This window comes from Hemitrygon akajei, chromosome 6, assembly GCF_048418815.1.
Source record: "Hemitrygon akajei chromosome 6, sHemAka1.3, whole genome shotgun sequence".
NCBI classification, from domain to species: Eukaryota; Metazoa; Chordata; class Chondrichthyes; order Myliobatiformes; family Dasyatidae; genus Hemitrygon; species Hemitrygon akajei.
This window is the reverse complement of record NC_133129.1, coordinates 102934687-103060554: the sequence shown is the minus strand read 5'-3', so window position 1 is coordinate 103060554 and position 125868 is coordinate 102934687. Positions and strand designations below refer to the sequence as shown.

The 125868-nt window shown below is 44.1% G+C and overlaps 2 protein-coding genes and 1 non-coding gene across 5 annotated transcripts; all 3 read right to left on the bottom strand.

Moving 5' to 3' along the window:
- Positions 1-23980: 23980 nt before the first annotated feature.
- On the bottom strand, positions 23981-36057 carry LOC140729369 (eukaryotic initiation factor 4A-I-like). Its single transcript, XM_073049033.1, has 11 exons — positions 35952-36057; positions 35019-35070; positions 33949-34081; positions 33217-33356; positions 32752-32920; positions 32251-32360; positions 31643-31786; positions 26642-26779; positions 25345-25434; positions 25062-25141; positions 23981-24969 (listed from the first exon to the last, which is right to left on the bottom strand). Exons 1-11 carry the CDS (start codon positions 35990-35992, stop codon positions 24825-24827), a joined length of 1242 nt encoding a protein of 413 aa, XP_072905134.1. The 5' UTR covers positions 35993-36057; the 3' UTR covers positions 23981-24824.
- LOC140729889 (small nucleolar RNA SNORA81) lies at positions 31858-32031 on the bottom strand. The gene has a single exon (XR_012099431.1). It is a non-coding gene; the product is annotated as a small nucleolar RNA SNORA81 (small nucleolar RNA).
- Positions 36058-48152: 12095 nt separating the features above from the next.
- LOC140729368 (uncharacterized) lies at positions 48153-122440 on the bottom strand. 3 transcript variants are annotated; one of them, XM_073049031.1, is made up of 12 exons: positions 122379-122440; positions 108951-110335; positions 99228-99575; positions 97511-97622; positions 96119-96266; positions 88823-88870; positions 85743-85820; positions 84621-84758; positions 83405-83488; positions 74854-74904; positions 53564-53689; positions 48153-50048 (listed from the first exon to the last, which is right to left on the bottom strand). In XM_073049031.1, exons 2-11 carry the CDS (start codon positions 110212-110214, stop codon positions 53579-53581), a joined length of 2382 nt encoding a protein of 793 aa, XP_072905132.1. In that variant the 5' UTR covers positions 110215-110335; positions 122379-122440; the 3' UTR covers positions 48153-50048; positions 53564-53578. The 3 variants fall into 3 exon arrangements, with proteins under 3 accessions (XP_072905132.1, XP_072905130.1, XP_072905133.1); XM_073049029.1 differs by having other exon boundaries at positions 48153-53689; XM_073049032.1 differs by lacking the exon at positions 53564-53689.
- Positions 122441-125868: the final 3428 nt, after the last annotated feature.

The window sequence follows — 125868 nt, the reverse complement described above, 5'->3', positions numbered from 1 at the left end:
CAGGCTGCATCACTGTCTGGTATGGGGGGGGACGGACTACTGCACAGGACCAAAAAAAGCTACAGAAAATTGTAAAGTTAGTCAGCTCCATCTTGGGTACTAGCCTCCATAGCCTCCAAGACATCTTAAAGGAGTGGTGCCTCAGAAAGGCGACGTCCTTTGTTAAGAAACATCCATTGTGACTGTCAGGAAGAAGGTACACTCTCAGTGATTCAGGAACAGCTTCTGCCCCTCTGCCACCCAATTCCTAGATGGACATTGAACCCGTGAACACTACCTCACTTTTTAAAAATATATATTGTTTCTGGTTTTGCACTATTTTTAATCTATCAAATGCACACTTACTACAATTGATGTACTAACTTATCTCTTCATTTATTATTATGTATTACATTGAACTGCTGCTGCTAAGTTCACAAATTTCACAACACATGCCGGTGATAATAAACGTGATTCTGATTCTGAATCGACACATGATTGACTGATTAGATATTTGTATTAATAACCAGGAAGACTTGTTGCATGTCAATCCCACAGGTCTTAGATAAACAGCCAGCACCACCAGCTACATGAAAGGAGTGATATGATGGAGCCTGTACTTTGTGCAGTGATGAAGCAGCAAGGCTTTGAATTTACCAGAGGAAACAGCAGAAACATTGATACAAACTATTCAGTAGAGCAGTGCATGAGACACTATGTAGTAAGAGTATAAAGTCCAACAGGGTGCAAATGAGAAATCATTCATTGTATTATGTCTGCATGGTACTCAGATATAAATTATCATAAGGGTCACCAGCAAGTCAGTAATAATGAGAACATGGCTGGGTCCAGAGTAGAACTCTCGAATAATGACATCTCTCCTTTTGGTCCACATTGGCATGCTGTAAGGAAACATCATCAATTACTTGTCATGAACCAGGTTCTTCAACCCATCTAGTCCATACCAACCTGCCCAGTCCCATCAACCCACTCCTCCACACCCCTCCCATCCATGTACTTATCCAAACTTCTCTTAAATGTTGCAATCAAACCCACATCCACCACTTCCTCTGGCAGCTCATAACACACTCACATCACCCTCTGAGTGAAGAAGTTCCACCTCAGGAATCCCTTGAATATTTTGCCTTTCAACGGTATTACAGTGGTGTAAAAGGAATTACGGAAGTATGAGAGAGGAGCTGGCCAAAGTTGATTGGAAAGGATGATGGCAGAACAGGAATGGCTGGGGTTTCTGGGAGCAATTTGGAAGGCGTGGGGTAGATACATCCCAAAGATGGAGAAATATTCCAAAGGGATGCACAACCGTGGCTGACAAGGGAAATCAAAAACAGCATAAGAGCAAATGAGAGGACATATAATAGAGCAGAAATTAGTGGAAATAGAGGATTCGGAAGTCTTTAAAAATCAACAGAAGTGAACTAAAAAAAAACATAAGCATGGAAAAGATGAAATATGAAAGTGAATTAGGCAATAATATAAAAGAGGATACCAAAGGTTTTTCAGTTATATAAAGAGTAAAAGAGAAAAGAGACTGGAAATCAGACCACTCAAAAATGATGCTGGACAGGTAGTTGCAGGGGACAAAGAAGTAGCAGACAAACTTATAACTACTTTGCATCAGTCTTCATTGTGGAAGACACAAGCACTATGCCAGAAATTGGAGAGTGTCAGGGACAGAAGTGAGCATAGTTGCTATTACTAAGGAGAAAGTGCTTAGTAATGAGAATATTGCTGGATCCAGAGCCGAACTCTGGTATAATGAGAAATGTCTGAAGGTGGATAAGTCACCTGCACCAGATGGACTACACCCCAGGATACTGAAAGAGGTGACTGAAGAGATTGTAAAGGTATTAGTAATGATTTCTCAAAATTAACTAGATTCTGGAATAGTTTTATGGTCTACGCACTAGTAGCCTTCTTGGTTCTGAAGTAAGGTTTTGACACAAAACATTGATACATCATTTCCCTTCAACATGCTGCCTGATCTGCTGAGTTCCTCCAGCAGGTTTGTCATTCAAGGCTCTCCATCGACAGTCTTTGTCTTCTGTAATGTTAGATAGCTATCTCTCCTCTCTCTACAGACTCTGGGTATTTCTGTAAGACAGTAATATATCAAAGTACAAAGGCAAAGGACAAAGTACATTTATTTTCAAAGCATGTATACTGTATACATCCTTGAGATTGTCTCCTTACAGGCAGCCACAAAACAAAGAAACAAAATAGAACCCTTTAACAAAAGACCATCGAACGCCCAATGTGTAGAAAGAAAAACAAATTAAGCAGACAATGAAAGTAAGCAAAGTGTTCAAACTGAAGTTAATGAAGGTGAGTCCACAGCCATGAAGCCAGCAGACAATTCAGGAGCCCGTTAATTGCAGGCCACAGCCTCAGGTCAGATTAAACTTCGTGGAGAGTAAACTGAAGCGGCCCATCCCTCACCTCCAACCCTGACACCCTGACCTTTTCAACCTGGCCCAGTGGTTTAAATTGTCAAACCTCAGGTTGTTCCTTGCTCTCGGATGTGGGCCCTGCCACTTTGATATGCTCAAAGTATCCCATACCCCACCTTTCAGAGTAAAATCAGGCCATTTGGTCCATTGAGTTTAGTCCATCATTTAATCATGGCAGATTTTTTTTCTCAGCCCCATTCTCCTGCTTCTTTCCAGAACATTTAACCTCCTCACCAATCAGGAACCTATCACCAGTCTCTGGCTTAAGTACACCCAATGGGTGTGGGCTGCACTGCAGTCTGTGGTAATTACTTCCACGCCTTCTGGCTGATGAAATTCTTCCTTACACAAAACGTTGGAGGGACTCAGCAAGTCAGGTAGCATCTTTGAAGGAGAATAAACAGTTGATAGAATAACAGGCTGAGACTGAAGGGTATTTGTGTGTGTTTTATGTGTGTTGCTCAAAACTTCCAGCATCTGCAGAATCTCGTTTTTTTAAATGAAATTTCTCCTCGCCTCAATTCTCATTTAGTCTGATGGTGTGCTGTTGGATTCTGCTCTCTCATACTGATGGAAACATCCTTTTCATGTCCACCCTATCCAGTATAAGATAAGATTAAAGATTTATTTGTGACATGTACAGAAAAACATACAGTGAGATGTGTTTTTTGCATCAATGACCAACAGTCCAAGGGTGTGCTGGGGGCAGTACTTAAATGTTGCCATGCTTCTGACACCAACATAGCACACCTACAACTCACTAACCCTCGCCTGTATGTCTTAGAAAGGTGGGAGGAAATCCAGGCGGTCACGGAGAGAATATACAAACACCTTTCAAAGTTCAAAGTAAATTTATAATCAAAGTACATATATGTCACCATATTCATCCCTGAGATTCATTGTCTTGCAGGCATACTCAATAAATCCATAGAATAATAACCATATCAGAACCAATGAAAGACGGTACCAACCTGGGTGTTCAACCAGTGTGCAGAAGGCAACAAACCGTGTGAATACAAAAATAAATTAATAATAATAATAAATACACAATAAAAATTGAGAACATGAGCTGAAGATTCTTTGAAAGTGAGTCTATAGGTGGTGGGGTCAATTCAATGATGGGGCAAGTGAAGTTGAGTGCAGTTATTCCCTCTGGTTCAAGAGCTTGATGGTTGAGGGGTAATAACTGTTCTTGAACCTGGTGGCGTGAGTCCTGAGGCTCCTGTACCTTCTTCCTGATGGCAACAGCAAGAAGAGAGCATGGCCTGGGTGGTGAGGGTAACTGATGATGTTTCCGATGACAACATTTCATGTAGTTGTGCTCAGTGCTGGGGAGGGCTTTACACATGATAGACTGGGCTATATCCACTACGCTTTGGAGGAGTTTTCATTCAAGAGCATTGATGTTTCCATACCAGGCTGTGATTCAGCCAGTCAATATACTCTCCACCACACATCTATAGAAGTTTGTCAAAGTTTTAGATGTCATGCTGAATCTTTGCAAGCTCCTGAGGAAGTAGAGGCACAGCTGTGCTTTCTTCATAATTACCCAGGACAGGCCCTCTGAAATAATAACACGGAGGAAGTTCTGACCCTCTCCACCCCTGAACCTCCAACGAGGACTGGCTCAAGGACCTCTGGTTTCCTCCTCCTGAAGTCAATAATCAGCTCCTTGGTCTTGCTGACATTGAGTAAGAGGTTGTTGTGACACCACTCAGCCAGATTCTCAATCATCCTCCTAAATATAAAGTGAATAGAGCAGGGGGCTAAGCACACTGACTTGTCATACATCTGTGCTGATGAATATTGTGGAGAAGACACACTGTTTAATTATCAAAAACTTGACAACCCACAGGGTATTGCCTGCACTTTGTGACCTTCACTGTCTTCCATCTTGACCAGCCAGCTGTGATATGCACTGGGCATGTTGCTAGCTAAAGGAAGGTGCAGGGTGTTAACAACACAGATACTTTAACTTAAGATACTTAAGATCCACAAACCTGCCTGTCCAGGTAGACCCATTGTCTCAGCTTGCTCCTGCCCCACCGAACTCATTTCTGCATACCTTGACACTGTTTTATCCCCCCTTGTTCAATCCCTTCCCACCTATGTTCGTGACCCTTCTCACACTCTGAATTTTTTCAATGATTTTGTTCCCTAGCCCCCACCGCCTTATTTTCACCATGGACGCCCAGTCCCTATATACCTCCATCCCCCACCAGGAAGGTCTCAAAGCTCTCTGCTTCATTTTAGATTCCAGACCTAACCAATTCCCCTCTACCACCACTCTCCTCCGTCTAGCAGAATTAGTCTTTACTCTTAATAATTTCTCCTTTGGCTCCTCCCACTTCCTCCAAACTAAAGGTGTAGCCATGGGCACCCGTATGGGTCCCAGTTATGCCTGCCTTTTTGTTGGCTTTGTGGAACAGTCCATGTTCCAAGCCTATACGGGTATCCGTCCCCCACTTTTCCTTCACTACATCGACAACTGCTTTGCCGCTGCCTCCTGAACGTGTGCTGAGCTCGTCGACTTCATTAACTTTGCCTCCAACTTTCACCCTGCCCTCAAATTCAGATTGATTCAGAGCAAACACGGAGGACCCTTGCCAAGGTTAACCCACGAAAAAACAACATCCCTGGACGTGTGCTCAAGGAATGTATTAGCAGATGTCCTGACAGACATTTTCGACATCTCCCTTAGTCAAGCCATTGTCCCCAGATGCTTCAAAACCTCCACAATCATCCCTGTAGCAAAGAAATCAGTTGTAGCCTGTCTGAATGATTACCGTCCTGTTGCCCTGACCCCCATAGTGATGAAATGTTTTGAACGGCTTGTCAAGCCTCATATCACAGCCAGCCTCCCCTCATTGCTGGTTCCTCTACAGTTTGCTTATTGTCCAAATCGCTCTATCCACCACACTGCACACAGTTCTGTCTCACTTGGACAACAAAGACACTTATGCCAGAATCCTGTACATTGATTTCAGTTCAGCGTTCAATACCATCATCCCGCAGAGACTAGTGGGCAAACTGTCGCTGATTGGCCTTTACACTGCCATGTGTCGCTGGATTCTGGATTTCTTGACAGAGAGACCACAGTCAGTCCGTGTTGGCAGGAACATCTCTGACTCCATCACACTGAGCACTGGATCCCCACAAGGCTGTGTGCTTAGCCCATTGCTGTTTACACTGCTAACACATGACTGTGCAGCCAGATTCAAGGAGAACCTGATCATTAAGTTTGCTGATGATACCACAGTGGTGGGGCTCATCAGCAAAAATGATGAATCAATGTACAGGGAGGAGGTCAAACACCTAGAGAGCTGGTGCAGTGACAACAACTTGATGCTTAATGTCACCAAAACCAAGGAGATGATTGTTGATTTCAGACGGTCTCAGCCTGAGCACACACCCCTCAGCATCAGCGGCTCCACAGTGGAGAGAGTGGAAAATATCAAGGTTCCTTGGGGTGCCGATCTCGGACAATCTCACCTGGTCCAGGAACACCACTGGGATTGTGAAACGAGCCCAGCAGAGATTGCACTTTCTGTAGAAGCTTAAACAAGCATCACTCCCCACTAACATCTTAACTACATGCTACAGAGGAGTGGTTGAGAGTGTGCTGACCTTTTGCATCACAACCTGGTACTCCAGCTGCAGTGCTGCTGACAAAAAAGCCTTGCAGAGGGTGGTTAGGGGAGCAGAGAAGGTTATTGGGGTCTCCCTACCTTCTGTCCAAGACCTCTTTCAGAGTCGATGCCTCCAGAAGACACAGTACATCATTAAAGACCCCTCACACCCTCTCCATAAACTGTTTGTTCTTCTGCCATCAGGTAAACGTTACAGGAGCATCAAAACTAAAACCACAAGGCTACTAAACAGCTTCCTCCCACAGGCAGTCAGACTGCTAAATAGCTGCTCTACCTGACTCTGCTTTGGACACTTTTAACTTGCACTGGACACTTATAACTTGTTTTTAACTGACATGTGGCTGTTGTGTTTTACTATTTATTGTTATGTTTTTTTATTTAGTGTTGCATTTGTTATGTTATGATTGCACTGCTCCTGGGAAACGCTGTCTCATTCTGCCCTGCAGAGCTGATGTACGGTTAGAATGACAATAAAGTTTTTGAATCTTGAATCTTGAAATTTAAAAGCTATTATTAATGCTTTTTGAGATAGTGATTTAGATGCATATCATATTTTTTTACTGAGTTAAGTATTGTATGTAATTAGTTTTGCTACAACAAGTGTATGGGACATTGGAAAAAAAGTTGAATTTCCCCATGGGGATGAATAAAGTATCTATCTATCTATCTATCTAAATTCACCCAACACCTCCCTCCCCTTTCTTGATCTTTCTGTCTATCTCTGGAGACAGCTTTTCTACAGCTTTTTCCTTCTCTCTTTTTTCTCTCTCTGTCCCTCTCACAATCACTCCTTGCCTGCTCGCCATCTCCCTCTGGTGCTCCCCTTCCCCTTTCTTTCTCCCAAGGCCTCCCGTCCCATGATCCTCTCCCTTCTCCAGCTCTGTATCCCTTTTGCCAATCAACTTTCCAGCTCTTAGCTTCATCCCTCCCCCTTGCACTTTCAAATCTCTTACTATCTTATCTTTCAGTTAGTCCTGACGAAGGGTCTCAGCCCAAAATGGCAACTGTGCTTCTTCCTATAGATGCTGCCTGGCCTGCTGCGTTCCACCACCATTTTGTGTGTGTTGCTTTATTTCTTTATTCAGGATTTTCTTCCACAACAACTGAGGAAATTGAGTATCCAATTGCACAAAGAAGTTTTGAGGCCAAGGTCTTGGAGGTTATTGATTAGTTTTGATGGAATGCTGAGCTGTTGTTGATAAAGAACATTCTGATATGTGCATCTTTGCTGTCTAGATGTTCCAGGGATAAGTGAAGAGCCAATGAGATGGCATCTGCTGTGTTTGTCCAGCAGGCAAATTGGAGCAGATCTAAGTTGCTTCTCAGGCAGGAGTTATTCTGTTTCATCGAACAGTTGGACCCCAATTGTTAGCACTGTAAAGTGTGTTGTAGTTTCCAGTAGTCAGGCTGTAGAACTGGACTGTATTTTATGTCTTTAGCATTTCCCTTTGTTTCTTTTTATTCACTAACTGTCCATGATTAATCTGTTAATTAGGCGGCTTCATTAGCCTTGCGATTGAGTGGCCCCCTCTTGTCTCAGGCTATCAGACACTGACAAGGTGCTGCACGTGCGGCTCCTGAACAAGAAAAGAGGCCTGAATAGAAGACTGGCTGATGGGCTGTAGTCAAATTGGCTGATAGTGGGTGTGGTGTACATTTTCACTTCATACATTAATCAGGACCATTTGTAGATAATAGAAAGTGAGCTATTATAAGATGACTGAATGTTTCTTTTATACAGTAAGTTTGACACTTGACATCACAATCTTGCTCTTTGTGACCCCGCACTTTTCTGTCTACCTACACAGTATGTTCTCTGCACTGCAGGAACCCAGCAGGCCAGGCAGCATCTGTGCAAAAGAGTAGTCGACATTTTGGCCCGAAACAGCAACTGTACTCTTTTTCTAGATGTTGCCTGGCCCGCTGAGTTTCTCCAGCATTTACTGTGTGTTGCTCTGAATTCCAGCATCTGCAGATTCTCCCTTTGTGGTGAACTACATATACCTGTCTGGACACCCCCCCCCCCCCAGCTGACTGCTCCTGTGCCACAGACCCCGGTATAAAGGCGATTGGAGCCACAGCCCCTTCCTCAGTCTCCAGGATGTTGTGTGGTGGTCACTTGCTGCTTGTGCTTTCTTCCAGCCAATAAAAGCCTACCTTAACCCACGTCTCAGAGTTATTGATGGTGCATCACCCTTGTTTGTACTTCATCTTGTTATTGAGAATCAGATTATCACTGACCTGTGTTGTTTTGTGACTGCATAAACAATGATAAGTTACAGCAGTAGATAAATAATCATTGGAAAAGAGGAACAGTGAGGGAGTATTAATGAGATCATGGAGTATTCAGAAATCTGATGGCAGAGAGGAAGAAATTATTCCTGAATTATTGAGTGTGGATCTTTAGGCTTGTGTACCTAACCTGGTGGGCGTAATGAGAAGAGAGCACGTTTCAGATGGAGTAGACAGCCAGCGCCTTTCTCCCGAGCGGTAACGGCTCATACGAAAGGACATAATTTTAAGGGATTGGAGGAAAGTGTAGGGGGATGTCAAAGGGTGAGAGTGGTGTGTAGAATGCACTGCTGGGGTGGTAGAGGCCGGTGAATCAGGGGCATTTAGATAAGCACCTGGATGATAGAAAATTGGAGGGCTATGTGGGAGGGAAGGGTTAGATTAAAAGGCCGGCACAACATTGTGGGCCAAAGGGCTTGAACTGTTCTGCGTTCTAACACAGCAAGCAGCGGGAAAGTAGCAGGAAGTAGGACAGGCGAGAGTTTTGCTCTGGTTTCCTGTCAGTCACAGCTTGTAACTTCTGTTGTGTGAAAGTTGTACAATCTCTGGATCAGGCACCATCGGCCTTTCCTGTCTATGGTCCTTGCCTGGATCGTCCAGAGGTAATCAGGAAAAGGATGCCCACGACTCCTAGTTGGTAATGCCTCAGGCAAATCATAACCAGAGAGAATCTTGAGAAACATACATAAAATGCTGGAGGATCTCAGCAGATTAGGCAGCATCTGTGGAGCTGGGCAAACAATTAATTCTCACCCCTTCCCCTTTGCTAACAAGCCAGTGTTTGAATTGCCTAGCCCAAGGCGACGGAGTGAAGAGAAATTGACTTTGCAGCAGCCAAGTGATCAGCAGATTCCAACCAGCGGCAGAGAGACAAGACCCTGGGACGAGATGGGTCGACTGTTTAATATTTCTAGGCCTTCAGGGACATTCTAGGGGTTCATTATGCAAGGGTATTGGGGGAAAGCCCGGCAACTGGTAAGATGCCTCACTTGGTGCAGAGCAGTTGTATCCCTCCTGCCAAAGAAAGGGGATCTCTGTTGCCTGAGGAATTGGCTCTCAGTATCTCTCTTCAGTGTGGAGGTTAAAATCTTGTCCGAGCAATGTCCGATCATCTGGCTGAAGTGGTCCACCCTGACCAGTCCTACATAGTCCCAGAGTGGTCCATCCAGGACAATATCCATCTCACAAACACGAGGAAATCTGCAGATGCTGGAAATTCAAGCAACACACACAAAATGCTGCAGTCAGGATGAAGAGTCTCGGCCCGAAATGTCGACAGTGCTTCTCCCTATAGATGCTGCCTGGCCTGCTGCGTTCCACCAGCATTTTGTGTGTGTTGCTTCAATATCCATCTCATCCAGGATCTGATCTACCTGTGCCATGAGGCTGGTCTGTCAGTCACCTTTCACTCCCTTGACCAAGAGAAAGCGTTTGACAGGGTGGACCACAAACAACTTTTTGGGCTTCTGCAAGTGTTTGGGCTCGGGCCACATTTTGTAGCCTGCATTCAAATGTTGTACACTGCTGTGGAGTACTTCATGAAGGTTAATAAGTCCCCAGACAGTGCCCTTGTGCTTCGGAGGGGTTGCATCGGGGTGTTCCATGTCGGAGTAGTTGTACTCCATTTGTGTGCCTTCTCCGTGAGAGGTTAATGGGTCTGCTTCAACGCAAACCAGACATGGAGATCGTCCTTTCTACTTGATCCGATGACATCTTCCTCATGTTCGCCGACCCTGATGACTTGTAGAGGATGTGAAACTGCCAGCATATCTTCTCAGCCATATCCTCTGCAAGGTTCAGTTGGGAAAAGTGTGTGGGCTCCTGGTGGGTCAGTGGAGGGGTTGAGACCCTGTGTGTAGAGCACCACACATCTACTTGGGGATCTACCTCAAACTCAACAGAGGAGACCTGGCCGGCGAACTGGCAGGATTTGAAGACGAAGATCTCTGCCTGGCTGGGACGCTGGTCAGGCCTCCTTTGTGCAATTTCATACAGCAGAATGGTGTTGGTTATAGAGCAGCTGGTCGCCTCGATGATATGGTACTGGCTGATTACTTTAGTCCCACCCAGTCTCCAGGATCCAGAAGAGGCTGGTAGACTTCTTCCGGGGCAATAGAATGCAGTGGGTCTCTGCTGCAGTCTTGAGTCTTCCGATCACGGACGGCGGTCGGTCACTGTGTGTGCGTACCCAGTTGGCAGCTCATTGGGGACCTGTGGTGGAAGGTCGCGTTGGGCTGTACCGTGCAACAGGTTCACTGACCCCCCCCATCCCCTGTCCATTCTGTGGCCGGAGGGGTGGGGGGAGTCAGTGTACCTCGCTTATATGGAGGGTGAGAGGTTGCAGTCCCAGTTTGAGTGTCTGAAGGGGATGCTGCTCAGGTTCTGGATCACTTCAGCCCCGTGCTCCTCGTACACGGACACCCAGTACGGGGGGGGGGGGGGGGGGGAGGGTAGATCGCGAGGAGGATCTACTGGTGGGCTTGCTCCTGGTCCCGGCACAGATGGCCATTCACGGGTCGAGTTGGCGGAACGTGGAGGGCTCTGCCCGGGCTGACTGCCTGCCCCTCTTCCGAGGAAATGTTCGTGCCAGGCTGTCCTTGGACAGGGAGCACATGGTCACAATGGATACAGTGGGGGATCTCCTGGAGCGGTAGGGAATTACCCCCAGGGAATTGACTGTTTTATAGACAGTAGTAATCATATCTTAATCTTGTAAATACTTAATGTGTGTACTCTGTATATTTGTTGTGTAAATAAACTTTTGTAATTTTGTAAAAAAAACAGTGCTACTGAGCGAGGGTCACTCTGTGGAGAGGGACAGCATTGAGGGAGGGTCACTCTGCGGAGAGGGACAGTACTGAGGGAGGGTCACTCTGCGGAGAGGGACAGCACTGAGGGAGGGTCACTCTGCGGAGAGGGACAGTACTGAGGGAGGGTCACTCTGTGGAGAGGGACAGCATTGAGGGAGGGTCACTCTGTGGAGAGGGATAGTACTGAGCGAGGGTCACTCTGCGGAGAGGGACAGCACTGAGGGAGGGTCACTGCGGAGAGGGACAGTACTGAGGGAGGGTCACTCTGCTGAGAGGGACAGTACTGAGCGAGGGTCACTCTGCGGAGAGGGACAGTACTGACAGAGGGTCACTCTGCCGAGAGGGACAGTACTGAGCGAGGGTCACTCTGCGGAGAGGGACAGTACTGAGCGAGTGTCACTCTGCGGAGAGGGACAGCACTGAGGGAGGGTCACTGCGGAGAGGGACAGTACTGAGGGAGGGTCACTCTGCGGAGAGGGACAGTACTGAGGGAGTGTCACTCTGCGGAGAGGGACAGCACTGACGGAGGGTCACTCTGCGGAGAGGGACAGCACTGAGGGAGGGTCACTCTGCGGAGAGGGACAGTACTGAGGGAGGGTCACTCTGCGGAGAGGGACAGCATTGAGGGAGGGTCACTCTGCGGAGAGGGACAGTACTGAGGGAGGGTCACTCTGCGGAGAGGGACAGCACTGAGGGAGGGTCACTCTGCGGAGAGGGACAGTACTGAGGGAGGGTCACTCTGTGGAGAGGGACAGCATTGAGGGAGGGTCACTCTGTGGAGAGGGATAGTACTGAGCGAGGGTCACTCTGCGGAGAGGGACAGTACTGAGGGAGGGTCACTGCGGAGAGGGACAGTACTGAGGGAGGGTCACTCTGCTGAGAGGGACAGTACTGAGCGAGGGTCACTCTGCGGAGAGGGACAGTACTGACAGAGGGTCACTCTGCCGAGAGGGACAGTACTGAGCGAGGGTCACTCTGCGGAGAGGGACAGTACTGAGCGAGTGTCACTCTGCGGAGAGGGACAGCACTGAGGGAGGGTCACTCTGCGGAGAGGGACAGTACTGAGGGAGGGTCACTCTGCGGAGAGGGACAGCACTGAGGGAGGGTCACTCTGCGGAGAGGGACAGTACTGAGCGAGGGTCACTCTGCGGAGAGGGACAGTACTGAGGGAGGGTCACTCTGCGGAGAGGGACAGCACTGAGGGAGGGTCACTCTGCGGAGAGGGACAGTACTGAGGGAGGGTCACTCTGCGGAGAGGGACAGCACTGAGGGAGGGTCACTGCGGAGAGGGACAGTACTGACGGAGGGTCACTCTGCGGAGAGGGACAGTACTGAGCGAGGGTCACTCTGCGGAGAGGGACAGTACTGAGGGAGGGTCACTCTGCGGAGAGGGACAGTACTGACGGAGGGTCACTCTGCGGAGAGGGACAGTACTGAGCGAGGGTCACTCTGCGGAGAGGGACAGCACTGAAGGAGGGTCACTCTGTGGAGAGGGACAGTACTGACGGAGGGTCACTCTGCGGAGAGGGACAGTACTGAGGGAGGGTCACTCTGTGGAGATGGACAGTACTGATGTACAGTTGGGCCTCCTGGTTTTTTCTAGCCCCTGATCTGCATTTTTGGTATTGCTGTGAATTTTAGGAAAATCTTAACTTGTTTCTCAGCTGCATTAGAGATTCTGCAGATGCTGGAAATCTGAGCAACACACAAAATGCTGGAGGAACTCAGCAGGTCAGGCAGTGTCTATGGTGCTTTTGGCTGAAACCCTTCTTCAGGACTGGAAAGGAAGGTGAAAGAATCCTGAATAAGATGGTGGGAGATAAGGAAGGAGCACAAGCTGGTGGTGGCCAGGTAAGGGGAAGGTGGGTGCATAGGTTTGGGACGGGGAGATGAAGTAAGAAGCTGGGAGGTGGCGGGTGGAAGAGGTGGCTGATGAAGAGGGAATGTGAAGGGAGAGGAGATTGGGGCATGGAAGTAAGGAGGAAGGGAATGATAGAGAGGTGATGGGCAGGCAAGGAGAAGAGAAGGAGTGAAAGGGAAATTGTAAAAGGGAAGGAGAAGGGAGTAGAAATGACCAGAAGAGGATAAATCAATGCTCATGCCATCAGGTTAGAGGCTACCCAGATAAAATATAAGGTGTTGCTCCTGCACCCTGAGTGTGGTGTCATGGTAGTAGAGGAGGCTGTCGATAGATGGAACGGGAATGGGAAGTCAAGTTGAAATGGGTGGCCACTGGGAGATTCTGCCTTTGGTGGTGGTCAGAGCGCAGTTACTCAACAATACAGAGGCCACATTAGATAGTCGGTGACCCCAGCAGTCTCACCTGGAGGGACTGTTTGGGGCCCAGAATGGTGGTGAGGGAGGAGGTGAAGGGGCAGGTGTAGCACTTGTCCCATTTGCAGGGTTAAATGGGAAAGGACGAGCGAACAAGGGAGCAATCTGTACAGAAAATCTGGGGGGTGGTGAAGGAGAGACGTGCTTAGTGCAGCATCCTGTTGGAGATGGCTGAAGTTACGGAGATCGATGTGATGGATACGTAGATTCCTATTCTGAGTCTGGTCGAGATTGACAATTACCGTCCTCTTAGTGTCCAACATCCAAGCTCCCACAGAATCTTATGTTGCAATAAGATTCCCATCTAGAGCAAGGGTAAGGAATATTTCTCATGTGCTGTGGGTGATTTTTGTATGACTCAAAGATCATGTGTCAAGTCAGCAGCACCTCTTACAACTCATCAGCAGTTGTGATTTTACTGTGCAAGAGGAAGAGAAAGTGGGACACAGCTGGACAAGCACGTTCATTTAGCAGTTAGCATATGGTTATTACACTGCCGGAAACCCAGGTTCAATTCGAAATACTGCCTGTAAGGAGTTTGTAAGCTCTCCCTATGACCATGTGAACCGGTTTCCTCCCACAATCGGAAGACTGGTTAGTAGGTTAATGGGTGTAATTGGGCAGCCAGGGCTCATTAGGCCGGAAGGTGCTGTGGCCGTGATATATATCTCTAAAACTAAAACAGCTGGGCACACCCCACCTTGTCCTACATGCTGACATTCTTCACATTTACAAGGGGGACAGGAGTAGTCAGGCAGGGATGAACGCCTCAAAACGTGAGTACTCTTCCACAGTGTGGTGCTCCCTCCTCAGCACCTCGGGATGGGAAGAGACCTCTCCTGCAGCCCATGTGCCATTCCCTGCAGGCACGGGAGACCGTACCCACCCAGATTTGCAGTAGCTCTCTCATAGTGGTGCAGCTGATCCTCACTGCTGGGAGCTGTGTACCTTCTTGTAGGTAGTGCTCCTGGCGAAGAGAGAGTCGCCAGAGCGTGGCACCTCGGAGGGTGCTCAGTATACACGTATCACTGCAGGGTCCTGAGGTGGAGAGCCATCAGCTGTGTACGTACATACACCAGTGACTGATATCCCTCAGCGATCGGAATACTCAGGACCGTAGCAGAGACCCAATGCCTCCTGGTGCCCCAGAATTCCACCAACTTCCTCTGGGTACTGGTGATAAATACAGTGGGCGGGACTAAAGTGACCAGCCGATACCAAAGCAAGGAGGCTACTAACTGGTTAATGACCAACGTCCTGACCCGGTACGTTGATTGCGTGGAGTAGACCTGACCAGCATCCCAGCCTGGCAGAGACCTTTGTCTCTAAGTCCTGCCAGTTCACCAGCCACATCTCCACAGTGCAGCTTGGGTAGGCCATCAGAGAGAGGCGGTGGGTGGTGCTCCACACAAATGGTCTTAGCTCCTCTGGCAGGGAGTCCAAACCCCACTGACCCAAAGACCGGAAGATTTTCCCCAGTTGACTCTGGCAGAGGACGTAGCTGGCAGTCTCGCATCCTCAGGATTGGTGAGGACATCATCGCCACAAGCCAAAAGGACGACCTTCATCTGCGCTCGTGCACGACCAGGCCCGTCAACTGCTTCCAAAGACGGCGAAGGAAAGGCTATACGCCAAGAGGACAGTTGCCCGACATCAGACAGCCCAGAATAATCCCTTTCCCGAAGCAAAAGGGTGCCATCATTGACCTTTACCTGCCACTTTGCAACAGGAAACAATAAATAGTCCATGTCTGAACGTGTGTGGAGTCCCAGAGACGTAGTCATAATCCACCTTCTGATTGAGAGAGTCCATCATGTGCTGAGAGTCAGCTAACAACTCCCCAATTTCCTCCACAGTAACAGTCAGAAACATCCTCACCCTCACTGTCCCGTTCCTCACGCTCACTCCACTACCGGAAACATCCTCATTGTCCCGTTCCTCACCCTCACTCCACCAGAAACATCCTCATCCTCACTGTCCCGTTCCTCACACTCACTCCACCATATCCTCATCCTCACTGTCCCGTTCCTCACCCTCACTCCACTACCTGAAACATCCTCATCCTCACTGTCCCGTTCCTCACCCTCACTCCACTACCGGAAACATCCTCATCCTCACTATCCCGTTCCTCACCCTCACTCCACTACCGGAAACATCCTCATCCTCACTGTCCCGTTCATCACCCTCACTCCACTACCGGAAACATCCTCATCCTCACTGTCCCGTTCCTCACCCTCACTCCACTACCGGAAACATCCACATCCTCACTGTCCCATTCCTCACGCTCACTCCACTACCGGAAACATCCTCATTGTCCCGTTCCTCACCCTCACTCCACCAGAAACATCCTCATCCTCACTGTCCCGTTCCTCACACTCACTCCACCATATCCTCATCCTCACTGTCCCGTTCCTCACCCTCACTCCACTACCTGAAACATCCTCATCCTCACTGTCCCGTTCCTCACCCTCACTCCACTACCGGAAACATCCTCATCCTCACTATCCCGTTCCTCACCCTCACTCCACTACCGGAAACATCCTCATCCTCACTGTCCCGTTCATCACCCTCACTCCACTACCGGAAACATCCTCATCCTCACTGTCCCGTTCCTCACCCTCACTCCACTACCGGAAACATCCACATCCTCACTGTCCCGTTCCTCACCCTCACTCCACTACCGGAAACATCCTCATCCTCACTGTCCTGTTCCTCACCCTCTCTCCACTACCGGAAACATCCTCATCCTCACTGTCCCGTTCCTCACCCTCACTCCACTACCGGAAACATCCTCATCCTCACTATCCCGTTCCTCACCCTCACTCCACTACCGGAAACATCCTCATCCTCACTGTCCCATTCCTCACGCTCACTCCACTACCAGAAACATCCTCATCCTCACTGTCCCGTTCCTCACCCTCACCCCACTACCGGAAACATCCTCTTCCTCACTGTCCCGTTCCTCACCCTCAATCCACTACCGGAAACATCCACATCCTCACTGTCCCGTTCCTCACCCTCACTCCACTACCGGAAACATCCTCATCCTCACTGTCCCATTCCTCACCCTCACTCCACTACCGGAAACATCCACATCCTCACTGTCCCGTTCCTCACCCTCACTCCACTACCGGAAACATCCACATCCTCACTGTCCCGTTCCTCACCCTCACTCCACTACCGGAAACATCCTCATCCTCACTGTCCCATTCCTCACCCTCACTCCACTACCGGAAACATCCACATCCTCACTGTCCCGTTCCTCACCCTCACTCCACTACCGGAAACATCCTCATCCTCACTATCCCGTTCCTCACCCTCACTCCACTACCGGAAACATCCTCATCCTCACTGTCCCGTTCCTCACCCTCACTCCACTACCGGAAACATCCTCATCCTCACTGTCCCGTTCCTCACCCTCACTCCACTACCGGAAACATCCTCATCCTCACTATCCCGTTCCTCACCCTCACTCCACTACCGGAAACATCCTCATCCTCACTATCCCGTTCCTCACCCTCACTCCACTACCGGAAACATCCTCATCCTCACTATCCCGTTCCTCACCCTCACTCCACTACCGGAAACATCCTCATCCTCACTGTCCCGTTCCTCACCCTCACTCCACTACCGGAAACATCCTCATCCTCACTATCCCGTTCCTCACCCTCACTCCACTACCGGAAACATCCTCATCCTCACTATCCCGTTCCTCACCCTCACTCCACTACCGGAAACATCCTCACCCTCACTGTCCCGTTCCTCACCCTCACTCCACTACCGGAAACATCCTCACCCTCACTGTCCCGTTCCTCACCCTCACTCCACTACCGGAAACATCCACACCCTCACTGTCCCGTTCCTCACCCTCACTCCACTACCGGAAACATCCTCACCCTCACTGTCCCGTTCCTCACCCTCATTCCACTACCGGAAACATCCTCATCCTCACTGTCCCGTTCCTCACCCTCACTCCACTACCGGAAACATCCTCACCCTCACTGTCCCGTTCCTCACCCTCACTCCACTACCGGAAACATCCTCACCCTCACTGTCCCGTTCCTCACCTTCACTCCACTACCGGAAACATCCTCATCCTCACTGTCCCGTTCCTCACCCTCACTCCACTACCGGAAACATCCTCATCCTCACTGTCCCGTTCCTCACCCTCACTCCACAACCGGAAACATCCTCATCCTCACTGTCCCGTTCCTCACCCTCACTCCACTACCGGAAACATCCTCATCCTCACTGTCCCGTTCCTCACCCTCACTCCACTACCGGAAACATCCTCACCCTCACTGTCCCGTTCCTCACCCTCACTCCACTACCGGAAACATCCTCACCCTCACTGTCCCGTTCCTCACCCTCACTCCACTACCAGAAACATCCTCATCCTCACTGTCCCGTTCCTCACCCTCACTCCACTACCGGAAACATCCACATCCTCACTGTCCCGTTCCTCACCCTCACTCCACTACCGGAAACATCCTCATCCTCACTGTCCCGTTCCTCACCCTCACTCCACAACCGGAAACATCCTCACCCTCACTGTCCCGTTCCTCACCCTCAACCCACTACCGGAAACATCCTCATCCTCACTATCCCGTTCACACTGGTGTGGCACCAGCCTCAGGACCAGTGCTGGTGGAGGCCCCCCTTCTCCTTAAATCGTCAACAAAGTCCACAGCCTGTTCCCGGTGTGGGGCCAAGCTGACCCCTGCTCTCTATAGTGCGTTATTTCCTAGTAATAACTACTTGGATCACTATGATCAAATTCCTTTTAGCACTGCAAAAAATAACTTTACTTATCTTGGTATTAAAATTACCAAAAATTTTAAGGACCTGTATAAATATAACTTCCTTCCATTAATTGAATACACACAATAAATACTTTCTAAATGGTCTCCTATGACATTATCATCAATTGGTCGAATTAATGCTATTAAAATAATAGTGTTACCTAAGTTCTTATATGTATTCCTTCCTTTGTTCCTAAACTGTTTTTTGATAGAATAGACTCTAAAATTTTACCTTATATTTGGAATAATAAAAATCCTAGATTGAGTAAACCTCTATTGCGGAAATTAAAAAAGCCAAAATTTAGAATGTATGACTGGGCAATTAATATTCAATATATTTTGCTTTGGATTCATTATTCAGAAATACATGACTGGGTGGATTTGGAGAAAAACTGGATAAAAGGGTATTCTTTGACCTCTTTACTGGGAGCTCCTCTTCCTTTTTTGCTTTCTAAGATTGGTAGTCGAGACCTCAATCCCATTATTAAACATACATTAAGAACTTGGTTTCAGTTAGTGGACAAATATGACTCATCTAATGCACACTTTTTTAGATATTTACAAATTAGTGATTTTTTATGTAGTTTACTTCCAAATTTTCCATCTGCTTATTTACCCAATATGATAGATACTCTTTTTCAGGTTAAACCATTTCAAAAAGAACTGATAGCTATAATTTATAAATGGTTACTGAATTTGTGAATGGTATCTAACGATAAAATTGAAGGTGCGTGGGAATTGGAATTCTGAGAGTTGCTTTCAGATAATCAATGGGATAAAGTTCTTCATTTGGTAAATACTTCATCTATTTGTGCCCGTCATTCCTTGATACGGTTCAAGGTAGTACACTGGGCACATACATCAAAGAATAAATTAGCCCATATCTTTCCCAATATTAATCCTATTTGCGACAAATGTAATATTGAGGTGGCTACTTTAACACATACGTTTTGGTCTTGTATCAAGATAGATAATTTTTGTAAAGATGTCTTTAAAACTTTATCAAAAGTCTTGAATTTGGACCTACAACCAAATTTATTTACAGCAATTTTTGGGATCATTCCTTCAGAAGCAGGATATATTCCTGTTTCCGCTCAATGGACGATAGCTTTTACAACTTTATCGGCTAGGAGAGCCATTTTGCTTAAATGGAAGGACTCTAATCCATCTACTGCTATTTATTGGCTTACCTCCATTATGTCCTGTCTAAGTTTAGAGAAAATAAGAAGTCGGACATTTGATACATCCTCTAAATTTGAAGAAACCTGGCGACCTTTTATTCAATATTTTCATATGGTTTGATTTATCTCAAAATGTTGTATTTGATCAGAAAGTTTGTTTTCTTGCTTTTACTCTCAGTATGGGCTGCCCAGTCTTTTATTTCCTCTCCTTTTCTTTTTTTTGTTTAGTGGGGTTTTTTTATGTATATAAAATTATAAAAGTTTCTTTATTTTTCTTCTTTTCATGGAATGATAAGAGAATTGATTATCTTATTTTTTATTATATACTATTAGATTAATACTATATATGATCTTGATAATGTTTATTTTACCTTTTATATGAATTGTTATCAATATAGATATTTAAGATAATTCTCTTCTTGTTTATATATATGTACCTTTTTAAATTAATAAAAAGATTGATAAAGAAAGAATAATGATCTAGCCCAGATTCTGGATGCAAAAAACTCAAGTTGACCTTTGCATAACGGATTTTAGTAAAGCTTTTGATACTGTACCACATCAATGCCTGTTAGCTAAACTTGACCATCTTGGCATCCGAGGCTCTACCAAGGATTGGATCAAAAGCTTTCTAACTAAACGGCACCAGAAGGTATTAATCGTCGGGCAATCCTCATCCAGCTGTCCAGTGTTTTTGGGAGTACCACAGGGCACTGTCTTGGGCCCACTAGTTTTTTTTAACCTATAAAAAGACCTTCCAACTTATGTTACATCTGAAGTTAGACTGTTTGCAGATGACCTGATTCTGTACAGACCCATAAATTCTCCAAATGACTGCAATACCCTTCAACAAAACATTAACTCGCTGTGCAAGTGGGAGTCCTCCTGGTGGATGAAATTTAACATCTCAAAGTGCTACATTATGAGAATGACCCACAAGAATTTTTTTTACCATCATCAGTACTTCATGGTAAACGCTGCACTCCAGTAAGTAAAACATCACCCCTACTTGGGCATTGAACTGTCAGATAACCTTAGCTGGGTAAAACACATCAACCAAACCATTTCAACTTCCAACAAAATCCTTGGCCTTCTACGGTATAACTTTTGGAATTGCTCAAAAATCACAAAAGAAATTGCTTATAAACCTCTTGTCCGTCCAAGACTTGAATACTGTAGTGCCATTTGGGATCCCTACCAAACCATTCACATCAATAACCTTGCGAAAGTCCAGAGAAGAGCTGCCAGGTTTGTAACCAGTGATTATAGAAAGACCAGCAGTGTTAGATATGCTTCTTGACCTCAAATGGGATACCCTCCAAAGATGCCGCACAATAGCCAGGCTTACAACAATTTACAAGGAAACTCATTAACTCTATCCAACATTAGTCACCTTTTGTGTAACCAGAGTAACAAATCAGCAACCCTACAAAACCAATCCCTGAACTACAAGACCATCCAGACCAACAAGGACTGCTACTGCTACTCACTGTACCCTAGTTCCATTCCAGTTTGGAACTCCCTGCCGCCACACATTACATCTGCCGCTGATAGTAAAACTTCCAAGTCGCTGCTCTTAAACACTGCAATTTAAATTACAACTGCATGCATGAGGGACTGCACGTTTATAGCCCAGCGGCGGCGGTAGATAGGATACCAAAGTGGAGATTCTACGAAGGGCCTGCGGAAAGGAGAGGATGTTTTTGAACGGGAAATTAATATATTTCGATCAAGATTACCCCCGATGGTCCTGCAGAAACATAAGGAATATTCTGAAGTAAAACGACTATTAAAGCAAGGAAAGATTAGATTCCAGACTCTGTACCCTGTTAAACTATGACTGTTTTATGAAGATGGGACGCAACCATATCAGACAGTAGAAGAGGCGACTACAGATGTGAAGGCCAGAGGGTTGCCCATTAGCGTGGTCAAACCGAGGGAAAGCTTGGCTGAGCAGTTTTCCTGATCTGCTTGGGAAATAGTGAGAGAATCGAGGAAGCAGGGGACGGGAGGAGGGCGAGAGAAGTTCATCAGGAAGAGACTGAGTTTTCCAAAGACAGCCCTCACTCCCTCCAGAAGAGCCATAAGGTTTGGTTATCAGTTAGTGGTGAAAAGGAAGTCGCTAAACTGTTATCCATGATGGACAATTGGGCACATACTCTGCATGACCTACTGAATAAGCAACGGTACCCCCTTTCAAACAGACTCATTCAGCTCCACTGTCACAAGGATTGTTAACAGGAAATCTTTCCTACCAAATGCAATAAGCATATACAACAGAATACACATCATAGAATAGTCTCTGCTTTATTATTTTGAGCATTAGTACATTATCACTGGATATTATTCTGTATTTCATTATTTGTTAAGTCTGCAAACTGTTGTGTGTTTTTAAATGTAGCTGCTGTAATGAAAGAATTTCCCACTTAGGATCAATACAGAACTTTTTATTAAGGGAGAGGCGCAGAAGAAATGAAATTATAGGCCAGTTAGTGGTTGTGAAGATCTTGGACTTGACTATTAAGGACGATGTTTCAGGGTACTTAGAGGCACATGATAAAATAGGCCATGGTCAGCACTGTTTCAAGGAATTTTTTTGCCTGACAAACTTGTTGGTATTCTTTGAACTAATAGCAAGCAGGATAGACAAATGAGGACCAGTGGATGTTGTTAAGAGCCCATGATAAACAGGAAAGATACCATCATGGATAGAACATTGGCTGATGGGCAGGAGTAAAACAGTACTTTTTTTGATTGGCTGCTGGTGACTAGCAGTGCTCACAGGGTGACAGAAATTATTCCTGGATTGAAAGGTTATCATTTGAAAAGCATTTGATGGGTCTGGTCCTGTGCTCACTGTAATTCAGTAGGTCATCTCATTGAAATCCATTTAATGTTGAAAGACCTTGATAGAGTAGGTGTGTCTAATGGTATAGGAATAGGGTCAAGGACACAGAATAGAGGTATGTCCATTTAGAACAGAGATGAGGTATTTTTTTAAGCTAGGAATTGGAGAAACTGGAATTCATTGCCACAGGTGTCTGTGGAGACCAAGTCATTGGGTATATGACAGAGGTTTAATTATTGCTTGATTGGTCAGAGTATGAAGTGAGAAGGAATGAATCAACCACAATGAAACTGTGGAGTAGACTTGAGGATCCAAATGGCCAAATTCTGTTCCTATATCCAATGGTTATATCCTACTTCCAGGAACTCACACACCACCAAGTGTGGCTCTTCCTCTGTATGCTCCTCCCACCCGTGCTGCATACCTACAACTGCTAAGAGAACTACAGCATGGACTGTTAGGTGCTTCAGCCTTAACAGTCTGCTTAACATCTTTCCATAAATACTGCCTGACCTACTACAGATTCTATGTTTGAGAAGACCAGCCCATCTCCCGAGGGGTTAGTCATCAGTGTGCTGACAGCACCATCTACTGACAGTGGAAGAAATCCAGAGTGGGCTGCAGGAACTGTTGCCATGCAGTTAAGACTGAAGAGCTCAACTTTCTGCCCTATCGTACTTAGCGCTGGCATTGGAGAGCCCAGGAAGCTCAACAGTTAACCTAGGTGCAGCTTGGCTCAGCACACAGTAAATTTGTAGAGATGGCAGTCTTTTGCAATAAACGCAAGGTTGTGATTTTAACTTTCTACGTATTGACTGGGAGTCCAATACTGTAAAAGGGATAGATGGAACCATTTGTCCAATTAGTTGAGGTGCAAAGGTTCATCATTGGTACAAAGAGATCTCAACTAGTGTGCTATACCAGATCTATTAGGTTTGTGTAGGGGAACATTTTGCAGCTAGTGATTATACCATCAGCTTCGAGATAATTATGAATAGGACTAGAATCGAAATCAGAATGGCATAAAGGACCTGACAGGCATGGCCAGGTCAAAATTTCAGAGTTGTGTGTTCCTGTCAGAATAAATGGCAAGTGCAAGTTTTGGGAACCTTGGTCTTTTGAGAAGTATTGATGGAAGCCCTGGTTAAGGAAGTACAGTACAGAGCAGGTATAGGGAGGAAGCTCTAAAAGCCCTCATCATGCTGGCTCAGGCCTGCCATGCTCAGAGCTGTGTGGCAATCAATACCAAATTGCCACAGCTCTTTCCTGTGATTCAAAGACCCCCCCCCCCAAAGGAACCATGGCAGCTTTATTCCTGGCCACTTCCCCAAAACTCTCAACTTTGAGAAGTTTACCATAAATATAATCACAATTGGACCTCCACCACCTGAGATTCATGACCATAGAAAATTTCCATGATTTAGCTTAAAACGATCAGCCCTCATTTTGTAGGTTTTGTTTCAGTCTCAAACTGTCAAGTCCCATTAGGGTCTTTTATGTAGCTCAGTCTGAACTATTAAGGAAGAGACCCAAGATGTGATATAGATCAAATACAGGCATCATCGTAATGAGTGGAATCACCTAGTCAAATAATTTGATCAAACAGGCATTGGTGGGTGTTTACCAAATTTAATGTTCAATAATACATGGATTTATAAAGTGCAACATCCAAAGCACGAGACACAGGACACCACTCTAGCAACACAAGTTGAGCTCAGCAATTTGCTATAGCTCAGGGAAGTGAAATTGTTTTTTTTAAAATTAAGTGGGTGGTGAAATGGCCTCAGACTGATAACCTGGCATCTAGATGGCTATAGGTGTGCAGCCATGCCCAGCATGGGAGAATGCTCTGTGCACAAGTGTTGCAAGCTGTAGTAATTCCAGCCACTCCACATCCCTCCCTACCCTGTTGCACACAGGTGCTTATTGATGATTCCCACAACACTGCACATAAACAAATACAAATTTATTGAACGGCATTTAATAAATACTATACAGAATGCAAGATTTGTACACTTTCCATCCATGATTAGTGCACACACCCATAATGCTAACCCACACTGCACTTCCAATCTAATACATTATCCTGAAGTAAGCTGGCTTCACGTAGTTGGCAGACTTCAGACATCGGAGGTACTTCCGGGTCCGCAAGTAAATGGTTATATGATGAAGGATATCTAATGCTACTAAATCTAAGAGACAACTGGGCCCAAAATGGTACTTACCCAGAAATTTTAATGGCCCCATAAGTATTTTCTTTACCCACCCCATACCAGTCTGAACCTTTCAAGGAAGAAGGACAAGGATTGCCTCCAAATTCAAGCTGACCACCAACAGCGTTGTACACAATGATCAGTTCTGAGCATCCAGGAGACACTCAACAGTTTAAAAGAGAATCTGGGATTTCAGGTAAACAGTCACCATTCACAGCCTCAATCACAGCTTCTCAAAACCAACTCAGATCAGATCAGCCACATTCATTGGCATTTCATCCACAGTAGTGTTGTAGAACGACTCAATGTCACGAAGGGTCCGTCTGTCTTCCTCAGTGATTAGATTAATGGCGACACCTTTGCGCCCAAAACGGCCTCCACGGCCAATTCTGCAGGAAGAAAAGTAGTTCATCAGTTGGTTGAGGCAAGGACGTACTTGATCAAAGCAGCCATAAATGCAAGGATACAGCCGATTACTCACCTGTGAATATAGTTCTCACGGTTTGAAGGTAGATCATAGTTGATAACCAGGGACACTTGCTGCACATCAATACCACGGGCCTAAAACAGCAGCACCACCATCAGATACTCGTAATTGTGCAACAACGGTACATACAGTGTGATGAAGCAGCAAGGCATTGAATTTAGTGTTAATTTCATAATGATGAATGCACAGTACTTTGTAGAGCCGCGTATGTAGTGAGTATAAAATATTGCAGACATAATTCATTGTAATTCATTATAAATCATTGTGTAAAACTCACCAGCAAGTCAGTAGTAATGAGAACACGGCTGGATCCAGAGCGGAACTCTCGCATAATGAGATCTCTCTCCTTTTGGTCCATGTCACCATGCTGCAGGGAAACAGCATCAGCTGTCAGAGCACTACTGCACAGAAACAGCCCAACTCCACACTCACCAATGAATGTGGTTCCTCATGTCCCTCAAGCAAAAAACACTTTGTATGTATTCTATCCATTGGCCTGTATCAAATCAGCCCTCAATCTACTACACTTTAGAGGATAAAGTCGAACCTCCATAAGTTGATGTTTTCAACTGCAGCAGGATCAAAGGCGCTTTGTAAATATACATTTTATGTCACAAGACCCTGCTGATCATCAAGAACTTATAAGGTTTACCCCATCAGCAAGTTGATCCTTGATGGAAAAATTGAAGGAGCTGGACCTGGTGCTGCCTGCAAGAGTTGGTGTGCAAAGATGGATGACAGTCTAAACAAGTGATCATCTTACTTGCTTTCTTGTGATCAAGACCCTCTTGGACATTGTTAATGTAGATTGCTGCAAACCGACAGACGGCAGGGAGCTACGTGGCTTCTTGTTATAGCAGGTACTAAATTACAGTGCTGCCTGTTTACAGCCACCCAGCAGAGGCAGAATCAGTGGGGTGAGGTGCTACATCCAAGCCAGAGTCGGTGTCTCCCCACCTCCCCCCAGTGTTCACTAGGCAGTATTGTTTGACAACAGAATGCTGCAACATTCAGACAAGGTCTGAATTAGTTTTTTTTGTGTGTGATAGTACTTCACTGATATCTTATACATGCTTGGTATCTTATATACCTTTTACTGTATGGCTGTTGGCACTGTGTTTTTCACCTTTGACCAGGAGCTGTATCTGTGTATGATTAAATGACAAACTTGAACCCATTTAGCTCTTTCCTACAACTCAAATCAAGTTCTGCATCATCCTTGTAAATCTTCTCTGTACCCTTTTGAATATATTGCTTTTTTTCCTGTAGGTAGGTGACCAAAACTGTACACAATACTCCAAAACTGGCCACACTGACATTCGGTACAATTTCAAAAATAGCATCCCAGTTCCTGTACTAAATACTAATCAATGAAGACCAATGTTGGAAAATCTCTTTATGACCCTATCTGTGGCTTGGGTGAATGCTAATTGCTATTCAGCACTGTAACTGATCGGTCACAGGAAAGCAAGAGGACTACCACACTGAACAGGTCCTCAGCTGACTGACTGATACAATTCAGGGTAAAAGTAGTACTTAATAAAGCAGAAATGAAAGTGCAATGCAATCTTTACCAATGCAGAAACAGTGAAATCTCTGGCAAGCATTTTTTCAGTGAGCCAATCCACTTTCCTCCTGGTGTTGATGAATATCACAGCTTGAGTGATAGTGAGAGTTTCATACAGATCACATAGCGTGTCCAATTTCCATTCCTAGGAGGAAACCAACGGCACTAACATCAACAAAATGTTAATACACTCCCACCCGTTTTCTAGTAGTGTTGCAAAACTACTGCTACCCGTGCCACATGCTAGTGAGGCTAGAGATAAGAAGATAATGCAACTAAATACCTGGCTAAGGAGATGGTGCAGGAGGGAGGGCTTCATGTTTCTGGACTTTGTTCTACGGAGGGTGGGACCTGTTCCAACAGAACAGTTTGCACCCGAACTGGAGGGGAACTAACATCCTAGCAGGTAGATTTGCTAGCGCTGCTCCGTTGGGGGGGGGGGGGGGTTAAAACTAGATTTGCAGGGGGAGGGGAACCAGAATGTTTGAGCAGATAGTGAGGTGGAAGAGGATAAAGGTCATGCGAGGACTGCTTGTATAGATAGAAATCAAAGGTTTGTACGTGATAGCAATGTTCTCAGGTGCATCTATTTCAATGCAAGGAGTACTGTAGGTTAAGGCAGATGAGCTTAGGGTGTGGATTGGCACATGGGATTACGACATTATTGCTTTTAGTTAGACTTGGTTGCAGGAGGGGCAGGACTGACAGCTTAATGTTCTGGGGTTCAGATGTGACAGAGGGTTGAGTGCATTACTAGTCAGGGCAAATATCATAGCAATGCGTAGACAGGACAGCCCGGAGCGCTTGTCTAGAGAGACCATATGAGTGGCACTGAGGAACAGGAAAGGTGTGACCACACTAATAGGGTTGTATTACAGACCGCCCAATAGAATTGGAGGAGCAAATCTGTAGAGATAGCAGATCGACGTAAGAAACAGAAGGTTGTAATAGCAGGGGATTTTAACTTTCCACATATTGACTGTGACTCCCACACTATGAAAGGGCGAGATGACTTGGAGTTTGTCAAATGTGTTCAGTTAAGTTTTCTAAACCAAGATATGGAAGTACCTACGAGGTAGGGAGCCAAACTGGTCAGGTGACAGAAGTATATGCAGGCGAACATTTTGGGTCCAGTGTCCATGATGTCATTAGTTTCAGGTTAATTATGGATAAGAATAGTCTGGTCCTCGAGTTGAGGTTCTAAATTGGAGAAGGGCCAATTTTGTGGAAATGAGAAAGGATCTTGGTAGAGTGAATTGGGATAAGTTGTTTTCTGGCAAGGATATGTTCAGTAAGTGGAAGGCCTTCAAATGTGAAATTTTGAGAGTGCACGGATGCACATTCCTGCCAGGATTAAAGGCAAAGTTAAACAGGCATAGGGAACCTTGGTTTTCAAAGGATATTGGCAATCTGGTTAAGAAATAGAAAATGTAAGAGAATACTAAAGGAGGAAATCAGGAAAGCAAAAAGACATGAGGTTGCTTTGGCAGATAATGTGAAGGTAAACCCGAAGGGTTTCTACAAGTATATTAAGAGTAAAATATTTTTTTAACATTGTGGTGATCTTTTTTGAGTTACTTTCAAAATCTCTGATTTGCTATTAAGCACAGATGTTGGCTAATATGTTTTACTATGTTAATGACTTCTTCCTTTTTAAAAAAAAACAGCTGATTTTTTTTCTGGTAGTGGGATTAGATTTTTTGTACAATAAAACTATTTGTATTCAATTTTATGTTTAAATTTATGGATATGGGGCAATTACACTTCATCTGTGATTTCAATATATTGTAATTGATATATATTATATACCTTATATATATTACTGTACCCTGTTTTCTTTACGTAAGAAATTAATAAAAATATTGCAAAAGAGTAAAAGGGACAAAATTAGTCCCCTAGAAGATCAGAGTGGTCGTCTATGCGTGGAGCCTCATGAGATGGGGGAGATCTTTTAAACAGTTTCTTTGCATTAAATCCCTCCCAGCCTGACATATTTCCTCAGACCTTGAGAAAAACTAGTGTAGAAATTGCAGGGGCCCTGGCAGAAATATTTAAAATGTCCTTAGCCACCGGGGCGGTGCCAGAGGATTGGAGGGTAGCTCATGTTGTTCTGTTGTTTGAAAAAGGCTCCAAAAGTAAACCAGGTAATTATGGGCCTGTGAGCCTGACATCAGTAGTAGGTAAATTATTGGAAGGTGTTCTGAGAGATCAGATATACAAGTATTTGGACAGCCAAGGGCTGATCAAGGATAGTCAGCACGGCTTTGTGCATGGTTTTGATCGTGTTTAACAGATTTTGTAGTTTTGAGGTTACCAAGAAAAGTAGATGAAGGAAAGGCTGTGGGTGTTGTATACATGGACTTTAGTAAGGCATTTGACAAGGTCCCACATGGGAGGTTAGTTCAGAAGGTTCAGACACTAGGTATCCATGAAGAGGTTGTAATCTGGATTTGAAATTGGCTGAGAGAGAGAAAACAGTGGTAGTGGATGATTGCTTCTCATTCTGTAGGCCTGTGACTAGTGGTGTGCCTCAGGGATCTGTGCTGGGACGATTGTTGTTTGTTGTCTATATCAATGATATAGATGATAATGTGGTAAATTGGATCAGCAAGTTTGCTGATGACCCCAAGATTGGAGGCGATCCCTCTGTGAGGAAGGCTTTCAAAGCTCGCAGAGGGATCTGGACCAACTGTAAAAATGGGCCAGAAAATGGCAGTGAGGTGTTGCATTTTGGAAGGACAAACCAAGACAGGACATACACAGTAAATGGTAGGGCACTGAGGAGTGCAGAGAAACAAAGCAACCTGGGAGTTCAGATACATAATTCCTTGAAAGTGGCATCATAGGCAGACAGGGTTGTAAAGGCTTTTGGCATCCTGGCATTCATAAATCAAAGTACTGAGTACAGAGTTGGGATGTTATGGTGAGGTTGTATCGGACATTGGTGACGCCAAATTTGTGGAGTATTGTGCACAGTTCTGGTCACCTAACTATAGGAAGGATATCAGTAAGATTGAAAGAGTGAAGATTTACTAAGATGTTGCCGGGTCTTCAGGAGTTGAGTTAGAGAGAAAGATTGAACAGGTTAGGACTTTATTCCTTGAAGCATAGAAGAATGAGGGGGGACTTGATAGAAGTTTACAAAATTATGAGGGGTATAGACAGAGTACATGCGAGTAGGCTCTTTCCACTTAGATTAGGAGATAAATACAAGAGGACATGGCTTTAGGGTGAAAGGGGAAAGGTTTGGGGGAACATTAGGGGGAACTTCACTCAGAGTGGTGGGAGTGTGAAACGAGCTGCCATCTCACTTAAGTTTTAAGAATAAATTGGACAGATACATGGATGGGAGAGGTCTGGAGGGTTATGGAGGTGCAGGTCAATGGGACTAGTAGAATAAAGTTTCAGCACAGACTAGAGGGGCCGAATGGCCTCCTTTTGTGCTGTAGTGTTCTATGGTTCTAGGATACTGCAAGTTTTCTTTCAGTTATGGAGGCAAGAGGTGGACCACTGGCTAATGCTGTTGGTGAGGCAGTAATAGGGGAGAAAGGGCAGATGAATTTTTATGCACACATCTGTCTTCATTGTGAAGACACTAGCAGTGTGTTAGAGGTCTGCGAGTGATGGAGCAGGAAGGGGTGCCATTATTACAAAGGAAAAAGTGCTAGGCAAACTCAAAAGGTCTTAAGGTGAACCACCTTAAGACCTTCAAGTCATCTGGACCAGAAGATGTCATTCCACTCTTTAAGAAGGGAGCAAGGCAAAAGAAAATCCTACAGCATTATAGCAAGGATAGAGGATTGGCTGATGGCAGGAGTGGGAATAAATGGGTCCTTTTCTGATTGGTTGCTGGTGGCTAGTGTTGTTCCTAAGGGGTCAGAATTGGGGCCGCTGCTTTTCACATTATTTGAGAATGATTTGGATTGTGGCAAGTTTGTAGATGATATGATAGGGGATAGGTAGTACTGAGGAAGTAATGTGATTGTAGCAGGACATAAACAAATTGAAATAATGGGCAAGAAAGTGCCAGATGGAATACAGTATTGGGATGTAATGATAATGAATTTTGACAAAAGGAAACATTAATGTGAAGTATTACCTAAATAGGGAGAAGGTTCAAATATCAGGTTTAGGAGTCCTCATGCAAACTCCCAACTTAAATTACAGATTGAGTCTGTGATAAAGGCGGCAAATACAATGTTGGCATTTACTTCAAGGGGAATAGAATACAAAAACAAAGAGATAATGCCTAGTCAGGCCATACTGTCAACAGTTTTGGGCTCTTTATGTCAGAAAAGATGTGTTGTCTTTGCAGAGTCCAGGAGTTCACGAGGATGATTCCAGGAATGAAAGGGTTGGAAGCCCTGGGCCTATACTCACTGGAATTTTTAACAATGTAGGGGTTGGGGGGGAAGAATCTCACTGAAACCCACTGGTTGTGTGAAGGACTATATAGGCTGGATGGGGAGAGGATGTTTCCAAAGGAGGGAGTATTCAGAACTAGAGGGCACCACCTCAAAAATGACGGCTAACCCTTTAGAATGGAAGGTTTTTTTTTTAAAAAGCAAGAGTACTGAATCTGTGGAATGCTCTGCTGGACTGCGAGTATACTTAAGGTGGAAATTTAAAGTTTTTTGATCAGTCAGGGCATCAAAGAATATGTCAAGAAGGCAGGTGTATGGGGTTGAGTGGGATCCAGGATCAGCCACGATGGTAAGGTGGAGCAGACTCGATGGACTGAATGGCCTAATTCTGTTCCTGTGTCTTATGGTCTCCACAGATCAAATCAACAAAACATAAACATCCCCAACGCAAGTATCCTATAATTGAAGAACTTGCTGAAAATGTCACCGCAGTATAGTTATGCAAGATTACTGAAGCAGTCATGCACAGTGGAATACAGGTAGTCACTCTACCAGGGAGCTGAGACCAGAACAGCACAGAGCTGCCATAGAAGTAAAAAGCTCCCTGGATAGCAGTAGCTTGCTCATGTCCCTCATGACCTCACCTCACGCTCCACGTTGATGTAGAACTGCCTGATACCCTCCAGTGTGAGCTCCTCCTTCTTCACAAGGATACGAATCGGATCACGCATGAACTTCTTGGTCACCTCCAGGACATCGGAAGGCATTGTGGCAGATAGCAATACCACCTGATTTATAAAAGCACTTCAGAATTACAATTTCCATCTTGGTGCCACAAATGCAATACTGTTTTTGCTGAGAATGTGCCACCATATGTACAGGTCAAAGCACCGGACATTAAGAAAGAGGTCCACTTCTCCCACATCCATGGGTGGGCTTTCATTTATGTCCTAACAAATCCTGCTGTCACTGATGAGAACCTCAGATTTCCTCCAATGCTCTCAACTTCAGCAAGATGCTTGCAAAGGACAATATTAGAAATAACTACATCAACTTACAGACTTCCAATTCTAACTGTTGTACAACACAAGCTTGATAAGTCAGAAAAGCAGTGTGGGAGGATAGTTAGTAAAAAAAATCCCCAGCCAAGACTTTATTGCACTGCCAAGATCTATGCTCAACAGAAAGCCAAGATGGGTGCAAGTAGTGAAACTGACAAACTGCATAGCCTAAAGAAACATGGTGACAATACCTGAATGGAGGTGTTAAGTTTCTGAAATATTTCATAGATTTGGTCCTTAAACCCTCTGCTCAGCATCTCATCAGCTTCATCCAAAACGAACATCTTGATGTATCTTGTAGCTAAAACAGAAATATCTACCTAAACTGGTTTGCAATAGCAAGCAAGATGAACAAAACAAAAAACATTCATTTTCTTGCATCAGTACTAATCTGGTCGAAGACCAGGCAACATTTCAGGTCAACCAAACCTCTACCCAAGACGCTGACTACCCCTTTGCCTCCATGGTTACTTCCTGACCTTTTAACAATTTCTTCTTTGAAGGAATTTATTCAACAAGCCCATCAACGTTCAGATTAGTGCGGAAGCCACCCTGTTACCACTGTTAAGATAGAAGGTCTGACCATGTTCCTTCAACCAGAAGCATCAGCTGCTTGAGTGACACAGCCTTCAATGGACTACCAGACTGACAGCAACATTTAATCATTTTTAGGTTAGCAACTATAGACTTACAAAGGTGCTGGCGGTTCATCATATCGAACACACGGCCCGGGGTCCCCACGACAATGTGGGGTGCTTCCAACTGAAACTTCTGCATGTCAGATCTGATGCTGGTACCACCGATACAGGAGAAGCAAGTGCCTCCCATGTAGTCTCCTAGGGCCACTATGACCTTCTGAATCTGAAACACACACAAGTGGATTATGGAACCAGGCCAGATGTATAAACAGAGACTCTACAGATGAGAGAATAAAACACAAAATTGCTGGAGGAACTCAGCAGATCAGGAAGCATCTATGGAGAGGAATTAATCAGGACCAGAAAGGAGGCAGAAACCAAAATAAGCCGAGCATGTTACAAAATTACTTTCCATAGGGCTAGCAACTCAACACAAAGATTGGAAATATTTGCACAAAGGAACATGAGGACCACAAGAACATCCACAATGACCAAAGCAAAGGCAGATGGAAACACTACCTGCAGAGCCAGCTCCCTGGTTGGAGCCAAAACCAAGGCCTGTGTCTCCTTCAGTTCCACATCGAGCTGCTGTAAGATAGAAATGGCAAACGTGGCTGTCTTGCCCGTCCCGGATTGTGCCTGGGCAATAACATCATACTCTGGAGAGGGAGGAGGTTAGAATTAGAGTTGTCTCTGCGGTGAAACAGCTCACACCAGTCAATGAAACCCACCTTTTAACAAATCATGTGCCCACAGCATGAATCAGCAAGCATTCATTGACAGAATATGCTGAGATGAATGAGGACTGATTACTATACCCCTCGTCAGATTTAAGAAATGTTACCATGTGAGGTAATTCCTTGCCCAGTGACAGGGGATAGAAGCCAGACTCAGAACCAAGGAGCATCTACACTGAAACTGAAATGCATCCTTTACGTCAGCAACCAACAGACCATGGGTGTGGTGTGGGCAGCTGACAAATGTCACCATGATCCCGACAACATAGCATGACTTTGGAACGTGGAAGGAAATCCACAGTCACGGGAGAACGTATAAACACCTTAAAGACCGTGGTGGGAATTGAACACCAATCACTGGCATTACACAAGGTTCTTGCTACTGTGCCACTTGGGTAACTCCAAATACATTATCCAAAGCCTATTTCCCATCTGCTGGTATCTAACCCACCCCTGTGATCAGCCAGAAATTTGGCAAGTTGTCTACTACCTTAATACCGAGTGCAATCCCTACCCCTGATGCAGGGAAGAATGGCTCGCTGCTGGATAGCAGATGGCTTTTCAAACCCATATGCATAGATTCCACGAAGGAGGTTTTCACGTAGGTTCATGTCGTCAAAGTTATCAACAATCTCAGTCCAGTTACTCTGCAAACAAAATAATCCATATTAAGTCAGGCAGTTAAATTTTCTGTTTACAAAACACAGCAAGGCCGTGCAACAAAAGAGGTGACTCAACCAGGTTTGGCAGCATATATGGAGGGAAATGGTTAATTCCAATTCTATTTATATTTAGCTGGTTTGGACGTGTTGCTGTGGGAAGATAAGGTGAAACTGAATGGTTGGTCATGGGAGGATGCCATGAATAGACTTGTGAAATCTGCTTGGGCCCTGAGTGGGGTGAGGCAGTTAGTTTTGGAGAGGGAGTACTCTAGCACATCTTCTGCTCCAGATTCTACAGTCTCAGTAAAACATCACCCTTTCAAACCAGTTATTACAATGCCTCTCGATTAATAAAACTGGGTTTGATGCTGACAAGAAACACAAGCGAGATCTGCACAAATGACTGGACAATGGGACATTATAGCCTGCACTCCAGAAGCAAAATCACTGCTTCCATGCAAAGTTTCACAAGGGGTTGATTTGAAGTTATACCATAAAGGTGGCACCACCCTCCTGCCTTCTAGGCCGAAGCACTCAGTATACAACCAGGGCTATGCTACCAAACACTCAAATGGGACAAGCCTGGGTTCTAAGACTTTACTCAGCATTGTTATTGTTTACCATATTCTAAACCAATACACTCTGTAATGAATTGATCTGTATGGAACTTTATATTGTACCCAGCAGATGTGACCACAATAAACCAATACTTACCCAAAGTTTAGGATGTTAATACAGGGAAGGACAGAAGACTCAATGCAGAGTCTGCACCAGTCATCCGTTTTCACTTTCCTTACATTAACACCACATTCTGGTTGACACATAATTTGGTTGGACCAAATAATGAAAATTAACCTATATGGTAGGAAGTTGGAATAGCTACAATCAATCTGCAGTCACACAAATCTAATGTCTTGCTCACCTCAATGACTCCTTCTGGTTCCATTCTGTCAGGGGAGCCATGATCGTTAGATCTGAAAGTAAGAATGAACGGTTATAAACGTGGTGATGAACAATTGCAAATGCAGAAAAAGCATTTCACAACACACATCAGGTTTCTGAGATGATTCGGTAATCATCTAGCCCTACAGTCTGGCCTAGGTATAGCGGAATTGGATGCATTGACGCCGGAAGCAGGTCAACCACGTGCCAAGACTGAAAACTACAGGCAGCCGCACTGCAATAATTACAGGAAGATGAAAACATGTATAATAGCGTAGAGTCCCCCTCTCCTCCGTCCACACACTAACACGCCAGCACCTCCGCTAGGCCTCCCAGGAAACAGACCGGCACCTTGTGCGGTAGTTCCGAAGGCGCATGTGCAACCGCAGACCCACGCGGCTCCCAGTTGCGCAGAGTCCGTGGCGCAAAGGGCGGGGCTGTGCGCGCGCAGCGGAAGGGAACGCGCATGTGCAGCACGGAGCGCCCCCCACCCCCACCCCCACACATCACCGGGGCCACCCAACGTAGATTCTACCTCCAACCCCGCTCCCTTCGCCGAATTAACCAGCCGGGCCGCCATCGCGCCGACTTAGACACAATGGGCAGCCGCCATACATCCCCTCGCAATCCTACGCACACGACAGCGCCATCGCGTTAGGTCAATCCGCCAGCCCGCAGCCTCCCGACCACACCACACATCTCTGATAATTAGATTGAGCGAGGACGCCGGCCCCTGCCGCTGAATGAATGGGCTCCGCTCATCCTCCCCGCCGGCCATTTTGTAGAAAATCTCTACCCGCCCTTTCCTCATTAACTGATCCGAATTAAAGCATGAAGAGAACCTTTATGTTTTTTTGGCGGTTAGCCCTTTTTACGTGAATGTTCTATCCCACTGCTTTTATCCGAGAGGTACCTGTAGTCAGCACCGTCTTCTGACATAACCGTTCTGGACATTCCGTAGTCAAGAGAGAACTGCAGCGCTGCAAGCAGCGCCTTTTATACCGCCCCCGCTTCGGCGCGGGCTCAACCCAACCTGCTGTCCTGACGTCCACCACACTACAATTGGTCGGCCGTCGCGTCACTGCGCACCACACCGCTCCTGGTTGGCCGACGTCCCACCCCTCCCCCACAATCTCTTTTCTCCCACCCTCCCAGTGACATCAACGCATCCGCCCGGCTTCAAGCTAGTGTGAGCGGTCGCGGATGCTCCCGATTTCCGGTCGGGGCCGATTACCGCCGGCATAGGAGTTTTGGTTTTATTCAATGCCTGTGTTGTGGATAAAATGTGGCGGTGTCGGGTTGGTGAAAGGCTTGCACTCCCTTCGCTTGTCTCCCCCCCCCCCCCCGTTATGGGCATGTGATGGTGATGGACCGGCGGAGCAATCAATGGGAATTTCCTTTTGTGGCGACCACGTGCCCGGACGCCTCTCCATTCATTCCCAGACAAAGAATGCCAGGCCCGCCGGAGCTAATCCTGAAAACCTCAGCAGTGCAAAACATTCCGCAGCCTGGCATACAGAGAGAGGTACGGCAGAGACACCGGCTGTTCTTGCCGTAAAGATGGTTCCTAGAGGACATTTTCTTAGAGATTTACAAGATCCTGATTGGATAGAGGAGATAAGTAATGACTTGGGGTATGGGTGTTAATAATGAGGCAAATAAAATAAAGAATAATTTTACAGAGCAGTGATGATGTCTGAAACCGACTGCCAATGGTGGAAGCTGGAGTAGCTCCGGAGGTTGGGCAGCACCTATGGAACCAGGGCTCCACCATTTCCCTCCACAGATACTGCCTAACCCATTGAGTTCCCCTACTTTTTAAGTGTGTGGCTCCAGGACTTTCAAAAATTAACCAGATTATTTAAATCTAGAAGGTATTCCATTCACCCACGTTTCCCTATGCTCGCCATCCACACAGACACTAGGTGTGACTTACAGCAGCCCATTTCGAATGTGGGAAGAGATGAAAACGGAACCTGCCAGGCGCACCAACAAACAATCAAATGATCTATGGTGAAAATGTGAGTGCGCCGCTCCTTACTGATGAATGGTTTCGCCCTGAAACCTTGACTGTTGCCTTACATGATACTGCCTGACCCTCATTTTGTGTGTGTTAATCAACATTAACTGAACCAGTTATGCAGACAACACAACCATAGGTGGAAGAATGTTTTGATGAACACACAAAATGCCTGTAAAAAGATAAGAACTGTTAATAAGTAGGCAGCAAGATGGCCGAGTCAAATACAAGGCTCGTAGGGCAACCGAAAACCAATTTATTGAAGTTGTATGAAGTGCTGCTGAGTGCAAATTTGGAGTATTGTGTGCAGTTCTGGTCACCTACTACAGGAAAGATAACTCTAGGACTGAAAGCGTTTGGAGAAAATTTACAAGGATGTTGCAAGGACAGAAGAATTACGTGTTTATGATTTGCAAACTCGAGAAGGATTTATTAACTATTTCCTTTAAAACACTGAGTTGGGGGGGGTCGTTATTGGCAGGAAAAGTGTTGAAGCAGATCAGCTACCATCAAATTGAACAGCAGTGCAAGCTCAAATGGCCAACTCCAGCTCCTACTACCTACTTTGTGATGATCTGAGACTGGCCAACATGGAGAGGACCCCAGTAGCAACTGCCAAGTGGTATAAATGCAGAGTTAGACAAGAATGTAGTAAAGGAAGGACCAAAATACATAATGTCACTATATACTACCCTAAAATTGGCTTCAATAGGGGATTTTAATTCTTATATAGATTGGGACAAGTGGATTCAATCATGAATGACATATAGTAAATTTGTTCAGGGTAATTTTCAGCAATAACAAGGTCAGGAAAGGTTTAGCATTGAATAATGATCATGCAAAAGTGCCCGGTAATGTTATGGCAGATCAATGGGACATCATGCATTTTGAACAAACAACTTAAGTACCCCCAGAGGCTCCAATCAATTTGTCACACCTATACACGGAGTTCTAGGTATAGATTATTTAGCCTTTTGGAGAGCGTAGTGTAGATTTACTAGAATCCAAAGGTCAAATTCTGAGGAGTATTGTGTTTAGTTCTGGTTGCCCAAGTATAAGAAGGATGTGGAAACTTTAGAAAGGATGCAGCAAAGATGCTGAGCGTGTTACGAAGAGAGGTTGAGCGAGCTAAGTGAAGGATGAGAAGTGGTGTACTACCCTGTGGCTCATCTGTCTAATATTCTTTAGGATCTGAATTCTCTAGTCTTGGTAGCTGAGTTTCAATAACTATGGGGTGCACAACTTCCTTCTGTGGGATTTGTGCAAGTAAATGAGACATCTGAAATAACACTTGGTTGTGCATGCCCACAACTACCCTAACTCACGTGTCTGGGAGGAAACTGGAGCACTCAGATGAACTCCAAGCATACAAACTTCTTACACAGTGGTAGGAATTGAACCTCCTCACACTGTTCTGGTTATTGATGCACACACATCTCACTGTATCTTTCAATGTATGCGTGACAAATAAAGCTCTCTTTAATCTTTAACGTTGAAGGTTTTCATATCTCATGGTCTGGGGACCAGCTGCCCGTGCAATCTATCTAAGGTCATCGCCATCATTGATGCTGGCACACTCAGTGCAGTGTTTGATGAATGCTGGGATGCCTGGCAACTTGGCCTCTCAAGAGCAATATTCTGGAAGCTTTTTACCTTCAACAAGTTGCCAAGAATATGCCACAATAACAACACGCAGGAGAAAACCCACGCAGTCATGGGGAGAACTTATGGCAGAGGTGGGAATTCAATTCCGATCAGTGGTGCTGTAAAGCATTAACATCAACCACGACACCACTGAGCTGCCCACCTGACATCTCAAAACAGCAGAGGTGTGCCCCTCTGAGAGCGTGAAGGAAGCTGTGACTTGCAGCAGACGGAAAAGCTTCAGCATGTAGATACGTACTAAGAAAGAGGATGTGCTGGAGGTTTTGGATAAGCCGCCAGGACTGGATGGGATGTAGCCCAGTTGAGGGAGGAGATTGCTGAGCCTCTGGCAATGATACTTGAATCATACAACATTTTGCAATATATTTTATTGTAATAAATATATTAATCTGAATTTGGGGACTAAGCAGTTGACGTTTCAAGCCAATACCCAGACTGAAACATCAACTGTCTATTCCCCACCATACGTGCTGTCTAATTTGCTGAATTCCTCCAGCATTTTCTAAAATTTGCTCAGGATTTCCGGAAGCTCTTATTTTTAAGATGTGTCTAGCAGGTCATGTCCTCCACTCCCATTGAAAAAGTGTTAAAAAGAATGAGTTGCAGGTTGAGCAGATAGAACAGACAGACGACTGATACAACACACACAAAATCCAAGAGGGATCACAAACAAGAGAAAATCTGCTGATGTTGGAAATCAACGCAGTACACACAAAATGCTGGAGGAACTCAGCCAGGCAGACCCATGAAGGGTTTTGGCCTGAAATGTTGACTATTTACTATTTTCTGTAGATGCTGCCTGATCTGCTGAGTTCCTCCAGCATTTTGTACGTATTAAAATGCTAAAGGAACTTAGCAGGTCAGGCAACATCTATGGAAATTTAATAAACAGATGACATTTCAGGCAGAGACCTTCCATCGAGACTGGAAAGCAAGGGGAAATAAGTAAGAATATGAAGTTGGGGGGAGGGAGGGAAAGGAGTACAAGCTAGAAGGTGATAGGTAAAGCTAGGTGGGTGGGGGAGGGCTGATGAAGAAGCCGGAACGTGATAGGTGGAAAAGGGCTGGAGAAGGAGGAATCTGATAGGAGAGGAGAGAAGCCCATGGGAGAAAGGGAAGGAGGAGGAGATACTAGGGGGAGGTGATAAGCAGGTGAGAGGCCAGAGTGGGGAATTGAAGAAGGAACGGGGGGTTTCCAGTGACGTCATCGTCGAGAATGGCAGCTTAAGTCACTAGCTCCTCTGGAAAAACATATTAAGCCCCCGTTAACCCATCAAATATAGTATTTTTCGAAGAATATTTGAACTGAAAAGAGGGGCAAGAATGGGGTAAAAGAATGGAAATTAAAAAAGGCGACACTGCAGAGCCTGCAGCCGAGAGGAGTGCAGCAAGCAGCTCTCCTACCCGACCGCGTGCTAGCGAGGCGGACGCTGGGCTTCATTCAGGTGAAGCAGCGAATATGATCGAAATTCTGAAAGAGCTAAGGGAGTTCCAGAAAGAAATAAAGCAGCAGCTACATGATATTAAGTTAGAGCTCGCCAACGTCAATCAAAAAATAGTGGTGGCAGAGACTCGAATTGAGAAGATGGAAGATCGCGTTCAAAATGTTGAACAAATACTGAGTAAGATGATAAAAATATTAAATCACCAAGGTGGTAAACTGCTTGACCTGGAGGGAAGATCACGGCAGAAAAATATCAGGATCTACAACGTTCCGAAGGAGCGGAGGGCTCGTCTATGACGGAGTTTGTCCGAAAGTTACTGCGGGATGCGCTGGATCTTCCCCTGGCTATGAAGCTGGGAGTCGAAAGAGCCCACCGCGCGTTAGTCCTGAAACCTACCCAGGATAGAAAGCCACCCTCAATAATCATTAAATTCCTTCGGTACAGTACCAAGGCGGAGATTCTACGAAGGGCCTGGGGTAAGAAGAGGGTGTTTTTAGGCGATAAATTAATATATTTAGACCAAGATTACCGCCCCCCCCCCCCCCCCCCCCGCGGTCCTGCAGAAACGTAAAGAATACTCTGAAGTAAAGCGAGTACTCAAGCAAAAAAGGATTAGATTTCAAACTCCGTACCCTGCTAAACTTTGAGTGTTTTATGAAGACAGGACGCTGTTGTACCAGACAGTGGAAGAGGCGACTACAGACATGAAGGCCAGAGGGGTGCCCGTCAGCGTGATTAAAACAGAGGGGAAAGCCTGGCAGAGGAATTATCCCGCTCCGCTTGGGAAATAGTGCGAGAATCGAGAAGGCAGAAGACGGGAGGAGGCCTTGAGAAGTATATCAGAAAGAGATCGGGAGTTTTCCAAAGTCAGTCCTCACCCCCTCCAGAAGAGCCATAAGGTTTGGCTAACTTTAAAAATGTTGAGAAGCTAAACAAAAGCAAAAGTAGACGGTGATATACCTATCTCGAGAAATACTTATTATAATGTGGATTATTCGCTCACTTACTCCTTTTCCCCCACCAAAATATATATGAGTACAGAAGGAAATCTTTTCTGTGTAATGTATTTGTTCACTGACTTTTATGAATACTGCAATGGGGGCCCTCAACTCACAAGTAGGAGGGGTTATCCCCCACAGCTAGACATTTCCTCTAGCTCAACGCAGGGTCATCTGCTAGAGACCTCAGCCTTGGAATCACACTTTCGTTGCCATTTTTGTTATTATTTGCGTTTCTTGGTTCTTATTTGTTCAGGGAGTAGATCGATTAAGTTTTATTCTAAGTTCAATGATACATTTACAGATAAATACAGATGGCTAAGGACAAGGTAAAATTCATTTCTTTTAATGTCAATGGGCTATTAAATCCAATCAAACGTAAGAGAATTTTATCCAAAATGAAAAAAGAACAAGCCCATATAGTATATTTACAGGAAACTCATTTAATTGATAATGAGCATAAAAAAACTAAAGAGAATGGGGCTTCACTAATTTGTTTTTCTCCTCATATAAATCAGGACATGGGAGAGGAGTTGCTATTCTTATCTCAAGTAAGCTAAATTTTGAAAAAGTATTCGAAATGGGAGATAAAGAGGGCAGATATATTCTGGTAAGGGGGAATATAGATGGAAATTCATTACTCTATTGAATATATACGCACCCCCAGGAAGTGATATTGGTTTCTTTCAGAAAATTACTGATATTATGGTAGCGGAAACAGAAGGTCTCCTGATATGTGGGGGAGACTTAAATTTACAATTACAACCAAACTTACACTCTTCCAATAGAAAAACCTATGAAACAAAATCTTTACATAAGAAAGTTAATATATTTTTTGAGGATGTTGGTTTAATTGATATATGGAGGGACCTTTTCCCCGACAGAAGGGATTACACTCATTATTCTGCTCCCCATTCTGTATATACAAGAATAGACTATTTCATAACATTCGGAAAAGACAAAGACAAAATAAACACCTGTGGAATTGGGACAATAGATGTAAGTGACCATGCACCTATATATTTATCTGTTGATTTTGACCTACAACCAAAGAATACTATTTGGAAACTAAATTAAAGTCTACTCAATGATCTGTACTTTAAGGAACAAATTAAAAAAGAAATTGGTCTCTACTTAGAATTTAATGATAATGGGGAGGTTTCACCTCCCATTTTATGGGATACTCTAAGGCTGTCTTAAGAGGGAAAATTATAGTGATATCTTCATATAGGAAAAAAAAAGGAATAAAACAGAGGAATTACAAAATAGGCTGAAGGAACTAGAGAAACACAAATTGAATTTAGCACCGGATACATTAGGGGAAATTAAAAGAATTAGGAATGAAATTAATAGTTTGGCTATGCAAGAAATCAGGAAAAATTTAATGTTTCTGAAACAGAGACATTATGAAAGTGGATCAAAATCTATGAAAATACCGGCATGGAAACTGAAAAAAAAAGATAGCAGAAAATACAATTCATAGAATTACGGACCCAAGAACAAAAATGATAAAAAATAAGCTAAGTGAAATTCAAGAAGCTTTTGAAGTGTTTTACAAAACTCTATACTCCAAAGTTCCAGGGGGAAGCATAATCCAAATTGACACCTTCTTGAATTCTCTAGAGTTATCCACTTTAAGTGAAGAACAAAATAGAATGATGACTGCTGACATAACTGAAGTTGAATTAAAAGCTGCAATTAGTAGGCTTAAATTAAGCAAGTCACCAGGATCAGATGGGTATACGGCAGAGTGGTACAAAGAATTTAAAAATGAGTTAATTCCTGTTTTACTCCCCACACTGAACTGGGCTCTAAAAAAGGCACAAATGCCACCCAGTTGGAAGGAAGCGATAATCTCAGCTATACCGAAAGAAGGTAAGGATAAAATGGAATGTGGGTCATTTAGACCAATATCCGTTCTTAATGTAGATTATAGATTATTTACCTCTATTTACCTCCATCATGGCCAAACGATTAGAGGAGTTTCTACCCATACTGATACGTAACGATCAAACAGGTTTTATACGACAACGCCAAACACAAGACAATATACGAAGGACACTTCACATTATGGATCATTTACAAAAAAATAAAATCAAAGCTATAGTGATAAGCATGGACGCTGAAAAGGCATTTGATTCGGTTAATTGGAATTTTCTTTACAGAGTTTTACATAGATTTGGTTTCCAGGCCACAATTATTAAAACTATACAGACACTATATGGCAATCCTACAGCTAGGATTAAAATCAATGGATATTTATCAAATAGTCTTACCTTAGAAAGGGGCATGAGACAGGGTTGTGCATGGTCACCGCTATTCTTCGCGTTATATCTGGAACCATTAGCTCAGTACATCAGACAAAATGAAGATATCAGGGGAATTACTATTAAAGGGACAGAGCATAAATTGGCTTGCTATGCGGATGACATTTTGATCTATCTGGGGCAACCAACATACTCTTTACTGAAATTGATGCAATCCTTTGAACAATATGGTCAATTATCAGGATACAAGATCAACATAGATAAAACCCAATTACTTTCATATTATTATAGCCCACCAAGAGAAATTGAAAGTAGATACCCCTGGGCATGGCACACAGTGTCTGTCAAATATTTGGGCATCATTATGCCAAAAGATTTTGCAAAATTATCAGAATGTAATTATCAGCCTTTATATAAAAAAATTAAGGAAGATGTGGCAAGATGGAACCTGATTCCTTTTTTCAGTCTCAGTTCCAGGATTGAGTCTATTAAAATGAATATACTGCCCAGACTGTTATATCTCTTTCAGACCCTACCAAAAGAGATTAATCAAAATCAATTCAATGAATGGAACAAGATGTTATCAAGGTATATTTGGCAGGGTAAAAGACCTAGAGTTCGTCTCAAAACTTTGCAATTAGCAAAGGAAAAGGGGGGATGGGGCCTACCTTCTCTTAGAGATTATTATTTTGCAGCACAGTTGAGAGCTGTGATATGTTGGTTCAACCCATCATATGACGCTCAATGGAAAAACATTGAGGAGCGGGTACTTCCTATCCCCGTACAAGCAATTTTGGCTGTTAACAACCTGCAAAGGTACATAAATACTATTGATAACCCATGGGTGAAATTGACTTTTAGAATATGGAAAACTACTATAAAAGAATATAATCTAGAGGGAGATATTGCAATTCTTAAATGGTGTACATATGACTCGGATTTTACACCAAATAAATTGGATGCTAGATTTAAGGACTGGACAGCCAAAGGAATAACAGTTCTTTGCAACATAATGAAAGAAGGAACACTGTTCAGGTTTGAAATGCTTAAAGAGAAACACTTATTAGAAAAACAAGATTTTTATTGGTATTTACAGATGCGACAATGTTAATAAGATGCTTAAAAATGTAACCAAGGCAAGTATATGCTTGATAGAGCTATTTAGAAAAGCATATAATTCAGATAATGGTAGTAGAATCATTTCAAGCATGTATAAGGGGTTGTCAAATCTTAAAACACATTCAACTTCATACATTAAAACAAAATGGGAGAAGGAAGGAGGGATAATTATATCTGAGGAAGAATGGACAATAATATGGAGGTATCAATGGAAGTGTACCAGTTCACAGAAATGGAGGGAGTTTGGATGGAAAAACTTGATAAGATATTTTATTACACCCTCTCAGAAGTCACATTATGATAGTAACCTCCGTTTGCCGGAGAAATTGTGGAAATCAAAATGCAAATCATTATCATATTTTTTGGGACTGCCCTGTTATCAAAAACTATTGGAGGGGGATACACAATGCTCCACAAGACATCTTTAAATGTGAAATACCCTTGGAGAGTAAGACCATATATTTTGGGTATATACCTCAAGAATGGTTGAAAAGAGATAAAAATTTAATGAATATACTGTTGGTGGTTGGTAAAAAGACTCTTACTAGGAAATGGTTATCACAGGAGAGCCCAACTTTAAATACATGGATGCAAATTACAATGGACATTTACAAAATGGAGAAGATAACAGCATCTGTTAATCATAAGCTGGAACAATTTGATTCATACTGGGAAAAATGGTTTAACTACATAATGCCTCATAGGCCTGATTTTATTCTCACAAATCAATGAATCTGTTGTAAAAAAAAGATCACTCCCTACTTGTACATAGTTCTTTCCTTTTGCTTGTTCTTCTTACCACCTTTTCTATAAGTGTGTACCTCAGATAAATACTTTGTGGAGATTTGTGATATATATGATTATATGATATATATGTACAATGTCTGAAATACATCTTATGGAAATGTTTGATTGATGATGAACTTCAATAAAAAAATAAATTACAAAAAAAAGGAAAGGGTACAGGGGAAAATTACTGGAATCAACATTTGTACCATCAGGTTGGAGGCTCATTTACTTACTTACTGACTGTTACACCTCTGGCATTTAGGGCAGCAATGAAGGTCCTGCACCTCGCTCTGGCCATCTTCTTTATTGTGCCACAGGTGTGGTTCAGGGTCCTCATTTCTTTGGTCTCTTGTGCTTCCTCTGCCCTTCAGGGGCCCAGTGAAATGCTGTCTTGATGATGGAGTTGGCCTCTCTGCTCATCACATGCCCAATCCATCTCCAACATTTAGGCTGGAGGCCACCCAGATAGTATATGAGGTGTTGCTCCTCCAAAGTGGGGGTGGCCTCATCATGGTAGTAGAGGCAGCGTGGACCAACATGCCGGAATGGGAATGGGGATTACAATTAAAATGGTTGGCAATCGGGAAATTCTGTTTTTGTAGATGGAGTGAAGGTGCTCAACAAAGCAGTGCCCAATCTATATGGGGTCACACCAATGTAGAGGAGGCTGCATCGGGAGCACTGGATACAGTACACGGTCCCAACAAATTCGCAGGTAAAGTGTTGCCTCTCCTGGAAGGACTGGGACCCTGAACGAAGGTGAGGGAGGAGTTGAATGTGCAGGTTTAGCATTTCTTCTGCTTGCAGGGTAAATGTCAGGAAGGTGATAGGTGGGGAGAGATAAATGGACAAGGGAATCACAGAGAGAGCGATTCTTGTGGAAAGTGTAGTTCAAAAGGTTGCCGAGTGTCCAGACAGCAGAAGTTGCTGATCCTGGAGCTTGCTTTGGTCCTCACTGTAATGAGCAAGAGGGCACTGACCTACAGGGTGGAGAATTAAACTGGCAGCAACCAGAAGTTCAGAGTCACTCCAATGTACTGAACACAGCTGCTCCGAAAAGCAGACACCAAAATTTGTTTGGTTTCTCTAGTACAGAGACCAAATCATAAACACTAAAAAATTAGATTCGTCAGTGAACCACTGCTCCACTTGGAAGGACTAGATCCCTGGATTGGGGGAAGAAAGATTGGGCCAGGGAATTGTGAAGGGAATAGTTCCTTCACAATGATAAAAAACCATAGGAATAAAATTAGGGCATTTGGCCCTTCAAGTCTACTCTGGCATTTGATCATGGCTGATCTATTTTCCCTCTCAACCATATCTTCTTGCCTTCTCCCCATAACCTTTGATGCCCTTACAGATTATGAACTATACCCAATACCCAATGACTTGGCATCCACAGCTGTCTGTGGCAATGAATTCCAGACTCACCACCATTTGGGCTAGAAGAAATTCCTCCTCATCTCTGTTCTAAAGGGACATCCTTATATTCTGAGTCTGTGCCCGCTGGTCTAGACTCTCTATGGGAAATATCCTCTCCACATCCACTCTATCTAGACCTTTCAATATTCAATTGGTTTTAATGAGATCGCCCCTCCAGCGAGTAAAGGCCCAGAGTCACCAAACACTCACACAAAAACCCTTTCATTCCCAGAATCATTCTCATACACCTCCTCTGGACCCTTTCTAATGCCACCACATCCTTTCTTAGATAATGGGACCCAAAACTGCTCACAATACTCCAAAGTTGGTCTGACCAATGCCTTATAAAGCCTCAAAATTTTATATACCAGTGCTCCGGAAATTAATGCTAACGTTACCTTTGCCTTCCTTACTACCAACTCAACCTGCATGTTAACCTTCAGGGAATCTGACCATTGACCAGATAACCCTTTTATTCCCTTGTGTTACTCTATGACGCACTTTGCCCACGCTCCCTGACTTGGTGCCCATCGGGTACATCCCCTGGATTTTTACGCGCTGCATTGGATCCATAAGCTTTTGCTTCACTGGTCACGGACCAGACTGCAGCTGAGCCATAGAAGCATGTGACCTGAAGAACGGCAATTAAACTAAGCACCCATGGGCCTTGAACTGAGATTTCTAGTATGTGCAGAACCTAGAGCAAACAGGGAGGCACGGTTAATATGAGGCTTTACAGTGCCAGTGATTTTGAAGAACAGGAGTCAATTCCAACTACTGTCTGTTTTGTACGCTCTCCCCTTGACCACATGTGTTTCTCCCACATTCCAAAAGCTTACAGGTTAAGGTTAGTAAGTTGTGGGCATGCTATGTTACCTGTGGAAAAATGGTGATAGTCACGGGCTGCCCTCAGATTGTGCTGGTTGCATTTCACCATATGTTTTGATGAAAATCTGACAAATAGAGCTAATCACTCAATAATGTTTATGAGAATAGTTCTGCATGGACTAGATGGGCTGAAGGGCCTGTTTGTGTGCTGTAGTACTCTATGACTCTAATATCAGCTGGACTGCTCAGGATGATTCCTTCACAAACTGAGGTGGCATGGGGAGAGTGGCTGTTTGACTGTGACGTCCAGGATACACAGCCAGGTTGGCAAGGTGCTCACAACCTGCCAACACTGTGTACCGACATTCCCATCACAGCTGGGATTTAATGCTTTTTGCATTGGGGAAAGGAAAATTTAGGCAAAAGACATCTTGGGAATATGTACAGTGGATTCCGGTTAACTGGGATACATCAGGACCAGTATATTTTGGGCCAATGAGGCGGCTGCCCAACTAGTTGAAATGTCATGAAAATAAGTTAAAAAGATATAAAAAAGACAAATTGAGTAACAGTTTATGTATTTAAATGAAATACAGAACATATTAGAACACTACAAATACTACTAGAGTACTATAAAAACTTATTGAGTTAAGAGTTCATTTATGTCACGTTCTTTTGTCTGGAAATGAACAAAATCAGCGCAGACACCTAGGGTAGGTAATGGACTGGATTCATACCATGTTGTCAACGAGTCTTCATTTTCATTGTAAAATTCACGATGATTGTCGATAGCTTCAAAATGTTTGTAGTAACTTGTTGAAGTAGTTTCTGGCGTCTCCGAGCTTGAATGCTTGAAATCGCAGTGAGCAAAACAGTTCTGAATTCTCTTACTGCTTATTTCTTGCCAACTACCAGTGATAAAAGTCACTGTGTTTTAAAGGCAACCACATGCAACTCTTGCTATTTTGCTCGTAGCATGGTGTAGTGTCTAATGGCCACACAAGTGCAGGTGACTGACACTAGTTAGAAACCGTTTAGCAACAGTTGCCTGCCCCAATTAAGCAGCATCGTGCTGCAAATAAGCAAAGGGAATCCCGGCAATTTTCCCCATTAGTTTTTGTTCTTTGAGAGTTGTCCCAAATAAGCAGCTATCCTGATTAACCAACGGTTCAGTTAACCAGAATCCACAGTATACCTTTTGGATGGAAGGAGAAAGGCTTGTTCCCTTTATCAGAATTTCAAGCCCCCTATGATTGAGGTGCTCAGTTAATAGACCTTACATGAGAAACACCATTCATGTTTCCTTTTATATGCTCAAGGCTCAGATCTTTATTGTGTCAATATAAGGTATAGGAAATTGGATTCGGTACAACAGTGATATCCATACACGTTGAATATGGGCACACGAGTATAAAACACAAATAACCTTCATGTCTGCATTATATCATATGGACTCATGTGTAACACACTACCCATACCCCCTCCCGACCACCCAGCCAAATATCCTGAAAAAAATCCACACTGCCTACAACCAATCAGTGGCCAAAGAGCATGAAATGGAACTGATATTCACGTGTGCACAGATGTAGGAGAGGCTAGGGGAAGTTGGTATCGATGTGGGGTTCAGAATGGAGGGGATAGCTAGGTTCTGCTATTCACCACCTACAGTTGACCCAGAAAGTTCAACACACAGCAACCTACCATCAGGGGCTAGTCAGGGTACAGCTTACATGCTAACTGCACATATGCTAGGCTGCCGCTCCTATCTGCATATCATTTTCTCTTGGTAAAGTTGCCATGTTCTCATTTCACAACTTCCCACTAGCATGGACAATGGTGGAGTCAAATCAGCAAGGCCAGCTATGAGCAACAGAGAGAGCATACAGACTTGTAGTTGCAATGTGGGAGTGCTGAGCTGATGGAAAAAGAGGTGACCAAAATCTAAACATCTTCCCTCTTCTCTCCACCATTTGGGCTTTTCAGTTCTTTAGCACGACAGCTCAGCAACATGCAAGGAATAATTGCTGTGCCTACACCATCAATACATCACTGATTTTGGCCACAACCATTTCCCTTTACTTCACAAACCCCTTCTCCCTACCTTTCTAAAGGAACAGAGTATTGGCATGGCCACTGGATAGCACTTAAGAGGGGGATGCTTGAACCTTCAGAAAAGAGGATGGACTCACGGAATGACTTGACCCATAGCTTATAAAATCCAATATAATACAAATGGAGGTTTGATAGTTTAGTTATCAGCTGAGTGCCTTTTGCAAACAAGATCTAAATCCTTCAATAAATGGTTATTTTCAATGAAGGGAATTTCTAATCAAAAACAGTGCTTCCACATCAGAAATGAAAGATGGGTCTTCCCAGGTTGCAATTTCTCTTGAAGCCAATCTTCCACCTTCCACTCTCACCATATTAGGAGGACGTGGTATCTCCAAAAGTCGACCACTGAAAGAAAGTAGAATGATGGAGTGTCAGACTGAGAAGCTGGGGTTGCTCCAAAGGTTAAGAGGAGACTTACTAAAGAAATTGAAAATGACACAGGCTTTCACGAAGAGAAGGAACTGCTCCCAGTGGCAGTCGAATCATTTATCAATGGATAAGGATGGAATATATAAAATGAAAAAGACCTTTGTATTGACACAGTGATTTCTGATCAGGAAAATGCTGCCAGGAAGTGCAGTGGAAGCAGGTTTCAAAAGGGACTTTAAGAACTATTGGAAGAGACCACACTGACTGCTGTTAATTGGTCCTAGTCATAAAAAAGGCACAATAATCCAGAACACATCCGCAGCCACAGAGCAAAGCCACAAGTCAGAACCTCTCAGGCAACTTAGTGTAGAAGGAAAATGTAATCCCAGCTTTGGGCGATGAGCTGAGTTTCAAACATTTGGTAAACTTCTGGGCACTTCAGAACAAAGTTTTCACAAGGAAACACACCTTCAAAGATTGTACATTCAGTGTCTGGGGACAGCACGTGACCACTGGAGTGCTCCAACCTCAAAGAGTACACAGACTGACCCCGGGTAAGCACCACAGTGCCAACATATGGTAGGCAGGTGACTGGCCCCTCCTTAATGAACAGCACAACAATCAAGCAACCCACCCCCAACGGACAGAAATGAGCGGAGACCAGATTAGGTGCAGAATCTTGTTCAATCTTGCAGATCTTGAGAGGCCAAGCTGCTTTCACAGACACATAGGCTCCCCAAGAAGCCTGCAACATTTCTGGCCTTTTTCAGACTGAGATCTGGGAAATGAGACAATGCAGGTTATAGGACTTATACCAACACAATTGTCTTTGTCCACTTCTACCAACACATTAATCTTAGCTGCACCACACCCTACAGACCTGGTCTCAATTCATTTGAACTTCAATGCTTGTGGGCTACAGATATAAGTCATGAACAAACGGCTTTAACTTAGTCAAAACACAGCTGGAGGAGTCATACAATTGTACTGCATGAGCAAATTTATCACAGTTTAGTTTACCAATTTGAATTTAACATTTTGGAACCAGCCTGTTCCTTTACAAGTATCTGCTGCTCTGACTGAATATACAAGTTCAAAAGTAGCTCACTGCTGCACAGCAGCTCAACGTGAAGCATCATTGTGAAGGTCACCAGCAATACGGTCCATGGTAACATCTCACAGCTCTGGGTCTCAGTGGAGAGGTTGGAGGGAAAGTCGTCAAAATGCTAGGAGGGAGCATGTAAACTAGCAAAAGGACTGATCACAAACTGCACCATTTCATGTCATGGATTCTGCTTTGCCCACATAAGCCTGTTCCAAAATACAACAATCAGCAAACTTGGTAAGAATTCTGAGACACTGCACACATTCCATCTGTCCCCAAGGCATAGGACAGGGAGGAGTGATAAAGGCAGCTTTAGGTCAAATTCCCTGCTCTGCTTTGCCATCTGCTTGTTCTGGGATGATAAAAGCTAAACAACTCAATCATAGTGGTTTCAGCACTAAAGTTACACACATCTAAGGAGGCAGAACTCCCGCCCTTTCCATAGATGTCCAAGTTTACACCAATCTCCCTGTGCCCCCTTGCCTCAGCTCACAGTATGACCATTCCTTCTGGAGTGTTCCAGAAACACTCAAGCTTCTCAGGAGTTTTTTTGAGTTTCAAAACGGAGTAGAATTACATCTCGCTCAGAGCAAGCCTAAAAGTGCTCAGTGATTACCAGTGGATTCTTCCTCAGGAATTGTTTTACTAATAGGTCGCTGCAGAAAATTCATTGAATGGTATGTGTCTCAGGAAATCTTGGCATAATTAGGATACAATAAATCCCTCTCCACTATGGGGCACCTTAAGCAATAGAAACTTTTCAGTTCGGAATTCTACAGCTATCAACTCTTGTCCACGAGAGAAGGAACCAGAGAGTGCAAGTACAGAACTTCAGCTGGACAGCAAATATCCTCCAAAAAAAACTGACACAGCTTCTGTAACTGATAAAGGAACACACCCGTACAGGGGAGTAAGGGTCTCCAATGCCAATATCAGGTACACCATGAACTGACATCAACTCTGCCCCAGCTCGTCCTAATAGAAAGTTATGGTACAAAGCCAGGCTTATTGTTCTCAGCCTTGCTCAACTTTAACCAACGGGCAGATGAAAGAAGAGTCCACGTGGTCTCAGACCGAGCTGCATTTGAATTGGAGCGGTCAAAAGGACGGGCAAAGCCGCCTGTGTGCAGTACCATCTTTGTAAGTCTCAGATGAACGGCACAAGTGAACTCAAGTCTAACTTGCAAGGCAGCTGCTTGGATTAACAAGGGATGGCACCAGTCAAATACATTTCATACCACAGCTTAAAGAAGTTATCTCAAAGAGTTTCCAGCTACCTGTATTCGTACACAAAAACATCAATTAGTGTAACAGGGACTACTCAAAACGCAGCCCAAATGCCATGGATCAATCTTGAATTCCCAATAGGAACTTTAAATAAAAGAGAGAAATAAAATCCCTAAACCCATAGTACCTACTGATGAGTATAAACTTAAGAAAACAGTCATAAGGTAATCCAGTTCATATCATTTATACGGAGGTTCTTGAGGAAAAGTACTTCACTGAAACCAGAACCAGTTACCCATCACCTCCTCCCTCCTTTCCTGAGAGAAATGCTCACTCACATGCTACCAGTGAACAGCAGGACCTCCGACAAAGAGAGGAGGGTCACAAATGAACTGATTGGGTTTTCACACTAGCGCTGGGACAATGCGCCCTCTCTATGAGGTACTCAGAGTTGTGGCAACATGCTTTCTTTTCTCCCCTCAAAACATTTTGGTCACATATCAAGTCCGAGCTTGTAAAAAAATATACATAAACAGAAAATAGAATACCAAACAATGCCTTCAGTGAATCTGGTGGACTTAGAAAGTGAGTAACCACCACAATCACATTAACCCCGAGGTCACTGAATGTAATTTTCTTCGTGTAAACCTGAAGTAACCAAGTGAACTTTTTCGCCCCTCCCCCCACTTCCCCAAGCCCATTGCAGGTAAGCAGCATATTAATCAGTGGCAGGATAAAGTTACAGGGTGGCCAGCATCACATCCACTCCACGCCAATGCAGCCACATCCCAAAGGAAACAGGCCTCTGGGCCAGATCACTTCCTCCCTGCTCAAGTGGGCAGCTTTAACAAAGCTGACCAGCCAAACATGTTCACGACTAGCCACTGCTGCTTTGATTTTGTCCCGTAATCCTGATGTGGTAATACAACACAACAAACCAGAATCTCAAAAATTGAATAACACTTAAATAACTGAAAAAATATGGCATAGAAAAAAAGGTTTTCTTTTTAAAAAAGGAGAAGAACAGTTTCATGTTTCGACACATTTGAAGACCAGGATTATTTAATCAAGCCTCTTATCTCGCATTATCTGTGTAATGTCCACTACAGGATGCATCTGGTTGGTTGATGGCCCAGCACTAGGCTTGCCTTGGCCATACCCGGGTATGGGCTCTTCACATGGCCAGCTTGCAGTTGCACAGTTCCTTGTAGATCTGTCGTCGTAGCTTGGGCATGTCCTGCTGGGTGAAGCTGAACGGTTGTCCCAGAGCCAGGCATTTACAGAACTGAAACAGCACAAAGCACTCATATTAGCCCTGGCTTAACCCGAGTGTTTGAAATCTCTTCACTGTCACACACTCCAACTTCTGGTGACCTGCTCCATCTCTGTTCCAATTCTCTATCCTACTGATTCACGTATTTCACCACCCTGCCCAGCTCTTGTCACCTGGTTCCTTTCCCCTACTCCACCCTTCCCATCTGCCCATCACCCACATTTTCCCCTCTGCCCTCCCTACCTTAACTCCACACTCCCCCTTTCCCCCCACCATTCCCCTCAGCCCTCCCTACCTTCACTCCACACTCCACTCCTGCCATTGCCTTTTGCCCTCCCGATCTTAATTTGATGCTCTACCTTCCTGTCCAATCACCTTCAGCCACTCTTCCTTCCCCCATCTGTCTATCACCCCTCCTCACCTGGGGGCATAATTTTTAAGATGACTGAAGAGGGATATCAGAGAGCAGTGGGTGTCAGGGTGGGGGAGAGATTTCCATTCACCATCAAAGTCATGGTTCAGACTAGGTTGTTTTTTAGGTTCACAGGGATGGTTTTGGGGACAGAGGGTAGAGAATCATTTCACTGTGTTTTGATGTTCATATCATAAATAAATGAATCTGAAGTGATTACATTAGGGACATTTCAAAGACTCTCAGGCACATGGATGGCAAGAAAATTGAGGGCTATGTGGGAGGAAAGAGTTAGATTGATCATGGAGGAGGTTATAAGATCATAACACCATAAGACACAGGAGCAAATTTAGGCCATTCGGCCCATTGAGTCTGCTCTGCCATTTCATCATGACTGATCCATTTCCCTCTCAACTCCATCCCCTTGCGTTCCCCCTGCAATTTTTCACACCCTGATGAATCAAAAATCTATCAGCCTCTGCCTTAAATAACAAATCTCTTACTAACTTGGACTTTTGAGTTTTCTCCCCATTCAGAAAAAAGTATACACCTTTTTTCCTTCTACCAAAGTACATGATCATACATTACCAATACTGTATTCCATCTGTCACTTCTTTGCCCATGCTCCTAATTTGTCTATCTCCTTCTGCAGCTCACCGCTTCCTCAACACTACCTGCCCTTACACCTACCTTTGTTAGGTGTTTGCAAACCGGGACCGCTTCTTTTACACAGCGACCCCAATACCAGCCCCCCAGTGAAACACCACTAGTCACCAACAGTCAATCAGAAAAGGCTCCCTTTGACTCCTGCCAATCAGCCAATGCATGGCCTGGACAGAGTAGATGTGGAAAGGATGTTTCCCATAGTGGGTTACTCTAGAAAAAGAGAGCACAGCCTCAGGATAGAGAGGCATTCATTCAAAACAGAGATGCAGAGAAATTTCTTTAGCCAGAAGGTGGTGAATTTGTTGCCATGTACAACTGTGGAGGCCAGGTTGTTGGGTGTATTTAAGGTTAATAATTGGACATGACATCTTGTCAAAGTCCTTCTGAAAATCCAAGTAAATGCCATCCACTGATTTTCCTTTGTCAATCCGACCTGTTATTTCCTCAAAGAATTCAAACAGATTTTCAGGCAAGATTTTCCCTTAAGGAAACCATGCTGACTTTGGCCTGTTTTATCATATGCCTCCAAGTGCCCGAAACCTTATTGTTGACAATTGACTCAAACCATATTCCCAACAACTAAAGTCAGGCTAATTGGCCTATAATTTCCTCTTTTTATTGCCTCCCTCCCTCTTTGAAGTGTGGAGTGACATTTGCAATCTTCCAGTCCTCCGGACCCATTCCAGAATCTCATGATTCTTGAAAGATCATTACTAATGCCTTCATAATCTCTTCAGCTACCTCTTTCACAATCCTGAGGTGTAGTCCATCTGGTCCAGGTGACTTATCTACCTTCAGACCTTCAGTTTCCTAAGCACCTTCGCCCTAGTAATAGTGTAGGTAATGTAATTGGTGGAAATGTACATAATTCACAACTACCAACACTGAGTTGGGGTTCATTTTAAGCAGCTGGTCTGACTTGATGAGGAAATTACTTTCATAAAGAGTTTCACCACGTTTTGTATTCAGTATTGGTGTTCAATAAATGAGTTGCTATGTTTTTTTCTAAACATAAAAGTCTCCTTATTTGTGAAAACCTATATTGGTGACCCTAATGCTCTAGGAAGATTCCAGAGTTATTGAACATGTCAGCCAGCACAATCGCTTTGAAATATCTAGAGATTTGGGAGCAAAATGCTGTCGCTTGGTTTGTACAACCTAGGGCCCAATTTGCACTGCGAGAAATCACCAGTGACACCGCCACATGGTAACGTTGTTGAGCAACTCTACAGCTATGAAGGTGGTGAGTCTACTATAACACCCGCCTGAACACGATAAATACCAATGACTGAAAATTCACTTTTGACAGACTTTTGGACTATTGGAGCCCCAGTGCACCAAAGAGTTGATGTTCTTGCCCAGCCTCAGTGATGCTAAGCCATCAGAGCTAATGGACCACATGCTGTCTCCCCTGGGAAATTACCATCCTTGTTTATTTTTTAAAGAACTTTTGTGTAGCAAATGCCTGATCAAGTTCACATAGCTCTTGCTAATGTACCCGTGAAGGACTATTGGGAGTTTGTTAAAATGGCTGATAGTCTACACTCAACCAGGCAGCAGTGAATCATTCCTCCTCCTTTACATCAATAAGTCTGGTCAGCAAGACCCCTCAACATAAGGATGCCTGCGGCTGTGAAACGGACAACGCCTGGTCTGCTTTGGTATGAATGTGAGGAAATGCCCACTGCCTTGCAGCTTTGACAGTGCCAGTGCATCGGGACATCAAAGGTCTGTGAACACCGTGGGTTCCATCTGCCAGGGTCGATTACTGACACCCTGTCAGGGTGATGCTTCCTGTGTGACACGGGTGCTCAAGTGAGTGTGCTGCCAGTATCACCTATTGCTCAGAAGGTAAAGAGTGATGAAACCTCGCTGGAGGCAGCAGGATCTAGACCTACAGGATACGATGGGTGACACTCTAGTTCTGTGGGCGATCTTACACATGGACTTTGTCCTGACTGAAGTGACTAGACCTCTGCTCGGTGCAGATGTTCTGTGTGTTCGAAGACTATTAGTTGATCTTACGAATTATTATCTTGTGGATGTCAAGGCCATTACCCTGCACCCCCAGTAGGTTCCCCACAATGACTCAGTCAAGTGAATGTACCACGTGAGTTTACTTGACTGCTGGGTGAATTCCAAAACCTCACTAAGCCAACATTTTCCACGACAGTCACAAATCATAGGCTCAAGCACTAGATTTAGGGTAGTGATCTCAGGATTGCTGCCTGTGCCACGTGCTAGCGAGTGCAAGAATAACATGATCAGGCGTATTAATGCGGGGCTGAGAGACTGGTGTAGGGGGCAGGGATTCAGATTCCTGGATCACTGGGGCCTCTTCTGGGGGAAGTACGGCCTGTACAAAAAGGACGGGTTACACCTGAATCCAAAGGGGTCCAATATCCTAGCTGGCACATTTAATAGAGCTGTTAAAAAAAAGTATGTCGCATCTGGAATTATTTCCAGGTAGCGGACGATTTCCTTCCACGCTGCTGTGACGTATTGGGAAATCGCGTACTAGGCAAGCTATAGCAGTGGTTTGCCACTGCCTTCTGCTGGGTGAGGTTTTTTTTAAGAGATCACCAGCTCTTAATGGGAGCCAGCTGGATTTGAACTCGGGACCTCTCGCCCCGAAGTCCAGCACTGATGCCACTACGCCACCAGCCGGCCTGTTAGGAAGGGTTTAAACTAATTTGGGCGGAGGATGGGAACCGGGGTGATAGGGCTGAAGAAGGGGAAAACAGAAATAAATCAAAGATAGCGTGCAACAGATATTATAGAAAGAACAGGTAGGAGATGAGGTTTAATCAAAGCCAGTGACATGAGTTACAGGTCATGTCACTGAGGCGTGGTGTAGTTAAAACAGAAAGCAACAAATACTGGACTGAAAGTGTTATATTTGAATGCACACAGCATAAGGACTAAAATGGACGATCTTGAAATTCAGCTACAGATTGGCAAGCATGAAGTTGTGGCCATCTCTGAAACTTATCTAAAGGATGGCTGCCGTTGGGAGCTGAATGTCCAAGGATATACAGTATATTGGAAAGATAGGTTATTAGGCAGAGGGGGTGGTGTGGCTCTATATATAAGAAATAATATTAAATCATTGGAAAGAGATGACATAGGATTGGAAGGTGTAGAGTCTCTACAGGTTGAGTTAAGAAATGGCAAGGGTAAAAGGACCCTAATGGCAGTTGTATAGTGGCCTATGAGCAGCAGCTGGGATGTGGATTGCAAATTAGAGCAGTAGAAAAGGCATGTCAGAAAATGTCAGATAATTGTTGGGGATTTTAACATGAAAGTGGATTGGGAAAACCAGGTCAGTACTGGACCACAAGTGACAGAATTTCTTCTCTTCTCCTTGCGCCCTTAACTCCTGGTGGAGTCGTCGGGGAGCCGTCATGACCAGCTTTGCACCGTCTGTCCCATCTGTCGGAGCCCGGGTCCCTGTCCATTCTTTAATGTTGTCAGTCCATCTTTTCCTCTGTCTGCCTCTCCTTTTCCCCTCCACAGTTCCTTGTAGAACGGTCTTTGCAAGACCACTGGATCTTGTTACGTGGCCATACCATCTCAGCTTTCTTTCCTTCACTGTTGTGAGAAGGTCTTCATGGGGGCTAATGTGGTGCTGGATGGTCTTGCAGATCTACTCATTTGTGACGTGGTCAAGTATGAGATGCCCAAGATGTTACGATAGCATCTCACACTCACTTGTGATGTGGTCCAAGTATGAGATGCCCAAGATGTTACGGTAGCATCTCATTTCCAATGCCTGTATCTTCCTCTGTAGCACTGCTGTGAGAGTCCATGTCTCGCACGCGTACAAGAAGATGGAGAATATCAATGCACGCAGGAGTCTGATCTTGTATTTCATGGTGATGTTGCTGTCCCTCCATATTGTCTCGAGTTTGGATAGTGTAGTCATTGTCTGTGTGGTTTTTGCCAGGACTTCTGGTCTTGATCCTTCATCACTGATGACTGCCCCAGGTATTTGAACTGCTGCACTTTCTCAAGTTTCTGACCATGGACTGAGATGTCTGTTGTGATGGCACCACAGGCATTTGCCATGAGCTTGGTTTTCTCAGCACTTATTTTCATTCCAAATTTGTAGAATGTCTAAGGGATGGTTTTTTCGAACAGCTTGTTGTTGAGCACACTAAGGGATCAGCTGTGTTGGATTGGGTATTGTGCAATGATCCGGAGGTGATAAGAGAGTTTAAAGTTAAGGAACCCTTAGGGAACAGTAATCACAATATGATCGAGTTCACATTGACATTTGAGAGAGAAAAAATAAAATCCAATGTGTCGGTATTTCAGTGGAATACAGGTGGCCCCCGTTTTTCGAACGTTCGCTTTACGACAGCTCGCTGTTACGAAAGACCTACATTAGTACCTGTTTTCGCTAACCAAAGAGGATTTTCGCTTTTACGAAAAAAGTCGCCCGCTTTATACGTGTGTTTACTCCAAGAAAGACTACCATGACCGTGAAGCCTTGTGTGGGCATTTGTGTGTGCATGCGTGTGCATGTACATACGTATCTGTGTACGTGCGTAGGCGTATGCATGCCGATTTTTTTCTCCAAATCGATTTTGGCTCTCTGTCTTCCCGATCTGATAAGTGAAACTACACCGTTCATACAATATTTCTACTTTATATAGGCTGTATATTTATCATATCATTCCTGCTTTTACCATTATGTTAGTATTATTTTAGGTTTTATGTGTTATTTGGTTTGATTTGGTAGGTTATTTTTTGGGTCTGGGAACGCTCAAAAATTTTTCCCATATAAATTAATGTTAATTGCTTCTTCGCTTTACGATAGTGGTCGACTGGTTGATCTTTGAGACTCCAAAGATCCCGAAAAAAAAAGAAAAATAAAGACACAAATAATGTTGAGAGATTGTTTCCGGGTTGCAGGGTTTTAGTTCTGTTCTTTCTGCACAGTGCACGTGCGTGTAACTCCCCTGCACTACACAGTGTAATTCAGTAGACCCCAACCACTGGGCCGTGAGGAAACAATATGAGTCAGCTGCACCTTTCCTCATTCCCTGTCACGCACTGTTGAACTTGAACCCACGCGAGGTCATCAGTCGCCTAAACACAGTGACACCCTCGCGCAGCAGGAGAGAACTGCCGATGCTACCGGCCTGGAGCGCGGACAGGTGGGCGCCGCCTCTGAACCTGTTTAGCACACCGAATGTTCATAGGGAACCCGGTGCTAAAATATTCGCAAAAGGGGTCAGGATTTCGTAAGTAGCAGAGAAGCTACCTCGCTGCATTCTACTGAAACAATCTTTTCCCAGCCGATAGATCCTACAAGGGGAGCGGGTACTCCCGCACTCCTCGCTCGGTCGGTCACTCTCTCTCGACTGTAACTGCCGTGGCCCCAGCATGGGGACCTTGGCCCTGACCATGTCCTCTCACCCCACCCTAGCTGCACCTGGCCAAGGCATCTGGCGGCGGGCGGGCGGGAGGCTGGAGTTCGGGCCTGGAGTCTGTCTAATGAGGCAATGAAGCCCTCAAAATGGCTTCGGCACCTTGAGTCCAAGCACCCTCGCTTAAAGACAAACCCGTTGAGTTTTGTGAACAGAAAAAATGTGGACTTCCGGTAAGATGGCAATTGTTTAGCTGCTCCGAACTTTTGTTCCGTTACTGTCGCTACCTTTGCACTAAATGTCTCCATCTTTTAAACCTTAGTTAGGAATTATTTCGGTATCTCTTACTTGCCTGTGAATATATCTAACTTACAATGTCTAGCAAGAGTTCTAAATCCGGGAGAAAAGAAGCCGTGACCCCGTCGGACGAGACGCTGGTCGCGCTTGGAAAGCTCCGAGACGAAATCTTAAAGGAATTTAAAACCGCTGTCAAACAGTTAGAAGACAAACTGGATCGGATCAACGATAAAGTGGACAAACATGCTGAACATTTATCTCGCATCGATTCGACTTCTGAAGATTTAGAAAGTCGTGTTCGATACTTGGAGACTCTCTGTTCCAACTTAGAGGAAAAATCTAACAAACTTCTTTCCAAAATGGTGGATCTCGAAAATCGTAGCAGACGCTGTAACATCAGAATTCTGGGATTACCAGAGGCGACTGAAAAGGGATCAACCGTGAAGTTTTTCGCCGAGTTTCTGTGTGAGTTATTCGGGAAAGATTTGCTTCCGAAGCCGCCCGAGCTCGAACGGGCACACAGAGTTTACGTTCCCCCCGGAATTCTGGGCTCCCACCCGCGACCAGCAATACCAGGTAAAACACAGTCTGATTGTGGAGGCGCGTCACAGGGGGTCGCTTCCCTTCAAGGATACAACCATTCGCTTTGTGGAAGATTTTGCACCCCAGACCTTAAAGATGCGCGCTGAGTTTAAAGGCGCAATGAAAGTGCTTTTTGATCGTGGTTTCAAACCTTCCCTTCGTAACCCTGCTGATCTACGAATCAAGCTTAATACCAGGAAATATAAGTGGTTCAAATCAGCGAAGGAAGCTGAAGCGTTTGTGGCAAGTCTTCCGGCTATCCAGCCATCTTCGGAATCTGATCGGACCTCATAAAATGGTGGATAAGTACTCCTCGTAGTAAAATTACTTTCTCTGGACTCGGAATTCACTTAAATCACTCGGACATTATTCATTGAAACTTTAAGGGCCGTTGACAATCTCTCCCGGGATTTGGTGTGTGTGTAATCTATTTTTATTCTTGTATAACTTTACCTACAGAGTTCTGCAACTAACTCTAACTTGTTTTGGAGGTTCGAAGTCTTTAGTGAAGGCCTCCCTGTTTGTTGGTTCACAGTTCAACTGCTGATTTATTTTTCCTTTGTTTTAAATATTTATTTATGTTATCTTTTTCTTTTCTTCACCCCTTTTTTCTAATCTCTGAATTTTTTTCTCCCTTCTCTGTAAATGGTTGATAAGCACTCGTCTTGAATTTATAACTTACCCCTTCCTCTTTTTTTTCTTTTTCCTTCTTACCTTTTGTAACGGGGGATTTCTTTTTCTTTATTACTGTGTATGTAATCAAAATGGCGTCTTTGTTTTGTTAAAAGTAGGAATGCTGGCGCCTGTGTTAATAGTAGGAATGCTAGCGTCTTTGTTATGATAAGTGCTGGAAGCTTGTTTGGGACTGTAAACTGATTGTTGGGGGGGATTTTGGGGAGTCGGCGCGATGGAGTGAGAGAGAGAGGACGGGATGCTGGAAGCTGGGCGACGGTCCCCAGCCCAAGGTTTTCGGTGATGAGAGGAGACGGAGACAGAGGAGTGTGGAGCGTCTGGTCGACCACCATGGGTGTCCCAGGAGGCGGGTCGAGGAAGTCGGAGGGGATCGAATGGTGGCCAGAAGACTTCAGTAATTGAGCTCCAACGGTTGTGCACGAAGTGGTTTGGACTTTGATAAGTTTGGCGCCTTTTCTTTTTTTCTCTTATTCATATATACTGTATAGTTAGTAATCGCTTAGTTATAGTAATCTTTATAAATTGTACTCATTTAATCGCATAAGGTGTACTGTCTGTGTTTTTTGGGCGAGGCGGGGACATCACACAGCATCCACACCAGCTGATTACCCAGTTTGGCGGGGCCAAAGGCTGCTCCCCCTAGACTAGAACGAGTTTGAGCGATGCCTGAGGCGACCCAGGGGTTACATTGTGGGATGCTCGTCCGGGATTGATTTCTGTGGAAGCTGTGTGATCGCCCTCTTTAAATTATGTCTGCGGCGAAGAGCTGGTGTGCCTTTGTGGGTGTGCGATTGCCGGTTATCTCTGCATGTGTGTTGGGTGGGGTGGCTGCTGTTGGTAGCCCGGAGGGCGTTGTTCGAGTTCCGACTAGCGCTGACGAAAAGGTGGTGGGGCCATGGGTTGTCCGTACTGTTTGGAGAGTGAGGAGTGACAGGTTGGGATGTTTCAGCTATGGTGGGCTCCGCCCGGTTGTTGGAATAATGTCCAGCCCTAAAGGGGTGGAGATGTGGGCGGAGCAGACCTCTCAGTTGTTGGGTGAGTGGCAGTGCTTGGCTGAGGGAAAGCGACAGGGATTGGTTGAAAGTTTGAGTAGGCGGGCTGGTAGCGTTGTTAGAACTGTCGGGAGCAATTATCTCGAAGTGACAGCTGCCAGTTCTGGGAAAGTGTGGGAAAATGCGTGTGGTTCGACTGGAAGTCAAATGCCGCAGCTGGGGGGCTTATCATATCCGTGGCAGGAGATTGGTGGGAAGTTTTTAGGGTATCCCTTTTGGTTAGGAGGGCAGATAAATTGCTTGCGGAGACAGGGGGATCTGTCAAGGGGATCAGTTGTTCCGTTGATCCGAGAGGTGTTGGGAAACTTAGAGGAGGCCCAGTGGGGGAACGGCTTGGGGTCTCTGGGGGAGCACGTTCCCAGCAATGTACCAAGGAACTCCCGCAAGGAACAGACCCTATTCCTGAAGGCTTAGAGGGACCACGCACTCAGGTGTTGTTACGGATGGATAGAGGTCAAGTTAAAGCCATCCTCGGCACCGGGGCACCGGTTAAGTTGCTGTACAGTTTGTTTTATAACCGTTTTTGGAAGCCTTTACCCTTGATGACATTGACGGCACTGGAGATTTGGGGTACCAGTGCCGGTGATTATAAAGACGACGGTTGTTGGTCAGTGAAAATGGAGTTCTTAGAGGCAAATGTGGAGGTGACTGAGGTTCGTGAATCGTTAATGCTGATGTGTCCGGACACTGTTGAGACGGGCAGCGTTTCGGTTATGGAGAGAACCAATATCCTGTTGGTGCGCTTGGGGGCCTGCCCGGAGGAGGCGGGTGAGAGCTGTTTGGAGGCATTATCGATGCACCCAGAGTTTTGAGCTGCTTGTGCGGACGTGTGTAGCAGCATTGGGCCGATACCGAATTCAAACAAGAGCCGGTGGTGGTATGGCCTGGAGGAGTATCTGAGGGTGAGATCCTCTTAGTGGACGCTGCGAAATACCACCAGGGAGGGGAGTTGACTGCTGAAGACACCTCGGTGAGGCAGAGGTTGCGGCGACTGGCCCCTACAGCGTGGCAGACGTAGGCAGCGTGTGTGTGGATTATATTGGGCCGTAGAGGCGATGGCCTATCTGAGTGGTGCGAAGAGGTTTAAGGTGCTGGATCTGAGGAGTGGATGTTGCCAGATCCCGATGAGTGAGGCCAACAAGGAGAAGACGGCGGTTATAAGTTCCCTAGGAGTCTTCCGGTCCGAAAAGATACCACAGGGTATCTCCGGAGCCCTTGCAACCTTCCTGCAGGGCATGTGGAAGACCATGGGGGTGTGGAGGCGTTTGGAATTTTGACGTATGTGGATGATTTCTTGGTATTTGGATTTGCCTCAGGAGAATATGAAGTGAGGTCGTTGCAGGAGCGGCTGAGAACTACAGAGTTAAAGTGTTTTCTGGACACGTGCCAGGGCTGGCGAAGGTTGCAGCTCGTGAGTGACTGTCTCTACGGAATCAAGTTTGAAATGAAGACTGAGAGACCGGAGAGAGTGATCTGGAACCATTTGAAAGACTTACAAGTTGGAGAGAACGAAGAAAGTTGTTTGACTGAGGGCCACAGCAAACTGAAAGCCTGGAGAAGGGAGCTTGCGGAGGTGAAGAAATTGCGGACAAATCTCGGAAGGGGGAAGCGGTAGCTTGAAGGGAACCTGAAGATGACCATCGACAGTTCAAATGAAGTGCAAAACCTGAAGGTTGATCTGGAAGAAGTCATGAGGAGAAAAAAAGCTGGAGAGAAGTGCAGTGAATACTGAACTGGAGGGTGACCAATCTTTAACTGCTGTTTTTCAGGTCGGGGTGGAAGAAGCTGTTGGAGTAACTGCATTCCAGATTGAGATGGCCGGGATGCGGGAGTCAGAACTGCTGAGCCAGGGGCCAGAGAAGATGATAATCTCAATTGCAGGAGGCTGAAGAGACTGCAGGAGCAGTGCAGGCCACGTGTTTCCGTTTGGAGAAGATCAAACAGCAGCTACCGATCAAAGAAATGAGGAAGAATACGGATTCAAAGGCTGATGTGCTGGATGTGTGGTACATGCTGCCTTTTGCTGACTTTCCCTCGATTGAGGAAGGGACCTTTGGCCCTTCTTCCACTGAGGCAGGTGTAGTGGGGAGGGTTAGCTGTGTGCAGTGTGGGGCATGAGTGAGAGGTTGAAAGAGGAGTTGGTAGTGGACCCAAGGTACCCCCAGCTGTGTCCTAGCCTAAGGGTTTAGGTGAGGGGGGGTACGGAGGTCTCAGAAGGGTTAGGGAACGCCCAGATAGTTGGCCTATATAGCGCCTAAGGAACAGGGCGTGAGGTTTACTGTGTGGGGAGGAGATGTCACTGCTTGTGCTTGGGTTACGGTGTGTTGGCAGGAAAGGTGACGAGTTATCTAATAGTCATGGGGACATGACTTTTATTTGGTGGGGGGAGTGTGTAACGGGGGGTTTCTTTTTCTTTGTTACTGTGTATGTAATCAAAATGGCGTCTTTGTTTTGTTAAAAGTAGGAATGCTGGCGCCTGTGTTAATAGAAGGAATGCTAGCGTCTTTGTTATGATAAGTGCTGGAAGCTTGTTTGGGACTGTAAACTGATTGTTGGGGGGGATTTTGGGGAGTCGGCGCGATGGAGTGAGAGAGAGAGGACGGGATGCTGGAAGCTGGGCAAGGTTTTCGGTGATGAGAGGAGACGGAGACAGAGGAGTGTGGAGCGTCTGGTCGACCACCATGGGTGTCCCAGGAGGCGGGTCGAGGAAGTCGGAGGGGATCGAATGGTGGCCAGAAGACTTCAGTAATTGAGCTCCAACGGTTGTGCACGAAGTGGTTTGGACTTTGATAAGTTTGGCGCCTTTTCTTTTTTTCTCTTATTCATTTATACTGTATCGTTAGTAATCGCTTAGTTATAGTAATCTTTATAAATTGTACTCATTTAATCGCATAAGGTGAACTGTCTGTTTTTTGGCGAGGCGGGGACATCACACAGCATCCACACCAGCTGATTACCCAGTTTGGCGGGGCCGAAGGCTGCTCCCCCTAGACTAGAACGAGTTTGAGCGATGCCTGAAGCGACCCAGGGGTTACACTTTTTTTTCCCCTTTCTCTTACTTTATTCTTCTATAATGTTTCGCGGGTAGGTTAGTTTTGGTTTTCTTCCGATTTTCTCTGTATTAAGTTGTATATTTCTGCAGAAGGTGTTCTAATCTGTAGTTATGTTTTCTAGTGCATAAAATTGTTACTATTTGCTATAATATTTATACGGAAATGTTGTTAATGACACAGATCTGGAAGTTGTATTTGGGTTAATTTTTTTGGTAGAGCTAGCTACTTGTTTTAGTAGCCGTCTAGTTTTGGGTTGTGCGGGTGGGATGGATTTTCCAGTTCCAACATCTCTTTATTGCTTAGGACATGTTTATATTTTGACCTTACGAATCTATGTTTACATCTCTGCTCCCAGACTGCTATTGTACTGCTTGACTTTTTATATGCCTGCTGCCTTTTATGCATTAGTAATTGATAATGGCTAGTGCACTTAAATTCGTGAGCTGGAATGTAAAGGGACTGAACCACCCTGTTAAAAGGAGGAAGGTATTCTCACATATCAAACAACTCAAAGCTGACATTGCTTTCCTTTAAGAAACTCATATTCGTTGTTTTGATAACTCCCGGCTTCTGTCAAAGTGGGCGGGTCAGCATTTTCATTCATCCTTTGCCGCTAAAGCTAGGGGAGTTTCCATTCTTATTAATTCAAATATTCCTTTTGAACTCCATAATAAAATATCTGATACAAATGGCCGTTTTATTATTGTTTCCAGTAAACTATATAACACTAAAGTTGCACTAGCAAACCTGTATGCCCCCAACTTTGATGATGTTAACTTTTTTGAACTGTTTTTTTCCTCACTACCAGACTTAAACTCATACTCTCTTATATTGGGTGGTGATTTCAACTGTTGGTTGGATCCTAAACTGGACCGATCGTCCTCTGTTACCAGATCACCTACTAACTCTGCCTTAGCTATTCAATCGGTTCTTAATTCGGATCTAAAGATCCATAAGGTCTGGGGACCTTTTATCGAGTACTTTCATAACCTTCCTCTTGACTAGGGTTTTTTTTTTTTTCCTTTTTTTTTCTTTTCAGTCCCTTGCTTTCAGCTCCCTTTTTTTTTTCTGGTAGTAGGCATTATTATCCTCTGTTGCTAAGTGTATTCACAGTCTGGGAGTTTGACTGTCCGGACTTATACTCTTTATACTGTGTGGTGGTTGGTCTGGAGTTGTTGTTTTTTTCTTGTGTTGTGGGGCTTGGGGAGGATGCTAAGCTCACTTGTCTTTAATTTAGGTGCTTTTTTTGTTAAATTCTCTTCCTTTGTAGCATATTGTTATTGTATGCTTAATCTTGCACTGTATTAATGCTCCTCATTGGGATTTGGGGTTTTTAATTTTGTAAAATGTTTTGAAAAACTAATAAAAAAAAATTTAAAAAAAAGAAAAGAAAAAACGTGAGCAAGTGGGACAGAAGCTAAGTGCCGAGAGCCGCGAAAACTAAATTATGGAATAGACTGGACATAAGGAACCTGCTTCGAGTATCGCTGTATTCCAGTTGTGTTTAACACCCCACTGCCCTCGTCGGCCAGTCCGCAAGAATATTGACAATATTAAACTGGTCTGCGGTGCAAGAAAGGGTGGGTACCCCTGGTGTTTATACATTATTTCTACTTCTAGGTTGCAGGGTTTTACTTCCAGTCTTTTCTGCCCCAGTGCGCATGCATGTAACTAATTGATCTGGGGTCGATCTCACCTTTCACTAAGGCCAAGGTAGAGGATCTTGGCTTAAAAAGGTTGGTGACCACTACTTTACAACATTTCGGCTTACAAACGGTTTCACAGGAACGCTCTAACCTTTGAATTGCGGGGGGAACCTGTAAAGGAAATTACAATGGCCTGAGAGAGGAACTGGCTGAAGTTGACTGGAAAGGGACATTTGCAGGAATGACAGCAGAGCAGCAACGGCTGGAGTTTCTGCAAAAAATGAGGGAAGTGCAAGACAGATATATTCCAAATAAGAAGGAGGACACTACCATGGCTGACAAGTGAAGTCAGAGCCAAAGTAAAAGCAAAAGGAAGGACATACAAGGAAGCCAGAGCTAGTGGGAAGGTAGAGGATTGGGGAGCTTTTAAAAACTTGCAAAAGGAAACTAAGAAGGTCACTCGGAAGGAAAAGATGAATTATGAGAGGAAGCAGGCGACTAATATCAAAGGACATACTAAAAGCTTTTTTAAGTATATAAAGGGTAAAAGAGTGTCGAGGGCAGATATAGGACCAAATCAAAATGACGGTGGAGATATTGTAATGAGAGATGCAGAGATGGCAGAGGAATTTTTCATCAGTCTTCACAGTGGAAGACGTCTGCAGTATACCAGACATTCAAGAGTGTCAGGGAAGTGAAGTCAGTGCAGTGAAAATTACGACTGAGAAGATGCTTAATGGTCTGAGGGTGGATTAATCTCCTGGACCTGACGGAATGCACCCTCGGGTTCTGAAGGAAGTAGCTGGAGAGATTTCAGAGGCATTAATGATGATCTTTCAAGAATCTATAGATTCTGGCATTGTACCGGATGACTGGAAAATTGCAAATGTTACTCCACTGTTTAAGAAGGGTAGGTCAGCAGAAAGGAAACTATAGACCTGTTAGCCTGACATCAGTGGTTGGAAAGTTGTTGGAACTGATTGTTAGGGGTGAGATTATGGAGTACCTGGAGGCATATGACAAGATAGGCCAAAACCAGCATGGTCTCCTGAAAGGAAAATCCTGCCTGACAAACCTACCTCAATTCTTTAAGGAAATTACAAGCAGGGTAGACAAAGGAGATGTAGTAGATATGGTGTACTTGGGTTTTCAGAAGGCCTTTAACAAGGTGCCACACGTGAGGCTGCTTAGCAAGATAAGAGCCCATGGAATTACAGGGAAGTTACTAGCAAGGATGGAGCATTGGCTGATCAGCAGAAAACAGAGAGTGGGAATAAAGGGATCCTATTCTGGCTGGCTGCCGACTACCAGTGGAGTTCCACAGGGGTCAGTGTTGGGACCGCTGCTTTTTACAATGTATGTCAATGATTTGGACTATGGGATTAATGGATTTGTGGCTAAATTTGCCTATAATTCAAAGATAGGTGGAGGAACGGGTAGTGTTGAGGAAACAGAGAGTTAGATAGTTTAACGGAATGGGCAAAGAAGCGGCAAATGAAATACAATGTTGGAAAGTGTATGATCATGTACTTTGATGGAAGAAATAAACGAGCAGACTATTATTTAGATGGAGAAAGAATTCAAAATGCAGAGATGCAAAGGAACTTAGGAGTCCTTATTCAAGATACCTTAAAGGTTAACCTCCAGGTTGAGTCAGTTGTGAAGTAGGCGAATGCAATGTTGGCATTCATTTCTAGAGGTATAGAATATAAGAGCAGGGCTGTGAGGTTGAGGTTCTATAAGGCACTCATGAGACCACATTTGGAGTATTGTGTGCAGTTTGGGGCTCCGTATTTTAGAAAGGATATACTGACATTGGAAGGGTTCAAAGATTCACAAGAATGATTCCAGGAACAAAAGGGTTACTGTATGAGGAACGTCTGGCAGCTCTTGGGCTGTACTCCCTGGAGTTCAGGAGAATGAGGGGGGATCTCATAGAAACATTCTGAATGTTAAAAGACCTGAACAGATTAGACATGGCAAAGTTATTTCCCATGGTAGGGGATTCTAGGATAAGAGTGCACGACTTCAGGATTGAAGGACGTCCTTTTAGAACTGAGATGCGGAGAAATTACTTTAGTCAGAGGGCAGTAAATCTGTGGAATTTGTTGCCACGAGTAGCTGTGGAAGCAAAGTGATTGGATGTATTTAAGGCAGAGATAGATAGGTTCTTGATTAGCCAGGGCATCAAAGGGTATGGGGTGAGAGCAGGGGAGTGGGAATGATTGGAAGAATTGGATCAGCCCATGATTGAATGGCGGAGCAGACTCAATGGGCCCTATGGCCTACTTCTGCTCCTATATCCTATGGTTTTATTTCTATAACTAGCCCACACACAAATGGACCCAACAAAGCTGGCAACCATGAAGGCTGAGTTTGCTAACATGGAAACTTGGCACTATATGCCAGTCAAATAGTCTCTGGGCTTCACCCCTTCATATGGTCCCTAAGTTCAATGGCGGTTGTCGCCCTTGTGGCGATTACCAATGCCTTAATGAGGCCACAACCCCTGATCGTTACTCGGTCCCACACATTCAGTACTTTTCAGCATGTTCTGCTAGAAAATTAATTTTTTCCAAAGTCGATCTAGTTAGGGGCTACCACCTGTATACCTGTGTGCTCAGAGGACATTCCCAAAATGGTTGTGATAACCCCATTTGGCCTCTTTCAGTTTCTGTGAATGCGTTTGGGTTGAAAAATGCAGTGCACACTTTCCAGTAGCTGATGGACTCTGTATTAAAAGACTTGGATGACATACTAGTCGCCAGTGCATCCAAATCCAAACACATTTCGAGTACTTATGCCAACATGGGTGATTGTCCATGAGCTACTGAACTTTTGCTTCCCCTGTATAGTGCGCTTAAAGACAACATCCCTAATCGCATGTTTGACTGGTCAGTGGACATGACCAGAGCAGTTAATGAAACTAAAGAAGCTCTTTCCAACGTGACCCTACTGGCACACCCGCTCCCCAACGCACCTGCAGCCATTACTACTGACGGCTCAGACTACGCTGTGGGTGCTGTGCATGAACTTGGTCAGAGGCATGTTGCAGCTATCCGTCTTCATCAGCCTGTAGCTCCGTTCCCCCCCCCCCCACCCCCCACAAGGAAGTACAACATGTTTGACTGTGAGTTTCTTGGTCTCCATCTGGCTGTCCTCCATTTTCGTTTTCTTCTAGAGGGTCGGAATTTCACAGCGTTCATTGACCACAAACCCCTCGTGCACACAATGGTCAAAATATCAGACTCTTGGTCTGCCCAACTCACCTACACATCAGAGTTCACAACTGATGTACAACATAACAACAGAAAGATAATGCTGTGGTTGATTGCCTCTCACGGCCAGTCCTTGAGGCCATACATATAGGGGTTGACTATGCTGGCATTGTAGCTGACCAAGAGGTCCAGGTTTACCGAACAGCAGTCAGGGGCTTGCATTTGGCTGACATTAAGTTTGGGGAAGCTGGGGTTTCTCTTCTGTGTGATGTCTCAACCGGTTGTCCTCACCCATGGTGCCCACAACCTAGAGGCATACTGCTTTTCAGAAACTGGTTGCATTAAAATTTGTGTGGCATGGCCTCAGAAAAGACGTGAGTGATTGTACTGCAGCCTGTGCGGAGAGCCAGAGGGAAAAAAATTAACCGTCATGTCCAAGTGCCATTGACTTCTTTTGAGGTTCCTGAGCGTCAGTTTGACCACATCAATGTGGACCTGGTTGGTCCTCTTCCTCCTCACGCGGTTTCAGGCACCTACTTACCATGGTGGACAGTACCACCAGGTGGCCAGAGATTGACCCTCTAGCATCGATGATAGCTGCAGACGTGGGCTGGGCATTCATCAGCACCTGGTTTGCTCAGTTTGCTGCCCCATCTGATACTTCCTCTGAATGCGGTCCTCAATTCATATCAGACCTACGATACATCATGGCCTCTGAGAGTGGTTTCACTGCTCCTTAAAGGTTGCTCTAAGGGCTTCCCTGACAGATGAGTTTTGGCATGATCGTCTCCATGGGTCCTGCTGGGGTTCAGAATAGCTCCATAAGAGGACCTGCAGTCGTTCATAGCTGAATAGGTATACGAGCAGCCGTATGAGTGCCATATGATTTTAATCCTGACACCACAGCCACTTGGTTGTCCTCTCAACAGCGTTCCACCCTCTTCAGTAAATTCAGTCCTTTTGTACCTATTCCTACCTCCCATGATGGTGTACAGCCTGTTCCACATTTAGAAATGGAGAGAGAAGACTTTTATCATAGATAAGATGGGTAAACTTCAACATATTTCAGTAGATTGCCTTAAACCAGCCCATCAAAATTTGGAGGAGTCTGCTACCATGCCCCTGCCATCATGACATGACCATCAGTGTGTCAACAAACCCTCTGGATGAGCCAGAGGCATCCACTGTTCCTCCACCCATGGAATATGGGGCCTGAGTTGGGTGATAACGCTGGTTTTAGTGAATTCTGGTGGATGGAGGGGCTGTGTAAAGTAATGAAATGTGTGGACACATGCATAATACACAACCACCAACATTGAGTTGGGGTTCACTTTGAAAGACTGGTCTGATGTGGTGAGGTAATTACACAAAGGGATTTACTGCACTTTGTATTCAGTATTGTGGTGTTCAATAAATGAGTTGCTATGGTTTTTTCTAAACATAAATGCCTCCGTTTTATTTGTGAAAACTTACAATAGCAATTGCACTCACTTTGCCCTGACACTCTCGAACTTCCAGCATACTGTTAGTGTGCTTTATAGTGAAGACTGATGCAAAATTCTTATTCAGTTCATCCACCATTTCTTTGTTCCCCATTACTACCTCTCCAGTGTCATTTTCCAGCAGTCTGATATCTTCTCTCACCTCTCTTTTCCTCCTTATATGCCTGAAAAAAAGTTTGGTATCCTCTTTGACATTACTGGCTAGCTAACCTTCATATTTCATCTTATTCTTCCTTATGGCTTTCTTAGTTGCCTTCTGTTGGTTTTTAAAAGCTTCCCAATCCACTAACTTTCCACTAATTTTTGATTTATTATATGCCCTCTCTTTCGCTTTTTATGTTGGCTTTCACTTCCTTTGTCAGCCATGGTTGCGTCATACTCCCTTTAGAATACTACTTCTTCTTTGGGTTGTATCTATCCTGCACCTTCCGAATTGCTTCCAGAAACTCCAGCCATTGCTGCTCTGCCATCATCTCTGATGGTGTCCCCTTCCAATCAACCAGTTCCTCTCTCGTGCTGCTGTAATTCCCTTTACTCCACTGTAACACTGATACATCCAGATATAGCTTCTCCCTCTCAAACTGGACAGTGAATCTATCATATTATGATCACTGCCTTGTAAGGGTTCTCTTACCTGTGTAATCAAATCTAGTTCATTACAAAATACCCCATCCAGAACAGCTGATCCTCCAGTGAGCCAAACCACAAGCTGCTCTAAGAAACACTCTCATAGACATTCTATGAACTCTTTCTCTTGGGATCCAAAATCAGCACCAACCTGATTTTCCCAATCTACCTGCATATTGAAATCCCCCATGACTATTGTAACATTGTCCTTTTGACATGCATTTTCTATCTCCCATTGTATTTTGTAACCCACAGCCTGGCTACTGTTCAGAGGCTTGCATATAACTCCATTACGGTCTCTTCACCTTCGCAGTTTCTTAACTCTACCCACAAAGATTCTACGTCACCTCTTTCTAAGGATTTGATTTCATTTTTTACCTACAGAGCCATACCATCTCCTTTGTCTATCTGCATGTGTTTTTGACACAATATGTATCATTGTATGTTAAGCTCTCAACTATAATCTTCTTTCAGCCATGATTCAGTGGTGCCCACAGTTATAGCTGCTAATCTCCAATGCACTACAGATCCTCCACCTTATTCCATACACTGTGTGCATTCAAATATAACACCTTCAGTCCCTTTTCGATTTTGTCCTCATCCCACTGACTGCAATTTGGCCCCATGATCTGCTTGTCCTTGCTGACACTCTCACCGCACACTGCCTTTGCTTGCTTACCAACTGCTCCATCCTCAGCCATATCCCCTTGCCAAATTACTTCAACTCCTTCCCAACACTTCTAGCAAACCTGCCTGCAAGGATATTCAGGTGTAACCTGTGCCTGTTCTGCAGGTCATACCTTCTGCGGAAATCTGAAGCCCTGCGCCCAGTTCCAGTTCCTCGGGCATACATTCATTGGCCAAATCATCCTATTCTTACTCTCGCTGGGGTGTGGCACTGGCAACAATCCAGAGATGACTAAACCAGGAGGTCCTGCTTTTCAGCTTTCTGCCTAGCTCCTTAAATTCTCTCTTCAGGACCTCCTCCCCTTTCCCAACTACATCATTAGTGCCAACATGCACTACTGGTTGCAGAAGTTTGATCAAGGTATTTGATCAAGTTTGGCAGATGGAGTCCAACCCGGAGAAGTATGAGGTGGTACACTTTGGAATGACAAACTCCAAGGCAGAGTACAAAGTAAATGGAAGGATACTTGGAAGTGTGGAGGAGCAGAGGGATCTGGGGGTACATGTACACAGATCCCTGAAAGTTGCCTCACAGGTAGATAGGGTAGTTAAGAAAGCTTATGAAGTGTTAGCTTTCATAAGTCAAGAGATAAGAGTTTAAGAGTCACGGGGTAATGATGCAGCTCTATAAAACTCTGGTTAGGCCACACCTGCAGTACTGTGTCCAGTTCTGGTCGCCTCACTATAGGAAGGATGTGGAACCATTGGAAAGGGTACAAAGGAGATTTACCAGGATGCTGCCTGGTTTAGAGAGTATGCATTATGATCAGAGATTAAGGGAGCTAGGGCTTTACTCTTTGGAGAGGAGAAGGATGAGAGGAGACATGATAGAGGTATACAAGATATTAAGAGGAATAGACAGAGTGGACAGCCAGCGCCTCTTCCCCAGGGCACCACTGCTCAGTACAAGCGGACATGGCTTTAAGGTATGGGATGGGAAGTTCAAGGGGGATATTAGAGGAAGGTTTTTTACTCAGAGTGGTTGGTGCATGGAATGCACTGCCTGAGTCAGTGGTGGAGGCAGATCCACTAGTGAAATTTAAGAGACTACTAGACAGGTATATTGAGGAATTTAAGGTGGAGGGTTATATGGGGGAAAGGGTTTAAGGGTCGGAACAACATTGTGGGCCGAAGGGCCTGTACTATGCTGTATTGTTCTATATGTATTTGAAATGACATACACATTTCAATGAGGTAGAGTAATGATGGAGAACAGAGAAGGGGGTGATAAAAATATAAAGTTCAGAACAAAGGGAGCATAACAAAATTCAAGCTGGGCCATTGGGGAGTGTTTTGAGGAAGGAATTAGGAACGCCGTCACCCGAAAGCAGTAGGTGACAGTTCAATAGCCAAGTCTGATAGGTACCTGCAGCACAAAGGCTCCGCAATCACTGTCGTTGTTTTGCCTCGCGACATTCTGCAAACACAAAAGGCTAATGTTAGTTCTATGGCTGTTGTGTCAAATTGGAAGATAACCCTGGGAGGCAACAGGGATATTTTACTCTTAAATAGGATAAAATTACTTACTTATATTCCAGCTGCTTACGTATGGAAACATAATGGATTAATAAAATTAATTCACAATCAAAATGGCATCACCTTAGTCTAGATTATGCTGTTTCAGATTGCAGAGTACAGATCAGCAGCTCTGTTTCTCATCTTACAGAACAGAGTCTGGTCCAGTGTCGACACTCAGTGTATTTGGAGTTAAACAGTCTGATCTCACTCACTTCAGTGACACTGGCAATGAATCAGGTTGTCCACAGGGCTGCACCCAAAGACGCACATCTTCCAGGCTGCTCGTGCCTTTGGGGTGCTGCCCTTGGATGACCCGATCCTTGCCAGTGTCGCCAACTGAAGTTCCGACATCGGAACATTGGAATAGCAAGTATGGCTGTCGGAGGCCTCTGCACTTGAGTGACCTCAATGGTAGCAAAGAGTTTAACCATATAACCATATAACAATTACAGCAGGGAAACAGACCATCTCGGCCCTTCTAGTCTGTGCTGAACGCTTACTCTCACCTAGTCCCACTGACCCACACTCAGCCCATAACCCTCCATTCCTTTCCTGTCCTTATACCTATCCAATTTTACTTTAAATGACAATACCAAACCTGCCTCTACCACTTCTACTGGAAGCTCATTCCACACAGTTACCACTCTCTGAGTAAAGAAATTCCCCCTCGTGTTACCCTTAAACTTTTGCCCCCTAACTCTCAACTCGTGTCCTCTTGTTTGAATCTCCCCTACTCTCAATGGAAAAAGCCTATCCATGTCAACTCTATCTATCCCCTTCATAATTTTAAATACCTCTATCAAGTCCCCCTCAACCTTCTACGCTCCAAAGAATAAAGACCTAACTTGTTCAATCTTTCCCTGTAACTTAGGTGCTGAAACCCAGGTAACATTCTAGTAAATCTTCTCTGTACTCTCTCTATTTTGTTGACATCTTTCCTATAATTCGGTGACCAGAACTGTATACAATACTCCAAATTCAGCCTTACCAATGCCTTGTACAATTTTAACATTACATCCCAACTCCTATACTCAATGCTCTTATTTATAAAGGCCAGCATACCAAAAGCTTTCTTCATCACCCTATCCACATGAGATTCCACCTTCAGGAAACTATGCACCATTATTCCTAGATCACTCTGTTCTACTGCATTCTTCAATGCCCTACTATTTACCATGTATGTCCTATTTGGATTCCTACCAAAATGTAGCACCTCACACTTATCAGCATTAAACTCCATCTGCCATCGTTCAGCCCACTCTTCTAACTGGCCTAAATCTCTCTGCAAGCTTTGAAAACCTACTTCATTATCCACAAGTTTGATGCTGATTCTCAAGTCGGAGGAACTCAAAACAAAGTGACGCTGCAGACTGTCACATCAAAACAGTGATCTGTTTGTCTCCCCTCTCGCTGTGGCACAAGTTCTCAGTGAGAGAGAGCCTGTGGCATGTCCAACTGTTGGGATGAATAAACAAGAGAAAATCTGCAGGTGCTGGAAACCCAAGAAACACACTCTAAGTGCTGGAGGAACTCAGCAGGCCAGGCAGCAAAGTTTCCGGCCGAGACCCTTCATCAGGACTGGAGAAAAAAAGATGAGGAATCAGAATTAAGAGGTGGGGGGGGGGGGGGGGTGGGAGGAAGAAACACAAAGTAAAAGTGAAACCGGGAGAGGGGAGGGTGAAGTAAAGAGCTCGGAAGTTGATTGATGAGAAATACAGGGCTGGAGAAGAGGGAATTTGACAGCAGAGGGCAGAAGGCCATGGTGAAAGAATGCCATCAGGTTGGAGGCTATCCAAACTGAATATAAGGTGTTGCTCCTCCAACCTGAGTGTGGCCTCATCATGCCAGTAAAGGAGACAATGGAATGGCATGTCGGATTGGGAATGGGAAGTGGAATTAAAATGGGTGGCCACCGGGTGATCACAGTTTTTCTGGCAGACGAAGTGTAGGTGGTCAGTGAACCGGTCCTCCCAATCTATGTCGGGTCTCATCAATATACAGGAGGCCACACCGGGAGCACTGGACTCAGTACATGACCCCAAAAGTCTCACAGGTGACGTGTCACCTCATCTGGTAAGACTATTTGAATGGTAGTGAGGGAGGAGGTGTAGGGGCAGGTGGGGCACTTGCAATGATAAGTTTCAGATTAAGGATCAGTGGGGAGGGATGAATGGACAAGGAAGTCACATAGGGAGCAATCTCTGCTGAAATTAGAAAGTGCAGGGGTGGGTAAACGATGTGCTTGTTGGTGGGACTCCGTTGAAAATGGCTGAAATTATGGAAAATTATGTGCTGGACGTGGAGGCTGGTGGGGTGGTAGGTAAGGACAAGAGGAACCCTTGTCCGGGTAGCTGTGAGAGTCAGTGGGTTTATAATAGACATCAGTAGATAGGCTGTCTCCAGAGATAGAGGCAGAGAGATCAAGAAAGGAAATTGAAGTTTCTGAAATGGACCAGGTGAATATGGGTGGAAGTTGGAGGCAAAATTGATGAAATCAATGAGCTTTGCATGCATGCAGGAAGCAGCACCAAAACAGTCATCGATGTAGTGTAGGAAAAATGCAGGACGGTCACCAGTGTAGCCTTGGAACATAGACTGTTCCACGTAGCTGACAAACAGGCAGGCAGAGCTGGGACTCATGTGAGTGCCCATTACTATACCTTTTGTTTGGAGGAAGTAGGAGGAACCAAAGGAGAAATTATTTAGAGTGAGGATAAGTTTGACTATTGATCATAAAGAGATAAATAAAGCCTTCCAAGATTTTTATAATTCTTTATATCAATCAGAATGTACTAAGGACTCTTCTACAATGAATGAATTCTTAAGGAAATTGAATATTCCAAAAGTAACTGTTGAGGATAGTGTATTTTTGGACACACCTATTACGGAGTCTGAAATAGAAAAGGCTATTTTCTCAATGAACTCGGGTAAAGCTTCGGGTCCAGATGGTTTTTCTGCAGAATTTTTAAAATCCTTTTCTTCCATACTTTCTCCTTGGCTTTGTAAAATTTTTTAAAGATGCATTAAGTATAGGTGAACTACCACAATCTTTTTATGAAGCTTCTATTTCCTTAATTCTTAAAAAAGATAAAGACCCTACTGAATGTGCATCCTATCGGCCTATATCTTTGCTGAATACGGATTTTAAGATTTTTAGTAAAATTTTGGCTATTAGATTAGAAAATATATTGCCTCGGATTATTTCTGAGGATCAGACTGGATTTATTAAAAATCGCTATTCATCTTTTAACATTAGAAAATTACTTAATATTGTTTATACCTCTTCATCTAAAATCCCAGAATGTGTCATTTCTTTAGATGCCGAAAAAGCATTTGATAGAGTCGAATGGTCATATTTATTTAATACTTTGCAACATTTTAATTTTAGTTCAAAATTTATATCATGGATTAAATATATCAGAAACCTTTAGCTTCGGTCTTCACCAATAATCAAAGATCCCCTTTTTTTCAGTTATTTCGGGGCACAAGGCAAGGTTGTCCTTTAAGCCCTTTATTATTTGACATTGCTTTAGAACCCTTGGCTATAGCTATTCGTGAATCACCCAATATTTTAGGTATTACCCGTGGGGAGACGATGTATAAGGTATCATTATATGCGGATGATTTGTTATTATATATATCTGACCCTGAAAGATCTATTCCTGCTATTTCTTCTTTGCTTGCTCAATTTAGTAATTTTTCTGGATATAAATTGAATTTTAATAAGAGTGAACTTTTTCCATTAAATATGCATACTTCAATTTATAATCAGGTACCATATAGAATTGTTACAGATTATTTTACTTATTTAGGTATTAAAATTACTAAAAAACAAAGATTTATTTAAAACTAATTTTTTGCCTTTAATAGATCAAATTAAGCAACTTGCTAATAGGTGGTCCCCACTATCTTTGTCTTTGGTAGGCAGAATTAATGCCATTAAGATGATGATACTACCTAAATTTCTATATCTATTTCAAGCATTACCAATTTTTATTCCTAAATCTTTTTTTGATATAGTTGACTCTAAAATATCTTCGTATTTGTGGCAGAACAAAAATCCTAGGCTAGGTAAAAAATATTTACAGAAGCCTAAGAAGGAGGGCGGCTTGGCTCTACCAAATTTAAGATTTTACTATTGGGCAGTTAATATACGGTATTTGATATTTTGGACACAAGAATCGACTACAGTTGCTGGCCCACAATGGGTAAATTTGGAATGTAAATCTGTGCAAGATTTCTCATTGATCTCAATCTTAGGATCTTCACTTCCTTTTTCGTTATTCAAAACGAATAAACAGATAACTAATCCTATAGTCAAGTACACATTACGAATCTGGTTTCAATTTCGTAAATTTTTTGGTTTGAATAAGTTTATGCTGTCAAGTCCTATAATATCTAACTACTTTTTCCGACCATCATCTATAGATCAAGCTTTTCTTTTATGGAAAACAAAAGGTATAACATGTTTTCGTGATCTGTTTTTGGATGATAACATTATGTCCTTTGAACAGTTATCTAATAAATATAATTTATCTAAAACCCATTTTTTTAGATATTTACAAGTTAGAAATTTTCTATATAATGAACTAAAGTCTTTTTCGAAAGAATGTCCATTGGACATTACAGAAAGAATTTTAGCTCTTAATCCTTGTCAAAAGGGCTTAGTAGCTATCATTTATAATATGATTATGAATGTACAACCAGATATATCAGAAAAAATTAAGAAGGAATGGCAGGAAGAATTGCATTGCCCTATATCTACTGAGCAATGGGAAAAAATTTTATTATTGGTAAACTCATCCTCTATCTGTGCTAAACATGCTCTAATACAATTTAAGGTTGTACATAGAGCTCACATGTCTAAAGATAAACTTGCTCGATTTTATTCTTATGTTAATCCAACCTGTGATAGATGTCATTCTGATATTGCTTCGTTGACCCATATGTTTTGGTCTTGTCCTTGTTTACAAAACTATTGGAAAGATATTTTTAATATTATTTCAAGAGTCTTAAATATTAATCTCCAACCACATCCTTTTACCGCAATTTTTGGTCTACCAATGATAGATAAGAAGCGTTTATCCGCTTCATCCCACGAATGATTGCATTTGTTACACTAATGGCTAGAAGATCTATTTTACTGAATTGGAAAGAAATTAACCCTCCAACTGTATTTCAGTGGTTTTCTCAAACTATTTCCTGTTTGAGTTTGGAAAAAATTAGAAGTGTGGTTTTTGATTCTTCAGTTAAATTTGAGGAAACTTGGAGACCATTTATTCAACATTTTCATATGAATTAAATGGTCTGATCCTGAACCTTATTGTTACTATCCTGAATTGTGTGGATGGAGGTTGGGAGTCATCGGCACTACTGTATGTATTTAACATTATGCAATTGCCCATGTTGGTTAGTTTTTAGTTTTTTTTTAGTTGTTTTTTTTTGGGGGGGGTTTCTTTTCTTTTTTTTTCTTAATTCCTTTACATTATACTATGAGTTTGGGAGACTTTATGTATTGATTAATACATATTTGATTGTTAATTAATCTATTATGTACTCTCAAATGTTTTGTACTTATATTTTACTTATGTTTTTCTTAAAAATTAATAAAAAGATTTGAAAAGAAAGAAAGAGGATAAGTTTCGCTAGACGGAGGAGAGTGGTGGTGGAGGGGAACTGGTTAGTTCTGATGTCCAGAAAGAAACAGAGAGCTTTGAGGCCTTCCTGGAGGGGAAAGGAGGTGTATAGGCAATGGACATCCATAGTGAAAATAAGATGATGGAAGCCAGGGAACTTGAAATCCTTGAAAAGACCATGTGAGGTATCACAGACGTAGTTAGGAAGGGACTGAACCGGGGTGGGGGGGGGATAAAACTGAGTTGAGGTATACAGATAAGAGTTCGGTGGGGCAGGGACAAGCAACAAAAATAGGTCTACTTGGACAAGCAGGATCATAGATCTTAGGTAGGAGGTAGAAATGAGAGATGTGAGGTGAGGGAACTCTGAGGCTGGTGGCAGTGGATGGGAAATCTCCAGAGCTAATAAAGTCTGTGATGGTGTGGGAGACAATGGCCTGGTGCTCCTTAGTGGCATCCTGTTTGAGGTGTCTGAGAGTTGTCACTGGGCCTCCGCAAGGAGTAGTACGCCAGACTACTACAGCACACCCCTTATCTAAGGGTTTGATGCTGAGGTTAGGAGAGAGTGGAGAGCAGTGCATTTGGAAGGAGTGAAGTTGAAATTACAGAGAGCAGTGATGAAGTGGAGATGGTTGATATCCTGGTGGCAGTTGGCAATGAAAAGGTCCAGAACAGGCAGAAGAGCAGAATGGGTTGTCCAAGACAAGGAGGAGGGTTGAAGACGGGTGAAGGTGTCATTGGTGCAGGATGGAGAATCCTTGCCAAAGAAATGGGCTCAGAAACAGAGGTGGTGGAAGAAGAACTCAGCTTCATGGTGGGCGCAGAACTCAGTGAGGTGTGGGTGCAGGGGGACAAAGGTGAGCTTGATATGTCTGTGGAGAGTAAACATTTAAGGTTATGTATTGTATATATTCTGATATTAAATGGAACCATTGAACTTCACACAGGACAGGGAAGTGACGCTAAGTAACCTTCCCCAGCTGAGGAACTGGATTATCAAGCTTTCCTTTATGTCAATGAAAGGGTGGAGCAGCCTCAAGGATAGACAGAAGAGGTGTGTGGAAAAACAAGCCCACTGGTAACTCAGAAATCCCCACTTTTACAATCATACAGAGGCTGGTAAATAACTAAGGAAGCCAATAGAGGCAAATACTAGCAGAACCAGGTTTAATATCATTGACATGTCATGAAATTTGTTGTTCTGCAGCAGTAACAGTGCAATATACAAAAATTACAATAAGTATTTATAATAAATAAATAATGCAAAGTGAGAGAAAAATAGTGAGATAGTGTTCAAGGACCATTGATAAATCTGATGACAGAGGGGAAGAAGTTGTTCCTAAAATGTTGAGTGTGTGCCTCCAAGTGCTCCCTCCCGGTTGGTAGTAATGAGGAGGACATGTCCTGGGCGGTGGGAAGTCCTTCATGATGGGTGCAGCCTTCTTGAGGCATCAGCTTTTGAAGATATCCTGGATGGTGGGGAGACTAGTGCCTATGATGGATCTGGCTGAGTTTACAACCCTCTGCAGCTTTTTCTGATCCTGTGCAGATGGTAATGCTCTGAATGTTACACCCCTATAGACTGTCAGGCATCGATGCTACACTCCTTGTAGTGAATGAATGCAATCAAGCAGGAATCCCCACCCACCAAAGAGAAAAGCAGTTTTAGTAATTGGCACATTGTTAGGGTCTTTAGCTTGGGGCTGCTTTCCCCAGCGGACTCGCAGATATCAGGGCTCCAACTTCCCCTGTAGACTTACAGACTCGCAGATCCAGAGCTTCTCCATTGGGCCTCTTTTGCCAACTTTGGTATCAACCCAACGATGGGAACTCCAGACCTTGAAGTCTGGGCTTGCCAACCTGGGGGTGGGGGTGTTCACTGGTCCTTGTACCTCTGCCTGCATGGACCTCTGATACTAGGACACACCAACATGGGGGTACTCACCAAACTGGGGGGGGGGGGTCACTAGCCATCATCCTAGCTTGTCTTTGTCCACAGCACAGGGATCACTGGCCTTTGGCCCACCGTGTACTCCTACCTTGTTTCTGACCTGACCTCAAAATCCTCCATGTCTGTGTCCCTAGACCCTAACCTGACCCCAAAACCACACTTAGTCTGTTGGTTCAGACTGACCCTTGGCAGCCCAATCTGTCCCACACCAGGTCTGTGTAATGGGCAGGGAAAGAGGCTGCAAAGGGTTGTAGACCCAGCCAGCTCCATCGTGGACACTAGCCATCATTGACAGCATCTTGAAAAAGTGGCACCCTCACCCATCATCGAGGACATCTTTAAAAGGCGGTGTATCAAGAAGGCAGCATCCAATACTAAGGACCCTCACCATCCCGGACATTCCCCCTCTTCTACTACCATCAGGAGGTGGTACAGGAATCTGAAGACCCATACTCATCATTTTAAGAACAACTTCTTCCCCTCCACCTTCAGATTTCTGCACGGTCCATGAATACTACATCATTATTCTTCTTTCACAATATTTATTTATGATTTATTGCAACTAACAGTGATTTTTATGCACTGCTCTGTTCTACTGCCACAAAATAACGCATTTCACAACATACTGTATGTCAGCAATAATAAACCTGATTCTAGTTCTGAACCTAAGCTTGATACAATACCATGGTTAAAAAAATGGGATGCACTCAATTTATAAATAATCAGAAGCTTTTACGGTCAAATAACATGCTTAACTTTTCCAACAAGTTAGTTATTTTCAATCTACATGACTGATTTTGCAGGCTACCCACCATTTTGAAATATCCCTTCCAGTCATCGTAGAAGTCACGTCTGTTCTTCTTGGCAGCTTCTGCCTGAAGGTACTTTCCAATGTGCTGGAAGGGAGATGAGATTTCAGGCTACAGGGTTCAGTTCATACACCTTTGGACACCACCCAGCCCATGGAGAGAAGCCCACCCTGTACATAGGGAGCCTGGCTACTTCCACAGTCCTTCCAACCTGAGTTGTTTCATAGTATGCCCACAACTCACTAACCCAAACTCATACGCCTTTGGAACATGCGAAGTAAATGGACCACTACGCAGTCACAGGGAGAACGTAAAAACTCCTTACAGAAAGGGATGGGTCACTGGTGCTGCAAAATGTTATGCTAATTGCTACGGTACTATAGGTGAATAAAGGTGACTACAACCTTACAGTATAGAGATGAGGAAGGATTTCTTTAGCCAGAGGGTGGTGGGTCTGTGGAATTCATTGCTGCGGACAGCTGTGGAGGCCAAGTGGAGGTTGATGGGTTCTTGATTAGTCTAGGCATTGAAGGTAATGGGGAGAAGAGGTTGAGAGGGACAATAAATCCGCCATAATAGAATGGTGGAGCAGTCAATGGGCTGGATGGCCTAATTCTGCTCCTATGCTTTATTATCTACTTTGTGATAAATGCACCTCAACTATAAGGTGTACAATACTACGGTTGGATGCTGTATGACACTTGGAAACAGTTCCTTCTGCATGAGTCTGTCGTAGAGCACCAAGGCACAGAAAAAGGCTGTACCAAACTGTCATTCTGCCTAGTGCCATCGACCTGCAACTGGACCATAGCCATTCATACCCCCTCCCATCCATGTACATATCCAAGCTTCTCTTAAATGTTGCATTTGAACCTATATCCACCACTTCCTCTGGCAACTCATTCCACACTAGCATCACCCTCTGAGTGAAGAAGCTCCCCCTCAGGTTCCCCTTAAATATTTCACCTTTCACCCTTAACCAATGACGACAAGCTCTAGTGTCACCCAACCTCAGTGGATAAAACCTGCTTACATTTGTCACGCTATAATACCAGAAAACAACCTTGCTGGATTTGGATCTGTTGTGGTGTAAGATCACATGGCTTCTATTTTTGCCATGTAGAAAGTGGGAAATAACAGATCTTTTATATCTCACAGTGTGGGTTCCATTGCCAAAATCCTCAAAATCAATGCTGGAAAACAACTCCCTCTGCTGTACCTTGGGGCACCTCCGGTTCAGGGTGCGCTGGGAGTCGAAGTACGTTATTGTCTTTTGCCGCACATCAACAGAGACCAGGGACCAGTGAACCTCCAGGTGAATGGGGATCAAGAGCAAATCCTTGTTAAAGATGTCAACCTGTGGGATGAATGTGTAAAGCAAAACGTAACTTTACGGTTCATGACCAGGTCTGTCGGCATGGGTGGAAGTGGCATGAGTCAAAGTCCATGAAACTCCCCTTTCAAGTCAAGAGCTGCACACTGTCTGGTTTGGTGCAGCATCTCCTCACAATATATGTAAACTATAGTGAACTGTCAGGTCAGCAGAAAAGGCTTGAGTCCACCACCATTGCAGGGCTTGTCTGTGTACAGATCAAAGAAGCAGACATTACCCACCCTGTAAAATGCCTTTTCCGAAAGCTCCCTTCTGGAAAGTAGTCCAGGGCTAATGAAAGAAAAACATCACACCATCTTAAAAGTTTCTTTTCTCAGGCAGTTTAATCGGATCAATCATGCTAGTCAGCCCCCCCCCCCCCCCCACACCACCTCTGCAAAACTATTACTGCTGTATAAACATTTTAAACCACTGTTTATAATGCTGTTTACATTGTAAATACAGGCTTTATACACATCACATTTTATTCCACTCAAACTTTGTATTTTATATAATTCTTTATTCTTTACAACTGATGAATGTTGATGCTTTTTGCTATATGTAGTGCCAATACACCACAGCAAGTTCCTAATGATGTAAATGTACATGATGAATAAAGTTGATCCTTCATTAGTTAAGGCATCAAATATTACGGGGTTAAGTCAGAAGAATGTTGAAAGAAAAAATAAAAAACAGCCCAATGAAACATGAAGGTGGCTTCACACAGGTGAAGTGGGAACATCTTTAGAATTTAGAGTAGCTTCAATAGACTCGACCAGCTTCTGCAGGAACTTTGGCCACAAGTATTGAGATCATGGAAGTTATGGGTAAAGTTCACTCTACCCGAGATAGACCTGGCCTGGATGAAAGGGCTGGGGCAGAAACTACTTTGGGAGTAGCTTGCACTGTACATGGCACCACTCTCAGGGGAGAATAGGGCTTGGGGGGAGGGGTGCAATGGAATCTTACGTTTTTGGTCCATCTTTTCACGCCATCATATCCCTTTGTTCTCAGCTTGTCATAAAAAAAGCTGTTGAAGAAGTGTACCTGTGTGAAGGAGACAAGTTGTTAGACATCTGTAACCATCATCTGCATATCCAATTAGTCCCATCGAAACCACAAGAATCTTTCCTCTCACCCACAGCATTCCTTACTCTGTAACCTGTAGGTTAAATGGATGGAGTAGAGGAGATCTCCTTGCTTAATGCAGGGTCAAGGGAATTCAGGAACAGTGAGATAGACTGGAGAAATTGGAGAGGTTAAATGGACATGACAAGGGCTTTGCGTTAGTTACCGTAGATTCCGGACTACAGAGCGCACCTGATTATTAGCCGCAGGCTCTAATTTTAGAAATAAAATCAATTTTTTAATTGTAAAGGCCGCACCGGATTTTAGGCCGCACCGCTACTTTTAAATATACATACGTATCGGTAACACAAATTACGTTGCATATACTTTTTTACTGAACAGCACGAACAACATTCCAATATCTCCTAGCGACTGGTAAAAATATATATATTGCAGCCTACCAGGAAAAGTTATTGATCGACTTTAACTTAAAAGCAGCGTTTTCGATCGGGTCTAATCGGGTCTGACGCTTGCGCAATGCGATCGGGTCTAATCGGGTCTGACGCTTGCGCATTGCGATCGGGTCTAATCGGGTCTGACACGCTTGCGCAATGCGATCGGGTCTAATCGGGTCTGACGCTTGCGCATTGCGATCGGGTCTAATCGGGTCTGACACGCTTGCGCAATGCGATCGGGTCTAATCGGGTCTGACGCTTGCGCAATGCGCTCGGGTCTAATCGGGTCTGACGCTTGCGCATTGCGATCGGGTCTAATCGGGTCTGACGCTTGCGCATTGCGATCAGGTCTAATCGGGTCTGACACGCTTGCGCAATGCGATCGGGTCTAATCGGATCTGACGCTTGCGCAATGCGCTCGGGTCTAATCGGGTCTGACGCTTGCGCATTGCGATCGGGTCTAATCGGGTCTGACGCTTGCGCATTGCGATCGGGTCTAATCGGGTCTGACACGCTTGCGCAATGCGATCGGGTCTAATCGGATCTGACGCTTGCGCAATGCGCTCGGGTCTAATCGGGTCTGACGCTTGCGCATTGCGATCGGGTCTAATCGGGTCTGACGCGCTCGGGTCTTGCTTCGAGTATTTTCCATGTTGATGAGGGTGAGTACAAATGACTGATTTACAATAATTTAATTGTGAAAGTGCGCTTGATTTATCGTACAATTTCATTGGACCTCTGTGAACTACTCATCAATTTTATTGGTCTACTGTTACGAGGCAAAATGTTTACGAGGCGGCATGAAAAAAAAAACCATGTATTAGCCGCTCTGGATTATAGGCCGCAGAGTTCAAAGCTGTTCAAAATGTGGGAAAAAAGTAGCGGCTTATAATCCGGAATCTACGGTAGTTAGGGAGACATGTCCAACTGGTAAGATGTTGCAAGCTTTCGTGATCCGAAGGTCCTTTGGAAGTCAAGAATGTGGCAAAACTCTTGTTAATTACAATCGGTTTACAAGGGTGGAAAAATGTAAAAAGAAAAACAAAGGGAGAAGGTAGTCGTGGTTGTTTCATACTCAGACGACAGATAATCAAAAATTACAGTGATTTCAGTTAAACTCCTGAAAGAGGAGGATCTTTCTCTAAACACAAAAATACAACTGCAGATGCTGTGGATTGAAGAATACGTACACAACACTGGAAGAACTCAGCAGGCCGGGCAGCTTCTGTGAGAAAAGAGTAGCCAAAACGCCCATTCCTGATTAAGGGTCTTGGCCCGAAACATTGGCTACTCTTTTCTCACGGATGCTGCCTGGCCTGCTGAGTTCTTCCAGCGTTGTGTACATATTCTGAGGATCTTTCTCTGTTGCACCTAATTCCCCAAGTGAACCTCAATGTTAATCCTGCCCTCTGCCAGCGTTACCCAACCCTTCTGTCAAAGTTAATTCCGTCCTCCATCGGCATTACTCCATCCCTCAGTCGGCATCAATTCCACCCTCATCAGCATCACTCCATCCCTCCACCAGCGTAACTCCACCCCTCCGCTGGTGTCAATCTCAACCTCGTCATCATTACTCCATCCCTCCACCAGCGTAACTCCACCCTTCCGCTGGTGTCAATCCCGCACCATCAGCGTTAATCCTGCCCTCAGTCAGTGTTAATCCCGCAACGTCAGTGTTAATCCAGCCTTCAGTCAGCATTAATCCTGCCCCCAGTCAGCATTAATCCTGCCCCCAGTCAGCGTTAATCCCGCACCGTCAACGTTAATCCTCCCCTCAATCAGCATTAATCCTCCCCTCAATCAGCGTTAATCCCGCACTGTCAGCATTAATCCTGCCCTCAATCAGCGTTAATCCCACACCGCCAGCATTAATCCTGCCCTCAGTCAGCATTAATCTCGCACCGCCAGCATTAATCCTGCCCTCGGTCAGCGTTAATCCCATACCATCAGTGTTAATCCTGCCCTCATTCATCCTTAATCCCGCACCATCATCGTTAATCCCACACCGTCAGCCTTAATCCTGCTCTCAATTGGTGTGCATCCCACACCGTCAGCATTAATGCTGCCCTTCTTCAATGTTAATTCATCCCACCATCAAAATTAACCCTGTTCCCCGTCAACATTAATCCTTCCCTCCGTCAACATTAATCCTGTCATTCATCAACCCAAGTGAGTTGCTGCATTTAAAAAAGTTACTAGAGATGAGGTGGAGGAATTTTCAACTTTCAGCATTTTGTTTCTGTATTGCAAATACTTTGATAATGACACACACATGGGCAGATCATTATCAGGTGAAAACACACACTCAACGTTTCAGGGATAGACAGCTTCTTCCCCTCCACCAGCTCATTTCTGAATGGTCTATGCACAATACCTCAGTATTTTGCTCTCTTTTTCCTCTCTTACATTTCTTAAGGTAATTTACAGTAATTTTTAATGTATTGCACTGTACTGCACCCATATTTCACAACACATTAGTGATAATAAACATGATTCTGAGCAGTGATTCGAGGCAAACGGACTTACCTTGTCAGGGACAGTGTCCATAACGAGGTCTCCGTACATGTTCATGACCTGTAGTAAAATACAAGAAAAAGTACTTCATCTCCTACCACTGTACCACAAGAAAACACTTAGCAATCAAACAACTGGTCCAAATATTTTGAACAGAAATCATGCTCCAAGCCTCTCGAAAGTCAGCCACATAAATGAGAAACATATGGAAATGTTTTTTCCTTTACGTTTATGCTTTGCTCCAGGACAGATACAGAATGCGCACATACTGGGATCACTGGAATCTCCCCTGAATACACCTCAAATAAAAAAGTCACCTAACCCTTTCTATGAAAATCTTTCCTACGATACCTGGTGTCCTACAATTCAGCACCTACGTGGTGCCACTCAGTAATAACTCCAAGCAAGGGGCACACCATGGCACAGGCGTCCACTTCCCAAAGCCTCTTTAACAATTTCCAACAGGGCAGAGAGCTGAATAAATGCAATATAGAATTTATTCTGGAGAAATGTGAGGTGATGCACTCAGAGAGATCAACAGGCATCAACTTTATTCACCATATACATTTACATGTATTAGGAATCTGCTGTGGTGTGTTGGTCAGGGTGTGACATGCAACAAACAACAATTAGAAATAAAACACAGATATGCAGCCTGTATTTACAATGTAAACAGCATTATAAAGATGGTTCAAGTGTTTACACTGCAGTGCAAGTGAATGAAAGATAAACAATAGGACAAGACCATTACAGTGTACATCCATGGATATCAGAACCACCAGTTCAGAGGACACAACAAGGATAGGGAGGGGGTGACATTTCTGACCAGTAAGAGGGTTACAATCAACTAATAATGCATCCATTTTGGTTAGAAAGCTAATGGGATTCAAAAGAACACACAAAATACTGGAGGAACTCAGTAGGTCAGGCAGCACCTATGGAAATAAATAAACAGTCAATGATTCCGGTTGAGACCATTCATCAGGAGTGGAAAGGAAGGGGGAAGATGCCAGGATAAAAAGGTGGGGGGAGAGGAAGGAGGCAAGCCAAAAGGTGATAGGTGGCCAGGTGGGTAGCAAATGTAAAGGGCTGTAGCGGAAGGAATCTGATAGGAAAGGAGAATGGGCCATTGGAGAAAAGGAAGAAGGAGGGGCACCAGGGTGAGGTGATAGGCAGGGAAGAAGTGGTAAGAGGCCAGAGTGGGGAATGGGGGTAGGGCAGGGGTCCCCAACCTTTTTTGCACCATGGACCAGTTTAATATTGACAATATTCTTGCGGACCGACCGACGGGGGCCTGGGGGGGGTGTTAATCACAACTGGAATATAGGTGATAAATCAACTATAAGTCACTTATAAGTGGCTAATACACTCAATTTAGTTTCTAAAAGGGTTTATCTCAACAAATTTAATATTAAACACCCAGCGCGTATTTTCCTCTCATGAATATAGTTTTAAAATTATACGTCACTTATAAGTCAGTAGCATCATAACATTTTAAGTAACGTTTGGATATTAAACACACAGCGCATATTTTCCTCGTATGAACATATAAAATCATTGCAACACACCAATATCGCTGAATCAGTGGGAGCTCTGGGCTTGTTTCCCTGCAACAAGAGGGGTGACGGGAGACAGTGATACTCGAAGGGGGTTCCTTATGTCCAGTCTATTCTGCAATTTAGTTTTCATTGCATTCATTGCAGAAAACCCTGCTTCGCAGAGATATGATGTTGGAAATGGACACAACGTTTTCAGTGCTTTCGTGACTATCTCAGGATATTCAGCATTGATTTTGATCCAGAATGCCGGCAGAGATGTTATGTCAAACATACCTTTCAGCCCACCGTCATTTGCAAGTTCGAGGAGTTGATCTTCTTCCCGCGCTGACATGATGATTCACCGGGGACATTCACAAATGGGTCACAGACCCATTCCTTTGCACATCTTGGGTCATTTGCGGTTGGGAAGTAACGCTTGAATTCTGTCGACAGTGAAGACAGGTGATCGCGCACCAGCTGTGAGAAGGACGGTGCAGCCTCAGTCTCTCCCTAAATCCCAGCTCATGGGATTTGGGAACATGTCAATTATGCCCCTGTCCACTCGCCGTCCCCACAGTTCCAGTTTGGCTTTGAAAGCAGACATTTTATCTGCCAACTTGAAGACAGTTGTCCTTCTCCCCTGAAGTGACAAATTGCGTTCATTGAGCAGGTTGAAGATGTCACACAGATCAGCGAGTTTTGCTATCCACTCCTTGTCACATGGTGACTCGTTAAGCCGTTCCAACAGCTGTGCTTCGATGTCCTCCACTATGTCATCGATTCTCCTTAAACTGTGGCAGTTGAAAGAGAAACCTGTGCCATCTTGAAACTTCTCCCAACAGTGAAAGGCTTCTTAGCCTTAGCAATACGGCTAGCCACCAAGTACAATGCTCTCAGAGCAGCAGCATTTGTGGAGGTGGGGGTTCTCAGCACTTGCTTCTGTCCCGCTTGCTCACTTTTTTTCCTGCTCAAAAATGTCAACTGGCTTGTCTTTAAGTGCAGGGTGCGTGGACTCAAGATGCCGAAGCAGCTTTGAGGGCTTCATTGCCTCATTAGACAGCTTTTCTCCACATATCACACACAGGGGGCTTGGAGAGTGCGAGTCACCGTTCACATTAAAGCCATATTTTATGTAAGAGTCGTCATATTTTCTGTTGAAGAAAGCTTTCTTTTTAGTCTCGACCTCAGCTGTCTCTGAGCTGCCTTTTATGTTCCTACCACCTCTTCCAAAGAAACTATCAAGCGACGATTGTTTTTTAACTCATTGAGTAGCTGTAGGTTAATGACTGACTGATGACCTCGCATGCGTTCAAGTTCGACAGTGGGCATGACAGGGAATGAGGAAAGGTGCAGCTGACTCATATCTTTTCATATAACCAAATCATATCGTTCCCTCGCAGCCCGGTAGCACATGTTTTGCGGCCCAGTGGTTGGGGACCACTGGGGTAGGGGGGTATATCATTCATTGAGTCAATTCAACAGGACGGTTAAAATATTCACTATGATGCTGATGGAGTGCTGTAATTCTCGCCTCAGAGATGCTTATATCCCCTCAATGGCATAAGCAATGGCCCTCTCTTGGTCCTTTGTTCTGCCAAGCATGGCAATCTCCCCCCATTCTTTCATGGAGTGGTTCATAGGAAAAAGGACAGAGGAGGGGACCCAGGAGGAAATGATAGGCATATAGGAAGAGGCAAAAGGCCAGAGTAGGGAATAGAAGAAGAGGGACGGAACACTTGATAGCAATATGAGGCCACCCTCAGGGTGGAAGAGCAACATCTTATATTCTGTTTGGGTAGTTTCCAACCTGATGGCATGAATATCAATTTCTTCTTATAAAAACAATTCCTTCCCCCTCGCCTCTTCTATTTTCCACTCTGGCCTTTTACCTCTTCTTTCCTCCTCCTTCCTATGGTCCACTCTCCTCTCTATCAGATTCCTTCTTCTCTAGCCCTTTCCCTTTCTTTCCCACCTGGATTCACCTATCACCCTCTTCCTTCCCCACCACTTCTACTCTGCCATCTTCCCTCCTTCCTTTTCAGCCCTGTAGTAGGGTCACAGCCCGAAACTTCATCTGTTTATTCATTTACATAGATGCTGCCTGATTTGCTGAGCTCCTCCAGCATTGTGTGTATTTTGCTTTAAACCAATACTGATACCAGTTCTGACACGAAACTTGTTTCAAATGTTAATTTTTTTCTCTCCACAGACCAAACCTACTGTACATTTTATGTATTTTAAAACAGTTCAATACAAACATTTTGGTGGAATTTTATTTCATTCAGTTCTCCACAAAGACTTCCAATTGTGCACAGTTTTCACTTATCATCTGCCTGCTTGTACCCCCTCCCTTTCTCCCACCTTGTTATTCTGGCCTCTGTCCCCTTCCTTTATAGTCCCGATAAAGGGTCTCAGCCTAAAATGTTGACTGTCGATCCTCCTCCATAGATGCTGCCTGACCTGTTGAGTTTCTCCCACACTTTGTGTCTGTTGCTATGGAAACCAGCCTACTAAATCCAGCCCAATCAAGCACCCATTGATTTATTTTTTCATTACTTTTATTTTGAGATACAGCACAGTAACAGGCCCTTCAGACCCAATGAGTCAGCACTGCCTAATTACACTCATGTGATCGTTTAACTAAATAATGCACCCAGAGGATACCCACATGATCAGAGGTAGAACATACAAACACCTTACACACAGCAGTGGGAATTGAACCTGGATCGCTGGCTCTGTAATAGTGTTACACTAACCACTACGCTACTGCGCCACCCCTTTAATAGGGACGTAGTTAAAATCAAAAGGGGTTAATCATTTACCTTATTCCCAATTTATTCTTACATCCCCATCAACACTCCTAAGATTCTACCACTTTCTTACACATTATTGGCAATTCACAGCAGCCAATTACCTTGCCAGCCTGTCTTTGGGATGTGACAGGAGAACAGAGCACAAAGATACAAGGAGGACCATCACACCCAGGTCACTGCTGCTGTGAGACACTGCACCACTGTGTCAATCTGATGTGACTTGTGGGAGGTTGATGTGCACATCTCTCCCAAGTCACAGCAGCTTAGGGTCAAGCCAAGGTTGATCAGTAATGGAAATCTTCCATTGGGCTTTGGCTGGCTGCATAGTAGTGGATGACAACAGAGCAGACTTTACAGGGAGCAATCCACTCAACATCTAAAGTAAATTTAGTATCAAATTATGCATATGTTACCATATACTACCTTGAGAGTGGCAGGGTAGAGATCATTCCTACCAAAGGAGGTGTAAGGTGCTCCTTCTCTCCACTACCCTGCAGGTCACCCTTGGGTAAGGTGTAACACCTGCTTAGCCCCCCACCCCTGATCAGGGTCACATGAAGCCATGGGTGCAGGTGGTGAGTGGTTGTATGAGCAGCTGGTGCACATCACCAGTCTGCCCAGAAGGCAATGACAAGCCACTTCTGTAGAAAAATTTACCAAGACCACGATCGCCTACGTCACCCTACACAGCACAAAATGATGACAATAATGATACTACCTTGACATTCATTTTCTTATAGGTCTTCACCGGGAAAAAAAGAAATACAACAGAATTTACAAAAACCTATATATAAGCAGACAACTAATGTGCAAAAGAAGACAATTGTGCAAACAAAAATTAAGACAGAGAACATGAGTTTGTAGAGTGTTTGAAAGTGAGTCTGTTGGTCGTAAAATCAGTTCAGAATTGAGAAGAGTGAACTGAAGGTTAATACAGTGCCTGTAAAAAGTATAACCCCACCCCCAGAAGATTTCATGTTCATGTGGATTTAATTTGGCTTTTTTTTTGACACTGATAAATAGAAAAACTCTTCCATGTCAAAGTGAAAACGGATCTTTACAAAATGATCTAAATTAATTACAAGTATGACACCAACTCATCACTGGTGCAGCCAATTGGTTTCAGAAGTCAAAAGACCAGAATTAGTTAAATGGAAATCACTGTGTGCAGTCAAGGTGTTTCAACTGATTGCAGTAAAATTACGCCTGTATCTAACTGCTGATGAGTCAGTATCCTGGTAAAAACTACACCATGATGACAAACGAACACTCCAAGCAACTCTGTGAAGAGGTTATTGAAAAGAACAACTCAGGAGATGGATACATGAAAATTTCTAACTCACTGAATATACATTGGAGTACAATTAAGTCAATCATAAAAAAATGGAAAGAATATGGCACAGCTATAAATCCATCCTCAAAAACTGAGTGACCATGCAAGAAGGGGACAAGTGGGAGAGGCCACCAAGAAACCTATGACAACTCTGGAGGAGTTAGAAGCTTCCAGTAGCTGAGATGGGAGAGACTCTGTTGACCAGGTGTTTTATGGGAGAGTGGAAAAGCGAAAGCCATAATGAAAAAAACTCACATGAAATCACAGCTAGAGTTTGCCAAGAAGGCATGTGGGAGACTCTGAAGTCAGCTGGAAGAAGATTCTATGGTCTGATTAAACCACAATTGAACTTTTTGGCCATCAGAGTAAATGCTACATTTGGCATAAGCCATACACTACACATAATCAAAAACACACCACCTCTACCGTGAAACATGGTGGCTGCATCATGCTGTATGGATGCTTTACTGCAGCAGGCTCTGGAAGGTTTGTGAAGGTACAGGGTAAAATGAATGCAGCAGGATACAAGAAAATCCTGAAGCAAAAGCTGATACAGTCTGCAAGAGAACTGTGACTTGGGAGAAGATTTGTTTTCCAGCAAGACAATGACCCCAAGCATAAAGCTAAAGCTACACAGGAATGGCTGAAAAACAACAAAGTTAATGTCCTGGAGTGGCCAAGTCAGAGTCTAGACCTCAGTCCGGTCAAGAATTTGTGGCTGAACTTGAAATGGGCTGTTCACTCACGATCCCCATGCAATCTGACAGAGCTTGAGCAGTTTTGTAAAGAAGAGTGGGAAAAAATTGCAGTGTCCAGATGTGCAAAGCAGATAGAGACCTATCCACACAGACTCAAGGTTGTAATTGCTGCCAAACGTGTTGTAATTGCTACTAAATATTGACTTGAAATGCGTGAATACTTATGCAATCAATTATTTTGTGTTTTATATCTGTAATTAATTTAGATCACTTAGTAGAGAGGTTTTCACTGACACAAAAGAGTCTTTTTCTGTTGATCAGTGTCAAAAAAACCCAAATTAAATCCACTCTGATTCAATGTTGTAAAACAAAAAACATGAAAATGTCTAAGGGGTGGGAAGGGGGGGGGGGGGGTGAATACTTTTTATAGGCACTGTAACTGTTCCTGACCGTGGTGGTTGTGGGATCCTCAGGTACCCCCTGTCTGGTGGTACAGTGGGAAGAGAGCATGGTCTGCATGGTGGGACTTCCTTGTAGCAGTGCTCCATGTAATTGTGCTCAGCAGTGGGGAGGACTCTGCCTGTGTTAGACTGTGCTGTTCCACCACTTTCTACAGGCATTTCTGTCCCTGGTCACTGGTGTTCCCCTACCAGGCCATGATTCAACTGTACATCTCTGGTTCCTGATTTGCCACACAGGAATCCCAGTGGTAAAAGCAGAGAATGACTTGAGTGCTGGCCAGTGTGGGTGGTGCAATTGAGGATCTTTTGATTGTGGGGTTTCTGGGGAGACCAACAAGCCATAGTTCAGAATTTTGGGGATTTTAGGTTGGTGGGCACGAGACAAGAGAAAGGAAAGTATCAAATTAGAGAGTGAGGAATAATAACCCTCCCATCCGAGGTGCTCAACAACAAGAGAAACATAACCTGGTCATTAAGCCAGTTTTGCCCATATAACGTAGAGAGATCATCCATTGTCAGCACATGCCTCTTGTAGGTTACACGGAAGTTGCGGACAGCGTTATTCCCAACCATCCGATGGTAAGACTGCATCACATGGTGAATCATACTCTTCCTGCGCACAAACAGAAGCCACAGTGAAAGAAAGGATTAGCTTTACTTATCACACGTACATCAAACAAATGTGCCACTTCCAAAAACAACCAACACAGTTGGAGCATTTGCTGAGGGCAGCCTGCAAGTGTTGCCATGCTTTCAGCGCCAGCACAGCATGCCCACAACTCACCAACCCTAACCTACGTGTCTTTGGAATATGGGAGGAAACCAGAGCACCCAGAGGAAATCAACATGCTCATAAGGAAAATGTACAAACTCCTTAAAGACAGCAGCAGTAATTGAACCTGGGTGTCCTGTACTGTAATAGTGTTATGCTATTGTGCTGCCCTATTAAGGCGTGGTCCTAACAACTCTGCAATCCCGGCTCCAGGTTAGGGATGATGTGTCATTCATTGTGGCCTGTTCCACACTCAGGCCCACTTGATCAGCTCACCAATAATCGCACCCCATCCTACCCATTCAAGAGAGTCAGAGGAACACTGCAGGCAGTTGGGGGGGGGAGGGGGTGGCAGTGTCGCTCTACACTGAGGCCCACTGTGCACCAACAATCCCACCCAGTCCTGTCCATCCAGGAACACTGCATTGGCTGTATCAGCAGTGAGGAGGTTGGCTCCACAATCAGCTCATCAACAATCCTACCGAACCCTGTCCAACCAAAAGAGTAACAGGAACACCCGCCTGCCAAGATCACCACTGTCAACGGTGAGGGGAACCGACACCATGACGGTTGGCTCATGTGTCCATCCTGTACTCTTGGGCCTTTAAGGATGTAAACAATTCTTTTTGTCCATTCTCTGTCCCCAGTGGCTCTGCCCTTGAACTAGAACACAGGGTAAAGGGGACAAGGAAGCAACTGTGGCAGTAACAAAAGAAAAAGTAATGTCATAAGCACACCTTCCACCTTGCTTTGAATGGTAAGTCTAGCATTTCCACATCCACCCACCCCCACAGCCTTTTTTTCATTTAGAGGTGCAGCATGGTAACAGGATTTTCCGGCCCAACGAGCCCATGCTGCCCAACTAGACCCCTGTGACCAAGTAATCTACCTACCTCTACATCTCTGCAAAGTGGGAGGAAACTGGAGTACCCGGAGGAAACCCACTTGGTTCACAGGGAGAATGAACAAACTCCTTACAGACAGCAGCAGGCATTGAACCTGGGTCAAGGTATTATAATAGCATTACAGTAACTGCTGCGATACTGTGCCACTATCGAGCCTACCATCAGCAACAGATCGCGTACCTGTGAAGGGTTGAGAAGTCTTCTTCAAACACATCCTGGAGTTTCTCAATCACCTCATCCGTGTTCAGGGGGATCAAGCTGCCGTACGCTTGGATATACTCATCCAGGAGCCCTGCAAAGGAAGGATCACTGTGAGAGAAATCAGCCTCGTCGAAAAGGATTTTCCAAGCTCCAACACACTGTTAGGTCCACCCCTGAGGCAAGTAGGTAGGGAGGCTGTACAAGAGTGAGGTGAGGAGAGGGACCAGAGGGAAGGAGCTTTCTTACTGACCTTTTTCCTATCAGTAGGTCTGCTCTTCCTAAGAGTTAGATACTACGATGATGTTCATCCCAACCTCAGCACGGTTAAGGAAAATTCATCAGGGAGAAAGGAATAAAAGATCATCCTCTGGGTTTAAAAAAGGGTTGTAGAAGGCTATATGGGCCCATTTCTCAGGAGTAAAAGACGGTGAACAAGATGATAAGAGGCAGAGATCAAGTGAACAGCCAGAAACTTTTCCCTAGGATGAAAATAGCTAATATAAGGTGGCATAATTTCAAGGTATTTGGAGGAAAGTATAGGACGACAATGTCAGCGGTAGCTTTTTGCACAGAGTGCCGTGTGCATGGAACGCACTGCCAGACAAATACATTAAGTACATTTAAGAGCCTCTTAGAAACATGGATGTGTCCTGCCGAAGGGTTTCTGTCCAAGACAGTGACTGTACTTTTTTCCATATACAGTATGCTGCCTGTCCTGCTGAGTTCCTCCAGCATTTTGTGTGTGTTGTGTGGAAGGGAAAGGTTAGATTGATCCTAGAGTCAGTTAAAAGGCCATCACGGGCTGTAGGGCCTGTACTGTACTGAACTGTTCAATGTTCTATCATACCACAGTAAAGCATTCTCATTACTAACATCAGGGAGGTGGTACAGGAACCTGAAGATGCACACTCACTATTTCAGGAACAGCTTCTTCCCCTCCGCCATCAGATTTCTGAATGGTTCATGAACCCATGAACACCATCTCATTATTTTGTACTACTTATTTTTTATATTTCTTATTGTAGCTTAAAGTATTTTTTTTATAAATTGCACTGTACTGCAGCCACAAAACAAAAAAAATTCATGACATACAATAATGTGAATGTTAATAAACCTGATTCTGCCTCACTGACATCACCAATACTGCTGGACATAGTGATGCAGCGGCTTGGCTGGTAAAGTTGCTGCCACGTAGCACCAGAGATGCGGGTACAATCCTGACTGAGTCCTGGGGAGAGGCCCTCAGATACATCAGTTCAGGAGAGCATCTTCAAAAGATGATGCCAAGAAGGCAGCACCACCACGAAGAACACTCACCACCCAAGAACTGCCCTCTTCTCATTACCGCATTGAAGCCTAAAGACCCAGTGTGACCCTCCCTCAGTAACATCCCCCCACATTGTGACCCTCCTTCAGTATCACCCCTCCCAGTGTGACACTCTCTCAGTATCACCCCTCGCAGTGACTATCCCCTAGTATCACCCCTTCCACAGTGTGACCCTCCCTCAGTATCACCCGTCCCAGAGTGTGACCCTCCCTCACCACTTCTTTGCTGCTTTCCCTCACACAGTGAGACCCTCCCTTATTACACTGTAATAATATTACACTCCACTGTACAAAAGCCCCAATGCCAGGTGTTGGCCTAGTTCCAACAGTTTATGGGTTGCCAGTCTCCATTTCACCACAGTGACCTTACCATGGATACAGGCGATGTGTTCATCACTCATTGCCGCCACGTGGTTTGTGCCTGTCCTGTCCCCAGCCTTCAGCTGCTCTGCGGCAGCTGCCTCAGCCTCCGAATCGCCGGCACCACTGTCTTGGCCTTCCGGCACTCGCCTGTGCTTGGCAACACTAGCCGTGCTGCCCTCTCCGCCGTCCTCATCACCACCAAACAGCTGCTCGGCCATCTGTGAACCGATGCTGCAGACATGGCTGATGACAATTGCATTGTCCACTCCAGCCATGTACTGCCGTGGATCGCTGCTCTCTAGCTGGGGAGCTTCGTCCGGGTCACTCAGTGGGTGCCCGTTCATCTCAAGGGCATCTGCAAAACCATTGCAGGCGGTAAGACAAGCATATTCATTGTACAGCACTGAGGTTAAACAAGTCTTCTTGCTTATCACTGGAGTATGAGTTCAACACGGCCACACTAACTCAAAGCAAACCTACACCATCCATAAGGACCCTCACTCAGGTGTACAGATCTTCTCTGCCAAAACCACTGCTTAACGTGGCATGCCAAGCAAACTTAAGGTGGATAAGTCACCTGGACCAGATGGTCTACATCCCAGAGTCCTGAGAGAGGTTGCTGAAGAGATAACAGATAGATTGGTCATGATCTTTCAAGAACACTTGATTCTGGCATGGTCCTGGAGGACTGGAAGATTGCAAACGTCACTCCACTCTTTAGGAAGGGAGGAAAGCAAAAGAAAGGAAATTATAGGCCAGTTAGCCTAATCTCAGTGGTTGGGGAAGTGTTGGAATCTATTATTAAGGATGAGGTTCCAGAGTAATTGAAGGCTGAAGATAAAGTAAGTCAAACTCAACATGGTTTCTATAAAGGGAAATTTTGCCTGACAAATCTGTTAAGAGTTCTTCAAAGGAAGTAACAAGCAGGGTGAACAAAGGAGAGGCAGTGGATGTCAGCTGGATTTTCAAAAGGCATTTCATAAGGTGCCACACATGAGGGTGCTTAATAAGATAAAATCCTATGGTGTTACAGGAGAGATTCTGGCATGGATAGAGGAATGGCTAACAGGCAGAAGGCAGTGAGCGGGAATAAAAGGGGCCTTTTCTGGTTGGCTGCCGGTGACTAGTGGTGTTCCTCAGGGGTCAGTACTGGGACTGCTACTTTTCATATTACTTGTCAATGATTTAGATAATGGAATTAATGGCTTTTTGGCCAAGTTTGCAAATGATAGGTGGAGGGGTAGATACTGCTGAGGCAAAAGAACTTAGACAAATTGGAAGAATGGGCAAAAAAGTGGCACATGGAATACAGAGTTGGGAAATACATGATAATGCATTTTGGTAAAAGGAACAATAGTGCAGACTACTAGCTAAATGGGGAGAAGGTTCAAACATCAGAGTTGCAAAGGGACTTAGAATTTCTCATGCAAGGCTCCTAGAAGGTTAATTTACAGGTTGAGTCTGTGGTAAAGAAGGCATATGCAAAGTTGGCATTTATTTCAAGGAATAGAATATAAAAGCAAAGAGATATTGCTGAGCAAGACACTAGTCAGGCCACATTTGGAGTTTTGGCCTCCATATCTCAGAAAGAATGTGTTGTCATTGAAGAGAGTCCAGAGGGGGTTCATAAGGACGGTTCCGAGAATGAAGGGGTTAACATATAAGCAGCATTTGGCAGCTTTGGGCCTGAACTCATTGGAATTTAGAAGAATTTAGGGCGATCTCATTGAAACCTACCGAATATTAAAAGGACTGGATAAGGTGGATGTGAAGAGGATGTTTCCTGTGGTTTGTTTTTTTCGTGTGCCATAATCTACCAGAGCCTCGGCGACCACTTATTTTTTCAAGTGGTTGTCTTGGAGGAAAGATTCTATGAGTGGTCCCCCACATCCTTCTCACAGCACAGTGTTGCCAAGTTGCAAGCTCGACACTCAACCAGGCACAGATGAAAATTCGAACTTTGGAACCTTTGCTCCAGAGTCTGGCGCTGATGCCACTGTGCCACCAGCCGGACGTTTCCTATGGTAGGGGTATCTAGAACTAGAAGACCTTTCAGAACAGAGGGATTTTTTTAGCCAGAGAGTAGTGAATCCTAGGAATGCTCTGCAGTGGAGGCCAAGTCCATGGGTATATTTAAAACAGAAGTTAATGTTTCCTGATTATCAAAGGATATGGTGAGAAACCAGGTGTATGGGTTTGAGTGGGATCCATGATCAGCCATCATGGAATGGTGTTGCAGACTCAAATGGTCTAACTCTGCGCCTATGTCTTATGGACTTACAGTCTATGACAAACAGTTGATTTCACTGGTATTTATACCTTGTGTATGGATGCTATAACAAACAGTTACAGTGGTGATGGGAGCTTGTGAACTCTGTAGAATTTTCTTTATTTCTGCATAAATATGATCTAAAACGTGATCAGATCTTCACCTAAATCCTAAAACTAGAAAGAGAACCCAATTAAATAAATAACACAAAAAACATTCTACTTTTTCATTTATTTATTGAGAAAAATTATCCAATATTACATGTATTTGTTGGAAAAAGTATGTGAACCTCTGGGGTAATGGCTTCTACAAAAGCTATTTGGAGTCAGGTGTTGCAATCAATGAGATAGATTGGAGATGTGGGTTGTAGAGGTGCCCTGCCCTATAAAAAAGACACACAAAGTCAGGTTACTGACGGAGCCTGCTCTTCTCAAGAAAGATCTATTTATGAGCACCATGCCTCAATCAAAGCTTTCAGAGAACCTTAAAAGAAGAATTGTAGAGATTCATGGAGCTGGAAAGGTGACAAAAACACTTCTAACGACTTGAGTGTTCTTCAGTCCACAGTAAGAGAAATTGTCTACAAATGGAGGAAACTTAGTACTGTTGCTACTCTCCCCTAGGAGTGAGCATCTGCAAAGATCACACCAAGAACACAACATGCAATGCTGAAGAAGGTGAAAAAGAACCCAAGGGTAACAGCAAAAGACCTGCAGAACTCTCTAGAACTTGCCAGTCTCTGTCCATGTGTCCACTATAAGAAAAACTCTGAACAAGAATGGTGTTCATGGAAGGACACCACAGATGAATCCACTGTTCCTCAAATTAAAAAAAAGAATGCTGTCCATCTCAAGTTTGCAAAAGACCAACTGGATTTTCTACAACATTTCTGGGACTATGTTCTGTGGACAGATGAGACAAAAGTTGAACTTTTTGGCAAAAGTGCTCACTGCCATGTTTGGAGGAAAAAAGGCATTCAACACCAACACCAAAACCTCATCCCAACTGTGAAGCATGGTGGAAGGAGCATCATGGTTTGGGGCTCCTTTGCTGACTCGGGGCCTGAATAGCTTGCAATAGTTAAGGGAACAATGATTTCAAAATTGTATCAAGGCATTTTACAGGAGATTGTCCGGGTAGCAGTCCATCACCTTAAGCTAAATGGAAATTGGATAATGCAACAAGACAATGACCCGAAAGACAAGAGAAAATCAACAACCTCCATACACTGGGTTCAAAAAAAGAAAATTGTGTTTTGGAATGGCTGAATCAAAGCCCTGACCTTAATCCTATAGAAATGTTGTGGAGGGACCTGAAGCAAGTAGTTCATGCAAGGCAACTCACCAACATCCCAACAGTTTAGTAAGCAGGCATAGCCGATGTGCAGGAGAGATCAACGATTACCAGAAATGTTTGGTTGAAATAATTCCTGCACAAGTGGGTCATACCAGTTACAGAAAACAAAGGGTCATATACTTTTTCCAATAAATACGTGCAATATTGGACAATTTTCCAAATATATAAAAACACAAGTATAATATTTTCTGTGTTACTTAATTAATTTGGTTCTCTTTATCTAGTTTTAGAAATTAGGTGAAGATCTGATCACATTTTAAGTCATATTCATACAAAAAGATAGAAAATTCTACAGGATTCACAAACTTTCTAGCACCACTATAACAACGATGGTCTTTATATTCTGTATATGGATGTCGAGAACACAGTTAATTTCTAAGGTCTTTATACTTGGCCCTTTGGCCCACAATGACAAATGGTTAACTTCTATGGTATTTATACCGTGTATTAATGTCTATGACAAATGGTTAATTTCTTTGGTATTTATACCCTGTGTCTGAATGTCTATGACAAATGGTTAATTTCTTTGGTATTTATACCCTGTGTATGAATGTCTATGACAAATGGTTAATTTCTTTGGTATTTATACCCTGTGTATGAATGTTTATGACAAACGGTTAATTTCTATGGTATTTACACCCTGCTTATGAATGTCAATGAAAATTGTTAATTCCTATGATAATTATACTGTGTATAATATACATTTAATTTCCATGGTATTGATACCCTGTGTATCAATGTCTATGACAAAAGGTTAATTTCCATGGTATTTATAACTTGTTTATGACTATAATTTCTATGATACAGGCAGTCCCTGAGTTAAGAACGTCCAACTTACGGTCAACACGTACTTACGAACAGAGGGAAGAGAAAGCCATCCGCCATTTTAAGACGGATCACGACACTGTCCACCATTTTAAGTCACTGCCATTAACACTGTGTTGAATGGGTAACTTTGTATTTGGCTTAAATATTTCTTAGCAAGATTCACCCTAACACCCCCCCCCCACCTTTTCCAGTCAGCACTGCCCCCACTTGTCCCATTTAATCTGTCTCAGTGCGGGTGGACTTTAGGACCTGGAGCAGCACAAGACCCGCTGCTCAGGGCTGCTGATGTATTTTTTATTAAGTGCAACTGGGAACAATAGCCAGATCAGAAATGCTGATCAAGTCAACTAGTTCCTAAAGAGAACTCTAACAGGCCAATCAGATGGCTCACTGCTGCTCAGCGACAGAACATAAAATCCGCAGTCTATGACAAATGGTTAATTTCTATGGTATTTATACCCTGTGTATGGTTGACAAATGGTTCATTACTGTGTGGTCTTTATACCTGTGTCTGAATGTCTATGTCTAATGGTTAATTCCTAAGGTATTTATACCCTGGGTATGAATGTCTATGACAAATGGTTAATTGCTATGGTATTTGTACCCTGTGTATGAATGTCTAACACATATGGTTAATTTCTATGGTATTTATACCGTGTATGGTTGACTATGACAAATGGTTTATTACCTGTGTCTGAATGTCTATGTGTAATGGTTAGTTTCTATGGTATTTATACCCTGTGTAGGGTTGCCAAAAACAGATGTTTAATTTCATAGAAACATAGAAAACCTACAGCACAATACAGGTCCTTCGGTCCACAAAGTTGTGTCGAACATGTCCCTACCTTAGAAATTACTAGGGTTACCCATAGCCCTCTATTTTTCTAAGCTCCATGTACCTATCCAAAAGTCTCTTAAAAGACCCTATCGTTTCCGCCTCCACCACCGTTGCTGGCAGCCCATTCCATGCTCTCACCACTCTCTTGAGTAAAAAACTTACCCCTGACATCTCCTCTGTATCTACTCTCCAGCACCTTAAACCTGTGCCCTCCTGTGACAGCCATTTCAGCCCTGGGAAAAAGCCTCTGACTATCCACATGATCAATGCCTCTCATCATCTTATACACCTCTATTAGGTCACCTCTCCTCATCCTCCTTCGCTCCAAGGAGAAAAGGCCAAGTTCACTCAACCTATTCTCATAAGCCATGTTCCCCAATCCAGGCAACATCCTTGTAAATCTCCTCTGCACGCTTTCTATGGTTTCCACATCCTTCCTGTTGTGAAGCAACCAGAACTGAGCACAGTACTCCAAGTGGGATCTGACCAGGGTCCTATTTAGCTGCAACAGTACCTCTCGGCTCCTAAATTCAATTCCATGATTGATGAAGGCCAATACACCATATACCTTCTTAACCACAGAGTCAACCTGCGCAGCTGCTTTGAGCGTCTGATGGACTTGGACCCCAAGATCCCTCTGATCCTCCACATTGCCAAGAGTTTTACCATTGATACCATATTCTGCCATCATATTTGATCTACCAAAATGAACCACTTCACACTTATCTGGGTTGAACTCCATCTGCCACTTCTCAGCTCAGTTTTGCATCCTTTCAATGTCCCGCTGCAACCTCTAACAGCCCTCCACACTATCCACAACACCGCCAACCTTTACGTCATCAACCTGTCCCTCCACTTCGTCATTCAGGTCATTTATAAAAATCACGAAGAGTAAGGGTCCCAGAACAGATCCCTGAGGCACACTACTGGTCACCAACCACACTGCAGAATATAACACGTTTACAACCACTCTTTGCCTTCTGTGGGCAAGCCAGTTCTAGATCTATGGTAGATCTATCCCTGTGTATGGATATCAATGACAGTTAATTTCGGTGGTATTTATACCCTGTGTATGAATGTCTATGACAAACGGTTAACTTCTATGGTATTTATTGCTGGTGTATGGATATCTATGGTAAATGGTTAATTTCTATGGTATGTATATCCTGTGTATGGATGTCTATGAAAAATGGTTAATTTCTATGGTATTTTTAACCTGCGTATGGATGTGTTTGACAAATGGTTCATTTCTTTGGTATTTATACCCTGTGTATGGATGTCTGTAACAGATGGTTAATTTCTATAGTATTCATACCATGTAGGACTATCTATGACAAACATGTATTTCTGTGGTAGTTATTCCCTTGTATGAAAGTCTTTGACAAAGGGTTAATTTTTATGGTATTTATACCCAGTGTATGGATGATATGACAAATGGTTAATTTCTATGGTATTTATACCCTGTGTATGGATATGTTTGATAAACAGTTAATTTCTATGGTATTTATACCTTGTGTATGAATGTCTGTAACAAATATCAACACTACACAGGGTATAAATACTGTAGAAATTAATTGTTTGTCATAGACATCCATACACAGGGTATATATAACATAAAACCTCACTTGGAGTACTGTGCTCAGTTCTGGTTGCTTCACAACAGGAAGGATGTGGAAACCATAGAAAGGGTGCAGAGGAGATTTACAAGGATGTTGCCTGGATTGGGGAGCATGCCTTATGAGAATAGGTTGAGTGAACTCGGCCTTTTCTCCTTGGAGTGAAGGAGGATGAGAGGTGTACAAGATGATGAGAGGCATTGATCGTGTGGATAGTCAAAGGCTTCTTCCCAGGTGAAATGGTTGCCACAAGAGGACACAAGTTTAATGTGCTGGGGAGTAGGTACAGAGATGTCAGGGATAAGTTTTTTACTCAGAGAGTGGTGAGTGTGTGGAATGGGCTGCTGGCAACGGAAGTGGAGGCGGATACAATAGGGTCTTTTAAGAGGCTTTTAGATGAGTACATGGAGCTTAGTAAAATAAAGGGCTATAGGTAAGCCTAGTAATTTCTGAAGTAGGGACATGTTCGGCACAACTTTGTGTAAATAACATAGAAATTAACCATGTGTCATAGACATCCATAGATAGGATATAAATATCATAGAAATACCCTGTGTATAAATGTCTTTGACAAATGGTTAACTTTATGGTACTTATACCTGTGTATGGCTGTCTATAATAAACTGTTAGTTTCTATGGTGTTTATATCCTGTGTATGGATACTTAAGACAGTTTTTTTTAATGGTATTTATATCCTGTGTATGGATGTCTATGAAAAATTGTTAATTTCTATGGTATTTTTAACCTGCATAAGTATGTCTATAACAAACGGGTAATTTATATTGTATTTATACCCTGTTTATGAATATCTATGCAAATGGTTCATTTCTAGTGTATTCGCCCCCTGTGTGAATGTCTACCACAAATGGTTAATTTCTATGGTATTTATACTCTGGGTATGAATGTCTGTGACAAATTGTGGTTATTATTATGGTGGTTAAACCCTGTTTATAAATGTCTATGATAAACAGTTAATTTCAACGGTATTTTTACACTGTGTATGGATGTCTATGACAGTTAATTCCTATGTATTTATACCATGTGCATGGATGTGTTTAACGGTTAAATTCTGTGGTATTTATACCTGTGTATGAATGTCTATGAGAAATGGTTAATTTCTATGGTATCTATACTTTGTATATGAATGTGTATGACAAATGGTTAACTTCTATGGTATTATTCCCTCTGTATGGTTGTCTCTAACTAATGGTTAATTTCTGTGGTATTCATACCCTGTGTCTGGTCGGCTGCAACAAATGGTTAATTTCTGTGGTACTTATACCGTCTGTATGAATGTCTATGACAAATGGTTAATTTCTATGGTATTTATACCCTGTGAATGGATGTCTATGAGAAGAATAAACTGATACCACTTTGAATTATAACTGGAGATGCTCATCAAATTGGCTCCAACATGACATGTTAAATCAGATTCTCCCTCCACAGAAGCTGCCTAACCTGCTGAAAATTAGCAGTGTTTTCAGTTTTCATTTCTGATTTCTAGCATTTGCCATTTTTTGCCTTTTAAATTAGACCAGTCTGAGTTGGAGTTAAACTGCTGTAAATGCCTACACCATTCTTCCATACCTCTGAGCAATAGGGAATGCAGAAACGTCTGGGATCCTCTGTCCCAATGAGGAACACTGAAACATCTGGGAGCCTCTGACCAATGAGGAACACTGAAACATCTGGGAGCCTCTGACCAATGAGGAACACTGAAACATCTGGGAGCGTCTGACCAATGAGGAACACTGAAACATCTGGGAGCCTCTGACCAATGAGGAACACTGACACACCTGGGAGCCTCTGACCAATGAGGAACACTGAAACATCTGGGAGCCTCTGACCTATTTGGAACCAGAACATCTGGGAAACTGACCCAAAAGGGAACACAGAAACAGCTGGAAGCCACTAACCAATAGGGAATACTAGAACATTGGTGATCCTCTGAACATGGGGAACACGGAAACATTTGGGAGCCCCTGACCAAAAGTTAACACAGAAACATCTGGTTTCCTCCAAACATTCAAGAACCTTTGACCAATAGGGAACACAGACACATCTGTGATCCTCTAACCAGTAGTATTAATAGTAATAATAACCTAGAGTATTGTGTTCAGTTTTGGTCTCCAAATCTGAAGAAGGGCATTCTTGCTATTGAGGGAGTGCAGCGTAGGTTCACGAGGTTGATTCCCAGGATGGCGGAACTGTCGTATGTTGAAAGATTGGAGCGACTGGGCTTGTATAGAAGGATGAAAGGGGATCTAATTGAAACATATAAGATTTTTAAGGGATTGGACATGCTAGAGGCAGGAAACATATTCCCGATGTTGGGGCAGTCCAGAACTAGAGGCCACAGTTTCAGAATAAGGGGTAGGCCATTTAGAACGGAGTTCAGGAAAAACTCTTTCACTCAGGGAGTTGTGGATCTATGGAATGCTCTGCCTCAGAAGGCAGTGGAGGCCAATTCTCTGGATGCTTTCAAGAAAGAGTTAGATAGAGCTCTTAAAGATAGCGGAGTCAAGGGATATGGGGAGAAAGCAGGAACGGGGTACTGACTGTGGATGATCAGCCATGATCACATTGAATGGCAGTGTTGGCTCGAAGAGCCGAATGGCCTACTCCTGCACCTATTGTCTATTGTCTATAATAGGGCACACCAAAATATAGTTGTCCTCTGACCAATAGGGAACACAAACATCTGGAAGTCTCTGACAACAGGAACACAGAAACATCTGGGATCCTCTGACCAACAGGGAACACCAAAACACTGTGCACTCAGCCAACTGAATGCTTCCGTAAACCTCCTCCTGTGACAGCTACCTGCAATGCCAGAGACCGCTGGCCGGCTGGAACTCCCCACTTCAGCTGCCTTTGTGTGGTTGAGCGTGATCCCACTCTCCTGCTCCTGAACGCCCACGCTAATGGAGTTGAGGGTTGAAGTGTCACCACTGCCTTCCGCCTGGCAGAGCTGGGGAATGCCCTTCTGCCGAGCCATGAGGCGGGAATACAGGGGGCGATCCCCATCCACACTTGGGTTGCTCAGTAGCCTTGCGCTCTCCCCGTGGTCCACGCCTCCGAGTGCCCGGCCAGCTCCTGAGAGTCCACGGTGACCCAACTGGGGAAAGGTGCTCGGCCCTTCCTTTGGCACCTCTGGGAAGCCAGCTGCAACACTCCCCCGGAGCAGGGCGGAGGGACTACTGCCCTTCTCAAAAGGCCCTGCTGGAGTCAGGAGCTTGTAGTCCACGGGCAAAACTTGGCAATTGGCCATGGGTGGGCCTTGCAGACCCCTGCCCACCAATTTCGGCCAAAACTCATTGCTTCCCTCCAGTGAGTCCCTGTGGCCTTCTGCAAATGAGCTGCAAGCCCCGGGGTCCAGGCCAGGGACGTCAGTCGAGGGCAGCTCACTGGCTTCGGGGAAATTTGGATGGCATTCCTGTGGCAGGTCAATCGTTCCGCCTTCCAACGCCTCGCCTACTGGCCCCTGTTGACGGGGCAGGCCTCGCCTGCCACCTCGAGGCCGGGTTATTTGCCTCCTGCTGGAGAACATGCCCCATATTCTCCAATGGAAAGTCAGAGGGGATATGCGGTGATTTAACAGCAAGTGCAGGGCCCGCATCAGTCTGCGCCTCTTCCGGAACTTTCTGCGTTCCTGCCTTCTGCGAGGGTTGATGCCGGGCTCACTCCCCCCTCTGTGCTGGGCCTCACCCTGATCAGCAGCCCAGGCCGGAATGTAGTGGCTGCAGCTGGCTGGGCGTGTGGCAAAGCTGTTGCCGTCCAGCTGCCTGGAAGTGGCCCAGCTGCCAGTGACACCATCATGTGGAATGCTGCATCCTGGCACCTCCCAGCCAGGCACCATCCCCCAGTCACTGGCAGAGCTCTCAGCCACCCCTTCAAAGGCTGTTTTTCTCTTCCTAGACAGGTTGTTCCAGGTGCTGTGGTTGGCCGAGGAGTAGCTTCCAGCCTTCAGCAGCTTGCCCCTGGTCAGGTCTGAACCACCAGTAACGGTTAGTGAGCCACACCCCTTTGGTTGGTGGAACCAAGCCTCAGCCAACAACGGCTTCACTCTCCTCCCTCTGAAGTCCATCTTCTGTCTGAATTGTAGCTGCTCTTGTTTGAGGAGTGAGGGAACAATTCTTCACATCCGAGATGAGCCTTTCCCACAGCACTTCCTTACTTGGGTGTTATCTTGCATAGTTTCTAGATACCTGCAGGGTTAGAAAAGAGAGGTTTTTAACACATCTGTTCTCACACTTCTCTCCCCTCATGCCACACACACATACAGACACACACACATGGGGAGCTGTCATTTCTGTGTCAGAATGAGAATCACTCACTGAACAGAGGGTGATCAGGGACTCAAACTTCCCATCAATGTCCCTTCAAATAATTTAGAGTAAAAAGCAATGGAACTTTTAAGAACTCCAAACTAACTGAACCAAATGACAAACCAGGGTTGTTGGTGATCATTGGTGCTGTAAATCGTTGTGCTATCCGCTACACTACCATGCCTCCTTAAGATCTTAAGACTTATTAGATTACTTGTACATTGAAATATCAAGACACTCGGTGAAACACTTCCTTAGGCTCAAATTGAAATCAGTGAGAATTGTGATGGGGGAAGCAAGCCCACGTGTCTTGGTTAGACCATACTTGCAAGTATCATGTTGAGTTCCAGTCGCCTCACTATAGGAAGGATGCGAAAGCTTTAGACCATAAGACCATAGGAACAGAATCAGCCCATTGAGTCTGCTCCGCCATTCCCAAGTTCTACTCAGCCCCATACACCTGCCTTCTGGCCATTTCCTCTGATGCCCTGACCAATCAGGAAACAATCAACTTCTGCCTTAAACGTCCCACACACTTGGCCTCCACCACAGACTGTTGCAGAGCATTCCACAGATTCACTGCCCTCTGGCTAAAAAAAATTCCTCCTTATCTCTGTTCTAAAGGGTTGCCCCTCAATTTTGAGGCTGTGCTCTCTAGATCTGGATACCTCCACCATCAGAAACACTCTCTCCATATCCACCCTATCAAGTCCTTTCAACATTTGGCAGGTTTCAATGAGATCCCTCCGTATTCTTCTAAATTCCAATGAGTAGAGTCCCAAAGCTGCCAAATGCTTCTATGTTAATCCCTTCATTCCTAAAATCATCCTCATGAACCTCCTCTGGACTCTCTCCAATGACAAAACATCCTTTCTGAGATATGGGGCACAAATTGTTGACAATACTCCAAGTGTGGCCTGACTAGTGTCTTATAAAGGCTCAGCATTATTCCTTTGCTTTTATATTCTATTCCCCTTGAAATAAATGCCAACAGTGTAGTTGCCTTCTGTACCACAGACACAACCTGGAAATTAACCTTCTGGGAGTCTTGCACAAGTGCTCCTAAATCCCTCTGCACCTCTGATGCTTGAACCTTCTCCCCATTCAGTTAATAGTCCGCACTATTGTTCCTTTCACCAAAATGCACTATCATACATTTACAACACTGTATTCCATCTGCCACGTTTTTGCCCATTCTTCCAATTTGTTTAAGTCCTGCTTTAATCGCATTGCTTCCTCAGCACTACCTACCCCTCCACCTATCTTCATATCATCTGCAGACTTTGCCACAAAGCCATCACCCTAATTCCAGTATCTAAATCACTGACAATGTGAAAAATAGTGATCCCAATACTGACCCCTGATTAACACCACTAGCCACTGGCAGCCAACCAAAGAAGGCTCCCTTTAATTCCGGTTCATTGCCTCCTGCCTACCGGTCATTCTTAACTATATAACATATGGTTAACAATTACAGCACGGAAACAGGCCATCTCAGCCCTTCTAGTCCATGCCAAATGCTTACCCTCACCTAATCCCACCAACCTGCACTCAGCCCATAACCCTCCATTCCTTTCCTGTCCATATAACTATCCAATTTTTTTTTAAATGACAATATCGAACCTGCCTCTACCACTTCTACTGGAAGCTCATTCCACACAGCTACCACTCTCTGAGTAAAGAAATTCCCCCTCGTGTTACCCTTAAACTTTTGCCCCTTAACTCTCAACTCATGTACTCTTGTTTGAATCTCCCCTACTCTCAACGGAAAAAGCCTATCCACGTCAACTCTATCTATCCCCTCCATAATTTTAAATACCTCTATCAAGTCCCCCCTTAACCTTCTACGCTCCAAAGAATAAAAACCTAACTTGTTCAACTCTTCTCTGTAACTTAGGTGCTGAAACCCAGGTAACATTCTAGTATATCTCCTCTGTACTCTCTCTATTTTGTTGACATCTTTCCTGTAATTCAGTGACCAGAACTGTACACAATACTCCAAATTTGGCCTCACCAATGCCTTGTACAATTTTAACATTACATCCCAACCCCTAATCTCAATGCTCTGATTTATAAAGGCCAGCATACCAAAAGCTTTCTTCACCATCCTATCCACATGAGATTCCACCTTCAGGGAACTATGCACCATTATTCCTAGATCACTCTGTTCTACTGCATTCTTCAATGCCCTACTATTTACCATGTATGTCCTATTTTGATTATTCCTACCAAAATGTAGCACATCACACTTATCAGCATTAAACTCCATCTGCCATTGTTCAGCCCACTCTTCTAACTGGCCTAGATCGCTCTGCAAGCTTTGAAAACCTACTTCATTATTCACAATGCCACCTACCTTAGTATCATCTACATACTTACTAATCCAATTTACCACCCCATCATCCAGTTCATTAATGTATATGACAAACAACATTGGACCCAGTACAGATCCCTGAGGCACACTACTAGTCACCGGCCTCCAACCTGACAAACAGTTATCCACCACTACTCTCTGGCATCTCCCATCCAGCCACTGTTGAATCCATTTTACTACTTCAATATTAATACCTAATGATTGAACCTTCCCTAACTAACCTTCCGTGTGGAACCTTGTCAAAGGCCTTCAATCCATGCCAGTATCTTTCCAGTAACACCATAGGATCTTATCTTGTTAAGCACCCTCGTGTGTGGCACCCTATCGAATGCCTTCTGAAAATCCAAGTAAATGACATCCACTGTTTCTACTTTGTCCATCCTGCTTGATACTCCCTCAAAGAACAGATTTGCCAGACAAGATTTCCCTGTACAGAAACCATGCTGACTTTGACTTATTTCATCATTAGTCTCCAAATACCTTGAAACTTCATCCTTAACTCCAACACTTCCCCAACCACTGAGATTAGGCTAACTGGCCTATAATTTCCTTTCTTTTGCCTTCCTCTCTTCCTAAAGAGTGGAGTGACATTTGCAATCTTCCATCCACCAGGACCATGCCAGAATCAAGTGATTCTTGAAAGATCACGACCAATGCATCGGTTATCTCTTCAGCAACCTCTCTCAGGACTCTGGGATGTAGTCCATCTGCTCCTGGTGATTTATCCACCTTAAGACCTTTGAGTTTGCCTAGCACATTATCCTTTGTAATAGCAATGGCACTCACTCCTGCTCCCTGACACTCACGGACCTCTGGAACACTGCTAGTGTCTTCCACATTGAAGAGAGATGCAAAGTACTCATTAAGTTTGTCTGCCATATCTTTTTCTCCAATTACTAGCTCACCAGCATCATTTTCCAGTGGTCAAAATCAACTCTCACCTCCCTTTTACTCTTTATATAACTGAAAAAAACTTTTTGTATCTTGCTATATATTATTGGCTAGTTTGCCCTCATATTTCATCTTTTCCCTTTCTATAGCTTTTTAGTTGCTATAGTTTGAGGAAGTATCAAGCAGGATGGACAAAGTAGAAACAGTGGATGTCATTTACTTGGATTTTCAGAAGGCATTCGATAGGGTGCCACACACGAGGGTGCTTAACAAGATAAGATCCTATGGTGTTATTGGAAAGATACTGGTATGGATTGAAGGCCTTTGACAAGGTTCCACACAGAAGGTTAGTTAGGGAAGGTTCAATCATTTTAATATGATTTTTAAAACTTCCCAATCATCCAACATTCCACTCACTTTTGCTACCCTTTCCTTGGCTTTTATGCAGTCCTTAACTTCCCTTGTCTGCCTTGGTTGCCTACCCCTGGCATTTGAGAACTTCTTCTGTGGGACATATCTATTCTGCACCATGTGAACTATTCCCAGACATTTCAGCCACCTCTGCTTTGCCATTATCCCTACCAGTATCCACCTGGGCAAACTCCTCTTGCATGTCTCTGTACTTCCCTTTATTCCATTGCGATACTGATGCATGTGACTTCTGCTTCTCCCTCCCAAACTGCAGTATGAATTCAATCAATTTATGCACACTGCCTCCTAAGGGTTCCTTTACATTAAATTCACTACTAAGATCTGAGTTATTACACAACACCCAATCTAAGATACCCTTTCCCCGACTAGGCTCAAGCACAAGCTGCTCTAGAAAGTCATCTCATAGACATTCGACAAATTCCCTCTCTTGCCATCCGACACCAACCTGACTTTTCCAATCCCCTTGCATATTGAAGTCCCCATTACAATTGTGTCATTACCCTTATTACATGCCTTTTCCAAAACCCTTTGCAATCTCAAGGGTGCAGAGGAGATTTAACTTCAAGTTCAAGTTAAATTGTCATTCAAACACACACATGAATACAGCTAAATGAAACAGCACTCTTCTGGGGCCAAGGTGCAAAACACAGAAGCAACAGTCGACACAGCACACATAGCACATATTAACAGAAAAACATAGTCACAGAAAATATTTAAAAAGTAATATAAAGGCCAAGTTCCTAAGTGCCCTGAAGCTACATTTCTGCCCACGGTTCCTCATCTCTCACAGTGCAGCCGCAGATGAAGGCAATCCTACTTGTCTCCCATTGAGGCAACACTGGAATGCAGCACTGATGGTCTGGGCCAGCCTCAAATCCAATGGCCCCTAACTGGTGACCCCAAGGGCATGAACAAGGGCCTGGTCAATGCCAAAGCCGAGGCCATGCAGTTCCCCGCTGTTATTCTCACCAATGAACCGGTATTCCACATTACCAATATCCAACAGATTTTGCGATCTCAACAAAAACATATGCACTGCCCATTCGATCACACATCACCACTGACACCTACTTCCCTAGGTGACTGCAACACAGTGCACAGCAAGTCCAGCTTCAACACTATCGAGCACCTTCCTATTGGGGTAGACCTGCAGCACTGGTGGTCTCAATATCCAGTGGTATCTTGCCATTATTAAACAGACAAAGGATGAACAACCACGCCATTGGTTGGCCCAAGAGAGGCTGATGCATTGAGTGCGCTATCACCTTACCGGAAGTATGTTTGGTTTAGGGAGCATATCTTATGAGGAAAGGTTGAACAAGCTGGAGTTTTTCTTTCTGGAGCAAAGGAAGATGAGAGGTGACTTGATAGAGATGTACAAGATGATAAGAGGCACAACAGCCAGAGATTCTTTTTCCCCAGCATGGAAATGGGTAATACAAGAGGGCATAATTTTAAGGTGACTGGAGGAAAATATACAGTGGGGGGAATCAGAGATTATTGGATGCTTGGAACATGCTACCAGGGGTGGTGATAGAGGCTGATAAATTAGAGAGGATAAACTTTATTTGTCCCATGTACATTGAAACATACAATGAAATGTGTTGTTTGTGTCAATGTCCCACCACAGTCTGAGGTTGTGGGGGCTGACCACAAATGTCACCATGCTTCCAGTGCCAAGATATCATGCCCACAACTTACTAAACCTAACTTGTAAGTCTTTAGAATGTGGGAAGAAACTCATATGGTCACTGGGAGATTTAAGAGATTCTTAGAAAGACATATCTCTCTACTGTCCGTAATGCCGCTGGCACTTAGGGCAGTAATGAAGATCCTGCATTTCTGGGGGTATTTAAAGCTTCCTTCATCATGCCAGTAGCTCAGTTTTCACTACTGCCAGTCATGCAAGTCCCGGGTGGAGACTAAGAAATACTGTCACACTCAAATGAAGAAGGAATCATTTCCATAACAATTTTGTTTGACCAGACAGGTCAGACAATTTTGTTAGACCAGACAATTTTGTTAGCCCTGAGCTGAACCCCTGAATCTGGGGGACCAGTGGACCACTCTTTGTCTGGCTTCTACCTTTGACCTCTTTGGCAAAAAGCCCTGACTCCAGTCAACGTAGCTCTCCGGAAGATAGCCATGTGGACAAAAGATAAATGGAGGGCTCTGAGGAAGAGAAGTTAGATTGACCTGGGAGTAGGTTAAAGCGCCTGCATAACGTCATAGGTCACCTTTTAACCGAACTCAAGATCAATCTGCCATGCTATTCTATGTTCATGGATGCTTCAGCTGAGGTTGGCTGCAGTGATGCCTGGCATCAGGAACTTTAGTTCCCAATGCTGTTTATTGTTTGCACAATTTGTTTTATTTCCCTCTCTCCACACTGGGTGCTTGGATGGTCTGCTTTTGTCTTTAATGTTTTCTATTAGGGTTCTTTGTTTCATGTAAGGAAACGAATCTTAAGGTTGTATAAAGTATAAAGACTGTGATAATAAAATGTATTTTGAATTTTGAAATAAGCATTGAACTTGAAGAATAGTGCAAAAGCATATTTTATCTCCATTCAGAATTTCACTCAACCTCCAAATTGGACACTGAAGCACTGAAAAAACAGCAGATATTTTTCGCTTGCTCATTACTGAACCACTCCCATAACCTATGGATTCACTTTCAAGAATTTTTCATCTCATATTCTCAATATTTATTGTTTATTTTATTTAGTAATATTACTTCTTTTTTTTCTTTTGTATTTGCACTGATTGTCCATCCTACTGCTGCGGTCTTTCATTGATTCCTTTATAGTTATTGGATTTATTATGAATGTATATGCTGACATATATAGACTTTGATAATCAATTTACTTTGAACTTTTAAGCTTTGAAGTCAGGATGCTTTGTGCCCTGGAGAGAACCATACAAGTTGGTGTCTTTGTGTCCCTGTTGCCCTTCTCCTTATTGATGAATGTCTGGGAGTTGCTGCTAGGCCAACCGTGACAAGAGACAGTGGTGCATTCTGCAACACATACAAAATGCTGGTGGAACACAGCAGGCCAGGCAGCATCTATAAGGAGAAGCACTGTCGACGTATCGGGCCGAGACCTGTATAAAACACAGCCACAGAGTGAAGGTGATTGAGAGAGGGCTTGTAGAATTGGTGGAGAATGTGGCATCAACCAGGCTGAATTGTCGCAAAGCAGGGGCTCCCAACCCTTTTAATGCCATGGACTCCTAATATTAACTGAGGGGTCTGTGGACCCCAGGTGGGGAACCCCTACCCTGGGGGTTGTCAAACACTGAGTGTTACAGCTGCACTCATCCAGGCCAGTGGAGTGTATTCTCAGCTCATGACTTTTAGATCTACAAGTAGCAGGCATCCTGAGCTCATTGTTCTTTAAACTGGACTGAAAGTATCTGTAGAGACTGTTAAATGTAAGAAAAATCTTAGAACATTTATCATGGGGGCCTGAAGGCTACTACCGATGATAACCCACATCACCAAGAGCATCTTCAAAAGGCAATGCCTCAGGAAAGTCACATCCATCACTAAGGACCGTCACGACCTTTCTCATTACTACCGTTAAGGAGGAGGTAGAGGAGCTGCTTCAGGAATAGCTTTTTCCTCTCCGCCATCAGAATTATGAAGACTCCAAGAACCCACAAACACTACCTCACTATTTTGCTCTCTTTTTGAACTATTCATTTTTATATATTCTTATTGTAATTCACTGCTGCCACAAAACAACAAATTTTATGACATATGTTGACGATGACTCTGAGGAAAGGTTTAGGTTACTGGGAGTTTAGGACTCTGAGGGCTGCTCAGTCACAAAGAAGAATTGGAATTCAGAAATTACCCTCTTGTCATTGTTGATCTCCCACAGAATCTAGTTTAGAGTGTTTGGGTTCAGTGGGGGGAAGAGATGGGGAGGGAATCAGCTGAGAATTGGAACAGACACAAAGCATATTTGAAACTGAGAGTGTAACCTCGGCAAAGGCTTCTGGTTAAGATGATGCAATGTCTGGTGCAGTAATGGCTCACACTTTACTGTCTGTAGGGATAGCCTTTTCTGTCCTTAGAGCCAGCTTTGGGGACAACATGGGAAGTTTAGGGAGGAGTTGATGTCAGGCTGGAATGCTCTACGGTCGAAAGCCAGAAATTCTTGTGGACGGATGTTGAATCGGGAGGCGCTGAGGACAAAGACCAACAATGTCAATGTCAAAGGTCAGCGAGCCCCAGGGATGAGGGCTGGTGTCTCCCTCCCCACCCACGTTGATGAGTCCAGAGTTAGAAATCTACAGTTTGAGATTCTGTCATTGGTGAGCCCTAAGGTGAATACTGAAGATCAAAGCCCAAACATTAAAGACCAAAGTCGGCAAATCCAAACATCAAGGCCCAATGGGTGCACCTGGACATTGGAGCCCCAATATCTGAGAGTCCGATACAAGGAATAGAGGTTGGAGGCCTGGAAGCAGCCTGTCATGGAGTTGGAGACCTGTATAAACAGTGCCTATAAAAAGTATTTAATCCCACCTTGGAAGTTTTCGTGTTGTATTGTCTTACAACATTGAATCACAGTGGATTTAATTTGGCTTTTTTGATACTAATCAATGGAAAAAGACTCATTCATGTTAAAGTGAAATCACATCTCTACTAAGTGATTTAAATTAATTACAAATAAAAAATACAAAATAATTGATTGCATAAGTATTCACCCCCCCCCCCTTTAATATGACACACCAAAGCATCACTGGTGCAGCCAATTGGTTTTAGAGGTCACATAATTAGTTACATGGAGATCACCTGTGTGCAGTCAAGGTGTTTCAATTGATTGTAGTAAAATTACACCTGTATCAGGAAGGTCCAACTGTTCCTGAGTCAGCAGCCTGGCAAACACTACACCATGAAGGCAAAAGAACACTCCAAGCAACTCAGTGAAAAAGTTATTGAAAAGCATAAGTCAAGATACATACAAGAAAATTTCTAAGTCACTGATTACCCCTTGGACTACAGTTAAGTCAAAGTTAATGTCCTGGAATGGCCCAGTCAGAGTTCAGACTTCAATCCAATTGAGATTTATGGCTGGACTTGAAAAGGGCTGTTCACTCACGATCCCCATGCAATCTGACAGAGCTTGAGCAGTTTTGCAAAGAATGGGGAAAATTGCAGTGTCCAGGTGTGCAAAGCTTCAAGTCTATAATTGCTGCCAAAGGTGCATCTACTAAATACTAACCTGAAGGGGGTGAATAATTATGCAATCGTTTTTTGTGTTTAATAATAGTAATAAATTTAAACAATTTGTAGAAATTTGTTTTAACTTTGACAAAAAAACTTTCTATTGATCAGTGTCAAAAAAAACAAATTAAATCCACTGTGATTCAATGTTGTACAAAAATAAAACAGTAAAACTTCTGGGGAGGGGTGACTACTTTTTACAGGCACTGTATGTGTGAGTGGGTGGGAGTGAGGAAAGAGGTTTGTTTTACTGTTGTTGTTTTGTTTTCTTGCTCTGAATCTAAACTATTTCATGAACTTTCAGCTCTAGCTTCCAGGCCAGAATCAAATGTTCTTGGGAGCTTCAGCTTTTCTTTATTGGGGGAGGGACTCCCTAAGATACAAGGGCAGAATTAAGCAATTCAGCCCATTAAGTGTGTTCCGACATTCTATCATGGCTGATTTATTATCATTCTCCTGCCTTCTCCCAGTAACCTTTGACGACCTTACTAATCAAGAACCCATCAACCTCTGCCTTAGATCCACCTAATGACAGCCTCCACAGCCATCTGTGGCATTGAATTCCATAGATTCATCACCCGCTGGTGAAAGAAATTCCCCCTCCTCTCTGTTCTGGTCAGTCCAATAGACTCTATCATCCAGCCCACGATACCCACATTGTCCAGTTACAGCACAGGACTGATGTGTTACAGGGCAACAAGTCTAGAATGCGTAGCAACACTTGCAGACTGCCTCAGAACCCCTGAGCTTGTGTTGGTTGATACAAACAGCCCATTTCACAGTAGTTTCAATGTAAATATGGTAAATAAGTGAATCTGAAGAAATTTAAATTTGCAGCTTCAAGCGTATTTAATAACCCTATTGTTATAGTCACTGTAGATTTAAATAAGCAGTGTCCAATTGAACTCTGCCTTTATTTTAAAAAGTAACCTGGCTTGATTCTTCGTGATATACACAAATGATCAATCTTCCATCATTGCCTTTGTGCTCAGATATCCACGTGGAGACATAGAAATTCAGTTCTCCCCAGTGCAAACTGCAGAGCTTGACCCATGTGATAAATTAAAAATCGAACAGTTTAAAACAGGGCAAGGATGAGTCAGGTAGTAAACACCCTCACTGGTAGAGTGCCAGGGAGGGGCTGCACTGGGCTTAGAGTACAGAGGCGAACAAGCAAGATCGGAGAGAAGGGATTCAGGTGTCCTCCCAGACAAGAGGGTGGGGGGAGACTGTAATGGGGTGGGATGAGAACATGTCAGAAGATTTAGTGCACCTCCTCAGAGAAAACTTTGCATCCTACCATTTATCTCAGAGTTTAAATGTGAGGTGTTGCACCTTGGTAGGGCAAATGTAAGGCGACAGTACACTGTTAAGGGCAAGATCCTTAACAGTGCTGGTGAGCAGAGAGATCTTGGGATCCAAGTTGGTTGCCACTTCAGTGAGCTATCAACTTGATAAAGTGGTTAGGAAGGCTTATGGAATGCTTGTTTTTATTTGTTTAGGCAAAGTCAGGAAGTTATGTTGTAACTTTATAAAACTCTGGTTAGGCCACATCTAGAATATTGTCTGCAGTCTGCTTGCTCCACTATAGGAAGGATGTCGTTTGGCGAGGATGCAGAAGAGGTTTACCAGGATGCTGCCTGGTTTAGAGGGCAGGTGCGGCCATGAGAATCTGGATAAACGAGCTGTTTCTCCGGAGTGCCGGAGGCTAAGGGGAGATCTGATAGAGGTTTACAGGATTGAAAGCCATAGATTGAGTGGACAGGCAGTATTTTTCCCAGGGTTGAAATGTCTAATACCAGAGGGCATGCATTGAAGGTTGAGAGGGGGTAGGTTCAAGGGGGATATGAGGAGCAAGTGCCCTGTTCCTGTGCTGTACTGTCTTTTACCAACATTGGCACTCTGGTGATGGAAAAAAAACACACCAACCAATAACTGCAAACTCATCAATAAGACACTAAACCTCTACAGGTGGGCTAAAGATCTTCTGTGAAGAGCAAGGGTCATCATTATGCCCCGATTCCCCATTCCCTGAAGCACTGCAGTTGCAGCATCACTTTTCCCTGCCGATGATCACTGACCAAGGCTCAATTGCCACTGTTGTCTGTATGTTTGTGCATTCTTCTCCTGACTGTTTGGGTTTTCTCTCACATCCCACAGACCTACAGATTAGGGTTAGTGAGTTGTAGCCGTGTCATACTGCTGATGGAATGTGGGACTATTCTTATCAATGCAAATGGCACAACTCACTATACTTTGATGTTCAATATATATGGCGCAAATAATCTTTCCTCTTTAACCCCTCCCCAAGTCTCTGACACAACTTCACGAAGTTCAGCCTTGGGTCATTATCTTGGGGGTGGGGGGGGGGTCGGGGAGAACCAGAATCAAGAATCATTTTCACATCACTCTATGATGCAGCCCTGACCACACCTCTCACTGCATATAAAACATATGAACCTAATCAGAACCACCGAAAAACATTTTAAATTAATAGTATACATTCCAGTCAATGAAAATACATGCGTGAATAATTTTAACCAATTAAATCAAAATTCCTCCTGGATCTGGTGTCTCAGCCGACAAATCCCAACACAAACTAGAAAATACAGCCCACTTACTGAAAATCAACTTTCCCACAAAAAGGAACATACGTAAAATTTCTAAAATATATCCAAGATAGGTGAGGGAAGTGCTAAGGTGGGAAGGAGGGAGGGAGGGGCTGGTGGAAGGGAAAGAAGCGGAGTGGGTGAGGTGAAGTATGGGTGTGAAGAGAAGGGCGTACGGGAGAAGGAGGGGGGAAAGATGAAAGGGAGGAGGAGGGTGAGGGGTCGCTCTGTCCCTCTCCCCATATGTGTGACCTCCCCTCATCCCTACCCTCCTGAAGCAGCTGAGCCCACCCACCGCCACCTCCTTCCCTTCCCCTCACCACATCATCCCACCAGGCCGCTCGCATGGCGGCCCCCAGCCGTTATTTAACCCCCTCACCATCATGGCTCCGCTCTCCCTCTGCAGCTCCCCTCGCCCCGTCGCGCTCTTCGACGCGTCAGTAGCGCAGCTGGACGCCGTCTCAATGACGTCAGGACGCTGCTCACACCGAGAGCGAGCGCGGCTCCGCACGCATCGGCCCAGAGCTGGAGCGCGTGACCGTCCACAGGGGTTGGGCACGTTACGAGCGGTCTGCCCGGTGTGCGCGCCCCACCTGCTCTCGTCATGCCGGGCGTGCACGGCCCAAGAAAGCTCACACTCACCACGTACAGCTCACGGTAACTGTACACTCTCCATTATTCACACTCTGTACACACACCGTTACTCACACTCTCTACACACACCCTTACTTAAATTCACTACACATACTCTATTACTCATACTCACTGTACACAGTTACTCACACGCACTGTACACACACCATTACTCACACTCACTGTACACAGTTACTCACATGCACTGTACACACACAGTTGTTCACACTGTACATACACCGTTACTCATACTCACTGTACACACTATTACTCATACTCATTGTACACACACAGTAACTCACACTCACTGTACACACTATTACTCATACTCATTGTACACACACAGTTACTCACACACACTGTACACACTATTACTCATACTCATTGTACACACACAGAACTCACACTCACTGTACACACACAGTCACTCACACTACGCACAATTACACACACTCACTGTACAAACACTGTTACTCACACTCTGTACAAACACTGTTACTCACGCTCTGTACACAGACAGTTACTCACACTCACTGCACACACAGTTACACTCACTCATTGTACACACACTTACACTCACTGTGCACACACAGTTTCATAGTTACTGTACTCACACAGTTACTCACACTCACTGTACACATACAGTTGCTCACACTCACTGTACACCCTCCAGTACTCACACTCACTGTACACTCTCCATTACTCACACTCACTATACACTATCTGTTACTCACTCTCACTGAACACTCCTCTACTCACACTCACTGTACATTCTTCCTGTTACAATTACTGTACACTCTCCATTAGTCACACTCACTATATTCTCCCTGTTACTCTCGCTTACCATATGCACTCCATTACTCACAATCACTGTACACACTCTGTTGTTCACACTTACTGTCTCCAATACATAGACTCACTGTACATTACATGTTACTCACACTGACTGTACACTATGTTACAATCACTGTACACACTCACTCTACAAACTCCCTGTTATTCACATTCACTGTACACTCTCAGTTACACACTATGTAAACTTACCATTACTCACACACACTGTAAACAATCTCTGTTACTCACAAGCACTTACATTCTCTGTTCTTCACATTCACTAAGTTGACACTATTCATGCTCCCCATACACTATCCGGGTTACTCACACTCACTGTACTCTCTCGGTTACTCGCACTCAATGTACATTCTCCCTGTTATTCACACTCATTGTACACTCTCACTGTTACTCACACTTACTGTATACTCTGCACTATTCACACTCACTGTACACTCCACTCACACTCACTGTCCGTTCTCCGTTATTCACACTCATTGAATACTCCCCGTTACTCACACACTCTCCACTCTCTCACTGTTACTCACTCACTGTACACTCTCACTGCCACATACACTCACAGTACACGGTCTGATACTCACAATCGCTGTACTTTCTCTGTTACTCTCGCTCACTGTACACTATCTGTTTCTCACAATCACTGTTCACCCTCACTGTACTCTATCCGTTATTCATACTCACTGTACCCTCTCCCTGTTTCTCATGTAAGGAAGGACAAGGCAATGATTGGGTTCAACTGCAGACAGAGCAAAGAGTTAAATTGTATCACAGAGGCAAAATTCAAAATGGTGAAGAATGCACGACTGAAGGTGCTGTATTTAAATGTGTGTAGCATTTGGAATAAGGTGAATGAACTAGTGGTGCAATTAGATTGGTCAGTATAAATTTGTGGGCATCACCGAGTCGTGGCTGAAAGAAGGCCATAGTTGGGAGCTTAACATCAAAGGATATACTTTATATCAAAAGGACAGGCAGGAAGGCATAGGCAGTGGCGTGGCTCTGTTGGTAAGAGATGGAATTACATCTTCACAAAGAGGTGACAGGGTCAGAGAATGTTAAATCTTTATAGGTGCAGTTAAGAAACTGCAAGAGTAAAAAAAAAACCATTATGGAAATCATATATAGGCCTCTAAATAGTAGCCAAGATGTGGGGTTGAGATTGCAAAGGGAGCTGGAAAAGGCATGTAATGAGGGTAATGACACAATTGTAGTGGGGGACTTCAATATGCAAGGGGATTGGAAAAATAAGGTTGGTGTTGGATCACAAGAAAGGGAATTTGTTGAATGCCTATGAAATGAATCTCTAGAGCAGCTTGTGCTTGAGCCTACTTGGGGAAAGGCTGTCTTAGATTGGGTGTTGTGTAATAACCCAGATCTTATTAGGGAACTCAACACAGATACGAGGGCTGATTAATAAGTTTGTGACCTAAGGTAGAAGGAGTCAATTTTAGAAAACCTAGCACATTTATTTTTCAACATAGTCCCCTCCTACATTTACTCATTTAGTCCAGCCGTTGTGGAGCATATGGATCTTGGACCTCCAGGTGGTCCACAGCAGGGGTGATTGATAGGTTCGTGGCCTAAGGTAGAAGGAAGTGAGTTATACAGCTCTCATTACATTGGGGGGTAATTGATAAGTTTGTGGTCTAAGGTAGAAGGAGATGAGTTATTAACTTCAAACTTTCTGCGTAATCACTCAAAGAGTTGAACTGCATGTGCATGTAACGAGAGCTGTATAACTCATCTCCTTCTACCTTAGGCCACAAACTTATCAATCACCCATCTGTGGACACTTTCTGGAGGTCCAAGATCCGTATGCTTCACGACCACTGGACTAAGTGTGTAAATATAGGAGGGGACTATATTGAAAAATAAATGTGCTAGGTTTTCTAAAATTGACTCCTTCTACCTTAGGCCACAAACTTATCAATCACCCCTCCTATGTTCTTGATTAGCCAGGGCATCAAAGAGTAAGGGATGAAAGCAGAGCAGTGGGGATGACTGGAAGAACTGGATCAGCCCATGATTGAATGGCGGAGCAGACTCAATGGGCTGAATGGTCTACTTCTGTTCCTATATCTTATGGTCCTATAAAGGAACCCTTAGGAAACAGTGATCATAATATGATTGAATTCATACTGCAATTTAAGAGGGGAAGCATAAGTCACACGTATCAGTATCACAATAGAATAAAGGGAGTTACAGAGGCGGGAGAGAGGAGCTTGCCCAGGAGGAGGATACTGGTGGGGATAACAGCAGAGCAGAGATGGCTGAAGTTTCTAGGAATAGTTCACAAGGTGCAGGATAGATATATCCCACAGAGGAAGTAGTTCTCAAATGGCAGGGGTAGGCATTCGTGAGTAACAAGGGAAGTTAAGAACTGA

Excerpts from the sequence above, each read along its gene's own strand:
- LOC140729369 (XM_073049033.1), bottom strand. The coding sequence starts at position 35,992 with ATGTCCAGAACGGTTATGTCAGAAGACGGTGCTGACTACAG. Across the intron at positions 32,921-33,216 it reads CCAGGGAGCTGGCTCTGCAG|ATTCAGAAGGTCATAGTGGC; the intron begins GTAGTGTTTCCA and ends TGTGTGTTTCAG. Across the intron at positions 26,780-31,642 it reads ACATCAACGTGGAGCGTGAG|GAATGGAAATTGGACACGCT; the intron begins GTGAGGTCATGA and ends GTTTCCTCCTAG.
- LOC140729368 (XM_073049029.1), bottom strand. The coding sequence starts at position 110,214 with ATGGACTTCAGAGGGAGGAGAGTGAAGCCGTTGTTGGCTGAGGCTTGG. Across the intron at positions 83,489-84,620 it reads TGAACCGGAGGTGCCCCAAG|CACATTGGAAAGTACCTTCA; the intron begins GTACAGCAGAGG and ends TCTCCCTTCCAG. Across the intron at positions 53,690-74,853 it reads GCGGAGCCTTTGTGCTGCAG|TTCTGTAAATGCCTGGCTCT; the intron begins GTACCTATCAGA and ends GTGCTGTTTCAG.